The sequence below is a fragment of the Prionailurus bengalensis genome, chromosome B2 (genome assembly GCF_016509475.1).
Source record: "Prionailurus bengalensis isolate Pbe53 chromosome B2, Fcat_Pben_1.1_paternal_pri, whole genome shotgun sequence".
NCBI lineage: Eukaryota > Metazoa > Chordata > Mammalia > Carnivora > Felidae > Prionailurus > Prionailurus bengalensis.
Genome location: NC_057349.1, coordinates 2,837,136 through 2,962,392, shown reverse-complemented (window position 1 = coordinate 2,962,392; position 125,257 = coordinate 2,837,136). Strand labels below are relative to the sequence as shown.

The following is a 125,257-nucleotide window of genomic DNA, read 5'->3' as shown; positions in this document are numbered from 1 at the left end:
GCTGTTCGTCATGCCCAGCGGCTCCACGATGAAAAGCGATGCCGAAGTTAAGAAAGCAACGACTTTCAGGCAAGAATTAAATCCAGAGCACTGTCAGAAAATGTGGCCTCAAGATGAAGCCACAGGCGTGATTGTAAAATCTTTCGTCGGCACTCCAAAGGGAGTTAAGGCGGTATCTCAGCAGAAAAACCTCTGAGCCTCTTAAGGACTTGCCCCGCCCGTCCCATCCACAGAAGCACAACTCTTGCGGGCGTGATGCCACGGCAGCTCAGTTGGAAGCCAAGGCAAGCAAGGGCTTGTTTGCATGAGGTCTGCGAAGGTGGCTTTTTTTTAATACGGAGGTTGGCCAACTTTTTCTTCAACGGGCCAGTGGACCATACAGTCAGCGTCTGTCGAAGCTACTCAAATCTGCTGTTGTAAGCAGGAAAGTGGCCGCAGATGATGTGAAAAGAATACGTGTGGCCGTGTTCCAATAAAACTTGACAAGAACAGGTAGCTGGCCAGATTTGTCCTATGGGTCACCGTTTGCCAACTCCCACCATACAAGGATAAACTCCAACAACGTTCACGAGATCGCAGGTCTTTAAAGAGCAGGGTGGTTGAACGCAGCTTGAACTAACGGGACAGAGGGCCTGGAAACACGAAAAGAAAAAGAAAATGGACAGAGGGGCCGGAACCTCCCAGACTACAGGCAGGAGGTCGGCTAAGGCGACTCTTCAGCTGCAAGTAGGAGAAACTTCCCGCCAGTGGGATGGCTGATCCCGAGGGCGCAGCCAAGGGCCCGGGAGACCGGTTCCCAGACAGCAGCGCTGAGTCCTAATCAGGAAGCGTCACGTGCCCACCGGAGCCTAGGATCGCCGTGGACCCGTGTGCCTCCTGTTCTGTTCCTTTTGCACGCGAGTGTGCACACAGCGTGCCCCGTGCCTCCTGTGCCCGTCTGCTGGGAGGCAGGGAGCTCCCAAGGTGCATAGGTGTTCGAGTTAAGGACAATCCTACTCGAGGATTCCTCCCCGAGGGAGGAGCTTTCCCTGGTGTCGATGACCCCATCCTGGGCTCCACGTAGATCAAGGTGTGACATTTCATAAAACAATATGCGTCAGGGAGGGATGGGACATCAGGCTCCGTGGCTTAGTTGGTTAAAGCGCCTGTCTAGTAAACAGGAGATCCTGGGTTCGAATCCCAGCGGGGCCTTCCTCTTTGAGGTTTTACAAAGCGAAATTGTCCAAGGCAAATACAGGCAATGGATAAAAAATAAGCAAAACAAATCAGAACTTGGGTTTTATACCTGATGGAAGCCTCAGATGTCGAGTCTACCTGTCTGAGGCGTTTTGTAGAAGACTGAGAGGATCATTCACCATGAATTGGCAAAGCTATGCTGTGAACTAGACGCGAGCCGTTATTTTCTAATTTTAAACCTCTATAGCTACGCTCCACATTTCCCAAAGAAGCTCGCAGCCTCAGCGTTTTGCTTTTAAAGCAATCCACAAAGAAGGCAAGAAAAAGAGACACACCGTGCATGTTGCGCAAACCGAGTGCCGCGATAACCACCCCTCCTTCTCCCGTGATTGTGGATTCTAGGACGCCACAGAATATTTTGAAAAGTCCAGTGACGCGATGGAATCTTGGAAGAGTAAGAAGAATGGTGATGGAACCAACCGAAACACAAAACAAGAAGTCTACCAGGCGACTGGAGGCAGCTGGGACTGGAAGTACTTAGATCAAAATAAAACGCTGGGGAAAAAAAAATCAAATCCTAGAATAGAATTTTAATGTTTTAGGCCATCTTTTCCTTTTGATGTGCGAGGATGCCTCCTGAGGCGGTCCAGTCTGCAAAGGCACCCCCTCCTCCACACAACATTCCTCGTCAAGCAGGGGGTGGCGCTGTTCTCAGCTGCTTGCTCCTCCCCGGAAGGGCCAGAGAGGTGGCAGACCGCTCCTTTTGTGAGCTTTCGGGAGGACGCGTGCCAGGATTTGTGGGCCCAGCGTGAAATGAAAACGCAGGGCTTTCTGTTGAAAAGTTACTGAGAATTTCAGACCAGGAGTGGTAGGACATTAAGTCGGGCGTGTGGTTTGCCAGCCGTGACGCTGGCCCTCTTTGGGAGTCTGGTTTTTTTGCCCAAAGACTGGATTTTAAAGGACTCCTGAAAGTGGAATGCCGTCCAAGGTGACGGTCAATGAGACCCAGTGCTTTTAGAAGCCCCGGGAGCTGGAGGGTACTGACTGGAGAACGTGGCACTCGAGAAACCGTCGCGGTGTAACAACTGTGAAAACAAACTCGGTGAGAGGGCCTTCTCTCCACCTGAAGTATTTTTCTGGCTTGTGTTCTTTTCCCAAACAACTCCTCCTTCCAGGTCCCCGTCTGTCCCCTGGCCCGGTGACCGGGCGCACAAAACAGACACCCTGTCTCGGGGTGTCCCCATGACTCTCTAACTCGGGGGAGGAAGGGACGGAGCTGTGCACAGGAGACCATAGGTAAAGCGAATAGAAGGCTGGGTCAGAAGGGTGACAGGTGTCTATGTGACACACGGCATTGGCTTGTTGGAAGAGAAAAGGGTTTTCTCGGCCGTGCGTGTGTTTCTGCCTGGTTTCGAGCCGGGGACCTTTGGCGTGTGAGGCGAACGTGATAACCGCTACACCACAGAAACCGCTGCACGTGGGCCAGGCTGGTGGCGCTCACCTAGGTTTCCTGCGTTCATCAGCGTTGGTTCCTAAAAGTCCGGGGTCTTCTCTCTACTCACGTTTGCGTAGTCAGTGTCCACAACCGCATTTTAAACTTGATCCAAAACAAGCACCACACTGAGGTTAGGAGGTATCCCATTCCCAGACTTTTTTAAGTGTTTAAGTTCTATGAGCCTTATGCTAAAACCATGACCACGATCAGAATGATCTCGTTCTTCCCCACCCTCCACATGCTCCCGGGCGTGGCTCTCAATCTATTCCCTGCCCAGCCTGAAATTCAAAACTTCACTCCCTTTCACACAATTCCACACACATTAACCATTTTCTTTTCTACTATACGCATTTATTATTTTTCAATAGACTTGTTAAAGAGCAGTTTAGGGTTCACAGCAAAACTGAGTAGAAGGTAGAGACGTTGACCGAGCGTTCCTATCACGAAAGGGAGTTGGATTTTGTCAAAGGCTTTTTCTGCGGCTACCGATCTGATCATGCGCGTTTTCTCTCTTAGCCTGTTGGTGTGATGGATTACAGTAAGTGATTTTGGATCTTGAACCAGCCTTACACACCTGGCATAAATCCCACTGGGTCATGGTGTATAATTCTTTTGATACGTTGTTAGATTCAATTTGCTAGTATTTTGCTGAGGATTCTTGCATCTGTGTTCATAAAGATGACAGTCTGTGGTTTTCCTTTCCGGCCATGTCTTTGATCCTGATGTTAGGATGATGCTCGCCCCACTAAGTTTGGAAGCGTTTCCTCTGCTTCTGTCTTTTGAAAGAGGTTGTAGAGAATTGGTATTATTTCTTCCTTAGATCTTTGGCAGAATTCACTGTGAACTTCCCTGGGCCTGAAATTTCTGTTTTGGAATGGTATTACTTATTGATTCAATTTCTTTAACACGTGGAGGCCTATTGAGGGTCCTTGTTTCTTCTTGTGTGAATTTTGGCAAATTCTGTCTTCACAACTTCAATCGGTCCATTTCGTCTAGGTTATCTGAATTGTGGGTATAAAGCTTGTGCATAACATCCCTTTATTGTCCTTGGGATCTATCGTTTTGCCCTTTCTTTCATTTCTGCTATCACGAATCTGTGTCCCTTCCCTTGTTATCCTTAGTCTAGTGAGAGGCTGATCGATTTTTACTGATTTCATTGATCTTTTCAAAGCACCAGCTTTTAGTTTCATTGATTTCCTGTCTTTAATTTCTGTTTAGGGGCGCCTGGGTGGCGCAGTCAGTTGAGCGTCCGACTTCAGCCAGGTCACGATCTCGCGGTCCGTGAGTTCGAGCCCCACGTCAGGCTCTGGGCTGATGGCTCGGAGCCTGGAGCCTGTTTCCGATTCTGTGTCTCCCTCTCTCTCTGCCCCTCCCCCGTTCATGCTCTGTCTCTCTCTGTCCCAAAAATAAATAAACATTGAAAAAAAATTAAAAAAAAAATAATAATTTCTGTTTAATTTTTATTATTCTTTTCTGCTTGCTTTGGATAATTAGGTCTTCTTTTTCTACTCTCCTAGGAAGGAATCTTAGATGATTTACTTCCGATCTTTTTTTTTTGCAAATAATATGCGTCCGATGCTCTAAATTTCTCTAAGCACTTCTTTTACTGTATGAAACAGTGTGTTTTCGTGTCATTTAGTTCAAGATGTTTTTCACTTTTTCCCGAGACATTTTCTCTGCCCCATGTGTCATTGAGAAGTGTGTTGTTTAGTCTCCGGGTTTTCGGGGGATTTTCTAGCTCTCTTTCTGCTATCGATTGCTAGTTCAATTCTGTTGGCGCCCGAGAGCAGACGTTGTCTGACTTCAATGCTTTCAGATGTGGTAAGGTGTGTTGTATGGCCCAGAATGTGGTCCCGTGTGACCTTGAGAAGAGCGTGTGTTCTGCTGTTGTCGGGTAAGCTGTCTGTAGATGTAGATGATATCCATTTGCTTGATGGCGTTGTTCAGCTCGGCTGTGTCCTCACTGATCTCCTGCCTGCTGGACCATTTCCGACACGAAGTCTCCAAACATGATCATGGATTCACCTGTTCCTCTTTGCAATTCTCTTACATTCTGTCCCAGGTGGTTTGATGATCTGTGAGGCATGTTCACACTAAGCATTGACCCCTTTTGTCGAGGGAGAATCGAACCCCTTGTCATTCTATGAAGCTCCTTTCTATCTCTGGTGGTGGCCTTGCTCTGAAGTCGGCTCCGTCTGACTTTAACACGTTACTCCTGCTCCCTTTGTTCCAACGTTGGCTGGTGTGTCTGTGTCCGTTCACTTACCTTTAGTCGATATGTGTCTTTATGTTGAAAGTGGGTTTCTTGTAGACAACATATAGTTTAGTCTTGTCTCTTGGTCCACTCTGACAATCTCTGTCTTTTAATTGGTGCATTTAGACCATTGATATGTGGGCTGATTCCTGGTATAGTGGGATTAATATTTTGCACAGCTGTTACTACTTTCTGTTTGGTGCCTTTGTTTTTTGTTCCTGTGTTTGTCTTCCACTCTTTTTCTGTCTTTTGTGGCTTTAATTGAGCACTTCACATTATTATATTATATTATTTTATTTTCTCTCCTTTCTTAGCATATCAGTTATACTTCTTTTGTTACTTTTTTTTTACTGGTCACCCTAGAGTTTGCAATATATATTTGCAACTACCCCAAGCCCACTTTCAAATAACACTGTGTCAGGGGCGCCCGGCGGGCTCAGTCGGTTAAGCGTCCGACTTCGGCTCTGGTCGTGATCTCGTGGTTTGTGGGTTCGGGTCCCACGTCGGGCTCTGTGCTGACAGCTCAGAGCCTGGAGCCTGCTTGGGATTCTCTGTCTTCCTCCCTCTCTGCCCCTCCCACGTTCTGTCTCTTTCTCTCAAAACAAAGCAAAACAAAACACTGTGTCACTTTACAGGAAGTGTGAGTACCTTATAACAGCAAAATAATCCTAATTCTTCCCTCCTGTTCCTTGTATCCTTGTTGTCATTTGTTTCACACATACATAAGCAAATATATGTATATACACACATGGATAGACAACATACGTAATGTAGTATGTTGTGGGTATTTTTATGTTGAACACCCTGTTATCAGTCAGGTCAATTTAGAGTAAGAAATATGAAAGTTTTTATTTTACCTTCATGTATTTCTTCTCTGATGGTCTTTCTCACATAGATCCGAGTTTCTGATCTGTATCATTCCTTTCTTCTGAAGAATTTCTCTTAACGTTTCCTGCTAGATGGGTCGCTGCCACGAATGCTCTCAATGTTTTCCCCGGGGAAATCTTTAGATCTTCTCCACTCTTGAGGGATGACTTCCCAGGGTGCAGAATTCTAGATAAATGGGTTCATCTCTCGCACGAACTATTTCACTCTGCTCTTTTTGCTTGCACATTTCCTGAGGGGGAAGCGGCTGTAATCCTTACCTTTGCTCCTCTGTAGGTAATTTCTTCCCCCTGTAGCGGCTCTCGGGATTTTTTTTCTCTATCTCTGTGTTTCTGTAGTTTGAACACGTTGCCTCTGTATGTAGACTTGTTGGCATTTATCCCGGTCGGTGCTCCCCGACTATCGCGGGTGACGCTGCTGTGAACACCGACGCACAGAGAAGGCCTTCCTCTGCCCACCGAGATTTTCGTGAAGCCTGGCAGCACATTTGAAATCAGGACTGGACAACCCGCCGGTTCCTACTTCCCGAGGGCGGCTGCTGGGATTGCGAAGGGGGCCGGCAGACAGCCTCCGGTCAGAAGAGCGGACAGCTTTCCAGAAGGAGCGAACCTAGAAATGGGCAGGTGCCAGGAGGCGACCCCGGTCCTCACACTCCGGGGACTCGAGGGGACCCGCTGGAAGAGCCGTGCCAAAGGAGAGGGAGGAGGTGACGCCAATCTGATGACTATTTCCCCCACTTTAAAGGAAGTATTTTTCCATGTATGACAGTCTCAAGGGATCAAGTCTAAATCGACATCCTTTGTCATCCCCACAACCCCCCTCCGGCCGCCAAAAGTACGTTTCTAAACGTTTGGTGGCATTTCCCCTGAAACCATCTGGGGTGGCTTTTCTTTGTTGTGATCGTTTGGATTCCTGCTTCAGTATCTCAGCAGTTACGGGTCTGTTCACATGTTTGTTGCTTCATGTTTTCTATTTGGCCGATTGGATGTTTCTAGACATCCGTCCACTTAATCTAGCTTTACCCAGTATGCTTTTTCGGAGTACTTTTTCGGAGTACTCTCTTACAATTGCTTTTATTTCTATAAAATCTGTAATAACGTCCCCACTTTCACTTCTCATTTTCATCGTTTGCGTCTCCTCTCTTTGTTCTTCTTAGTCACTGTAGCTAAACACTGGTCCGTTTTGTTGAAACTTTCAAAGAACCGACTTTCTGTTTCATCTATACTTTTAATTCTGTTGCCAGCCTCTCCTCCTGCTGGCCCGCCTTATCTGAGTGCCTGCCGTCCGGATTTACAAATTGCTTAGCCAGTCCCCGTAATTGGCATAAGCCAAGTCCTTCCATAAACCTTCGCCCCCGCCCTGCCACCCCCCCCCCAAAACGAATCCTCTTTTCTGTCTTTTCTGTCTCTTTTCTTTTGGTCAACGGGGTCTGTGAAGTTCATTCATGGAAGTTGTAGACTATTCATTCTACGTTCTGCGTTATGTATTTTTTCATGTGAACATGTCCACGTGACTGCAGATGGGCACCTGGGAAGTTTCCAGTCTTGACTACCATGAACAGATGATTCTACCGGCTGGATTTACATCCCAGCATCCGCTAGGCAAGTATCGACCGTCAGGACATGGTATCGTTGATTACAAGGAATGAAAAGTCTGAGATCTAGGACAGGACACAATCAACGAAAGACCTCTTGAATTGAAAACGTTTCCAGGCCTGGATACCTTCTGCTAGTCTGACCACTTCACACACGTGGTGTTCTGGAATGTGGTGGTGAGCACCTTCCCTCGACACTTGAAAGGTTCCCTGGCTTGGAAAATAAGGTCTTCGTTCCTAATCCTAAATTTTGCTTCCTAGCATCTCCATTTGGCCAGATAGAATCACTGTTTATCTTCAAACAGAGGAAGCTTCTTGCTCCTCGCGGACTCCCTAAGCCACGTTGCTGGCACCCCGCGCCCCCATCCCAGCCACCTGCCCCAGTGGCTCTGAGTCTCCGGGTTGTTAGGGGGCCCCTGCGGTGCCAGCTCCCGGAAGCAGCCTCAGCAAAGGATGCCGCCTGCGACACCCTGATGAGGTGCTGGCCGGGACAGTCGTGTTCATCCTTTAACAGGTCTCCTTATTGGAAACAGTCTGAGCCCAACGAAAAGCGTCCACGTTTGGCTCTGACCACGGGTCTTACTCAGATGCTGAGTCCCCAGGGGCTGTCGCAGAGCCTCACAATGGGGCGGGGGGGGGGGCGCACCCAGTGAGCCTTCCGACTTCGGTCACTCAGGAGGCCATCCCCCTTCAGGGACAGCTCGTCCCCTCCTGCCGATCTGATGGTCTTAGCCTCACCTGAGCTGGGCGCTCCTTTGGAACAGGTGCCCCGTTCGTTTCCCTTAAGGGCCCCGGGGGGGACACCGCGTGTGACTGACGCACTCCCTTCCGGAGTTCCCTGTGTCTCAGCGGAATGGCGTGCTGCCTCTGCGGGATCGGAGCCGGGAGCAGCCAGGGGTGCAGAGAGCTGGGGCCGGGAGCCCAAGGCGCGCAGACCTGAGGGCTCAGTCGGGTGCCGGCTCCCCGCAGGGCTCCCGGCTTCCCACGAAGGCGAGGATGCGCGTTGGCCGTGTGGAAACATCTCGAGTGGAGGAGACGCAGGTACCCGGGGGTCTTCCTGGGGTTCCCGCCAGGACGCGGCTGAGGGACGGAGAGCCTCAGGGGCCGGGTCGGAGGCCTCTGCTGGACAAACCCTGCTGAGAACCGGAGCCTTCTTCCCCCCTTCCCCTCAACACGCCTGTGAAGGTTAATTGTTTGTGTCGGCGTGACTGGGCTCAGGGCTGCAGACAGGCCGCGAAACCATGATGGCCGGGTGTCCGGACTCCTCGGGAAGCCCCGTCACCCCAGACGGGCCCAAGGGGGTGGCGCCATGACAGGAGCCCCGGAGCAAACGAGGAAGGGAAGGCGCCAAACCTCCCGCCCCAGGTCACGAATACCCCGTCCTCTAGTGAACAGCTGCTCCCAAGACAGAAACCTGAGCGCCTGGGAGGAAGAGCTGGCCACACTCTGGCTCGCTCGGTGGGTGGGTGCGTGCGGCCTACGCCCTCTCTCTCCCTCCCCTGCGTCACCACCCGCCGTGCTGTGTGTGAATTGTGTGTCTGACCTTGAGTCCTTTCTCGTGATGAGGCCAAGAGCGTTCAGTGACACCTTTGGGACGGAAGGGGTCAGGGCCCCGGGCCCCGGGTCTCCCCAGTTCACCCGGCACCAAATGCACAAGGAGGGTCAGAACTGGATTGACCCTCGGGACACGTAGCGGGTTGGTGTCCGGAGAGCTGGGGAACCGGCGGGTGGTGGGGGGGGAGGTGCAGCACATTTGTTGTCAGAAGTAGACCACAATCGCGGGGAGAAACCACTCCGAGCTGCTGCGGAGCCCAGGGCCCAGCACCGGGAGAGGCCTGGCCGCGATGGGGGAGCCTTCATGTCCACAGTAGACAGCGTTTGCTGGGAGGTACGGAGCGGGGCTTCTCTAGCCGCTCGGGAGTAGGGACTTATTCAAGTCTCCACATTCCGAAAAGAGCCACCAAAAATGAGGCCATTGCCTCCCTCACTGGAGCAGGATGTTCCCGCAGAGAGTAGAGTCGTGACAGTGAGGCTTTTTTTTTTTTTTTTTTTTTTTTTTTCCCAGGAAGCAACTTAATTCCTTCTGACACCGCTCAGTTGGGTTCGCACTCGAGGAACTGTCCTGTAGGGGGAGGCCTTTACTCAATTAGTAAAAGTATCAATCCGCACCCACAGGCGTTGGAATTCCTTTGACCTTGGCAGATGAGGGAAACCTAATGGTTAGTCTTTCCTGGATAGTCTCTGGTTCCTTGATGGTCTGGGGGAGCAAGTCCGTGGAAGGATGGCTTCTAAGACACTTTACAGGCTGTTACTACTCGCAGAACTGTCCTTGACGCCTTTTTTTTTTAGTAAACATCCTTTGGGCCGTTTGATAAGTTTTGTCCCTCCCTAAATGAAAAGCTTGATGCTGTGTTTTAATGATCTTTTAGCTCTGTGAGCCCGGTAATAGTAAATGCCCTGCTCTGTTTGCAACCATTCCAAGGGCTGGAGTCAGACCCCAGTTTATTTTTTCGGGGTGGGGGGGAGAGTAGGTGGGATTGAGTCTCATTTAATCATTGATATAGCAGGCAAACTATTTTCCCGAACCCTGGTATCTACAGCCTACATTATCCAGTAATTTCCAAACGCGCACACAATTGTTCATTTGTTCTGGAGTCAGTAGTGTGTAGTCTCTAATTCAGTTACAATGTGCCTTCCTAGCAAGGGAGGAAGGCCGTCTGGTTTTACCAAGAAAGAAGGAGCAGAAATTAGTTTTCCCCATAGGTATCCCAGGGGCTGAGAGAAAACCTCAGGTGTAAGCTTTCCGGAGACGCCTCTAGCTGTTCTCCTGCGTGTGGACGGTTGGCCTGGAGCAGAAAGGAGGACGGAGAAGGTAGCTCCGGCGTCAAGAAGGACATCAACCAGTTTTCCTTCTGCGTTGAGAGTCACTCGAGGCTCTGGGTTTCTGATGGACAGTTGGTTTAGGGGAGCCACCGTGAAGAGCCCCAGGCCCCGGTCAGTCCCTCCCAGGGACACTGGTTTTCTGAGCCCTCATAGAGAGAGGCCCCGAGGGCCTTCAGACCTCCAGCGGCTGTCTCCGCGCAAAGGGCCTGGCTTATGGGGTTTTCGTTTTGGTTGTCCCCTCTGAGGACAGTCTCACTTCAGTGCTCTGAACGGCCGTATAAATGGCACTTGGTGCCAGGACCTCGGGAAGTCCGGTCTGACCTAGTACGTAAGGCCACCACTAAGGCCTCGGATTCTTTTTTTTTTTTCTTTAAGCCTCCTTTTCTGTTTTTTTTTTAAATTTATTTTTATTTTTTTATTCTTCTCTTGATCTTGGTTATAATATACCCAGTTGGCAGCTCATAAGAGTTTCTCCAGGCTCCCTTCCAGACCAACAGTCAGGTTTTACAGTTTTCTCTGAATATCTGGGGCCGATCGAGTGACAAATTTGTCTTTTAGGATTGTCTCAGCCTCAGGTGTCAGGGGAGATAGGTCAGTGCCATCAGCCTCACAGACCATAGATTTGGGGCGAGTGGTGGCTCAGAGGTGCACCTGCACGGAAGTTGTGCAAGCCAGTCCTTGTGAGCCCGAGAAGCAGCACCCACAACAGGCAGAGGCCTTGGGCAGCGGCCAGTCATGTGAGGAGACAAAGGTCTCTTTCCCTCCTTCGCTCCCCAGTCAATGGATGAGCCAGGCCTGGCAGTGGAGAGGGGACGTCTGACCCTGCGTCTGACCCTGCACCCTCCTGCGTCCTCGGAAGACAGAGCACCTGCCCCCTCTGTCTATCCGCCATCTTCCTTACTTCCCTTTCCTCTCCGCCCCCAGCCCTACAGGGGGGACATTGAAATAAATGTGTCCTCAAACTTATGGAATTGGCCCACAGGATGGAAAGAGAGGTTTAACAAGACCAGTCTGGAGGCAGCGGTTGGAGGAAAATTAAGTCGTCTCATGTTGCAATGTCATGGGGTTGAGACTCCTCGTGGCTTTGTGGGCCATCACCCTGCCGAGGACATGACCCCTGGGCACGGTCTGACTGAGACGCACGCCGTCTTCACGAGGAGAGGGACCTGGGCGTGGGGGACGCAGAGTTGGAACCCGCGTCCCCCCCTGGCTGCACCTGACCGTGGTCCTGGCCGTGCAGCGGGAGTAAAGTCCATGCCGTCTCTGGTCCTGCCCTGAAGAGGCGCTTCCTTCAGATCCTGATCACTGGGAAGAGTTTTCGAAGGAGGACAGAGCTTATTAACACAGCAGCGCACCCTCCTCCAAGCAAGGCATGAAAACAAGACCCGAGGCCCAGGAAGCGAAAAGCACAGGCAACTACAGTCATTTCTCAGGACCCGGTGTGGGCGCCTCGCCCCTGAGGACGCTACCCCTGATCGGTCCAGCCGGCAGAGGCCCGTGGCGCTGTGTCTGCCCTGCGGCTCAAGCTGTTGCTGGTGTTTGTGTCTCTCGCAGGGGTGGAGGCTCCTTGAGGACAGACCCGTGCTTCCTGCCACCCCGCTGCTTATGGAGGGCCAGCATATTGTGGGGCCCGCAAAGAATTAGGGATTGCAGGGGAGAGGCAACCTCTTACCCCCAGTGAAAGGACTGAGGGTCCCTGAATCCTCAGGTTCCACGGTGGTTCACACCCTCCCTGGAACTTAGCATAAGGCCTATCAGCAGTCAAGGACTCTCTCGGCTGGTCCTGTGGGGCCCCTCTGGGTCCTGGGGCCCACATCAGTTTCAGGAGGCCCAACGTCCACTTCCGGTGAAGGGGTCTTACACTGGGCTGCTCTCGTAGGCCTGGCCCATTTCCTTGACCAGTCTTGACCATCAACACCCTCCCTCCGTGCCCTTTGCCCTGGGAACCTACTGAATTCAGATGGAAATCATAAATTAAGTTATTCCTAAACAATGTAGATGGGCAGACACGTACTGCTCAGAAACCACTCAGGGCCTCATGACGATTCATTCACTGGGTTCATTAATTCCGTAGTGTTGCCAAAGGTCACTACCGTGGAGGCAGAAATGGCTGACGACCACCCATGCCAGGCACGTATCTGATCAAACAGAAGCATTTCAAAGCCAATTGGAGGACCTCCTGTTTCCCATCCAGCATATGAGGAATTTACAAGTTGCCAGTCTTATCCTCATAGCGAGAAAAACACGAAACAGACTGAAAATTTGCAAATCTTTTTCCAGCCTTCACAGAACCGAGCTCAGCAGGGCAAACCACCGCCTCCCAAACTGGAGCGACAGGCGGGCCGGAGGCTCGGAGCTCACGGTACCGGAGGCCGGGAGGAGAAACCGAGGCTGGAGCGCCACACAGGGGGAAGCTCGGCCGAGGAATGGAGCCTCCTGCAGACAAGCGTGAAGTTACAAACTCGAGGGGGTCCAGTCTCCGGGAAGGCCCCGCACTTTCGCGGAGTTCACCTCTGGGAGCCCTACCAGGTTCTGGAGGAAAATCCCCCCACGCCTCCTCAAGGGGAGGAGAACCGTAGCCATTCAAAAATACCCGCATTCTCTTGTCCCCAACAAGGACCGAGCACAGGGGACCGAGCCAGACAGACCTGGGGGGTGAGCGACACCCAGCTCCCAGCCCCCTCCGGCCTCTTCTGCTCACCTAAGGGGGGGAGGGGCTAACACGGAGGAAGGTCACAGCCCAAGGCCCAGGTTCACCGACAGACAGACGGGCCTAGGCACAGAATGCTTCCGCCCCCTCACACGGTGAATTACCAGGGAAAGAGCTGCACATCTCAGACCTTATGTAAGAAGTCTCTGAGGGAAGCCACGACGCGTCTGATTTTCTCCTTCTCATTCCCCCCTCTTGATTCTCAAGCTGCCCTTAGTGGACTTAGAGAACATCAAAGTTTTATATTAGCAGTGAAGGGAGTCCTGGCATTGTAACAGGAAGGCGGCGACCCCTCTGGTACTTCTGCTGAGTGGGGGCGCAGAGGTTGTGCAGTCAGGGGTTCCCTCCCCCCCCCCCCCCCCCCCCCCCCGTCGTCCGTCGTCCAAGGGGCTGTAATCGTAGTTAGGGCTTCTGGTTCCCATCACCGTCTGAAGCCTTACTGTCTCTACCCAAGAGGAAACAAAGTGGGTTATCACATTGAGAACACAGGGGCCAAACAGGAAGGCTATCAAAAGCGTTAGGAGGGGATCAACTAAGGGCAGAATCCAAGGGCCCCGTTTCCGTATGTCATTCCAGAACCCCCAGGATTCTGACAGCTCTCGCCTTCTGTCCGAGACCCCTTCCTTCAGCTGTTGGACCGTATTTCTGACTATTCCTCCTTGGTTTGCATAGAAGCAACCCTCCTCGTTTAGGAAGAGGTGTATTTCCCCCCTTCTCAGCCCTGGACAGGTCGAACCCTCTTCTATTTTGTCATACCCCTGCTGCTAAGGAGTCCACCAGGGACTTTGCAACCTGTTCTACGTCATCTGTCGGATCTTGGGATAGGTTTTGGTGAAAGGAAATCGATGAGGCTACTCCCCAACTCCAGTACTTACTCCGGCAGGGAGTCCCAACCCGATTAGTAGAGGCGTAGCTTGGATAGCTCGGTTGGACCGGGTATGTGCAGCCCAGGGAACGGTACGAGATTGGTTGTCGGGGAGAATACTCGCTTGGGGGGTTAGGGGTGCAAAGGCGCAAATTCCCATCCGGCCAGCAGGCAGGCACAAATCAGCATTAGTTCCGCAAACAAAGAATATTCCTGCGGGGGGAAGGCACCAAGGTGACTCTTGGTTTTTACCTGTTTGATTGTATATCTCAGTTTGGATGCATTGGTTGTTAGTGAAGTTACCTACGGGGGTTGTTCCCCGTGGGTCCTTAAGACATAAGGAGGTCTGCCCTATTAGTTTTATACCAGTAACCACGGGCCCTCTTGTGACGGTTATGTTATCTGTTGACATGTTGTGAGGGACAGCATATTGGCTACATCACCCGGGACTGGGGTGGCCTCATAACGTAAGGGGGTTAGAGAGAGGCAAAGCCAATGGTCCTTGGCTAACTTAGGGTTAGAGGAGTTGAGAAGGCGATGGGTTCAATTTAGAATCTGGGTGTAAGAGTTAGAGTCACAAGGCCCATTGCGTCTGATTTCTGGAAGTTTGGGTCTTCCTGGGTAGACTTCCAGAAATCTGCTTCATGAAATTTTGTACCGCCTGTCGGGTTGCCTTCGTAAGGGCCTGGTCTTAGACGCCCCCTCCGTCAGACAACCCAAAGTGGATTTGTTGTGTCCGGCGGACATATTCGTCTGGGAGTCCATGACATGATGCTCCCTGCCAAAGCCATCTTGCTTAGTTTTTCTTTCTCCTGGCCAGTAAGTTTTTCCCTGTTCGTGGGAACAGGGTGAGGCCGAGTGATAACTCTCCATGTTGATGTGTGTGCGTGATGAACGCCCTGTGTGTAGATCCCCGTCCCGTGACTTGTTTTAAAGGATTCAGGGCAGTGGACGTGGAGGGGGAGTTCCTGTAATGGGTCTTGAAACAGTCATCATTACGCTGCGGAGGGCCGTCGCTTCTGACGAGAGAACTCAGCATTAACGGTGGGAGAAATTTCCTTTTGGTAGGGCAGGTTCCTGACAGTTCCTTATTCCAGGTGGGGGACGGCGATAGGCGAGGAGTATAAGGAGGCAAGTGGCTAACAGGAGGGGAGGGTGTAAGGAGGCAAAGTTCGGTGCCAGGATTCCGTCTAACTGCTCACAGACCAAAGAGCTTCTGGCGTGACTGGAGCCGGGCGGTGCTGTCCTCCTAAGGGTGAGCCGCGAAGACTGTTCTGGTTGAGGGCTACCTTCCGGTGTGTCCGGTCCTCTCCTGGCAGGTGGACCAGCTTCACCCGGGAGGGGTGGATCCAGGTGGTTTGACCCGCTACCTCAAGTGCTGTGGGGGCGGTTAGCATGACTGAGTAGGGCCCTTTCCAGGTAGGCCTGAGGGGTTCCCTTTTCTGGTCCCTACTTGGTCCCCTGGTTTGTAAGGGTGAACAGTTATTCCCAGGGAAATGGGTATCCTATCCGTGACCCATCCGTGCATCCCAAGAACCATTTGTCCTAGCCCTTGCAATTGTTTGTGGACCTCTGAGTTTCCCCATTCCTTGATGTCCCCTTGGAGTTGAATCAAGGGGGGTGGTCTCCCGTACAGTATCCCGAAGGGGGAGAATCCTACTTTTGCTGAGGGGTGCAGCGTACTTGCGGCAGGCCCAGGGGCGGTATTTCAGCCCCGGGCAGACTAGTTTCTTGACCGAGTTCTGCCGGAGCTCATTGGAGGGCCCGGTTCACACGTTCCACTTTCCCTGAACTCTGGGGCCGGTAGGCCGCGTGCAAGTCCCACTGGATACCCGGCTCCTGGTTACTTGTTGCACTGCCTCGGCCAAGAAAGCCGGACGTCGTCTGAGCCTATGGTTAGGGGCGTTCCGTGTCTGGGAATGATATCCCTTACAGGGCCTTGGTTACCCCTCTTGCGTGTTCGGAGCGTGTGGGGGAGGCCTCCGCCCGGCCCGGGAACGTGGAGATGAATACGAGGAGGTATTTGTATCCTCCCCTGGGTCTACCTCCAAATCCTCGAAGGGTGCCTGACCACAGCGTTGGGTTCCCTTGGGCCCGGTGGGGCTTTGTTTGGCGCTATTTTGAGCACCGAGGAGGCAGTGTTGAGAGGCCGAGGCACGGGGGGACGGGAGCCGAGCGATTACATAGTGACGGCTCCGTAAGGCCTCAGGGGCAGGTTTTCCCAGGTGGGTGAGCTCAGGCTGTCGGAGAACCACCAGGCCGGCTAGCGGCTCCGGTACGGAGACTCTTCGGTCTGGAAGCACCCACCATCCTTCTGTCTGGCCTCCTGTTCCCTGCTGTGCCCGTTTTGTCTCTTGGACCGTGTACCTCGGGGCGGTGGGCAGTTCCAGGGCCAGCGTGACCTTTGGGGGCGTTGTTCGTTCTCCCGCTGCTTGTTGAGCTGCGGCGTGTGCCCGGCGGCTACCTTCTGACACTGAGTCAGTCCTTTCCTCTTTGGTGTCCCTTGCAGCGGGTGACTGCTGCCTCCCTGGGTTCTCAGACTGCCCTTAATAGTTGTGGGATTTCTTCCCGGGTTTTGATTTCGCTTCCTCCTGCCGCCGCAAGTCCTCTCTCCTCGTATAGGGCCCCGCGTGAGTGTGGAGTGGCGAAGGCGTGGCGCGAGTCAATGTCTGTGTCGGCCCTTTTGTCCTTCCCGAGTTCTCGTGCTCTGAGGAGGGCCCACAGCTCCGCTCTTTGGGCCGACCGTCCTTGCGGCAGGGCCTCTGTTTCTACGACCTCACAATCGGAGACTAGCGCGGAGACTAGCCAGACGGTGTGTCTGGCCTTCGTTCGTGAAGCTGCCGCCATCGGTGCGCAGGATGAGGTCAGGATTGTGTAAGGGCCTGTCTGATAGGTCGGCTCGGCCAGAACAGACTTCGTCCAGTGCCTCCAGACAATCATGCCCTGCGGGCAAGAAAGAGGCGGGGTTGAGGGTTTTTCCGGCTTCCGGTCTTACTCCTCGATTCTCACTTAGCCGTCCCTGGTACCGGGTCACCCGAGCGCACGGTGGCCAGTGTTGCCCGCCGGCAGCCATCAAGGAAATAACAGAATGGGAAACCTAACGTTTAGGTTTGGTCGCCACGGGCATTTGTCTGCATCCTTGATTAGAAGTGCGGTGGCTCCCAGTGCCCTCAGGGTGGCCGTCCTGCAGCAACTGAGTCAGTCTGCTTTGAAAGGTAAGCCACCGGTCTTCGCCAGGGCCTAAATCGCTGGGTGAGAACCCCCAGGGCAGCCCCATTCTTCTCATGTACGAACAGGTTGGAATCTCCCGATACATCTGGGAGCCCCAAGGCCGGCGCCTCTGTGCGTTTTGTTTGTACGGTGGCGAAGGCCTTTTCTTTTCCCTGTCGTGTCTCGTGTGGCGGCCTGGCTAACTCAGCACCCTGGCGTCCATATCCGACAGAATCCTGCCGCTCCCGGGAACTCTCGGACCTGCCGGCGGTTAGGGGGAGCCGGGGTGGCACAGGCTGCCTGTTTCCTTTCCGCTCCCGGCATCCGTTGGCCTTGGGTGATTTTGAAGTACAGATATTTAACTTTCCTGTCGGCAGGTCCGCGCCTTTCTCTTTGACACCCGGTATCCCGCCTCTGCCAGTAGCCTGGGTGGGGCCCTGGGTCCCTCCCAGCATGGGGTCCGCGTGGGACTGGCCGGCAGGAGATCGTCCACGTTGGAGGAGGACACGTCCTAGGTCCTAGGTCCTGTTCCGGAAACCTGGCTGAGTCAGATGCCAGCGCCCCACTGAATAAGATGGGTGGATTTTTGAAGGCTTGCAGCGGTCTAGTCCAAGTGAATTGCCCCTTTGGCCCCGTGGCAGGGTTTTCGCTCAAAGGCGAATAAGGGTTGACGATTAGGCGCCGACTGGAGACAGAAGGCATCTTTTAAACCGAGGCCTGTGAACCATCCTGCTCCCAAGGATGTGAGTCCTCGTAGAGCGTATGGGTTAGGCAACGCTGAATGAGGCATGATGACTGCTTCACTAATGGCTCTTGGGTCCTGTACAGGATGGTAATCATTTGTCCCAGGCTTTTCTATGGGCAGCAGAGGAGTACTCTACGGGGACTGGCATCGCTTCAGAAATCCCCATTTGAGTAGCCTGTCCAAGTGTGTCTGGATCCCCAGGCGTGCCTCCCGCGGGACCCCATCTTGGTGTATTTTGACAGGTCGGGCCCCAGGCTTTAGGTCAATTAGTATCAGGGGGTGGTTTTTGGCAGACCAGGGCGGTTCCTTCTGCCCAAACTGAAGGGAGTTCGGCTTCTAGCTCGGGGGCCGCTGTTGGCTCACCGGGAGGGCAAGCACATAATCTCTGTTCCTCTTCCCGTGGATTCATCAGGGACAAAACCATGGGTTGGGCCTCTTTGTTTAGGTGCCGTTGCATCTGTCCATCCGAGGTGAAGGCTATTTCTGCTCTCAACTTGGCCAGGAGGTCTCACCTAACAGTGACAGCGGGCAGTCGTGTAGCTACAGGAACTCATGAACCTCCTGGTGACCCCCAGCCGGCACTGTTGGGGACCGCGCAATGGCCTTCGGGTTTGCGGCCCAGTGGCTCCTACGTTGGTGACTTGTGACCCGACAGAGGTGCCACCTGTGTGTCACCAGAGTGTTCGGCTCCGGTGTCGACCATGAAGTCTATTGTCTGGCCCTCTACCTTCATTTTGACCATGGGCTCGTGGGGGCCCAGCTGGACAGAGCCTGGTCGTTCCTAATCAGGGTCCACTCGTGCCGGTCCGATCAGGTCGCCCTCGGGTGGTTCCGGCTGGTAGCTGGGTGGGGAAGTTTTCGTTTTTCCCTTTTGGCGGTTGGGACGTTCATTTTTCCAGGGTCCACGTTCCTTGCAGAAGGCACACTGATCCTGTGTCAGTGGCGCCCTTCTCTTTTGTTCTTGCATTCCTCAGGGTGTCCGTGGGGGCCCGTCTGGCGGGGGGGCGCCCCAAGGCCGCGGCCAGGAGAGCTGCCGGTTGTTCCATTCTTCGGTCCGTCTCCTTTCTGGCGGCTTGGACCCGATTTACAAAAACCCTGTTGGCGATTTCCAATAGTTTGGTGGCGTGAATCCTTCCCGGTTTTAGGGCTTCTGTCTAATGTCACACTGGGCCTGTCCCACGAAGGCAGCAATGACCACGCGCTGGTTTTGGGGGGCTTCTGGGCCGAATGGAGAGTAAACTCTGTAGGTCTCACATAATCTGTCATAGAAGTCAGCTGGGCTCTCTTCTGGCTTTTGTAGGACCTCGGATACTTTTGCCATGCGGGTGGGCTTTCTGGCCCCCGCTTTTACCCCTTGGAGGAAGGTGAGTTGGTGTCTCTGTAACCGGGCCCTTCCCTCCTCCGTGTCGGGGTCCCGGCGGGGCTCCTCTTCGGGCACAGCCTCCCGTGCCCAAGACTCAACATCTAGTTGTCCATCTGGTGCCTGGGTCTGGAGCCATTTTCTGGCTTCAATGACAATTCGTGGGCGCTCTTCCGTGTTGAAAAGGGTGAGCAGAGGCTGCTTACCGTCGACCCAGGCAGGACGGGGGGTCTGGACCAGGGACTCTAGGAGTTCTGTCGTCGCCTGCGGCCTCTCAGATCGGACGGGTGTGGTGTTTGCAGTTGATGAGGTCAGTAGTGGAGAACGGTCGGTAGCAGAAAACCGATCCTTTCCTCCCTCTTTTGGGGTCTTAACGGGACCTATATTCTCTGTGGACCCCTTGTTTCCTGTAACAGCAACTGCATTGCCGTTGGGGGTCCTGGACCTTGAGCCACAGACCCAAGCACCGGTTCGGGTGACCCTGGGAGGGGTGGGCTAGCTGCTGGTGGAGGCGAAACCGACGGAGGTGGACTGTCGGGCAGGGGAGGTTCCCCTCTCTTGAGCGGCGGGGCATAGAGGGCATATGGTGGTGGAAATGGAAGGGCTTCTGAATTTTCTGGGAGGATGGGGGGCGTTTTTTCCTGCTGTGAGGTCTTCTTCTCGGCCTGTGCCACCAAGACCCTACATTGTCCCTTACTATTAATGCAGAACCGGACCCAAGGAGGCTGGACTTGGGCTGTTTCCAGCCACTGATCAATGTACGGGAATTGATCCGAGGGGCCAGGGTCTCCAGCAACTACTTTATAAACAGCTCGGACCGTGGGGACATCTAGGGTGCCCTCAGAGGCCAGCCTGCACTGAACGTGGGCCATCCTAATTCACAGACCGTGCAGAATTTCCCAGGGATCAGTCTTATCCCATAGTCTCCCGAGAACGCCTTCTTGATCATGCAATCCAGTATAGTCGGCTTTGAGGAGCCCGCTCCCATGATGGTCTCCGGGGAGGCGATCTGGACCCTCCCAGGTACAGTGTCACAAGACAGGAGGATACTGTCCCTTCGTCCGCCTGGCTGCTCCCCTCGCTGGGATTTGGGCGCCTCTTAGCTTTGGCAGGTCAGTATCTTGGATCAGGTGTGTCGGGAGGGACAGCGTCCCCTGGGCCCTGATGCTGCCTTCAGCCGGAGGAAATGGAAAGAGGTCTCCAGGGAACCGCGGGTTAGGACTCATGCAATCAGCGCGGGGGAAATGTTTAAAGCGTTGAGAGAAAAAACTACCGGTGTGGGATTCCGTATGCAGTGAAACTATCCTCCGGAGTGAAGAAGGGATTTCTCCGGCAAGCAGAAGTAGAAGGAATCCCGTGTCACAGATGGGCCTTGCAAGAAATGTTAAAAAGAAGTAAGGCGGAGAGAAGGGGAACGTGTGGGCGAGGAAACTGAAATCAAGGGAGACTGAGGGAGGCTGTGTTCCGGTGCCCGGTGGGCACCCTCTGGGGCTCCGGAGGCTTGGGTGGGGTGGGGGCAGGGAGAGGTCCAGTGACCGCGTGGGCCTCAGGCAACGGGGCTGGGGACGAAGACCAGAGGCTTCCTCCCTAGGGGCTAAGGGCCCAGACTCCAAATCTTGTGGGCCCGGTCCTGTGCTGGGGGCACGGATCTGTTTTGCGGGGATCCACGTCGTGCACATCAATCGGTCACCTTCCTCCTCTGCAGCGTCTTCCTAACCTCGGTCTAGCTGCGCAGTGGCTCAGCCTGCCTCCGAGAGAAGGCAAGACTCCGATGCAGTGGCTGGAATGAAGGCTGGCGGAGCAGGCCACTGTGGCATAAGGATTGTTTTGAGCGGAAGGCAGTGGAGAAGCCGCAGATACAAGAGGCTCTCTGCCCCGCCCCCCCTTCTCCCCCTCCCCCACCCCCCATCCACCCCCATGTGCCTAAAAGCCGGGCAGAAGTTTACAAAGTTGTCCGTCTTCCCCTCCGTGCTGGGAAACACAAAAAGGTGTCGACCCTTGTCAGGGAGGAGGCACGGACAGAGCTGTGTCCCAAACGTCCGCTGGCTTACCGTGAGCGACCCGGTCACCTCCCCTGCCGCCCCCCCACCCCAACTCTTTTCTCTCGTCTTCAGCGGCGGGTGGGATTGGGATTTGGGCGGAGCTCCTCGCCCTGCGGGTGCACGTTAGTAAACGATTTCTTTTGCGCTGCTGTTGTCACTGAGTTACTGAGACCGGAGGGCTGGAGACAGAATTACTTCTCCTCCCCGGCAAGGGTGATGGCCCCCACGCCCTGCGCCTCCCCGAGCCGGGAAAGCAGTTTCCGAGAGGCGGGCGCGGGATCTGGTGCCACACGCCGCGCGAGGACAGCCGCGCAGGGGCCGCGGGAACCGGGCGCAGGGGACACCTGTTGCGGCCACCACCGCGCAAGCCAGCAGGAGCCGGGCGCAGGGGACAGCGGCCACCACCGCGCGGGCAGCGGGAGCGGGGCGCGGGGCGCAGGGGGGGTACCCGGCTCACCCCGGTTGCCGGGCGAAGGGGCGGCGCGCGGGCGGGGCGGTCAGCCCGGCGTCCGTGTGCCTTCCTCCCCCCGCCAGCGGGCGGCCGAGCCCAGAGCAGCTCCCGGGTGCAAGCCGCTCGGGCCGCCGCGCCACCTGCTTCCCGGAGAAGGCGGCCCGGCAGCGACCGAGGCGGGAGAGGGGGTGGGAGGTGGGGGGTGGGACAGGGGCGGGAGAGGCGAGGGGCAGCCCGGCGAAGGGGCTGCTCCTTCACGTGATAAAACATAAGAGCCGGGACGTCTTCCGCGGAGCAGAGTGGCGCAGCGGAAGCGTGCTGGGCCCATAACCCAGAGGTCGATGGATCGAAACCATCCTCTGCTAACTGGACCTTTTGGTGGAAAGTGTGCATTTGGGCTCACAGCAGTCACCTCCGACATAGTACCTGATTTCTAGAAACGTGCGGTATGTTCACCCTTTCTCCTTCAAATGATAGCGTGCCTCTCTCATGGCTCATTTCAGAGCAGAGGCAAATCTTCCTCGAGGAGGGAGAAGGGGAAGGTGACAGGTGCCGACTTCCTTCCGGCAGGCGGTCAGCGCACTTGAGGGGGCATGTGACCGTTGTCGTGCAGTTGTCCCACGCCTCAAGGAGGAGCATTACTTACTTTTGCCCAGGCCGCTGGTTACTGCAAACCTGCCTTTTTACTTGGGTGGGGTTTTCTGCTTCTTTCACTCGCGTGTCTATTCCTGCGCACGATTTTACGACACTCATTTCGAGTCCATCGCAATGGGCTGCAAATTCTTCTCTGAAGCAATGTTATGTGCCGGAACCGGGAAGGTGTCTTTTCTAGCCTCTCCTTGTCCATACGTGCGCAAACTAGATTCACGGGAACGTTAGGAGAAACACAAGAAGCAAAGAAGTTACATGTGAAACGGTAGAAAACACTGGAATCCACTAGAATAAAACATTCCAAATGGACACCAAATTCCATGGACAAACGAGGAAGCAAAACAGTCCTTCTGACACATTTGCAGAAGACAAATTTTACAAAGAAAATTACTAATCGAAAGACTTTTTAATGTGTGCCTGGGTTGTGACGAGGCGACAGAGACTCTTCTGAACAGCGGGACCCCCACAGGGCAAGACAGCCGAAGGGAAAGTTCGAGTAATCATGTTCATACAGGAGTTTAGTGGTGAAGACGTTCCTGTTGGGCAAGACCGGTCCTCTTCGACGTATTCTGCTTGTTTGCCCCCTAAAAGCATTTTCACCTTAAATGTCCAGCCAGAGTGAGGAACACGCACACACGCAGTATTAGTCACAGATGGCCAGGGAAGCTGGTGAGGTAAGAGGGTAGAACTGGGCATAAAGGAATATGGAAGAACGTTTCTCTGAGTGTACTTTCTGGTAAGCCTGTACCTTTCGAAAGCTACATTTGTGAAGGTTCTACAGTTTCAAAAATTAATATGAAATCAACAAGAATGGGAAGGGGAGGGGTGAAAACCCAAAACTGAAAGCCAATGAGCTGAATTCTTTTTTTTTTTTTTAATATTTTTCATGTTTACTTATTTTTGAAAGAGAGAGAGAGAGAGAGACAGACAGAGGGGCAAAGAGAGAGGGAGACACAGAATGTGAAGAGGCTCCAGGCTCTGAGCCGGCAGCACAGAGGCCCCCACGCGGGGCTCGCACCCACGAACCGGGAGATCGTGACCTGAGCTGCAGTCGATGCCTAACGACTGAGCCCCCTCCCCTCCCCCCCGGGCGACCCCGGAAGACTCTTGTTTAAAATAGAATATTTGACACTGTGATGCGGCCTCAAGCTGCTGCTGCTGCCTGGGCACCTCGTGCTGGTCTCCGGGCGCCAGCTGTGGAGAAATCCTTTCCTCCCCACGTTCCTCATTTTCCTTCCCCCCATCCCGCCCCGCCTCAGCTCTGCACCTGCCGCTCACACCTCTGCCCGCCGCTCACACCTGCGCCCCCCGCTCACACCTCCCCCCCCCCCCGCTCACACCTGTGCCCACCACTCGCACCTGCGCCCCCTCACACCTGTGCTCTCCACGCTCGTCTCCACCCACCGCTCACACCTGCGCCCCTCCCCCGCTCACACCTGTGCCCACCACTCGCACCTGCGCCCCCTCACACCTGTGCTCTCCACGCTCGTCTCCACCCACCGCTCACACCTGCGCCCCTCCCCCGCTCACACCTGTGCCCACCTCTCTCACCTGCGCCTGCTGCTCATCCCTCCGCCTGGGCGTCACGGTTCTTCCCGAGGCTTCTTCCCCTGCCTTGATCCGGGCTTCGGCTTCGCTGCTCCCAGTAGGTTTCCTCGGCACCCCAATTGCCCCCCTCGGACCCGCACATAGTTTGCTCCTTTAACAGCATCCTCCCTCCCGCCCGCCGGCAAGCTCCCAACGCGGGACCGTCCTGCCGCCTTGCGCTCCGTGGGGTCCCCGCCGCCGTCCAGCGCAGCGTCCAGGTCACCTGTGCCCGGAGCAGGAGCCGCAGCGCACTCTGTCCCCATCCTCACCGGAGCCGGGTGGCTCACCCCCGTTGTGTCCCAAATCTGCTGTGTGTCTTCCCGAATGTCTCCTTAATTCCCGCCCCCCCCCATCCCACCTGACCCCCAACGTCCTTGCTCCTGAGGGCTGGGCTGTGATTAAAGGCAGACGAGGTCCTGGTTTGCGTGGCCGCGACCGAGTTCACCTGCAGAAAAGGTCCAGCTCGCTGCACTCCCGGCGCTTGGCCTCATCCGCGCTCGTCTTCCCGGACTCAGTGATACACTTTCGGCGGACGCTGTGGGGCCCCCGCCCTCGGCTGCCGTGGCCGCACCTTGAACGAGTCCCCTGTCTGTGGAAACGGGCCGAGCGTTTTGGGAGCTCAGCCGCAGGAAGCAAGGCTGCGCGCTGAACTTGCTGGAGGTTCTCCGGCCCTTCCAGCCCCGGGCTCCGCTTCCGATGCCTCCAGCTCACAGTGAACCTTCCCGGATTCCCCACGTAAATCCTTTGATTCCCGCGAATTACACCCACCCTCGTGTGATGCCAGGATGGGGAGCTGCCACCCAGTTTGTAAGTCTCTTGCTGCCGGGCGAGGTAAGTGCGGTCCTGCTGAAGGACAGGGCGCTGTCAGACCGTCGATGCGGTTTTCCAGGCACCTCCGAAAGAGCGCAGACAACGCTCTGGTTTATTTTGCAAGCAGCCAGAGAAGAGTGGGGGGAATCAGAAGAAGGAACAGGGAATAGTGGAGCAGAGAAAAACAGGGTCAGACTGTCCTTGGGGTGCAGATCGTGTCCCCAGAGACGCAGCCCTGGGCCCGATTCGTGCAGACTGTGAGCTGTATCATTCCAGACGGCCTCAGACAGACGCTCCAGACTTTGACGACCGCCGGCGTTACTTTCTGCATCCCTTCAAAGCCTGCCAGGCTCGCCAAGGAGACCCTGTTGTGTTCAAGGGCACCGGTGTCTTTGCTCTGAGGTAGGTAATGAGGCAGAGACCCACAGGACTTGGGACCCAGCTCCCGAGGCCTCTCTCCAGGCTGATGAGCTCATGTCTATGTTCACCAGAAGCGACTTAGCCCTCAGCTCTTTACCAGAAGCTGGAAATTAAAAAGGAAACATTATTGGAATCTCCAGCCCTCCTCCCCCCCCCCCTTTATCTTCCTATTCCCCTGTACCTGGAAATTTCGATAACCTAAGGGAAGAATGCTCTAAGGGAATTAAAATGTATTAAAAGAAACTCTAAACAGAAAATTTTTAGCATTGTCAGAAGTATACAGAGAGGGAAATAGATACATTTAAAAATGGATACAAGGCAGTTAACATACAACAAAGCTAATATTTCCATCCAGCAAGTGAAGGCGATTTGAAAACAAATTGTGATGGTGTAACTAACTTGACCTATGGAAGAAAACAAAGATGGACATTTACTCTCAACCAGGTTAAAAATCAAGTTCCAGATAGACTCGGGACTTAGATACAAAATATAAATTAATAAAATACGTAGTTGCAATTAATAAGAGAACTCAGAAAAAAAATTTACTTGGAAACTATTGGATATTTAAGCGAGGAAGGTTTAAAACAATACTCTTCGATAAAAGTTTACAAAATCGTAATAAAACACCTTAACTCAAATGTACACAAACAGAAGGGGAAATCCACCTGAAAATTAGCAATGAACCAGTCAGAGATGATGTAAAAGGGCTGCTTTGGTCTATGACTTCATTGTTTGAACCAAGAACAGTTTCAAGCAATTTTAATTCTGTATTTTTGTGCTTTCACACGTTTTCCAGCGCTCTTCTAAAATATTTCCTCATAAATTTAAATCACTCCCAAGAATGTAACTTGTAGCATATGTAAACTTAGGAAAGAATCCAATCAATGATTGAATACTGTTCATTGGAAACTAAAAGCTTTAACGATCTACATGCACTAAAATTCTCTAAAAATATACTTGGTGAAAGAAATAAGACAGAGAAAGACAAATACCTTATGATCTCATTTATATGTGAGATCTAAAACAAACCTGAAACTAATATAATGTTATATATTATTTATACCTCAATTCAAAAAATATGGCATGCTTTTAAGAGTTGGAAGTGCTCATGAATTCTCTTTTAAAAATATTTCTGTTCTCTATCTGCCACAGAATTTTATCCCAATATATTGCATTTTTACGCTTAAAGGCTGTGATTAACGACCCAATTATCCTAGTCTAAAACAAAATCATATAAAAATTGAGGTATGATTTTTAGTTATTTCAGGTGTGTAAGTCTCTCTACTTTAAATGTTTTTCTTCTTGTTTGAGCAGCCATTAAACGTAATAGCGTGCAACCAAACATGAAACATACTTTTTCATAAGTACAGGATATGAAAAATAATATTATACTGGAACTTAATGAAAGTGATGGGACTTCCTTCCCTTCCCTCCCCCCCTTACAGTCACGTGTCTGCGGATGAAATGGAACGGAACGGGGCGGACTAGAAACGGTTTGGAAAAGAGAGTGAAACGACCAGTAGTTTATAGAAGGGTGGGGATCACGTTGAAAAAGGAAACCCTCAGGTCCCACCGAGATTTGAACTCGGATCGCTGGATTCAGAGTCCAGAGTGCTGACCATTACACCATGGGGCCCACCTCGCCACCTTGCCCCCTAATTTGGTGACATAGTTCTTCTTGCCCACGTCCCCTGATCTATAAGCACAGGTGGCTTTTCCTCCTCCGGGATGGAGTCGGGGACGGTCACCTGTCACACACCTCCTACCCCAGGGTCTTACTGGAAAACACCGGCTTCCAAACGTCAGGAACCCTCCCCCCCTTTAACCTGCCTGTTCCCCCCAAGCGGTTCCGGAACGGGGTGCTCCGGGCCCCTAAATAGGAGCACAGGTGAGGTCGTGACGCGGGCCGAGCCGTCACCGAGGTTCAGGTTTTGTGACAGGTGTTTGTATTGTTACCTCACGTGAGGCTCACACGCGCCCTGGGAGGTGGGGACACCTGAGGCCGAGGCCTGCGGTCCTTCACCCCGCTTGCTTATCAAGGCTGATTTCCTTCTGCGGGCCCTGCACCTGCGCAGGGCACCGGGGACGGGACGGGAGGAGGGTCCCTGCGACCCTGGGGCACCTGTGTGTGTGTGTGGGGGGGGGGGGAGGGACTGGGGACGGGGAGGGAGGAGGGTCCCTGCGACCCTGGAGCACTTGTGTGTGTGTGTGGGGTCCGGTGGCGGGAGGGAGGTCCCTGCGGCTCCGGCACCAGCCCCGCGACCTCCAGTCCTCTCCCCGACGGAAAGCGGGTGTGAGAGGGCACCGAACGCACGTGACTCGGGGAATGCGTGTCGTGGGGCGCGCCCTGGACATAGCGGAGTAGCGTACGGACCTGGCACCTGCTGGAGCGACACGGGGGCCTCCCGCCCGCCGCCGCCCTTTCGTCGGCTGCGTGCGCGCTCTGGGTGCTTTCCCAGGATCCGGAGCCTGTGGGCGCGGGACAGCCGGGCCGGGCTGCCCCCCGGGATTTCAGGATCCGGAGCCCGTGGGCGCAGGGCCTCCGGGCCGGGCCGCCTCCCCAGATTAAAGGCTTCTGCGGCGAAGCGCTGCGAGGACGGCGCGCCCCCTGGTGGACACAGACGGCAAAGCGCAACAAAGCGCCGCGAAACCAGGCCGCCCCCAACACCCCAACCCTGGAGGACCGAACCCCGCAACGCGCCGTTCTCCCTGTAAATACCGGGCTTCTTGCGGGGTCCCCTCGCAGAGCGAGTTTTGCAGGGTGGCTCTTTCTGGAAAGCGGGGCTGGGAATTTTCCAGAAGCCTAGAACAGGTGCAGGTCGTATTCGTGCAGAGTGGGTAGGAACTCCTCGGGACGGAGGGTGCAAATCCTCCTCGGGTCCTTCAATCCGCCAAGACCTGGCGCAGATGAGGAAGAGGTCCTCACAAAGAACACCTTTAACCCTGCGCCGGGAAAGCCCCGACATTTCTCATTCCTCCACGAAGGCAGCCAGAGGTGAACACACTAGTTCAATCACAGTTTCCGACGCCAAAGGAAAAAAAGAATCCCAACGACCTTGACCTTGGGAGGTTCAGGGAGGGCCCCTGACTTGAGCAGCAGCGGCTCCCGGTTTATCAGCACGTCTGTGCTCCTGCTGGGCGCCTCCTGGGGGTTTCCCTCCGCCCGCAGGTGAGCCGGCTGAGAGCCCGGGTGTGACCTGAGCGAGCGCCCAGCAAGGGCACCGTCCAGGAACCTATGTCTCCGTCCTGCGCCCTCGGAGACGAGATCGGAGCACCCTCAGCCCAAGTCCTCGCTTCCCGTGCCCACTCCGAAGTCTTCAGCGAATGCACGATTAGTGCGCTCCGGAGGCGGGCCTCGGGGGCTGGGCAGGAATGCAGGGAAAGGGGCCTTTCTTCCCTGAAGTGAGTTCTTGCCCCAAACAGGCGAAATACGGTGGGGTCTAACCCTTTAGCCACTGAGTGGCCTCATTAAGACCACTCGTTGTGGACATTCATCTCCAGGGAGGCTTCTGCTCCGGTCTGCGGGCAAATCTCGTTCTCAGCGGGTGTAGACTCGGGATCATGGAAGGAGAAGGAGTGAGAAGGCACCAGGTATGGGTTCTGGGTTCTGGGATGCGTGAGTCAGTCCGGGTGCACGGCCACGACCAGGGCCCGTGGGACCGAGACCTGAAAGGTCAGCGTCAGGGCTGACCCCTCCCCCTCGCGCAGGAGGGAGGGGTTCTTGCACGAGGCATTGAAACCCGAGGCGGGATGAGAAGGGGAACGCGGAGGAGGCACTGACGCCCGGGGCCAGGGAGCCAGCGGCGGCCCCAGGGAGAAGGGCTGCAGGGCGCAAGTTGGTTTTTGGAGAACACGAGGGCAGAGGGGGAGGGCGAAGACATTGAGTGGGTAGAAAACGAGAAGAGAGCGGGGAAGAACGGAAAGAACAGAAATACTTTTACCCCGGCTGGTGACTAGAAGCTGACGCGGGACCCTGCGAGGGGCAGGAACAGTGACAGGCGGACGAGGCAGGAGGTGCGGGCAGGTTAGGGCCGCGATCGTGCTGCGGCGAGAGTTCTGCAAGCGACCAGCACGGGCGTCCACGCAGCGCGACTCACGTGCAAGGAGGAATCTCGGAGGCGTGCAGCTCGCCGAGGGGAGAGGGTGGGGCGAGGGGGCCTGCACGGGCTGGGGGCCGCGGGCAGGGAGGGGACCGTTCGCTCTGCGGGCCTGGGCTTGGTGAGAGCGTCCGACGGAGGAGGCCAAGCGCGGGGAGGGCGGACCCGCTCAGACCGGGTATTGATCACTTCTCAGCTCAGATCCCTTTTCCAGCCTCACAGTAACCTGGCCATTCCTCGTAAAACGGAAGTCCTTCTGCGTGCACAACCTCCTCTGTAGGAATCCAGCCAAGGGCACACGTGGGAGACACGAGTCCCGCCCCCCCCCCCCGCCCCCCATCTGGATCTGGGAGCAGTTTACAGGATTGGAGACTGCTTCTTGTGCGCGTTCCTCCGCGGGGTCTCGCTGGCGCGGGCGGGCTCTGGCTTCCGGTAATATGATTGGTCGTTAGGGCTTCGTATGGGCTGCCTTACAGGGGGAGAGGGTCGTTTTAAGAGAGATCACGGGAAGAAAAAAAAAAAAAAAAAAAAAAATTGGCAAAGAGAAGCCCGGAAGGTCCCACCGAGATTTGAACTCGGATCGCTGGATTCAAAGTCCAGAGTGCTAACCATTACACCATGGGGCCGGCGGGTGCCGTTGCTTAGCAGGTATCCCTTGTGATAAATATTCATCACTGAGGCGCTGCATCCTAATCCCCAGATTTTCATTTTTTTCCTCCTCTTCCTTCCCCCGCCCAGTAAAGCTGTACCGCCCCCTACAGGCGCATTTTGGAAATGTGTGAGTGCTTTGGCTGTCTCCATGACTGGGGGCACGAATGGCTGTTACAGGTCCCGGAGAGGCCGAAGGCCTGACCTACTCAGTACAGTCTTCTACGAAGACTGGTCCTTAGGACTGCGCGGCTTTGGTGGCACCACCTTCTATGCCCTTCATCCGGTTGTCAGGCGCCTTTTCTAACTGAAATTCCTGCTCCCACCTTTGCACCCGTCTGTCCATAGTGAATCGTCTCGTGGACATCTGGCAGGACGCTGTCGGACTTCGTTAGCGTTTTGAGGTTAATTCTGACGTGGGAAGTCACAGTTTCTGGTCGGGGGTGTTGGGAGACTCACGGTTGGAATCCTAAGCCACCACAGGAGAAGTCTGACCGCTGTGAGGCCGCAGTACTGTTAAGTAGCCCGGACCCCGTGTCAGTGGTCTGGCCCACAGTGTCAACGCACAGGCGTGGGGATAAAGATGCCGTCAGGTGATTGTCGCCCTCCGCAGCTATGCCGAGAGTCACCCCAAGTCGGTGAACTCCCACCTGAGCTCCAGCCATCTTGGAGCACATCCTGACCACAGAATCCACGAATATAACGAAATGTTTCTTATGGTACCAGATTTTGGGCTGGCTTCCTATGCAGTAACGGTAACCAGAAAAACTTCTAGAAACAGGAATTTTCCCTGTCTACTCCCTCAGTATTGCCCGGTAGGACTGTCCTCAATTTGTTGTCACCATAAGTAATATGTTAATGAACATCAGTGTTCGTGTCTTCTTATGGGCCTATTTAAGAACTTGCGATAGGCCTCCCAACACGATGATTGTTTCCAAAATTGTTGGCCCTGGGGTCTGCAAGAGTGGGATGGAATTTGAAAAGTTAAAAATATGAAGTAGATGATTAAGGCTAAGAAGAACCCCCCCTCCCCCCTCCCCAAGCCGCCCTCTAAGGGCCATGTATTGTTAAATGAAGCGAAAAAAGACATTTGTGGGTCGTTCCAGAGTCTGGCTGGTGCTGGGGGTATGGCGGAGAACGGGATTCCTCTGTTAGAAGTCACCTCTTTAGGGAGAGTTTTACAAGAACACCCTTCGCTGCCCTGGATCCAGATCCTAGCGCACGTGAGGCCACCGGCTCTCATTTTGTGGCGCTAATTTTCAACAGCTGCCTAGAGAACCTTCGGGTTTGTGAGGTTCTGTGCAGGAAGTAAGTTGCACTACGAGGAAGAGGCAGACGTGGGAACCTCAAAACTTCTCCCCCCATGGCTCCCTTTGCTGTGCCCACACCAGCCTCTCTGGCTGTTCCAGAAGGTGCTTAGCAGGGAGCTGACTTGGGTACTTTGCACAGGTCCCTTCCACCTGGAGTAGCTTCCCCTAGATGGTGTTTCTCTCTCCACTTGATGTCAGTGATGTCCACCGTCCCTGTCCGCCTACCCTCCTTCACGTCGTGCGCCTGGGTGGCTCCGTCAGTGGAGCGTTTGACCTTGACTCAGGTCACGATCTCACGGTTTGTGGGGTCGGGCTCTCCGCTGTCAGCGCTGTTAGTGAGGAACCTGGCTCAGGTCCTCTGACTCTCTGCCCCCCCCCTTGCTCACTCTCGCTTTCTCTCTCAAAGAGAGACAAACATTGGAAAATTTTTGAAAAAAAAACTTGTGACTCCCAACTCCCTAGCCACTTCCTTGCTTTATTTTATGCAAACTACTCAGCCAGGAGCTGACGTAGAACAGATTTAATTAATTAGTTAATTTGTCTGGCTCGCTCCTCCCCTCCATGTGCCACTTACACGGTAACTTCTGCAGCCTTCTTTTCCCAGTGTTTCTCCAATGCCAGACTAGTGGCTTCCATACAAGAGAACGCTCTTATTTTAGGATTAATTTTCTTTACGCTGGCTGATTGGATCACACAGAGGTCAAATTACTGGCTCTCCAATGATTTGTCTGACTTATAATTGGGATTTGCAACAATGCGTATACTTTTCTTATTCCCCTAGTGCACGATGCTTAATGATTTTCCTGTTACACACGTGGCCTGAAGCTCCACGGACTGTTCGGACCTTTGTCACAGCTCCTGTTGTTATGCCCAGCATTCGTGATCCCCAAAGACCACCAGGGAGCCGAGTCCCATGCAAAAGCAAAGAGCCTTTATTCGAGCTAGCTCGAGCTCAATCCCCTACCTGCATGGACGCGGCGGTGAGATACCGGAGAGAGAGCGGGTTTCAAAAAGCACAAAGGTTTTATAGGGATCATGGCCTTCGCCGATTGGCTGGGGAAGGGTCATGGCCTCAGCCGATTGGCTGCCAAAGTCCCAGATCAGCAATTATCAGCATCACCTGGAACTTGTTAAAAATGCAAATGTTGGGCCTGGTGGTCACAGACCCACTGAATCAGAAACTCTGGGGGTGGGGCTCAGCAATCTGTGTTTGAACAAGTCTTCCAGGAGATTCTGATGCACCTGAAGTGTAAGAACCACTGTGTCTGAGGGTCTCTAACATGTTTGGCCTCAGTGTATACAGAACGTTTCTCACTGGTCACCTATGAACCATTGGCTGTGAGCCTTGCTGTGCTATATAAATACCTAGCACCAAACACCATCCCCAGAGACTGATTTAATTGGTTTGGGGAGGGGTAAAATGCTCCCAGGTCATTCTAAGCCTGGACAGGGTTGAGGGCTCCTGCTTCTGGCCCCCACCTCTTCTACTCACACTTTCCACGCCTCTCACACTCCCCTTCCTCCCACCTTAGACTTCAGAAGAATGCATCAATTGGTAGCCTGCTTTCTTAGAAAACATAAGTTACTCAAGGGGAGGAGGTGTGGTCTGAGGTTTGAGCGGGAACTTCTTTCTGCGGCCACGTCGGGGACACAGTCACTAGTCGGCCGGCCTAGGTCTGTTCTTTCACTGTCTTATCTCTTGTCAACGTGAGCTGCGACAGACTGAAGCGGAAGTTCTTGTAGGAAAATGTGAGGTTAAAGGAAACCGATTTGGAAAAAAACTTGCACGAAAGAAGATGGGGACCGTTTCTATACTAAACACCAAAAGATAAAAACCGAAGAATTCTCTTCCTCCTGGCAATGGCCAATTAGAAAGAAGGACCTCCTGGATGGTAGAAGATAAGGCCCACTTCTCTCGTATGAAATAAAACCCTCTTCAACTTCTTTTCTATTTCTTCACGTAGAATATAAAGTCAAGCCTGGCCAGTGAGGCCCTGTCTGCACACCGTACTGCGTCCCATATGGAGTTCTGTGCCAGTGTTCAAAGCTGCTACCCAGCAGTTTGTTTGCAGGTGATAAACACAGAGGAGTGTCATTAGATTTGTAAGGGGGTCTCCTAGGACCTCGGAACACGAGACATTGTTGCACAGCCTTCCGGCATTTATCTCCGAAGCGGGCACTTCTCATCCATTGGCTTCTTTGATCATAGGCTACAGAGGCCACAATGTTGTATATGAAATCTTTCCTTTAAGCCGGTCATAAATTCTTCTGAGCTTCTTCTACTAGTTCCAAAATAGTGATACTTTCTTTTTCTCCTTCATGCTCATGGAGCAACGAGATCCTATGAATGCTGGACTAATTTAATAAATAATTTGAGAGCCCGCTTCACTCAAATAGCCATCCAGTTATATTGGCGTGTAGAATTTTGCATATTTCAGAATCTTACATGATAAGCCCTTCACAATTCGTATTAGTTGCTTTATCCCGAAGGCCTGCCATTTTCAGAAGCCTGCGCAGAGTACAGAATGAAGCCTTTGGTATAACATTCCATCAGACTAATGGCTCGGGCCCATGGACTGCTCCCTTCTGCCTCCCCTCGTAGACTTTAGTCCCACCAACGATTACTGATTCCTTGAATGTGATACCCACTTTCCTACTTCTTCTGCCTAGAATGTTGTTTTGTATGATCCCCACCCCTACCGGTAATATCACCTGTCCTGTGCTCCTTGGGTTTTCCATACACATCTCTGCCAAGGCATTTATTATGTGTGTTTTATCTGTATTGGAGCAGGGGGATTCTTAGATTTATTTATTTGTTCGTTCATGCATTCATTTATGGGCAGTGCATGCCTGATTTAAAATTCGAAGAGCATAAAGGGTTACAGTTGAAAAGATCCTCCCTGAATCGTTGGCAGTTTATCTACTATCCTTCTAGAGGCATTTTACAATCATACAAACATACGTATACAAAATTCTCTGCACACTATCCCGTGCCTTACTTTTTGCACTAGCCAGTAATGGAGACCATCACATGTCGATACCTGGAGAAGCCTAATAGTACCCAGTGGTTACAAATGTGGATTCTGAAGCTAGATTCTTTAAAAAGTATGTTTGGATTACTTATTGGCTGTGCAACCTCAGGCCGTTTACTCAACCTCTCTGAATCCCCACTTTGTAATCTATAAAACAGGCATAGTAGTAATTTCACTCCTAAGGTTATTATAAAGATTAAAGGATGGAATTTATGTGAGGAATCTTTTAGGACCTCGCCTGGCACGTGGTAAGCAATACATATTAGCTACTGTTATTATGAAAAAGAGCATTTCTATTTGTTTTTACCATCAGAATAATGCACTGTAACTTATCGCTTTGTTTTTGATCACTCAGATTGCTTCTAGTCTCTTGTACTATAAACCGGGCTGCTGAAAAACTCTGTACATATATGTCATTTTGCACATTTTCACGAATAATACCATCCCAGAGGTGGTTTCTGGGTGTAAAAATAGATGCATTGTTTTGAAAGAGATTGTCAAATTTTCTTCCATGAAAGGATTACCAATTTTCAGGGCCCCCAGTGGTGACTGAGAATTAAGATCATGGAGTCTTACTCAGGAATTCCATTTCTAACCCAACATACAATGACTGGCTTGTAGTGAGTATTAAAGGCGAAATAAAATGTTAGTTTAACTGGTTGGAAGGATTGGGAAATACAGTGGGGTTTTGGTGGCGGCAGGAAAGCATTTTAAAATCTGCTTTGGCATCTTTTTATCCTAGCAAAGTCACAAGACTACTGGCAAGGAGGTGGACACAGAAGAACTTTTATTTGTCACTTTGCGTTGGCCTACTACTACAGAGATTTCTTTCAGAAACTCGAAAGAGGAATAGATAAAAATTCCTGAAGTTTCATTACTACCTTAATGCAACAGGGTGGCGGGGGACCATAAGTAGCAACTGGCCGGAGTGCAATTGATTTACTGGCTTTCCGGTAGCAAAATGCTTTACTACTGCCATAACGTGTTTTCACGTTGGTTATTCCACGTGACTCTAACACAGACAAAGATACCGGCAAGAAGACAAAGGAACATTGAGTGACTAAGAGCTGCAACCTTCCTTTAGACCTCTCATTGTCATCTCCGAGTTATTCCCATTTCACAGAGGGAAGACGTGGAGATCTGTACCTTATGCAATTTGCTGCAAGACACAGCAAGAACTGGCCCGATGGGGCCAAGAGCCCAGCATGGTGCTAGGAACATAGTTAATGCCCAATAAATCTGAAGAAATGAGGGGTTACTGCACAAGGATGATAAAAGCAAAGGCCTTCATTTACACTTTCCCTTCTCATCAGGGCAGGGATTATGCCCTAAAAGAGGCAGCCAATCCCTACCAAAAGCGAGGACTCAAATTTGGCAGCTTAAATTCCATTCGCGTTATTTTTATCATTATTATTTTTTTGACTGTGTGGCCTTGGGTAAGTGACTTGTTTTGCTTTACTTGAGAAAGGGAGGTGACCGTGCCCACTTCACAGAGCCGTTCTGAGGAGTTAACATGCACTGAGCACTGTACCTGCCATACGGGACGCCGGGCACCTGCTGGCGGTGTGTCCATCCTGCAGATCAGTACTCAGAGCCATGCAAGGGGTGGAGCTGGAGCGAGAGCCCGGAGTTTCCGCTCCTATCCAGGGAGCCCAGGAACTTCGCTGCACCTTGTGCCCACATGTGCAGAACGGCGAATAGCACGTGGAGGCCCACATTCACTGACTTACCTCCTTTTCTTGCTTTCAATATCTAAAGCTGAGCCCTTAGGGCTCTTTAGTCCCTGCGAGGGCACCACGAAGACTGCCTTACCTCCGCCCAAGACGACCTCGGAGACTCAACCTAAGCTTTAGCACCCACCTCCCCCCCCCCCCCCTTCACCTTTGGAACGAGGAAGTGGGATGAATTGTGAGGCTTTCCCGCCCGTGTTCCTCTAGTTTCCACTTGGTCCGCAGAGTTCAAGCAAAAGGCTGGCCTCACTCCACTCTCCTTTCCCTTCAGTGCTCCAGGTTGTGACTTTTGTCCTTGGGGTTTCCGCTTATACAGCCACTATCAGGTGTAGACATGGCAAGCGCGGGAACGCACGGGAAAGGGTGGTGCTAAGCGCCACCACAACGCTGCAGTCACGTCCAGGGCACCACCAAGCCCATTACCCAGTCAACATGGCAGCGTCAAACCCACCTCCAGCCTCCTGGACGAGAAGACCCGAAGGGTGCTTAAGGTGTGCCTGGAAAACGTGATCCGGGACGCTATCACCTACCTAGAACAACACCCGTCTCCCTAGTAATGACAGTGCACCAGCTCTTCCTTAGCAAGTTTAAGTGGCTCTGAAAAGAGCCTTTGGGATTGGCTAACAGAACGCTTACTTGGCAAGTCTACTTGGAGCTGGTGTACTTGGTGACGGCCTTGGTGCCCTCGGACACGGCGTGCTTGGCCAGCTCGCCGGGCAGCAGCAGGCGCACGGCCGTCTGGATCTCCCGGGACGTGATGGTCGAGCGCTTGTTGTAATGCGCCAGGCGCGACGCCTCGCCCGCGATGCGCTCGAAGATGTCGTTGACGAACGAGTTCATGATGCCCATGGCCTTGGACGAGATGCCGGTGTCGGGGTGCACCTGCTTCAGCACCTTGTACACGTACACCGAGTAGCTCTCCTTGCGGCTGCGCTTGCGCTTCTTGCCGTCCTTCTTCTGCGCCTTGGTCACCGCCTTCTTGGAGCCCTTCTTCGGGGCCGGGGCAGACTTGGCCGGCTCAGGCATGGCCCAGAGAAGACGTGACGCGCTGAGAAGAGAAATGAAAACTATACTGCGGGCAAAGCGCAACTTGTCCTTTTTATGTAGAATCCCTTATGCAAATAAGGTGCAAGTTACAGTCCTGGGTCTGATTGGTGACTGGTCAACTTGACGTCAGCAGTTAGTTCTGCCCAATCGCAACGCGAGACTCCCAAAGCTTCATTCTCATTGGATGAAATAAAGCCACCAGCTTAGCCAATGCAAAGTCTTCTTTTTCGCGCTCAATAGGGTTATAAAAAGTGGCGGCCTGGTGTTGGCTGTATCAGGTACCCTCTGTGCATCTGGGGCTGTCATGTCTGGACGCGGGAAGCAGGGCGGCAAGGCTCGCGCCAAGGCCAAGACGCGCTCGTCGCGGGCCGGGCTGCAGTTCCCGGTGGGCCGCGTGCACCGCCTGCTCCGCAAGGGCAACTACGCCGAGCGGGTGGGGGCCGGCGCGCCGGTGTACCTGGCGGCCGTGCTCGAGTACCTGACGGCCGAAATCCTGGAGCTGGCGGGCAACGCGGCCCGCGACAACAAGAAGACGCGCATCATCCCGCGCCACCTGCAGCTGGCCATCCGCAACGACGAGGAGCTCAACAAGCTGCTGGGCCGCGTCACCATCGCGCAGGGCGGCGTCCTGCCCAACATCCAGGCCGTGCTGTTGCCCAAGAAGACCGAGAGCCACCACAAAGCCAAGTGAGAAGGAAGCTTGGAAACCACTGAAAAACAAAGGCTCTTTTCAGAGCCACTTCTATAGTCCTAAAAAGGTGACACGACTTGTTTTCTTCTCACGTTATTCTTTCGTTCACGACGATTGAAGTTTTCTAGTTGGGCTTTAGCTTCATGTTCACACTTAAGAGTTGGTATTGTAGGGGCCAAGGGCAGGCTGCCCCCAGGTTACCACATTGGCATATTACTCTGAACTAAATACACTTGGGAAGCCTCTACTGTGTAAAGACACTGTCTCCTGCTGTTTCTCTGAAAGCTGGGTCACCAGAGATAGGAACTCTAAAGACCCGGGAGCTGCAGTTTTTACTAGTCTGCTTTGTTCAACTTGTTCAGTCCAGGATCTCAAACGTGTTTTCTGTATTTTGCCAAATCCTCAGGTTTTTGTCTAAAAAGTAAAAACTTCTGCCTTGGTCATTGATTTGGGGTTGGAAACTTCACTGGACCTCTGCATGTAATAAAACGCACTTTTTTGTTATTCTAGTTCTTAAGCCAGGTTAGGGGTGGGTACAATGAAGGGAGAATTTTTTCCCTTTCCTACAGTGTTTAGGGTACTTTGCTAGCAAGTTAACATTTGTGAACTAAATAGACTAATTTCAAAGTCATTTATTTGAATGTACAAGGACATTAAGTTGATTCAAGGTGACTACCTAGGTCAGTATCTGAAAGTTTGTTGTAGGTGACAATTTTACTATCAAGGTAACTTTGGGCAGGATGCAGGAGTGGTTTCCATATATGGTACACAAAACCACTAGGGTGTCAGGAAGATGGTAATTTTGAATTAAAAAATTGCCTTTAAAGAATAATTTGGTTTTCATGATCTGTTTACTAAAAGTATTCAAATACAGTTTATAGTATTATAATTATTCATGTGTATATTCATGTATATGAGTATATACATATATTACCACATGGCCAAACGTGTAGATGTCCAACATAGCAGTACAATCTTGGTCGTAACAAGGATGGCACTGAATGCTAAGAACTGGAGTCCAAGTTTTCATGATGGAGACCCAGTTTGAAAGAATAGAAACGCTTCTGAAAAGCCAAAGGCCCGTTTGAGAATAGTGAGAATCCTGGTCCGTTGTCCATATTTCTACACAGGCAAAGCAAGATCCTTGTATACTAGTCCTTGGAAAAGACTGGAATATTTATGCCACTTTTTTTTTTTTTTGCAATCTCAAGAAATGGATGCACAAAGACTATTTTTTCTGTGGCCTCATTTATTAAATTGTAATGTACTTATACTTTCCGTGAGTTTCCGTTTCATATTCAGGTACTATACATTAAGGACACAACAATAAGACCCTGCCTGTCCAAAAGAAACTCATTCTAATGGGATAAAACCCAAAAGTAAATAATCAAAACACAAGATAGCAAGAGAAATAAGCACAGGACTTTGGGAGGACTAAGACGGAAGGATAAAAAAGGAGAGGGAGCATCTCATCTGAAGGTTGGAGGAAACTGGGAATTAGAGGAAAGGGTGGGGATCTCAGCAGAGAATGAGCAGCACCAGAGTCATGGCTTGTGATATTTCAGGCAATGACACGAAGTTCGATACTGGCCACAGAGCAGATTGCAAGAGACAGGAAGAAGCCAGAAGGGATCTGTAGGCCACTTGCTTGGTGTTAAAGACTTTTATATACTGATGACTCCCAAACCTTACTTTTTATGTACTAATGACTCCCAAACCTTTATGTCCATGCCAGACTTACCTCCTGAGTTAAGACGTACATATTCACGTACATTCTGAAATTCTTGCAGATCTCTAGCAAAGTGAAAATGCATACCCCAGACTGATCAGACCGTCCCTCCTCCTTCAGTGAGCCTTAGAAGATGGCATCACATTCGACACGTTAGCATGAGCCAAAATGATCTGGGGTCACTGAGCATGCATTTTTGCGTGCCATTCCTATAGCAAAACTCAATTCCTCTTATGGGGTGATGAAAGCACACCTTGAAGGCCCAGCAAGAGCTGAGGTAGGTCATGAGATAATCAGTTTAGCACATGGAGTGGTTTCAGAGACTTGGAGTATCCATTTTAGACCCACAGATCTAAAAATGACCAGGTCCACACAACTAGAACTACTCACTGCCCCTGAATAAGTCTTCATATAATCAGAACGGAAAGACTAACTTGGAGAATTGTACTTTTTGCATACTCTGCCCAACCAGCAAGAGTATTGATCAGGGTGGACAGGGCCCTTCTTAATAGCTGTTTCCCAGCCCAGGGGTAAGGAAAGCTTCACTTACACTCAATACCAATCTGTTTTGGATCAGCACAGCCTCGTGTGTGTGTGTGTGTGTGTGTGTGTGCGCGCGTGCGCGTGTGTGTGGGAGGGTAAATTGGGAGGGTGGGAGGGCACTGCTTTCCTCCAAATATAGCTTCCCTTCCAGAGGAAGGCAGATTACGGAGAGGATGTTTATAATACATTGTTTTGCTGGTAGAGGCTAGTAGGGCATTTTTAATTGGTAAAATACTGGCATTATCTTAAAACTCTGGATGTGGAAATCACAGGCACTAGTTAACCATGAACCCACTCACCTGAAGGCAATTAACACAATCAAGATGGGTGATTTTAAGTTAGCAGTTGTGGCCTTGGAACCCAACTTCAGGAGTACAAAGTAACTTAGAAAATTTCTCCCACCTGCCTCAAAGTTGAGAAGGGACAGGGAGAACAAGAAAGGGAGAACCTGTGCGGGTAGCTTCCTTGTATTTACATCAAGTTGTCTACCGAGAAAAAGGGTTTAATGAACCCCAGACCAGTGTGGTTAAACAGGACTAAAAGTATGAATCGGAGCGCAAGCAGGCCAATAGCTAAGTGCACTTGTGAGGGTCTTTACTAACTTCCTAAAACACTGTAAAGCGCCCGTAAATGGTCGTTATCCCACCGGTGAAACCAACCCATCAGTAACCGTTACAGGGAAACAGTCCTTTTCAGCGTACATGTGGTGGCTCTGAAAAGAGCCTTTGGGAAGGAGTGACAGACCTTGTGGCTCAGGCCCGCTCCCCGCGGATGCGGCGCGCCAGCTGGATGTCCTTGGGCATGATGGTGACGCGCTTGGCGTGGATGGCGCACAGGTTGGTGTCCTCGAAGAGCCCCACCAAGTAGGCCTCGCACGCCTCCTGCAGCGCCATCACGGCCGAACTCTGGAAGCGCAGGTCGGTCTTGAAGTCCTGCGCGATCTCGCGCACCAGCCGCTGGAACGGCAGCTTGCGGATCAGCAGCTCGGTGGACTTCTGGTAGCGGCGGATCTCGCGCAGGGCCACTGTGCCGGGCCGGTAGCGGTGCGGCTTCTTGACGCCGCCGGTGGCCGGCGCGCTCTTGCGGGCCGCCTTGGTGGCCAGCTGCTTGCGCGGGGCCTTGCCGCCCGTCGACTTGCGCGCCGTCTGCTTCGTGCGAGCCATTGCTTGGACGTTGGATGCCAATAAGAAAAGAAAGCCGGTTCCGTTTTATTTATAGTGAGAGTCAGAAGCTGATTGGACAAAAGGGGACCAGCCTACACAACCGGTAACCGGATTGGTTAAAGACTCGAAACTTTTATGGAGCGCCGAGTGTGCTGATGGTCTTGTCCACGACCTCAATATGTATTTTTTGGTCCGCTTTATATTAGCGATTTCCCGTAGAAATAAATGCAAGCTACATAAGAAACATATTTTCACATTATATCCACATTAGAACAAAATAAAAAAACAAATTATTTTAACTATTTTGTTTAATCTAGTATTTCCAAAATCATTTCAACATGTAATCGGCAACTGTTAGATATTTTACATTCCTTTCTCCAAACTCTGCGGAATCCAGTGTGCATTTTACACGTACAGCACTTCTTAATTCAGACTAGCCACACGTCCCGTGATCACGAGACACAACTGGCTACCATTCTGGACAGCTCAATTCTATACCATCTCCCCTCAATTTTTTAAACTTTTTACATTTTGGGATTTGTTATTTTTCAAGGAAATTCTAACTTGCATGCAAACAATCCACAGACTAGAAACTTCATAGGGAAACATTGTTCCACGAACTTCTCATTTTCAGAGAATACAAACCAATTCCATTGCAGCATACTTTATTTCTGCTAACTTGGAAACTCAAAATTACGATACCTGCCTTGTTTTACTAACGGGGGAGGAGACTGGCTTTGCAAAGGACATGAAACATGGTGTGTAATTTAGCAGAATTACTCTTATTCCTCTTAAGGATTATCTACTTCCCCACCACGAGTAACCTATGGTGGGTCTACCCATCTGAATGTACATCCAGAAATCTGGATTCGAAAGTGGCAAGTCCATACGATAGGTTCTTTGCATAACATGAAAAGTTAGAGGACAGATTTGACAATGTTAGGGCTAGGAAGGCGAACTTTTTACTCAACTGCTTTTACTTAACGCACTAAGTTGCGAGATAGATGACGTCTCAGAATTGTTATCAGGAACAAAAGATACTTCGTGTACAGTCCTTCACAGGAAATTGTAGGTGGCTCTTAAAAGAGCCTTTGGTTTATGCGGGAGAAAGGCGTTGTGACAAATTAACCCAGAATTCTATTTCCCCTTGGCCTTGTGGTGGCTTTCGGTCTTCTTGGGCAGCAGCACGGCCTGGATGTTGGGCAGGACGCCGCCCTGCGCGATGGTGACGCGGCCCAGCAGCTTGTTGAGCTCCTCGTCGTTGCGGATGGCCAGCTGCAGGTGGCGCGGGATGATGCGCGTCTTCTTGTTGTCGCGGGCCGCGTTGCCCGCCAGCTCCAGGATCTCGGCCGTCAGGTACTCGAGCACGGCCGCCAGGTACACCGGCGCGCCGGCCCCCACCCGCTCGGCGTAGTTGCCCTTGCGGAGCAGGCGGTGCACGCGGCCCACCGGGAACTGCAGCCCGGCCCGCGACGAGCGCGTCTTGGCCTTGGCGCGAGCCTTGCCGCCCTGCTTCCCGCGTCCAGACATGACCACCTCAACACTCTAGAGGCACTTGGTAAGACGAGCACACAACCAGCAGTTTTTATAGCCCTGATTGGGCGCGAAAAAGAAGGCTTTGCATTGGCTAAACTTGTGGCTTTATTTTCTCCAACGAGAATGCAGTTTTGGGAGTGTCGTGTTGTGATTGGGCAGAGCTAACTAGTGACGTCATGTTGACTAGCCACCAATCAGACCCAGGACTGTAACTTACACCTTATTTGCATAAGGGTTTCTATATAAACCGGACAAGTTGCGTCTTACTCGCTTTACAGTTTCGTTTTTTCTGAGCCTGTGCGGTGTCGTTCCGGCCATGCCTGAGCCAGCCAAATCCGCTCCCGCCCCGAAAAAGGGCTCGAAGAAGGCGGTGACCAAGGCGCAGAAGAAGGACGGCAAGAAGCGCAAGCGTAGCCGCAAAGAGAGCTACTCGGTGTACGTGTACAAGGTGCTGAAGCAGGTGCACCCCGACACCGGCATCTCGTCCAAGGCCATGGGCATCATGAACTCGTTCGTCAACGACATCTTCGAGCGCATCGCGGGCGAGGCGTCGCGCCTGGCGCATTACAACAAGCGCTCGACCATCACGTCCCGGGAGATCCAGACGGCCGTGCGCCTGCTGCTGCCCGGCGAGCTGGCCAAGCACGCCGTGTCCGAGGGCACCAAGGCCGTCACCAAGTACACCAGCTCCAAGTAAACTCGCCTTTCCCAGGAAGATCGGATTCTCCAGACCCATACCCCAAAGGCTCTTTTTAGAGCCATCCACGCTTTCTAAAAAAGAGCTTGTTCGCTGTTAGCCTTGCTTAATATAGAATTGGGTGTTGCATTTTCTCTTAGAAGTAAATAATTTATGAGAAACTGACATTCTTGTTGGCAGGATTTGCCTCGAGCATTTTTGCATCAAATTTGAAGTTGCTTTTTAGTATGAAATCTTGTGTACTAAGAAAAAGCCAAAGAATATACCACCTCGGCTTTCTAAATTGGGCTGCAATACTATTCAGAGGTTCCTGTGGTGAGCTACGTAGAACGTAGTGATTTCTGGCTTCTTCGACTTAATCTGTGCGTAGACCTAGGCTAGTTTTCTCCGGGGTAAGAGGGGTAAGACGGGATCGTGGGGTGTGGGTCTTCGTTGATACGGCTGGTGCCATCTACGTGCCCCCAGCCTCCCGTGATTCTACCTCCTACTCCATCTTTTACTGCTTTATAGTTGGAAGGTAATGTTAATGTCAGGACAGCAGCGCTGATTAAAAACTTGGTGACTTAACGTCACCAGACAGCGTAGTTCAGACTATTCTATTCTCTAGTTCCTCACCTGGTCACCTCTGTCAGTTTACCCCACGAAGGCGTCCATACCGTGCCTCCCCCCGCCCCCTCGTAAAAGTATAAGCATTATTAAAGGGCTTTCAGTAAAGGTGTAACAAATACAGTTTGAAAAATAAAGCTGAGCCCTTTCCCATCAGGCTAAATGAAGACTTGGAGAAGTTTCTTTCTTTTCCTTCTCCGCCTCTTCAATTCTCTTTAATATTCCCAGTAACTAACTCAGTCTTTTTATTTGTATCAAGTCCACAGTTCTTCACTCCTCCATGTATGCAGCAAATTGGTCTCCAGTGCCTAGTAGGTGCTAAGACACTTTCCTGCAATGAGAAAGTCCCAGCATCTCCAGAGGAAACAGAAGAAAATGCGGACTGTGCAAATAAGCTGGGAAGTGAGCTAAGTGGAGCCTGCTGGGTGGGTAAGACCCTGTATCGGGGAGGGAAGCCTGCTCCAGGCAGGTTGGTCTGAGCACCTAGCACACCCTTAGAGACTTTGGAGGCTACTTTAGAGTGGCTGGAGGCTGGGATGCCTGGAGATGAAGGTGGAAAGGCCAGCCGAAGGTGGGGCAGAAAACCTTAGATACTGTGAAGCCCTGCACACCTTGTCAAGAAATATAATGTTTATCTACTGGGAGAATCCAGACTGCAGAAATTGAAAATGTTGCAAGATGTAGGATTCTGAATCATTTTCCCGGTGGCCTAGGTGAGAACAGATTGAAAGGGAGTGAGATCCGGGTCAAAACGTTGGAAATACCAGCCAGGGGTGAGGTCGGGACTAAAGAGGCAGCAGTCAGAAGAGGAGGGCGGACGGGGAAAAGGAGGCAGAAAGGTCAGGCCTTGCTGCACACGGACGGACTGACAGAAGGTGGCGGAGCACAGGCTGACGTCCAGCTTTCAGCTGGAGCAACGTCAGTGCTCAAGAAAGGGGGCTCAGAAAGGGGACTTGGGGGGAGGGGAGGCTCGCCACACTCATTCCGATCGGGTTCCAGACTCGCTGCCCCCAAATACGGCACCTTGGCCCTTGGCATATATTAATATCTTGAGCTTGAAAGAGTTTGAGAAACTAAAAAGCTGGAAGGTCGCTCGGACCCCCCTCCCCCCACCCCGCTCCGCCCTTTGACCCTGAGGCGGGAGAAGAGCCTCCCCAGGGAAAGGTGCCCTCCCTGCACCCAGGGGAAGGGAGGCCTTCTTGTCACCGGAGACAGGGGAATTGGGGGCCAAAAGGCCATTTGAAAAAACCTTATTATTTCTTCAATTGACTACCCCAAGCCCAAAGCCCTGTGTCTTGTCAATTCCTCACAAATTCATCTTTTTTCTAAAAGGTATGGAGGTTCCCCTGCGAGAGTCACTTTGAGACGTCCTGCTCTCGTGAAGGCTCTCATGTAGAATGGAAAAATTCAGTAAGATTTGGACCCTTTTTTTCCCCGTTGGTCTGTCTCATGTTGGTTTAATTCTTACCCAGAGATCCGAAGAGGGTTGAGAATTCTCTATTTCCCTACATTTCACTCAGCAAATATTTATTGCCCCGATACTAGGAGCCAGGCCCCGTTCTAAGCCCAGCAATGTGACAGTGACCTGGTTCAGAACAAGTCTCAAAATACCCCTTTGACAAGTGGACTATTTGGCACAAGAACTAAAGCCAATCAACAACCTCACAGGCCAAGAAAAACTTTTGCCCCTCCCTTAACTGCCTTAAAGGATTTCGATAAGGGGTTGATAACAGAGGGAGAGCTATGACCAGACAGAACGTTTAATGTGGAAAGATGTTTTGAGGCCGGGCAAACATCTGATTAACCAAACAGCGGCTCTTATCTTCCTGTGATTGGCCCTCCTCCCCTTTGCAGCCCCAGGTCCCCATCCCACCCCTCAGCCAGGGAGGGGGACTCAGCCTCGACTGCCTGACTGCCTTGGAGTCTCTTATTTTTTACAGGGCTTCTGTACTTATGAAATCAAATTTGGTTTTCCCCCCCGTTAATCTGTTTTATGTCATTTCAATTAGTGGACCAGCCAATGAGCCATGAAAAGAATAAAGGGAAAATTTCCAGTTCCTACAATGTACAAAATGACGCGATCTTTCTTTTAAAGATGTCAGTTTTTCTGCCCCAGTTAATAAGTGCAATGCAGTGATGTGAAAACTTCCAAAAGGGGTTCATTTTTCCTTTAAACCTGAAACAAGATCCACTATTTTGCAGGGGAGCAGAATATACCACCTCAAACTATGTCGCTTTAGTATTTTATCAGTGATGGTAAACTCACATGCACAACAGTTATCGCTGGCACAGGTGAATGTGATAAGAATTTTGTGGAAAGTGTAGTAATATTAATCAAATACCACAAAATCTACATCCTTTCTGACAAAGCATTTCAACTCTAGGTTATCCTCAGATTTATGTATAAATCTCCTTTAAAATTGAAAAAAAAAAGCACATTATGTTAAGTACTAGAACATTTGTTTAAAATGTATCATAGAAACTGCTTATGATGGAATATTACACAGATATAAAAATAATCACTTTTTTCACCTTCAGTCATGTAACTTTTCCAAAGTTCCAAGTGAAAATAGATTTCCTTTGGCAAAGGAAACTGATTAAAATATAGAACAGAATAGACTTTTTGGTAATAGTTTTGTCAGGGAGGGGGAATATCCTGTCCGTTTCTAGGTCCTTCTAGCTAGGCTAAGAATCAAACAGAAACAGATTAACAGGAGAAAATCAAATATAATAGTGTATGTACAGGGAATCCACACAGACATGACATTTCAAAGACAGTCCAGCAAAATGAGGCATATGTCAGGCTGAACTAAGGAGGGGGCAGGGGTCTGGGACTTCAAAGGGAAGGAATGCACTTCTGAAGAGTTTGGTTAACCAATGTCTGCCGGGCCACTGAGGGGGCATAGAGAGGACTCTGATCAAACAGGCCTTGCCGGGTCCCTGCCCATCATCTATACGTAGTTCATAATATAGTTACCAACTGTGAAAGCTCCCTTCCTGGAGCAGGTCCTCTATGCAATTTCTTTTTATTTAGTAAATAAAATTTACTAAAAATTTACTAAAAATTTATTTTTATTTAGGTAAAAAGCTTTCCTGAATTTGCTGGATTTTAATAACCTTCACGCCAAACTGGCCCATCTTAGTGGCCTGCCCTTGCCCCCACAGTTCCAAGTATGAGTCACTGTTAAAAGTGACACATCGATCAGTGGGGAAAAGAATTCTTTTAAACATCTGGTTTATTAAGGATTTACTAGAGAATTGGTTAAAGTGTACTATAGAGAATTCTTAAGGAAGAATACCACGTGGATATTAAAAACGTCTTTTTCTCTTTAGAGAGAGGAAATTGACTAAAAATATAATCAGCATAAAGAAGTTCCACAATCCCTATGCACGGCACTCTGTAAATTTTCTTTGAAAAAAATACGTGCATATGTCTGTTCACCAAAATATCAAAGTAGCTAGTAGTTGTAAGTGCTCTCTGTATCCTGGGGTAAGAGCTTGCTAATCTATTGCTTGCCCCCCCCCCCCCATTTTTTTTTTTTTTGTATTTTTCATAACATTCAAAAGCAATTTTTAAAGTTTTAACACGTTGTCACAAAAGGTACTAGGTATAGAACAAAACAGCACAAGGAAACCGAAGGCTTTTTTTTTTTTTTTGGTCAGACTTCCCTCCCCCACTGGGTGGCACTTCGCGGCTTCCTTAGGTTCTCAGTTCGGTCCGCCAGAGGATATATAAAAGCCCGCAGCTCTGGCGACGTGACAGGGCTTTGTGGAGTCTTTCGTGTCAGTATGTCCGGTCGCGGCAAAGGCGGGAAGGGCCTGGGCAAGGGGGGCGCCAAGCGCCACCGCAAGGTGCTGCGCGACAACATCCAGGGCATCACCAAGCCCGCCATCCGGCGGCTGGCCCGGCGCGGCGGCGTCAAGCGCATCTCCGGCCTCATCTACGAGGAGACCCGCGGGGTGCTCAAGGTGTTCCTGGAGAACGTGATCCGGGACGCCGTCACCTACACGGAGCACGCCAAGCGCAAGACGGTCACGGCCATGGACGTGGTGTACGCGCTCAAGCGCCAGGGCCGCACCCTCTACGGCTTCGGGGGCTGAACTCCAGGTTCCCGGCTTCCGGGGCTCTGCGCACCCCCGTCCTGTCCTGTCTACAAACAAAAGGCCCTTTTCAGGGCTCCCCCCACTCTCACAGAGGAGCCGTGACGCTAGTTTGACGCTCGCCGGTCCGCGTCCCGCACGGGTCGCTCCCTCTCCTGTGGCAAACCTACAACAGCGAACCTTTCCGCCTGGCTTGGGGTCTTGTTAGCTGCGAATTCGCTCGAGGAAGCAGGTCGTGTGAAGAGGCTTCTGAGGCCTGCGGTGGACACAACTTCCTTTTTGAGGCTTAACTGTGGGCCTGCTGGGGAGACCCCCCTCCTGTGATCGGCCCCTTGCCAGAAGTCCTGCAGAGTCTGCTTGGCAGAGTTGAAAGAAAGTTTTCAGACTTAAAGTTAGGGAAGTTTTTATTCTAAGAAAGGTGGCAATCTATTTTTAAGTTTGTAATTGAGGGCTCCGCCCCCTCTAAATGTCACCTGTCAATCAGGTCAGTGGTGTCTAAGTCTGGAGGGGCCACTAATGTCCTATTGTTCGCCATCACTTCCCACGAAGAGTAGACAGCTTTTAAAGGTTAACGCTAATTGTGTTTGTATGTTTTAAGGGCAAGGATCCTAATCGGCGCTCGTTCAGCGTTAATTTATGACGTACAAATGGATGTAACACATGGAAAATGTACTTTTAACTCGTGGGAAAATGTCAGCTTTGGCACCAGCGAGTGGACCCACGTGAACTTTGGACATAAAGACGAATCTCTTAAGCATGTAAAGCAAACAATATTGTGAAAGTTAAGACGTAAATGTCCTGTTGTATAACTTTGCTTACTGAAGTGATGCGAGGTGGTGAAACGTCTAAACAGAGTCGTTATAGAAGCGTCACTTGGTTGTGAGAGCAGGTTCAGTTCTAACTCTTTCCTGGGCCTCAGTTTTTTCACCTACACGGTTAGGAGGAGGAAGCGGAGGAGGAGGAGGAGACCTCACTCAAAGGATTATTTTGAGGATTGAGTTGCTAATGACAAGTGCTTGAATCCTGCCTGCCACACAGAGCTGTGTGAAGCACTTACATTTACGTTCCGCCACTAATTGTATCTCATTTTGTGACCTCCGGGTGTGAGCAACTTTTCTTGAACAACCACATTCCAGTAGAGATCCAGCCACATTAACAGGAGATACTATAGTCTCTTAGGGAGCCGTGCATAATACTCCGGTGTATGTTTTTTCCAAACAACTTTGCAAATGTCGGAGATATTCTACTTATTTATTTATTTATTTACGGAGTAGAATTTCGTGTTTCATTACTTACATGTAACACCCAGTGCTCATCCCAACAAGTGTCCTCCTTAATGCCCATCACCCATCTCACCCATCCCCCACCCAATGGAGGTATTCTCTTGATTATTCTTACAATGTATACTTGTTCATTTGTACTCATTCTGGGTTTATGCCTTGCTGGCCTCAAAATGCACCACCAGACAAGCTGTCCTGTGGCCCAGAAAGACTCAGACCAAATTTAAATGCTGGGGATGCTTGTGTGTGTGTGTGTGTGTGTGTGTGTGTGTGTGTGTTTTGTTTGTTTTTAATACATTTGAGTACATAGCCTGAGACAGGGGGAAAGACGTGTGGTAAGTTAAGGCTTGGGTAAAGGCGTGAGGAGATAGATGGACCACAGCAGCTGAATCATTGGTCATGCATTTAGTTACCTTTCTCTCTGCCACATGCAGCCTTTCTTCTTGAAGACTACAGCCCAAGTTGGGACAAGTAGTTCCTCAAATGGAAGGCGCCCGGGGCCAATGACAGGGAGCTAGTCTATGGAAGACAGACGGTTATTCCTGGTCACAGTTGATGCTTACTAGTTCACCTGCCTAATGGGCATGTGCTTTATTTGCGTATCTTAGGCAAAGGACGTGTGGGGCCAGGATGGACATCACCAGAGGGTGACTGAATCAAGGTACTACGTGTTCCAAGTATATTTAGTGTATCACGAATATTTAGTGCCTCACGTATCTCATGCATATTTAGTGTCTGGTGTTTCAAGTATAAAAGTGCCTCATGAATATTACATGTCTCTTGGTCCTTTACCCCTTCTTTATATCCTTAATACATACACACTCCACTTTCTAGGTATTTACCTATACTTAAGACAGAAGTTTCATCCATCACATTTGTTTCTCTAGCAGTATTGAATATCTGCAAATAGTAGAGAAATATACACTTTGAAATGTTTAGGGAACCAACATCAAGGCTTTTTATCAACTGTGATACTTCATCTTTTGATGAAGTATTTTAAATTTTATCTTTTGTCTTACTTGGTCTGTTTTAATGATGGTTTGAAAAGGGGATAAAGGAAAGGCCTACTTGTTTTAAGAAGGATCAATTACTTCTAAGCCTATACCAACCACATTATAATAACCGCATTCCTTGGATTCCTTGGATTCCTAGCATTTTGCATAAAATCCAACCATTATTCTGTGAAGTTTTGTAGATACAGCCAATCAATATATAACCTGTTTTCAACAGAGTCGATAGTTTTAAGATTCCTGACAATTTACCAGGAGTTCTTTTAATAGAATATTTTTTTAAAATTTGAGGAATCCATTTGAAAAAGACAACAATTACAAGTATAAGAGGACTTTAGTAAGGGAATTTTAGCCACAACCAAATCAGTTCATTCAGTCCTAACTAATTAACTCTTGCTTTGCTGGTCTTGGGTTAAGTACCCTGCTTCTAATACAGCTTGGAAAATTTTAAATCAGTCCCAAGGTAGAGTCTGACAGGTATCTGGTACAATTATTTATTAAAGTTCTTTTGATGCTTCTTCTGTAAAACTCAATTTCAGATCTGTATCTTGTAGCATGGGCCTATAGAGAACAGCATAAGGAAAAATAGTAACCATCCATTGATGACTAGAGAACGTCTGGTTAATTTATTATATTAATCAGTGTTATCATTATGGAATAGGATAGAATCCTCTATTTAGGTATGATACTGTGAATACGGAGATTGATAAACCTCCAGGAACCTTCTGATATTTCCCGGAAAGTATTTGTTATTTTTTTCGCCGTGGCGTTGATATCTAGGAACAAAGTCTGTTGGTAGTTTTGTGTGGTTATTGTATATAAATATAAATATGTTCTATCCAACTTAAGTAAAATTGTTAAACATTTATATTAAAAATATTTCATCTGGTTAACTTAGGAATGTATAGTTTATTTTTGCTTTGCCTTCCTTTTTCCTATTACACGATATATAAGAAAAGAGTTCTCACAATTGTATAATTGTATATTGCTAATTACAAAGTACATCTTTTCTCATAAAATGAGAAAATATGTGTGGCCTCCTGGCCACGTGGGAAACTACAAGAGGAGTTTAGATACAAGTAATACCTTCAGGGTTTCATTATTCAAAATTTGGGGCCAGGATTTATGAAAGGTAATATCAAGAAATTTTGAATGTTTCTTTAAATCAGGCTATGAACATAAGCCATGGGTTTCTGAAGACAAGGACTAGAATATTAACTATAAAAATAACAAATAATGTACAGAATACTTCAGGATTTTTTTTTAGTTGTTTTTTTTTTAAAAAAAATTTTTTTTCAACGTTTTTATTTATTTTTGGGACAGAGAGAGACAGAGCATGAATGGGCGAGGGGCAGAGAGAGAGGGAGACACAGAATCAGAAGCAGGCTCCAGGCTCTGAGCCATCAGCCCAGAGCCTGATGCGGGGCTCAAACTCACGGACCGCGAGATCGTGACCTGGCTGAAGTCGGACGCTTAACCGACTGCGCCACCCAGGCGCCCCTAGTTGTTTATTTTTAAGAACTGAGAGACTGTTACCAGAATTATTCAAGAAATCAGTGGAAAGCCGCAAACAGATAATAGACCTTCAGAAGGTGTTGGGGAAATATAATCAAAACCAAATTCTCCCGACAGACAATCTCCTACAGGAATAGCAAAGACAAAAGGAAATCCCATTCAAAACACTGTGGGTTTTGCAATTTAGAGTCATATGTTAGCTGAAGTTAGCGCAAGTATTCCCAGGAAAATGAGAGATCACAATCATTAAGAAAGACTGCACTGTATTTCCGAGATGCATCCAGGGTCCTGAGTTGGGAGAAGGCCAGGTGCATATTTAGTATTTGACCTCACAAAGGTTAACTCTTGGTGAAGTATGGGCAAATGATTAAAGTTTTTAATTTCAGCTTTAGGGGGAAAAATATCTATCTATCTATCTATCTATCTATCATTTATCTACATCTATATCTAATATCTCGATCACTGTTTACTTTTTTTTACATACCTGTGGGAATTACTACTTCGGCCTGCGTATATGCACTGGCCAAGCTTTCTACCAACATCCAGATTTTCACCTTTGACTTTGGGTTTCTTTCTCTACTTGCTAAGATCTGGTCTGGAGGAATATTAAGACCTACTTTGAATTTAGGTCTGGGTTCATGTCCTAACCCCTTGTTTGATTCCTTTTCCACTCTTCCGCTCCCAAGATCCCTGCAGTAGCTCCTCTGGGTTTAGGGTCTGCTTTGTTTTGTCACCCTAACATTTCTGTAATGCAACCTTGTTTTCCTTGTGACTTAGTTGGGATCCCTTCCAATTGCGTCCCACCCTCAGCACCCCTCTGTGGGGGATTAGCCTGCAAGTCTTCTACCACCTACCGGTGTCCACACTGGGTGGAAACCAGGATCCGAGCCAGGGGGCCAACCACGTGCTGCATGCATCAATCAGAAAGGGGGCAAGGAAGGACGGCTCGTCACTACTACTGCTCTCCAGTCCCCTTAGCACGCACTGGTTTCTTGAGCAGAGGACATAGATCAGCAGAATAAAGGCCACTAAACAGGAACTAAACTTGAAAGCGTCGAGAATACTAAACGCACCAAGTCACAAATTCAGCGCGGAGACGCGGAGTCCGTCTCGTCTGTCTCAACCCTGACACATGTACACCTTCTGAACAGAAAAAACCGTCCCATTTCTTCAACTGCGGCCATACTGAAGCTCCTAGTGCAGCATTAAAACCCCAAACGCCAGACTTTTAAGTTAAACAGAGAACACCAAGCATGTTTGCTAAATACACTGATGCCCAAGGAAAATGCACGGAAATGTGGGCAGTTGGCAGTAAGACTTTCCTAGTCTGGACACGTAAGGAATAAGACCAAGGCCAGGAGTTAACACAACAAAGTCAGAGAACACAAAGCGAAACCGGCGTCACGGCTCCTTCGCTGAGAGGATGGGGGCCCTGAAAAGGGCCTTTTCTGTGCTTGGGGAGATCGTAGTGGGTCCCGGGCGCTCAGCCCCCGAAGCCGTAGAGGGTGCGGCCCTGGCGCTTGAGCGCGTACACCACGTCCATAGCCGTGACCGTCTTGCGCTTGGCGTGCTCCGTGTAGGTGACGGCGTCCCGGATCACGTTCTCCAGGAACACCTTGAGCACCCCGCGGGTCTCCTCGTAGATGAGGCCGGAGATGCGCTTGACGCCGCCGCGCCGGGCCAGCCGCCGGATGGCGGGCTTGGTGATGCCCTGGATGTTGTCGCGCAGCACCTTGCGGTGGCGCTTGGCGCCCCCCTTGCCCAGGCCCTTCCCGCCTTTGCCGCGACCAGACATAGCTGTCTAAACACGCTGCGTAAGTCCCAGCGATGGCTCCACTGGCCCGACCGGCGTTATTATAAGCAGTCGTCGGACCTGATTGAGAACTGAACGCGCGGGCGGGAACCGAGGCGCCGCGACCGCACGCCGGGCTCCGCCCCTCTCTGGGCTGAGAGCCAATGGCGGTGTGGGGGAGGGAACGGAGTGAGGAGTCTCAGTTTTAAGCTCTAGATTTTTCTGAAACCGTTGATATTTGTATCTGAAATTATATCTTCCCGTGAGAATGTTCACAGGGGCTCATTTTTTTTTTTTATAAGCAAGTGCTGTCCTTTCTCCTTCAGAAGGGGATGATTGGGAAGGGTACCCTAGGACGCCACCCCAAAATAGGAGTGGGGAGCTCAGACACACCTTCCCCAAACATGCCCCGTGCGTGTGAACGGGACGGTATACGCCGCCCGCACAGAGGCCTGTCTGACATAAGGGCTATTTCTGAGCAGTTTAGAGAAATAGCAGACGCAGGAGAATCTGTAAGACCAGAGGAGAACTCACACTTTCTTAAGGGGAATTTCACATTTGTGAAGGAGATCTCAGTCGGGGTCTCCCTCTCTGGGCCAGAAAGAGAAGGACGACTAGATCAGCACGGAAACTTGTCCCTGGAGAAAGCCCGGCCTTGACTCTGCAGAACCACCCTGCGTTGTTTGCCATCCTTCCCCTGGGAGCCCATAACCGGCGCCCTGTGCACGCCCCTCCCGCATGACATCTTTTGTCTTTAGTGGAAGATAGTACGTAAAGGGGGCGGCTTGGGCCTTTTCAGGTGTTCTTCTCAGTTTTTCAGACTATCTCCCAGGAATACATGACGTGCATGTCATTACACTTCTGCTTGTTTTCTCTGGTTACTCTGCCTTTGCTATGGCAGGGGGCTTGGGGGTGGGGGTGGGGGTGGGGACGTACAGAACCTAGCAGGGTAGAGGGTTATTTTTCCTCCCCTACAGTGTTCTTTTGTATTACATCAACGTTTTACACTGCAGTTGCATTAGAGGGCCTAATTTGCCATGACAGGTCTCATGGTTTCTTTTCAAAAATTTCTGATCTAGTCTCACAAGGTTCCTTTCATGGGCAACTTTAGAATCATTGTAGCAGTTTCGGGGGGAAAAAATCCCTTTAAGATTTTGATCACAATTGCATTAACTGTAAATTCACTGGAGTACAATTAAAGCCCTACAAAAATGACGTACTTATATCCATAAACTTACCGATGGCAGTTTCTTTTAAGCCTTTTAATTTTCAACGACTAAAATGAAAATTTGGTTTTCATATAAGACTTAAAATAGAATATTCTTCGCGTACGTTGGATTTTATTTCTTAAAAACAAATACAAGATCATACTCTGAAATTTTGACACCAATATAATTTTGTAAACTACTGTAACTAACGTCACCCATTGTTCAAGTGTGTGTTTTAGGGACCGGTTAATAGCTGAAAAAAAAAAAACAAAAACAACTGCGGTTTGAAATTGTATCTTCTCTACTGATTGGGTTTTGGTCACTTCCTTATGCTTTCTAAATCTTTGTTCATGTACAGAATGGGATTGGGATAGTAACAGTAATCACCTCATAAACAGTGTAAGAATTAATGAAGATAATTTATGTAAAATACTGCATATACATGGCATGCTTCTATTTAATATAACAAATAATTTTTATTTTTAGTACTAAATTTAAAATATTTTATATTTACTATATACTTTAAAAGTTTTACCTTAATACACATGAATTTAAAACATTGTACATGATATACACAATGTTAAATAACTAACATTTATTTTTACTACATATTATGTTATTAACAGAGCCTGTGTTTATTTTAATATGTATTATATTATGTGGGGGAAGGGCGAAATATTTCCTTTCTTCCCTTGCTAATCTAATGATTAAATTGATATGAGACAGATTAACAGGAATGAAACAAACCATATGTATGGGAGTCTCATAAAAATACAGCCCCCACAGGTGCCTGGGTAGCTCAGTCTGTTAAGTGTCCGACTTCGGCTCTGGTCGTGATCTCACAGTTTGTGGGTTCGAGCCCCGAGTGGGGCTCTGTGCTGACAGCTCAGAGCATGGATCCTGCTTCCATTCTGTGTCTCCCTCTCTCTCTGCCCCTCTACTGCTCACACACTCTCTCTCTCAAAAATAAATAAACACACACACACACACACACACACAAATAGAGCACCCAGGTAATGAGGCTTATATAACATATTGAACTAAGGAAAAGGTAAAGGGTCTGTCTGGAGGTTTAAAAGGAGGGAAGACCATTCACAGGAAGGAGAGAGAAGGTGTTTGGAAAATAAAGGTTGCCCTGTCATGCAGGTACATTTCCCAGGATAAAAATATCTCTCAAAAAATAAAATAAAATAATAAAAGGTATCTCTGGTAGTACCTTTTCCTGGTACAGGCCCCCTTTCCAATGTAAATTTAAGCAGGTAAGGGGGAACATAAGAGGTTTTCCTGAATCTGCTAGGTTTTGATTGCTGTTAGCTCAAAATAATCCTTAGGCCAAAGAGATATTTTTTGGGCTGGAGAAATCTGCTGTCCCTCAATAGATTTTTTTATGGACATTTATTTTGGTCAAAATATATTTTTAATAGTTATTACCCTAAACAAAATGAACATGTTACTTTTTTCCTCTGTTTTCATTTCTATATATGTATGTACATCTTCATCAAGTATTCTGTTTTGAAATAACTTCTTTTATAAAAATTTTTTAATGTTTATTTTTAAGAGAGAGAGAGACAGAGAGACAGAGAGAGCATGAGTGGGGGAGGGGCAGAGAGAGAGGGAGACACAGAATCTGAAGCAGGCTCCAGGCTCTGAGCCGTCAGCCCAGAGCCCGACGCGGGGCTCAAACTCACGAGCTGTGAGCTCATGACCTGAGCTGAAGTCGGATCCTTAACCGAGTCACCCAGGCACCCTTGTTTTGAACTAACTTCTAAATTTTTTTTTTAAGTTATATTTATTTTTTTTGAGACAGAGAGAGACAGAGCATGGACAGGGGAGGGGCAGAGAGAGAGGGAGACACAGAATCAGAAGCAAGCTCCAGGCTCTGAGCCATCAGCCCAGAGCCGGACGCGGGGCTCGAACTGACGGACCGCGAGATCATGACCTGAGCCGAAGTCGGACGCTCAACCGACTGAGCCGCCCAGGCGCCCCATGTTTTGAACTAACTTCTAATCAGTGTTTTAACAGCTAAAAATGTAAGTGAAGGATGATCACAGCAGAGGGTCCATTGCTACTCCCTCTTCACCAAAGCCCTGTCTCTTGAGATACTACCACTGCACCAGGAAAAACCAGTATTTTCAATAGTAAGCATATTCAATAGTAAGCACATAGAAACTTCAATAGTAAGCATATAGAAAAATCTGGAAGCTGAGAGATTTATAAAAACCACACAAAAGCAACCCTAGGGGAAAGTCACTGAAGCTTCAGAAGTTTGTACTGGTTGGGGGATCCCTAATTCTCTGCCCTTGGTGTTCGTGCCCCGAGGTCATCAAGCACAGCCTCTTTCCAGATAAATACCATGAACTGAAAAAGGCAATTTACGTCTTTCCGACTGGTCTTTGCTCCTTGGACCCATCTCATCTTTACGCTGCCTCCACTTAGATTGACTCCAGTTCCTCCATGGGATCTGTTTTTTATTTACCTTTCCATCTCTCTCTCTCTCTCTTTTTTTTTTTTTTGCTTTTATTTTATACCACGTACCTATGTTATAAGGATTTTTATTATTATAAAATTGACACAATTTACTGACTATATTTTGTGGTGTTGTCATTGTGTCATTTGTGTTTAGGAAGACACAAATATGAATAAAACCCAGTCTCCACTCTAAGGGACTTTGTAAACTGATGGGTGAGATACACGGGAAATCTAACGTAGGAAGAGGTGCTTTCAGAATCTGCAGAGATGGAAATTAATGGAGAGACCAACGCCAGAAAGAAAGCTTAAACACTGCTTTCCTCTGTGTCAATTATACTTCAGTTGTTTAATAAAAGGTTCCGTAAATGTTCTGCCACTAAAATTGAACTTTACCTCCTATGAAAATGATTTTACAGTATCAACTATGAAGTTTTCATCAGTCCTCCTGGATCTGATTGCAATTACAAATATCTGAATTATTTCATCAAAAGATTTTGAAGGTTTGGTTCTATTTTTTTAAAAAGAAGTTTTTATTTATTTTTTTGATTATATAAATAATAATAGTGATGAAGTTTTGGGGTGGGGAGGGTAGTGACATCCAGAGACGATGGCCAAGAAAGAATGTTGAAGATGTCTTGGGTGCAAAAAGGTGATTTTCTTAAAGCACAGGGACAGGACCCTGTCCTGACAGGTAGAGTAAGTCTCTAAGGTATTTTGGAAGCCAAGTTTCCAGGACCTTGAGGGGGTAGCTGTTGCTAAGGGAACAGCATTTATTATCATTTAGTAAAACCTCAGTCATGAGACCCTTTAGATGTATGGGGGTCTCTCATGGGGGGCCATAAGCTTGGAGTAGGATTACCAGCATATATCTTGGGGCAGTTGAGATAAAGGAAGTAGACTGACAAGATCCTTAAAGTTGGGATAATGTAAAGCCAAGGTTCCCTTTTGCCCCCAGCAAAGTGCCATCATGGAGGCGGCTGAACTCCTAGAGGGAGGTCACTCTGCCGGTTTCGAGGACTTGCCCATGGCTGTAGGCAGTAAGGGAATTTAATTTTCCATTTGCCTTAGTTTCCCACAGCACCATGGCCAGCACTGACACCCCTTTCCTTCGTTCTTGGGCGGTCAGGGGTGTCTGAGGAATATCACACATGGCCCACCTGGGGCGGGGGTGTGTGCCAGCTTGTGCTTTGCCCCTCAGTCGGCCTCATGCTCCCTCATCAATAGTACGCACTTTATCCAATGACCTTGGAGCTATAGGCAACTAACAAAAAACTCAGTTAACATGGAATTATAAGCGATAGTGTATCACGCTTGAATATATTTTACTTAAAACAAAAATGTGTATTTATTTGCCAATTATTTGATTATGGGTTCATTGGTTTGATAAATCAAAACCATGCGAATAACATAATTTTAATAACAATTTAACAATGTAGTCGTTCTTGTGAGACATACAAACAATGCAAGAAAGCAATTACTAGCGATTTGATCTGTTAAGGGCGGACAAAACTTGTCCCTTCTTTCCTTCTAGGTGCTCTGGCTGGTCTAACAATGAAGTTGACAGAGGACGGATGAACAAGAGGAAAACATTTAATTTTGTACATGCAGGAGTCCCACCAAGACTGGTGAGGCTCTCCCACAGTCGGGCAGTTGAGGCTTGAACGCTACTGAGCTAAGAAGGGGGCAGAGGTCTGGGCTTCAAAGGGAAGACTGTTCACAGGAACATGCGGAGAGGATGTTCAGTAAACAAAAGTTTGCCGGGCCTTGTGGAGACAAGGAGACAGGGAGAAATTTGATCAGGTCCTGTGAGCTCCCCACGGCTCACTGCACCTAGCTCACACTTCGGACTTACCTCTGGTGATAGCTCTCTTCCTGGCCCAGGCCCAGTCACATCCTTGTAGGCAGTAGAGGGGGTGGTAAAAAGTCTACCTGAGTATTTTGGGCCTAATTGTCTTCAGCTCATTAAAACTCCACTCGTCAAAGTGTCTCATGCTGGGAGATTTGTTCTGAACCTTGTCACAAAAGCCACATCAATCATCAAAACAGCGTATTTTATGATTAAACATGGAAAGAACTCCTAGGCCTTCCTTGGAGCTGTGTTAACTTATTCTATTTGACGTTTCCAATGCTAAGAGAAATAGCTGTTCGAAATTTACAAATTTGATTAATGCAGGTGACTTTTTAAGAGGAAACAACTGAATAATCAGATTCACTGAAATCAGGATGTGGGTCCTTTGACATCGAATAACCGTAACTTTGAAAGAAACGTTTTTAAAGGTGACATTTCCCTCCTGTCTGGGATTGCTGTGTTCACGGATTCTAGGGGGTTTTTGCCTGTGACTGCAGTTCAGATTTCACGATAGGACGTACAAACCTTTCAAGAGACCCAGGAAATAAACTAATTCACATAGACTAGAAGCGGCATAGAAACTTAATTTTATTAGAAGATCTTCGTGAGGAAAAACTAAACATTGGCGGAGGTGTACTTCCGTGGAGAGGAATGGAAGACGCCCTCCAGCTTGACTTTGGTGATAAGGGTGTGCTGGTGGCCGAGAACAGCCAGAATAGGCACTGGGACTCATTGGGTGCCAGTATAGTTAAGGTGAAAATCTGACTTACAACGTCCACCTCTCACGTCTGTTGCAAAGGCACATGGTCTCCCCAATGTTTCCTTGCTGTCTTTACTTCACCTGTGTACAATTATGAAACGCATTGTCTGCCTGAACTTATTTCAAACAAGGAGTCCACCGGCCTGCAGGACTAATGCAGGACATATAGGAAGGGGGAGTCTTATTCAGGAGGATTCCATTGAATTAGAAGAGGGAAGGCTAGGCCAAAGTCACAGGCTGCCAAGTTTGGGTTCCACATGGACGTTTGATCCTGCGGGAAGAATCAAGGACACCCAGGTTTTCCTCTTATGGGTTCCTTAGGGCAAAGGTTTGTCTTTTTTGGCAAGGTGACTTCTTTTAATTCAAGGACTCTTGGGTCGATTGACAGGCCTATAAATTCTTTTTAACAGGATTTGCCACTATTCAACACCTGCTATCCCAATGACAGAACGTGAGGCACAGCTCTTTTCCTTGATTAAGTGGATGGCTCTAAAAAGAGCCTTTTGGTTTGGACAGGAGACTTGAGCTCCAGACTAGGCCATATTTCTACTTGCCCTTGGCCTTGTGGTGGCTCTCGGTCTTCTTGGGCAGCAGCACGGCCTGGATGTTGGGCAGGACGCCGCCCTGCGCGATGGTGACGCGGCCCAGCAGCTTGTTGAGCTCCTCGTCGTTGCGGATGGCCAGCTGCAGGTGGCGCGGGATGATGCGCGTCTTCTTGTTGTCGCGGGCCGCGTTGCCCGCCAGCTCCAGGATCTCGGCCGTCAGGTACTCGAGCACGGCCGCCAGGTACACCGGCGCGCCGGCCCCCACCCGCTCGGCGTAGTTGCCCTTGCGGAGCAGGCGGTGCACGCGGCCCACCGGGAACTGCAGCCCGGCCCGCGACGAGCGCGTCTTGGCCTTGGCGCGAGCCTTGCCGCCCTGCTTTCCGCGACCGGACATGACGGAGAAAATATCACAAACCTGGGTATGCTCAGTATGGGCTGAGCCAGAGCTACCCTATTTATAGTCTCTAATGGGCGCAAAAAGAAAACTATTCCATTGGCTAAAATTACAGTTTCGCTGCAACCAATGGGATGCTGGTTTTCAAATACACTTACTTTGATTGAACGAAATTAATACGTGACGTTTGCAGAACTCGCCAATTAGCTACAGGATTTCGTCCAGTGCCTCCTTTGTTTAAGAAGCTGTGGATAAAAAGGACACTTAGAGCCTCATACTCATTCTTTCTGTTTTCAAGTCCGTTAACAGTGGTTCCCGACCATGCCTGAGCCAGCCAAGTCCGCCCCGGCCCCGAAGAAGGGCTCCAAGAAGGCGGTGACCAAGGCGCAGAAGAAGGACGGTAAGAAGCGCAAGCGCAGCCGCAAGGAGAGCTACTCGGTGTACGTGTACAAGGTGCTGAAGCAGGTGCACCCCGACACCGGCATCTCGTCCAAGGCCATGGGCATCATGAACTCGTTCGTCAACGACATCTTCGAGCGCATCGCGGGCGAGGCGTCGCGCCTGGCGCATTACAACAAGCGCTCGACCATCACGTCCCGGGAGATCCAGACGGCCGTGCGCCTGCTGCTGCCCGGGGAGCTGGCCAAGCACGCCGTGTCCGAGGGCACCAAGGCCGTCACCAAGTACACCAGCGCAAAGTGAGCCCGCCGGCTGCAGAGCAATCGGTAAGGCTCGGTCCACCCCCCAAAGGCTCTTTTCAGAGCCACTCAGTCTTCTAAAGGGAACTGGCACTTATTTACACTGGGTCTTTGTTTTCTGTAAAGAAACCGTATCTGAGTCCCGTGTTTTCGTCTCGCTAGAAATTACAGTGTACAGCAAGTTGAAATAACTCCAGAGACGTATTTCTATGGGTTTCGGTCAGGAAGGATCACATTCGTGATCAGACAAGCCTACTGAAAGAAAGCACCCTTTGTCTCAAACAAAACCTGGTCAGCTTTGAACACGTCAGCCTGGCAGGAGGTTCCATGACCACAAAGCTCTGTCCTTAGCTCCCAGGCGCACCTTACAGCGAAGCCCTGGGCACGCGCTGAGAAGCGCACACATCCTTTTATTCGCTACTGTTTCTTTTGGGGATGGTGCCAGCTCTGCTCCCCCAGGTTTGGATTCGCCACTCGCCAGTTAGAAAGGCAGCAGAAGGAAACGGAAGATCCGCGTTCATCGGTGGCCACGTTGGTCTGGGCAGCCAACCAGGGCGCAGCGCGCGGAGTTTAAACTTTACCGCCGGCCGCCCGGTGGTAGTCTGTCCTCACTGGGGTGATTCTGGGCCGTGTGGCTTGGCGTGAGGAGCCGCTGCTGGACTCACTCCCTCGTTTCTCTGGGTGAAATTCCTCTTTAGGGGAGGGATTGGGTTCTGTCCCCTGCCTTTCCTGTCGGAGAATCCATCCCATGGTTTCTTTCTCTCTGTGCGCCTTGCATTTCCTGTTTCTATGGGAAGACGTTTGGAAAGAAAATGAGAAAAGTCAGAGAAGGCTGTTCCTTCATCCCGATTCAGGGAGTACAAATCCTTCTCTCCGCTTTAAGCCTTAGGAATGGCATATTTGAAAATATTTTGGTCTTGGCGGGTGTGTGTGTGTGTGTGTGTGTGTGGAAACACTTCTACATTTGAGTTGGGTTTGCTGAACTTTTTGATAATGCCCTTTGTCCAATGTCAGTACTCCAGTGACTCAGTTCCACCCACAGGTGGCTGGGTGAGAATATTCTCCATTCTTAGTGGCAAAGTAGTAGATGCAGCCACATACTCATGGCCAAAAAGACTAAACAGATATATTGCGGTACATTCACTCGCTAGGAGTCCACATAGCAGGAAAAAGATTAAGATACACAGCAGTGCTTGGTGAAATTTCAGAAACCTAAACCTCAGGAGGTTCATAGATGATAGCCCTCTCTAGGACTCGTAAATACATTACTATTTAAGCTTCTATAGAAGCACGTGTAAGTGTAGGATTCAAAAAACTTTAAGAGCTCCATGTGCGAGTTTTTAAAAATCAGGAAGAGCACACCTCAGTGACTGAGGTAAATAACTTGTTACCAACATTCCAGATTTAGTGCTAGAAGTTCATCATGGGTGTTTGATACAACTTGTTTTACACTTAAGATGTATGTTACACATACTCCCTTTATGTAGCAAATGCTATACTGAAAAATATAATAGGGAAAGAATCTTGCACAAAAATCAATGTCCCATCATCTCGTGTGTCCTAGAGGAAACCTTATAAATGAGAATTAAATACAGTACAGGGTTTCTGTAGATAGAATTAGTTTCTTTGAGGGTGTAGGAGAAAAACACTGACAGGCTATTAAAAAGGCCCATGGGGCGCCTGGGTGGCGCAGTCGGTTAAGTGTCCGATTTCAGCCAGGTCACGATCTCGCGGTCCGTGAGTTCGAGCCCCGCGTCAGGCTCTGGGCTGATGGCTCAGAGCCTGGAGCCTGTTTCCAATTCTGTGTCTCCCTCTCTGTCTGCCCCTCCCCCGTTCATGCTCTGTCTCTCTCGGTCCCAAAAATAAATAAAACGTTGAAAAAAAAAAAATTAAAAAAAAAAAAAAAAAAAAGGCCCATGAATTCAGAAAACTCAAGATGTGGGCTACAATTCAGCCAGAACCCACCTCCAGCGCCTGTAAACTTTTCTGTCTACTCAGCTTCTCAAAATCTTTGGGACAGGTCTCTGGCCTATACATGTGTGTGTGTGTGCATGTGTGTGTGTGTGTTCTGTATATGTTTTATGTATTCATGTGTATGTATGTGTGTATATCCCGTCCTCAATTCTGTTAGAAAAGAAATATTTTAAGTCTATGTATCATTTCTCCTTCCATCGCCCTTCGAGACGGTTGATGACAGGGGCGCCTGGGTGGCTCGGTTGGTTAAGCGTCCGACTTTGGCTCAGGTCATGATCTTGTGGTTCATGGGTGTGAGCCCTAACGTTGGGCTTCAGATTCTGTGTCACCCTCTCTGGGCCTCCCCCACTCACGCTCTCTCTCTCTCAAAAATAAGTAAACATGAAAAAAAATGAAAAAAAGGTAGTTGATGACAGTAAATTTGCCATATATTTGGTTATTTTCATCACTACTTTCAGACCACATATGCCTTTGGTCCTGTCCATTAATCCATTAGTGCAGATAATTGGCGGTAAACTCTGGTCTTTCTGTTTTACAGCATGAGGGACTCGGCAGATAAAATCCAGGGGAGGAAATGAGAGGATTTAGAGGGATTGAGTTATCTACCACATAGATCCTCGGCCTGGGGAACGTGTGTGTGCAGAGATGGGTGCGGATGGCATAGGTACGGGTACAGGTAGGGGTATAGGAATAGGTAGATATGACTTGCACCTGTCAGCAGGAAAGATGTTTTGAAGAACCCGGGAAGGAGGATTCTGAAATCTGTGCAGAATGGACAGGAGCACGCAGAAGGCATTTGTGGTCCCTCTGTACAGGGTTCACACATCGGGTCCATTGCCCTTCAGCATTTAGAAACTTGAAATTCCTGAAAGGAGAGAAAAATAACCCAGTGCTAGATTTTGTGGGTTATTTGCACTTTGGCGATCCAGGCATCTAACCCTTCGTTGTTCAAAGTATCTTGATTAATTTACGGCACTGCTGATCAGTCTTGGGGAAATTGACTTGAGCTCATCCCAATCTGAATGTCACTTCACTGTCTTACACCAGACTGGCTGGTGTCTTCCGTGATCCACATGATGTGCCCCAAGTAATACTTTTTGTCATCTTGTCTCTAAAGAACAACTTTTAGGGCACAAAGGGACAGATTGGAACATAAAAAACAGATGAGAGAATCTTATCCTAAAGGAGAGGCTTTTCCCCAAGTTACATTACCTGAAAATGGCCTTTGTCCAGCCTAGAGAAATTCATGTTTTCTTCATTGAAAACTTCCTTCCAGGTTGAACAAAATGTACTGACAAAAGCTTAACCCTTTTTTTTTTTTTCCTCACTCCTTCCTAGATTTCATGCAGTTTACCAGCCCTCAGGACATTGTATCGGGCACATGACATTAATTTGACCACAACTTCCCTTAGGCACCTGTTAGGTTCCTGGATATGGAAGCATCTCCTCACCCACAACTGTCCAAACCCCTTTAAATGTGTATTGTTTCTGCAGATGGCCCGTTTATCTGCTTCCTAATACCTTTTCTTTTAAGGCTTATTTTTTTTTTTTTTAATTTTTTTTTCAACGTTTATCTATCTTTGGGACAGAGAGAGACAGAGCATGAACGGGGGAGGGGCAGAGAGAGAGGGAGACACAGAATCAGAAACAGGCTCCAGGCTCTGAGCCATCAGCCCAGAGCCCGACGCGGGGCTCGAACTCACGGACCGCGAGATCGTGACCTGGCTGAAGTCGGACGCTTAACCGACTGCGCCACCCAGGCGCCCCAGGCTTATTTATTTTTTTACATTTATTTATTTATTTAGAGAGAGAAAGAAAGAGTGTGCAAGCGGAGAAAGGGCAGAGAGAGAGAGAGAGAGAGAGAGAGAGAGAGAATCCCAAGCAGGCTCCGCACTGTCATCTCAGAGCCCAACTCGAGGCTGGATCCCACGAACAGCGAGATCATGACCTGAGCGGAAACCAAGTCAGACGTTCAACCGACTGAGCCATCCAGGTGCCCTGGCTGCTTCCTAATTGCTTTCAACTTCTATTGAGCTTCTTTTTGAGAAGCTCGCCTTTTCTGATGTTGTCACCTATTCGGCCTCTTGGGAGGTTTCCCGAGAAAAGCAGACATGCGGTATTAAAACACAAAACAAGTTAACAAAGCGCACAAGGAAATTATTTTCCAGACTTGAATAGGGTTAAGAACTTTCTCTCAACTCCTACGGCGTTGAACATACGTGTAAGTATTCCTGGCATCACGACCGACTAGGACTGCTTCAGCTTAAATGAGTTGACTGAGGGCCTGACCAGTACTAGGACGGGGGTCGGGTAGACTACGGGACGAGGACCCCACCCCTGCAGGTGTGCAAGAATCCCAGTGACAGAAAGAAGAACCAAATAAGTGCCTCAGCCAAAGGGCTGGGCTTACATCATTTTGAGGGAGAAATTATGAAAAGCTGTAAGGGAACACTGGAATCCCAAGGATATTAATTTGGGGGGAACCTCATATGTATAGATATTTATTTGTTTTTGAGGAAGAGAATGTGAGCAGGGGAGGGGCAGAAAGAGGGGACAGAAGCAGGCTATGTGCTGAGAGCAGAGAGCCCCAAACATACGGGGCTTGAACTCACGAACCATGAGATCACGACGTGAGCCAAAGTCGGACACTTAACGGACTGAGCCACCCCTGGGGAGAACCTTTAAATTTCAAGGCACCAGGGCAGAGGCTCCAGGCCAGGGCTGCTGAGGCCAGGGGAGGAGAGGAAGGAGCCGTGACCCGCGCTTATCCACACGCCGTGAGGTCTGGTCTCGTGTAGCTTAATAAACAGGTTTCATTTCCCTGACTGCATTTATGAAAGGCAGTGGTTCTCATGTGTGTCATTCCCTGGGCTCCCCTTTTATATCTATTTTTAGTGGCCCCTTTTTCCAGCCTAGAGTTAAATTCTTAGGTAATAACACTTAAACGCATGCATAATTTCTAAAGGTCATGAAACAGTGTAACTATTATATAAAAATGAAATAAGAGACAGTTATTTTAACAATAAAGGAGATGACTTCAACATGAATGCTTGCGTCCTACACAAAAACACATAGAGAAGTAGTTGAGTATTTGCACCTGTACTGGTGAGCAGTGAAACCAGTAGGATGGATGTGTATATATATTAAGACGTTTCTTACAAGGACCCGGCTCCTGTGCCTGGGGAGGCTGACAAGGCCCGAGAGCTGCCGGGTGAGTCAGGAACTGGGAGACCCAGGGAGGCCATGCTGTTCCAGCCTGAAGACCCGCAGGTTTGACACCCAGGCAGAGCCCATGTTTCAGTCTGAGTCCAAAGGCAGGAAGAAGCCAATATCCCAGCTCAAAAGCAGCCAGACATGAATAACTCTCAGTCAAGGGAGGGACAGCCTTTTTGTTCCTTTTCCTGATTTCAACTGATTGAATGTGGCCCACCCACATCAGGGAGAACAATCTGTTTACAAATTAAGTCTACCAATTTATTTTTAATTTTTCTAATGGTTTATTATTCATTTTTGAGAGACAGAGTGCTAGCAGGGGAGGGGCAGAGAGAGAGAGAGAGACACACACACAATCTGAAGGAGGCTCCGGGCTCGGAGCTGTCAGCACAGAGCTGGACGCTGAGCTCAAACGCATGAACCACGAGATCATGACCTGAGCCGAAGTCGGATGCTTAACCGACTGAGTCACCCAGGAGCCCCTTAAGTCTACCAATTTAAATGTCCTTGTCATCCAAAACCCCCTTGACAGAAATACCCAGAATAATGTCTGACCCAGTATCTGGGTAGTGCACGGCACTGTCAGGTTGACACAACAGTCCTCACAGAACCTGTGTGTAGAGTCATCCTGGAGCCACAAAGACCTTGTAGGGTTGACTCGGGTGTTCAAACACTGAAAAGAGACTTAACTCTCAGTGAGGCGACTTTTTTTTTTTCTTTTTGTAAACACCAATGATTCTTGGGGGACATGAGCATGTGAAAGGAACAAAAAGGAAAAAAATCCGGATTTGTCGGAAACTTCAGTGTCCCCTAAACTACACACAAACACGTGGGCAAAGACCTCGTGCTTCTGGGTTCTGGACTTTATCCACAACAGGTCCCGCACCTTCAGATTTACCCGGAGACACTTGGAAGTCGCGTGTCCCCTGACTCCATTCTTCATAGGACACCCAGCAGCCCGTCCGCTCCTGTTAGGGGTGCACCTCCCCCCAGTCACTGGGACAGCCTAAATCCAGTCTGCCTCGTTCCTAGCATGCTCCCGAAGGGCCACTACTGCTCTGCGGGAATGCAGACTCTGGTGACTTTGATCGCACAGGCTCCAGCATGGCAATGTTAAAGGAGAGAGCTGCTGGGAGGCTTCCGAGATGCTGGGGTACCCCCAGAAACAGTCGGCAGTGCTGATAGATCCGTTCGCAGAAGACCTGGAGAGGCGTCAGGCCTGGGTAAGCCAGAAGGTCCACGTGTCTAGCTGAATGGTTCCCAGAAGCTGACCCTGGACATGGGAGTAAGCACAGGCGTGAGACGAGGTGGACAGCTTTGTCTATGTGTGTGCCAGCCCGCCGGCTTTGAACGAAGGCAGCAGCACTGACACTGACATTCAGCTTCAGCCGGAAGAGAATAAACAAGCCGGACACTGAAACACAGGTGGGGGGCCACCTGTGCGGGGCCCACTGTGATACTGGAGCTCCTGTATGTACCCTCGACCCTAAGAACATAGGGGAACTCAGCTCTCCTTGAAATGTGGCGCAGAGGCATGGTGACCCCGGAGGGAATGGACTCCCCACAGCCGCCTCCTGGGTTGGCCTTTACAGCAGTCACCTCCTTGTAGATGCCTCAGAAGCCTCCCTCCCCTGGCCACCTGATACGTATGCACCCGATAGGTCAGCAAGTCGTCTCTCTGTAAAATCTGTCAGAGACGCTGAGGGACACCCCCCCCCCCCCCCCCTTGCTGGAAACTTAATAGACATGGAGTGAGAACACGCTCTGGGAAAGACGAGGCACGTGGGAGCTGCTGGTGCTGGGACAGCGATCCCCAAACCTCAGACTTGACTTTGTTTTCTTGTCCTTCTCACAGACGTGTTGTACAAGCCTAGAAGGAAAGAAATGAAAATAAACGTGTGTGTCTTTGGGGGGCAAAGAGAACTGAAGAGAGAAAGGGGTCCCCCTTTGGAGAAAGGGGATCAATTATTATTGTGTCCGGAGAAGCAGGTGATAAAAAAACAAAACAAAACAAAAACACCATCAGAGGCGTCTGGGTGGCTCAGTCGGTTAAGCGTCTGACTCTTGACCTCAGCTCAGGGCATGGTCTCTCAGTGAGTGAGTTTGAGCCCCGTGTCAGTCTCTGCGCTGACAGTGTGGACCCTGCTTGGGATTCGCTCCCTCTCTGCCTCTCCCCTGCTTGCATGCTCTCTCTCAAAATAAATAAACTTAAAAAAAAAACAAAAGCAAAAACACGGTCACTGTCCTAAAGGACATAGATCATGATGTACAACAACAGAAGGAGCTTTATACGTGATTTATCTGATTCCCGAATCATGATCTGGTATGGTGTGTTCTAAGGGAGGTGGAACAGAATGGGCAAATTCTTCAAAGCAAACCCCAGCATTCAGGGCTCAAGCCACACGGTCCCAAGGATAACTAGTCTGGATTCATTTGTGTAGAAAGAAGCATTATTGTGAAAAGTGTTATTAACGAGGCAAGTGACATTTTAGAGAGGTTTACTCCGGCGGAAGCGTGCAGAGGGAGAAGACTGGGGAGGAAGGCCCCCTCCGCCGTGACTGAGGGATGAAGGGAAGCAGACCCCGAGTCCCTCACTCTGCCCCCTCCACCATCCTATTCCACGCCCCACCTCCTCTGTCCTGGCCACTGAACAGCTTCCACCTGCTGAATGTTCCCAGCCCCTCGCCCCTGCATCCCCCCAGCAGCCCAGAGATCCCTGGGACTTCGTCAGATCAGCTTCAACACTTCCGAGCCCTTACCCTGGTCTCTGAGGGGTCAGGTGCTCCGGCCCAGGGCTGCCTCGGGCCTCCGATCCCCAGGGTCCAGCTGGCCTCCTCTACCCCAGCCTCCCTGACCCCTCCGGCCTTCGCACTACCTCTCCCTCTGCCCGGAATGCTCCCGCACGTTCCTTCTCGCCGCCTCCCTCCCAATGACCCCCCTCCGTGGCTAGGACCGGGCAGCCTCACTGGTATCAGGCAAGAAATTACCTCGAGGTCCCGGCGATCTCCCGCGGAGGGCACGGCACAGAAAGACTCAGACTGCGTCTCAGCGCTCTCACCACAGTGCCTTACTTAAATCAGTTAGAAACCCAGCAAGCAGCAGAGGGGAAGAGAGAGGTTCGGTGCAGGAGGGGGCCGAGCCAGCTACCTGATTCAAGTGTGTGTGACTCTCGTCTATCTGTTCTCTCCGAGCATCAGCCCGCGGGGCAGATGCAGGGCCGGCGGCTGGCCCCACGGAAGCTCGCCCAGGAGTCTGCTCGACAGCCACAGGCATTATTTTTGTTCCCAGACTCCTGGTGTCCCCAGAGTGGGGCTGACTTCAGGCCTCATGATTACCGACTGACGCGAGTCTGGTGAGCGTGAGTTCCAAACATCTAGCATCTCGTATATTTAGTGCAAGAATAGCTCTGGACCCTTTCGCCCCTACGATCTCTACTGAACAACGTATACCCTGTTTCCTATTTACCTCTTCTTATGACATCTTAAAGGTTTTTGCCTCTATGTTACTAATTAAAAGCATACTTGTCTTTTATAATAAAATTACTAATTTTTAAAAGTAAATGTGTGTTACAATCCATGTCATTTGTGGGCGTAATCCCTGGCATATAACGGTAAATATATGCCGGATGGATGAGTCATGCTTTCTTTCCTCTCCAGCTCGTGCTTTTCCTGAATCGTCTGTGCACACATGCCCGCACACACGCACACACGCACAGGCACTGGGAAGGAATCCCACAGACCTGAGTTCTGGTGTGCTAGAGGGCTTGCCATCTGACCTGTCTCGTTTCCAATTGCTCGACTGTAAATTAGAGGAGGGTTTAACAAGACGATCTTTAAGTTACCCTCCGGCATGTAGGGCGTCATCAATAATGTGTGTCTCTGCTCCAGGTTTCCTTGTGCTGTGGCTTCACCTTAGTCCATCAAACACATTTCAACACAATCAAAAGCCTTCTGTCTTTTGATAAGATTGTTAGGAACATTACCGCTAAGATCCAGAAGCAGAGGAAAATTTTCCTATATAACATCAGTGAATTTTGCATAAAGGAATCCGTAAGAGGAGAAATTAAATTTGAGAGCCTTTTCAAGCGGTATAAAGTCAGTAGAGTAACAGATTTACAGACAAGCCCGGGAAATTTTGCAGAACTTAAAAAAAAAAAAAAAGTCTGAGGGGCACCTGGGTGGCTCAGTTGGTCGAGCGTCCAACTCTTAGTTTAGGTTCAGGTCGTGATTTCGTGGTTGGGAGATCGAGCCCCGTATCAGGCTCTGTGCTCCCTCTCTCTCTGCCCCTCCCTTGCTTGCACTCTCTCAAAAAAGAAATTACTTTTGATTATTTGAAAACTAGAGTAAACTTCTCATGAAAGGAGTAACAATGAAGTAACGTTATAGATTGCCATCACTATAAAAAAATTAGGGGCACCCGGGGGGTACAGTTGCTTAAATGTCTGACTCTTGATTTCAGCTCATGATCTCATGGTTTGTTAGTTTGAGCCCCGAGCTGGACTCTGTGCTGATTGATAGCACAGAGCTTGCTTGGGACTCTCTCTCTCCCTCTCTCTCTGCCCCTCCCCCATTCGTGCTCTCTTTCTCTCTCAAAATAAATTGCTGGAAGCCAAGCTAACCCGGCCTGAGTGGCAGGGCCGGGGCTGTGGACGGATTGGTGACTGCAGGGCGGCCCACGACAGTGAAGCTTCTTCTACTCCTGCTTTTAGGTAATTTGGCCTTCAAACTACCTGGGGTATTGTCTGTCGGGGAATTGCCCTCGGCAGGCCCCCTGGGAGAAGAACCATTAGGGAAGAAAATAAGGTTCCGCAAGAAATTGCGGGGCCTTACGTTTAGCCCTCGCCATTCCCTATGGAGACTCCTCTTCGTACAGGAAGGACAGCCTCATACGTTTGCCGGCAAAGAGGGCCTGTAAAGGAGAGACCTATGGATTTGAAAGCCCCACTCCGGCAACTAAGGAGTGTATCTCTGGGCACAGGTGACTTCAACCCCTAGGCCCACCTGGCCCCCCGGAGGCATTCCAGATGATGACTGAACCTAGTCGGTTCATTGGCTCCTAGGTGCATTGTCTCTCTGAGAATGTATGAGGCATGGGTTTCTAAGGCTTTTTCGGCCCCTTTCTGGCACCTCGGACCGAGGCAGACACATTGTTCTTCTGGCCTCATGTGGTTAGGAGGTCATGTCCCTGTCACTGTTCCACTTGAGGTGTTGAGAAATGGAGGGCCTCCCACGAGAACAGCAAAGCAAATGCTTTGTAGATTATAGATAAACGCAGATGCACAACGGAATAATGTAAGAAATTAATCTATACTCAAAGGGTATGCGGGAAAGTTAGGGGAAAATCACCATGTTATTTCTTAAAGGCCCTTTATACATAGGAACATTTTGAAAATTAGGTAATGTTAGATAGATGACGTATGCTACAAGGAAATCACTAGCAAACATAATGCCACGCTTGCTACAATAAATCGGCCAGTTCAACACACTGCTATTTTCTGTGTCCATTTTTATTTTAGTTTTTTATTTTTATTTCTATCTTAGTTTTATTTTCACTTTTTCGCCGACGCCGTTCATCTTTCGGGAACCCCTGGACCTGCCGGAGCTGGACTCCGGCAAAAAAAGAAATAAAAACTTAGAAAAATAAAAGGCAAAGATAACACCACCACACAGCAATTAGAAAGGTCAAAATCTGGAACGCTGAGAACACCAAATGCTGACAAGGACGTGGAGCAAGGTGAACCGTCGGTCGCTGCTGGCGGGAGTGCAAAATGGAAAAGGGTCTTCCATCCTGGAAGAGAGTTTGGTCAATTCTTACGAAACCATACATACGCTTTCCCCATAATCCTGCAATCGCCTTCTTTGGTATTTACCCAAAGGAGTTGAAAACATGTCACACAAAACCTGCACTCAGGCGCATGTAGCAGCTTTGTTCAGAACTGGCAAAACTTGGAAGCAACCGAGACGTCCTTTGGTAAGTGACTGGATGCGCAAACTGGTGCAGCCAGACAACGCTATCACTCAGCGCTAAAAGGAAATGAGCTGACGAGCCGGGAAAAGACGTGCAGGGACCTAAAATGCATATTACGGAGTGAAAGAAGCCAATACAGCGTTACGGAAAAGGTAAAATTATAAAGATAGTAAAACGATCACTGGTTTCCAGGGGCTGAGGGGAGGGAAGGGATGAGTATGTGGAGGGAGCACAGAGGATTTTGAGGGCAGTGAAAACACTGTGTGATGCCATAATGATGGATACATACCATTATCCACTGAGAGTGAACCTGATGTAAACTGTGGACTTTGAGGGGTGCCTGGCTGACTCAGTCGGTTGAGTGTCCGACTTCGGCTCAGGTCACGATCTTGGGATTCGTGGGTTGCAGCCCCGCGTCGGGCTCTGTGCCGACAGCTCAGAGCCTGGAGCCCGCTTCGGATTCTGTGTCGCCCTCTCTCTCTGCCCCTCCCCCGCTCATGCTGTCTCTCTTTGTCTCTCAAACATAAATGTGAAAAGAAAAACCTTTTTTTTAAATAATAAAAAAATAAAAACAAAAAGTCAAAGATAAAGTAACATAGAAGTTGTGGACGTACTTCTTGTATATTTATAAGCTTGTCACTCAAGGGCAGACAAAAAAAAATACTATTCTGCCGATTGATCACTTGAGGCAAAACTTCCCATCTGTTCAAATTGCCTATGAAAATATAGAGACAATTTGGGGCGCCTGGGTGGCGCAGTCGGTTAAGTGTCCGACTTCAGCCAGGTCACGATCTCGCGGTCCGTGAGTTCGAGCCCCGCGTCGGGCTCTGGGCTGCTGGCTCAGAGCCTGGAGCCTGTTTCCGATTCTGTGTCTCCCTCTCTCTCTGCCCCTCCCCCGTTCATGCTCTGTCTCTCTCTGTCCCAAAAAAAATAAATAAACGTTGAAAAAAAAAATTAAAAAAAAAAATAAAGAAAATATAGAGACAACTTAATATGATTAATTTGGAATATGCCAAGAAATAAATAACTGACCAGCCATGAGAAGTCTCTCAAAGGGATGGCCTTGAGACGGGTGAAAAGAGAAGCTAGTCTGAATCTTTGCCTGAGACCTCACATTCAAAGTTGAATAGCTTCAGACATCTTTTTGGAAACCATATTATAATACCTTTGCTAGATGACTTACAATTTCAGATTTCTGAATTTTTATACTAGTGGTGACTTTAAAAGAAAAATTTTAATGCACTGGAACAAAACATAAGAGACAAAATAATTCCCAGAGATTTCCTGAGATGCTTAGAATGAAGAAAAATATCCACCAGTAAGTGTTTTTTGAGTGTGTTTTAACTTTTTAAAATGATTTTTGGGGTGCCTGCGTGGCTCAGTTGGTTAAGTATCTGACTCTTGATTTGGGCTCAGATCATGATCTCACAGTTTGTGAGATGGGGCCCTGCGTAGGGCTCTGTGCTCAGCGTGGAACCTGCTTGAGATTCTCTTTCTCTCTCTGCCCCTCCCCCACTCATGCGTGCACGCTCTCTCAGAATAAACATTAAGAGAAAATAAAACGACTTTATATCACATCTGCTTTAATTGTGAAAATACAGAACAAAGAATTGAGAATATAGGCATGGACTTTTCATGCAAATATTCGGGTGTTGCACAAAAATGTTCAATAATGGTAACTTTTGAAAGTTCCTGCACTTGTGTATGAAAAAAACTAGTATGAAGTACACCCCAATTAATATTAGAAATATGTGCATATGATGTGAATATGGAGTTGTACCTAAAACATGTTCTAATCCAAACGTACTAGCGTTTTTTACTAGTTGGTTCTTGTGAACGTATTTTGAGAACATGGAACTATAAAAAATTCTTGCACTCAAATTTGAGGGGTAGCATTGTATAAATGTAACACTGGATTTTTAAAATTAATTCTTGGGGCACCTGGGTGGCTCAGTTGGTTAAGAGTCCGACTTGGCTCAGGTCACCATCTCATTGTTCCTGAGTTCAAGACCCGCGTGGGGCTCTGTGCTGACAGCTCAGAGCCTGGAGCCTGCTTTGGATTCTGAGTCTCCCTCTCTCTCTGCCCCTCCCCTGCTCACACTCTGTCTCTCTCTTCATCTCAAAAATAAGTAAACATTAAACAAAATTAAAAAATAATTCTTGATAGTAACGTGATTGTTCTGTAGCTTTTTAATTTAATTCCACCACCAACATTTTAAACTCACATCTTGAAATAAAGTAATAGAACGTTAAGGTATCCTGCAAGTGTTAATACATTTGTATTTGGCCAAATACAATTATTTATATTTGTCTCCAAGCAACTGAAACTTAATACTGCGTGCAACTAAAATAACTATACCATGAGTGTGTGTACATGTATATGTATATATGTATTTGTGCATGTATGTCACATACATAAATGTATTATTTATACACACGCTAGAATAAATTCTATTTTAATTTCTCCAATGCTTTTACTCCAAGGGGATTCCAAAAAATTCAAAAGCATTGGCTATCTGGTTTTTGATTATTTCATGCTCCCAGCACGGAACAGCAGTGAGATGGAAAATACAGATAGATGCAATCCTGACATCTTAGCTATATATTCTGTAAGCCCAAATACACTACACACATACATATATACGTACACACCCTAAAACAAAATTATACATAACACATTTTTATATTTTTTCATTTATATTGTATCTAATGGAATTAATGGAATAATCAGAAACTGGACAATTGCTGACCCCTTATTTTTTTAGTACTCTCTTGGGGTAAGAATGTTAGAAAAATTAAAACTTCGTATTCCTTTCAAAGAAGAGGCATGCAGCCGATAATGACCGGGAGAACCATTTGGGGCTACATGTGCAAAGAGAGCACACGGACAGCATCCTCATATTTATTCCGTGGACTATATTAATTCTTTCAGAAGTTCAAGGTGGAATATTAAAATTACTAATTTATTATGAGTATTCTTTACAAAACTTTGTCTATGTTTATTTATTTTTGAGAGCCAGAGAGACAGAGCACGGGCAGGGGAGGGGCAGAGAGAGAGGGAGACACGGAATCTGAAGCAGGCTCCAGGTTCTGAGCTGTCAGCACGGTGCTCGAACTCAGACCGTGAGATCATGACCTGAGTGAAAGTCCGATGCTCAACCATCTGAGCACCCAGGCGCCCCATGAGTATTTTAACACATACCTGGATAGGAGTCCATTGTGCCTTTTCTAAAATTTGTAATTATATTGTTTTTTGAAACTCTTTATTTAGATTGAGCCCCCAAATCTGGTAAATTAACCTTGATAAGGTGATGTCTTATATTGGCAGAGAAGAATGAAGCAATTAGCTCAGGAAGAAAAGTGAGTTAGAGTTAAAAAGAAAAAAATTATTCTGGACCGAGATAAAGGACTGTCAGAGAAGAGTGTAAGATGCACTTGGCCTCTGAAAACAGCATCTGCCACTGAAGTGTTCTTGAGCCTCTGGAGTCAGGCAGGCGCACCAGTGGTCACAGAGAACTAACTACCCAACGTAAGCCCTAGAGTGGAGATTTTGGTCTCTCTTTATTCCCCAGAAGCCCTGGAAGAGGTAGTGATTACAAGTTTTGAGTTAATGCGTCCAAGACATTACTGACTGAAAGTAAGGCCGATCTTAGATGTCCGGACTAACAGTAACAGTAAAAAGAGAGGGGAGGCAAGAAAGTATGCAAGAATCATGTTTAAACCGTGCAAATTGGAGAATTAAAATTAAACAAACTGGCACCTGGCTCACTCAGTTGGTACAGCATGTGACTCAATCTCAGGGTCAGGAGTTCAAGCCCCGCATTGGGCGTGGAGCCTAGTTAAGAAAAAAATGAAAACGCTGTAGATCAAGGCTCAAAAAAGAGCTCCCTGCCTTTTTATTCACTGAAATTTCATTTCAGGAGAGCGGATTTCATTTTAATGACAGCCATCATTGGGCATGCAGACCGATTCGCAAGGCCTTCTCAAATTATTCTGTGTCTCAGCTCCTGCCAAGGGTATCCCCAATGCTACCTACCACCAGACAACAAAATATGATTCTCAAAATATGATCTGGGGACACATGGGGGTCTCTGAGACCCTTCTGGTGGGTGTGTGAGACTAAATTTATTTGTGTAATACTGAAACTTACTTAACTTTTCCACTCTCATTTTCATTTGACAATCATATTGCAATAGATTGACCGCAGAAACAAATACTGTACATGAATCTAGCTGTCTTCTATTAAGCCAGAAATTAAAGATATTTCCAAAATGTAAACACAATTCCACTCTTCTTCCTGAATTTTGTTATTCTGGAAAACTGTAAGTATTTCTCATAAAATATGTATGTTGCCGTAAAATGGGAGTTGCCTACGTGAAACTCACAACGAACAGACACGGGTTCCAGAAAAGAGGGCATTACAATGTGAGATAGAGGAGGCAGGCTCAGGATGCACCTTTCTGGAACTTCACTAGGAAAAATGGGGTGGAGTGAGGTGTGCCTTGGAAGGCATACCCAGGAAAACATGCAAAAAGTGACCCCTAGAAAAATTCAAGTCTGAAAGTAGTGCCTGGATTAGCAATCCTCATCCTCAAGGGGTGAACGGAGGTGATTAATTTAGGTTCTCATTTTCCTCTCTGTCCCCATCTTTATCCCAACACCATTTTGGTTACTTGGTGGAAACGTAGGCCTACAATGAGAGGTAGCAGAAAGGTCCGTACTCAGCATTGACCGTAAAGAATGTTAAAGGGACTGTGACTTGGTAAGTTTCCTTTAAACCAATTTATGTGATTCAGAGCCTTCCAATGGGAAGGGGGAGGGAGGACAGGGGAGATACTGATAAACGGTGGTATTCCGTAAGGGGAGAGAAACAGATGTTCAGCCAGTTAAGATTTTCACTAGAAGCTGAAAGATATTTTCTTCTCGTCGTACTTTAAAATTTTCTCACTAATTAACCGAACGAGTGATTCTTGGTGTGAGAATTTAGATATTAAGTGAAATACAATAAAATTATTTTGGGGTGTCTGATGTTTGTGAGACTAAAAAAACGACAATAACACCTTCAGATCTTATTGGAAACACAAGGCTAAAATGTAGCTTTTGCACAAATTAAGAAGCACGGACCAAAGCCTTCAGATTAAAAATTGCATTTACCTACCTCTAAATCGGGATAAAATGGGCACTGGTGGTTTTGGAAAGCGTAGATGGCTGTGAAAGAAAGCCCGTGGGGGCGTCTGACCCCTACCTTGGAGGCACCTTGTACACGTACACGGGGCGGGGGCGGGGGGCGCGATCTCCCGGCGGCTGCGCTCGCGCCTCTTGCCGTCCTTCGGCGCCTCGGTCACCGCCTCCTTGGAGCCCTCCTTCGGGGCGGGAGCGGACTTGGCTGGCTCAGGCAGGGCCGGGAGCAGTTGCTGAAGGGCTTGAGAATAAGAGGGAAAATGAGAAGGGGGCTCTACGTGCCTCTGTTCACAGCTTGTTAGCCTTGACTGGTCTTGTCACGGAGCACAGGAACCACCCCCGCCCCCCAAGCCGAAAGACTGGAGAAAAACTGGGGGTCTCTAGGTTCTCTTTATGCACAGCTTCTCACGCGAAGAAAATTAAACAAACCGGGTGTCTAATTGGTGGTAAATTCTACAGGGCATCATGTGGTTGTATCCAATCAAAATAAGTGTATTTGAAAAGCCAGGATTCCATTGGCTTAAATAAGACTGGAATTTTAGCCAATGGGACAGCTTTATTTTGGCGCCGCGTGAGGACTATAAGTAGTGAAGCTGTGTCTCATCCTACCCACCCACATTCTAGTCCTTGGTGAATTGCTTCCTGTCGTTATGTCTGGGCGCGGGAAGCAGGGCGGCAAGGCTCGCGCCAAGGCCAAGACGCGCTCGTCGCGGGCCGGGCTGCAGTTCCCGGTGGGCCGCGTGCACCGCCTGCTCCGCAAGGGCAACTACGCCGAGCGGGTGGGGGCCGGCGCGCCGGTGTACCTGGCGGCCGTGCTGGAGTACCTGACGGCCGAGATCCTGGAGCTGGCGGGCAACGCGGCCCGCGACAACAAGAAGACGCGCATCATCCCGCGCCACCTGCAGCTGGCCATCCGCAACGACGAGGAGCTCAACAAGCTGCTGGGCCGCGTGACCATCGCGCAGGGCGGCGTCCTGCCCAACATCCAGGCCGTGCTGCTGCCCAAGAAGACCGAGAGCCACCACAAGGCCAAGGGCAAATAAGGTCTCCCTAGCAACTTGCGAACCAAAGGCTCTTTTCAGAGCCACTCACTATTTCTGGGAAAGAGCTGGGACAGTAGTTAAGGGTCTACCTAATGTGCCACGGAACTTTAAAGCCCAGCCCATCTGCGCTCAATACGTGTACCAATCAAGATCCTCCTGCCTGCAAGGATACCCAGGAAAAGAACCAATTAGGGAGGTTGCGCGGGCTTTTTAAAAAGGCAAAAACTACTTTTCCCTTTTGTAACCCACATTTTTAAGACGCTGCAGTACAGCCCCCTACGGGCGACCCATTAAGTCGTAAGTAATCCACACACACAAGGGCTGAATGAAATTCAGTCCCCAACTCGTTCTTTGCAAGTGAAATCAAGAGAAAAACTGAAAAGGGGAGCAGAAGCAGGGTTTAACTTAACGGGTTCAACCTGAGCGTACAGCTGTTTTTCAGAAATCTCTGGGTGGCTCTGAAAAGAGCCTTTGGGGTTTTGCTGCCTTCTCAAAGGCCAACTTCCTACTTCTTTTTCGGGGCCGCTTTCTTCGCCTTGGCAGCCTTGGGCTTCGCTGCTTTGGGCTTGGCGGCTTTGGGCTTGGCCGCCTTCGGCTTCACAGCCTTGGGCTTGGCTGGGCTCTTCGCCGCCTTCTTGGGCTTGGCGGCGGCCTTGGCCTTCTTGGGGCTCTTGGCCACCTTCTTGACCCCGGCAGCCGCGGGCTTCTTCGCCTTCTTCGGCGTTTTCTTCACCGCCTTCTTGGCTCCCGCAGCCTTCTTTGGCTTCTTGGGGGTGGCCCCGGAGGGCTTCTTGGCCTTCGCCGCGCCCGCCTTCTTGGTTTTAGGCTTGGCCTCCCCGGAGGCCGCCTTCTTGTTGAGCTTGAACGAGCCCGAGGCGCCGGTGCCCTTGGTCTGCACCAGGGTGCCCTTGCTCACCAGGCTCTTGAGGCCCAGCTTGATGCGGCTGTTGTTCTTCTCCACGTCGTAGCCGGCGGCCGCCAGCGCCTTCTTGAGCGCGGCCAGGGAGAGGCCGTTGCGCTCCTTGGAGGCGGCGACCGCCTTGGTGATCAGCTCTGACACCGGGGGGCCGGTGGCCTTGCGTTTCGCCGCGCCACCGCCCGCAGCTTTCTTGGTCGCCTTCTTCTTGGCAGGTGACTTCTCCACCGGCGCCGGGGCAGCCGTCTCGGCAGGCGCGGTTTCCGACATGGCCAGAGGCAGGAACTGCGAGAGTGAGAGAGACTCAAAATCCAAAGGGCAAGTCGTGCAATGCCGCCCGACTCCGGCCAGGCGCTTATATAAGCCGGTGGCGCTCTGTGATTGGTGGAGCGTCCAATCCACTGCCCTCAGGCAGCCGCCCTTCGCGGTTGGACTCCAGAACTGTGTTTGTTAGCCCCCCAAATTTGATTAAATGCTGAAAATAATTGTACAGAATTTGACGCTTTGAAGCTGTAAAGGAGGAAAGCAGCCTCCAGGTTCACATGCTGGCTTGTGTTTTCATGAGTCGTGCGCAACAGATGAAAGATATTTTTAAAAATCTTTTCAGCTTTTCACGTATATCCACTGGGTTTAAGGCATTGTGCTAGTTTGTTGCAAGTTGCAATAAGTTTCTACGAACTATCAAGTGGAGATTTTTTCAAAAGCTTTGTCCCTAGGTTCGGCCTTTGATTTTTTGCTAGAGGAAGACCCAGGTTTCCTTGGTTTGGACATAAACTTTGTTTCCAACTGTAGCAAGTAACACAGGGGCAGCGCAGACAGTTGCCTGCAGCCCCAAATTCACCACATACACCCCACACATCCCACTTTCAAAACCAGTTCTGCTTCCTAGGATTTTGCAGGTGACAATATCTCTAGAGAATGCCTTTTGCAGCTTGGAGATGTTCAGTAGCCAGAATGACGTCTACCTTGCAGCGGGAGGAAGAGGAATGACTTTGGCTTCAGGATCCAATGACCTGGATTCAAATTCAAACTTAAATTGAGTGTGTTTTTTTAAATCGAGATACTTTCTCTCTTTAGTATTAGGCAAATCCATGATAATAAGTACAAAAATTGCCTTGCCCGGATAATGTGCTTTAGGAAAAACTCAAACCTGCTGAAAATATTCAAGGGGTTCCAGTAGTCCTCAAAAGTACAGACTGTGTAGATGACATGGGACTTTGTCCGGTTTCCTAGGTGCTCTTCTCAGTGCTCTCATTCAAACCCCATATCTCCATCAACATTTAATAAAGTACACTGTCAGGAATACCCTCTTCTGTAAGCAGCCAGGAGACATCAATGTGGGCATTTTTGTGTGTTTGAGCAAAGGCAGACCTGTATTTCAGAGAAATTGTTGACTATCAACCATGAGAAGGGTGGGAATTGAGGGACTGCAAGTTATAGAGGTTCAGAAGAATTCAGGAATACATTAGCATCCAAGAGAACTGAGGCAGTAACCTTGAGGTTGGAACGGAGGGAGGATATGTTTGCTTATTTGGGAGGAGGGTGAGGTGGGGAATGGATAGGATTTTGTGACTGGCCTGGATGAGAAGGGAGGTCTAATGATTAGAATCTCTACTGCGATCAACACTCACCTAGTTCTTCCCTGTGACAAACTTTAGGGAAGTTTAAAGTTGCCAACGTATTTCTCCCCAAAGAGCTCCTGGAGTTGAACCTGTAGCCAACTTAAGGCCAAATCGGGACAGTGTCGTTTTCTGTTGCTCTCAAGTTAAGAGTGCTTTTTAGATTTTTTAATCGTGTTAAGAAAAAAAAAAAAAAAAAAAAGCCGGAGACAATATTTGGCCTGAAAAGGCCAGAATATTTGCTATCCGGCCATTTTGCTATGTTTTGGACTCATCCACACAGACACAGATTATGGGATATTGCTACAAGACTGCCTTTTTTCAGAACCATGCACGTCAAGAACTAAAGAAGGGATATTAACAAAAATGTTTTAAGCAAGCATTTTCCACCACTTCAACCACAAAACTTTCAGAAGATCTAGGGTAGGGGAAACCCAAACCTCTATGCTTAAGAAAGGCATAATTAACAAGGGCTAACATTCACTGAGCATTCACTAAGTGCCAGGAAGTAATCTAAGATTGCTCTACAGTCTTATTTGCCACAGTTTACAGCTATACAGAGACCCAGGGCAAGGAGGAGTAACCTGCCAGAAGTTATATGGCTAGTCATTGGCAGTTTTAAGGTTTGAACCTGGACCACAAGCTCTGTAAGCAGTATATGTCCTCAGCTCTATTATGATGGGAAAAATCCTAGAAAGGGTGAGGAGAAATCAATCTTTGAAGCTTGTAAGAGATAACATCAAGTAGTCTCTAAAACTAAGAGCCACTAAAGAATTGCTAAACTCCTCTATAAGAGGACTCTGGCCCGCAGGTCAGAATGGCCTTTTTTCTTTTCTTTTCTTTTCTTTTTTTTCAGAACGGTCTTTCTTGTCAATTCCCTGACATTCCAAAAAGTTTTAGGAGCCTGTAGCTGGGATGTCAGCCTCTCTGGAAGGGCAAACCCCAAATATGGGAAAGAATATAAGGCCCAAATGGCTGACCAGTCTGAGAACACTCGAGAAAAACTTGCAACATCATGGGAATTAGGATTTGTAATCAAAACAAGCAAATAAACAATTATAGTCCTATGTGAAAAGCACAAGATTTTTCAAAAAAAAAAAAAAAAGTAATTGGACAAATTTAATAGACACAACAAATTTATTAGGAAACCCATTATTTTTGTGGAAACTAGTAACAGCTTTAAAATCTTAGTTCCTTTGATTCCTTTTGAAAAAAAAAACCCAAAAATCCTCACAACCCAACTTCACACTGAGAAGCACAATTTTAAAACAAGGAAATACCTTATGCTTTTTAGAGCTCCTGAGAACTCAGAGGACAGCCTGCAGGTCAGAATATGTAGGTCATTGTCGGCCCATTTTCCACAATCACATACATGGATAAAACCGAAAAGACTATTCTTGTCAAACATCACGTTGAAGCCTTTTTAAGCACGGAGGGTACATGTTCTGTGCCTCCGAGTAAGAGAAGCAAATTGAGGCCCATTCCTTGATGTAAAAGCACTGGGGATACTTGACAAAAGTAAAGCGGTTCTTGCCAACTGCACGATGCACAGAAACCTGGACCCAAATTTCTTTCCTTCAATCACTTCACGTGGCCCAGAACAGCTCATTTCTAGCATGGCTGGTTCGTTTCAATATATTCAAACAGCTCCTTTGTGCTAAGTCCCAGGAGGGGGTCAGCGAGTGCGAAACCTCCCGATTCACAGCACAGCCACCTCCTGCAGTCTTCGGGTGCACACGCCTGGTGTGGCACAGGAGCTATTGGAAACCGCCCCGTGTTGTTCCCGAGCCTACCGTATATTCCCTACAAGTTTAACAGCTCTTTTCTGGTGACAATGGAGGGGCTCTGAAAAGAGCCTTTGGGGTAGGGTGTACGGAGAACGCTACAAAGCTTTATGCCCGCTCCCCACGGATGCGGCGCGCCAGCTGGATGTCCTTGGGCATGATGGTGACGCGCTTGGCGTGGATGGCGCACAGGTTGGTGTCCTCGAAGAGCCCCACCAGGTAGGCCTCGCACGCCTCCTGCAGCGCCATCACGGCCGAGCTCTGGAAGCGCAGGTCGGTCTTGAAGTCCTGCGCGATCTCGCGCACCAGCCGCTGGAACGGCAGCTTGCGGATCAGCAGCTCGGTGGACTTTTGGTAGCGGCGGATCTCGCGCAGGGCCACCGTGCCGGGCCGGTAGCGGTGCGGCTTCTTGACGCCGCCGGTGGCCGGCGCGCTCTTGCGGGCCGCCTTGGTGGCCAGCTGCTTGCGCGGGGCCTTGCCGCCCGTCGACTTGCGCGCCGTCTGCTTCGTGCGAGCCATGACAACTAGGGCTAGCTACTCAGCACTGCGGGATCAAGAACACGGGTCCCAGTACTTATAGGGACCCTCGAATCCTGATTGGACAGTAGGCGCCCGCCCCGCCCAGCCTCGCCCCGCCTCCAGAATTCACTTGGTTCAATCCATTGAGGACCGGAAGCGTCTTCCCGCCTCGCCCGCTGATCTCTGTGATGCACAAAGAAAATGTCGGACTTTTCAAAAAACTTCTAGGTTGCATGAGCATCCCTTACCATGTTGTATTAAGAATCCCAAAGTGCATTTCACTAATTTAAAAAGCGTCATGATTGCATTCCTGGTAAAAATGCATCTACTTTAAATAGTCAATTGGCGGGACTGACGTGGTTTGCACGTCCTGCTACTGCGTTCTAAGCCAGAACTCCCAGACGAAGAGAATCGCTGTTTACCACGATCGTCCTGTTGCCCCTCGGACGATGTATGGTAAGTTCGGCTTTCAGTACAAACCTGCTCTTGACAGTAAAGACTCGGCATGACCGGACGTTTAGCCACTTTGTGATAGACACACCGGGGGCCGAGTGCAGAGACGCGCGGGTATTTTAGGCACACGTTAGTTTCAGGTCTGATCGGCCCTAACCCATGCTAAGGGCACTCATGGTACGGCGCTCAGCTAAATCAATAAAGGGGTCCACAGCTCCTTAACAGATTTCGTGGGTGGCCCTTAGAAGGGCCTTTTGGGCAATAGGTGCGACGATTTAAGATCATCTTAGCCCCCGAAGCCGTAGAGGGTGCGGCCCTGGCGCTTGAGCGCGTACACCACGTCCATGGCCGTGACCGTCTTGCGCTTGGCGTGCTCCGTGTAGGTGACGGCGTCCCGGATCACGTTCTCCAGGAACACCTTGAGCACGCCGCGGGTCTCCTCGTAGATGAGGCCGGAGATGCGCTTGACGCCGCCGCGCCGGGCCAGCCGCCGGATGGCGGGCTTGGTGATGCCCTGGATGTTGTCGCGCAGCACCTTGCGGTGGCGCTTGGCGCCCCCCTTGCCTAGGCCCTTCCCACCCTTACCGCGTCCAGACATGTTTCCGGAACAGACAAACACTATTACTCGCCGAGGTAGGAGTTTATATACTCCTCTGTCGGACCTGTTTGGGAACACCGCCGACCCACAGTATCCGCCCTGTGAGGTCTCCGACAGAGCCCAGCGCGAGTTTTCAGCATCAATGCGAGGGGCGGTGCTTACAGTCCTTGGTTAAAAAAAGGCGCCTGCGGTTGTCTGCGCTTGCCCGGGCCTCGGTGGCCGGGTGAAGTCTTGCTGTTGTTTCTGTCGCTCAGCACTGGTCGAGGTGGCGACTCGTGGCGGGGCAGCTGAGCTCGCCTGGAACTCTCCTGAGCTGCGATTGCAGCCATTTGGGGGCGTTTGTGAAACCGCGTCGGGCGCCGGGTCCTCTCTCCGTGACCCGTCGGGCGGCGCGCGTCAGCGCCTCCTGGCTACAGGTCAAGGTGCGGTTTTTACCTCCCCATTTCCTTTCTTTACGTATTACTTATCGTCTTCTTTCCCTTCCCCTTCGCTGCCACATATTTTGGGGGTAGTGACTTATTCTCTTCATCTGGGTTGGAAACACTAGGTTTCTTAAGTTGTTGAGGAAGGTGACCTTTTACTCCTGCCTTGCAGAGCGCAGGAGCAGGCGGCAAAGCTTTTCCAAGCTCCCCCTCCCCCACCAAGTCCTTTGATGAACTGGGAAACCGACTGCGCCCAGAAACCGTCTGCCTTTCATTTACAAACAAAAGGCAGAAGGAAGAGACTAGGGAAGACTTTATTCCAGGGAAAAAAACCTTGGAAAGGCGGCGCTGTGGTGGTTTCCCTGATCGGGCCGTTTGGAACGGCTTCTCTCGGGCGCTGGCTTGTCTCCCAGATAATGAATCGTTTCTCCCTGGAAACCTGCTCGTCCACACGCACGCTTCTCTTTCCCCCAGCCTCTGTTAGGTTTACACTTCCTATTTCAAAAGTGTGTGATTATTTACAACTTGAACAAATACCTAATTTTATTCCAGGAATCAGCCACTGGGTGTATCCTAAACTGTACTCCCCGTAAGTTAAAAACACTACTTGCCTGTGTTGTATTCGTGAACATTTCTTACTGAGCGGCGAGTCCCGCCTCTTTCTCCATCCCTGTTTAAAAATGGAATCTGCGTGCTTAACCTTGAGGAAGTAAAAGGTGTATCTGCTGATGAATAAGGGCACTCTTTCCCCTGCACCTATAGAGAAACGGGCAGCATTCTGCTTCAATATATACCAGCTGTTCTTGGAAATATTATTTGGAGACCAGTCTTTTCAAGACAAGTCTTGCAGCACAGAAAAGTTATGAGTGTTCCTTTGGTGAAGGTAACATACCTTGAAAGGCGTGTAATTTGATTTGATTGCATTGCCAGTGCTCTGTCCTGAAACATTCACGGTCTCTGTTTCCTGAAGGTGTAATTCCCTGTTAAACGCGAGACTCTTCATTCTCTTTTCCCCCTTGCATGGAGGGAGCAAACAGACGGGCCTGCAGATTTTTTAGCTCCATCTGCTGGCAGTCTGTTCCCTGCATGCAAGGGGGAGAAGAGAATTAAAAAAGTCCCCAATATTTTAAGAGCTTAAGGTTCTCATTTCATTTCAATTAAATACTATTAAAATTCTATTTTGTGTCTCGGCATGTAATTATGCTAATTGACATGAGCTGTCCAATAATTTCTTGGTGAATAATTGGGATACATGCAGGGATTCCCCCCCCCCCCCCCCGCACACACACACACACATTAGGAGAGATAGTATTTTCCAAGAGAAATATTGACAATGTTTTAAGCTCTGTGAAACTTAATTAGGCGAAATTAAGGCCCTTAAAAGGCCTAATTAAGGCCCTTGCCCCTTAATGAGGCGAAAGTTGTTTGCTGATCCACACCTCCTTGGTTGACAATTTTTTAATATTATTAGTTCCAAGTGTTTGGCTCAATCCTTTTCAGTATTGTCGTGTTTTCAATTTAATTTGCACATCCTTATTTCCTTGTCACCTGAATTTGTTTTGTTTGTTCTGGTTAAGGCTTTGGAAGTGGCTGGGAGATTGTTTTCCTTATCTTTGACTTTTTTGTTGCTGTTTTCCACTCAAAGTTAGCTTCCCTACTAGTCATTACTCCCTCTCCCAAATGTCATTTCTCCTGTCCCCCACATGCTTGCACACTCATTTATACATGCACACAGACATACCGGTCCAAAACGCCACTAACTTTTTGGAGTCTTTTCCACTCCATGAACTTAGGCCCTCAAGTCCTTTCTCCCACTTTGGTAGTATCTTATTTCCACACAGAGCAGCCTTTCACCAGCTCAGAATCTTAACTGTGAGACCCGGAAGCAGGGAGTTTCCTTTTCTTGCCCTCGCCTCAGAGCAGTCACCACCGCTGCTGGCATCTGTAAAGCTTCCTTCAGCTTCTGACTCCTTCCATGTGCTGTTAAGACCAATGGAAGGGGGCGCCTAGTCTAGGTGGCTCAGTTGGTTAAACGCCAGACTTTGGTTCAGGTCATGATCTAACAGTTCGTGGGTTCCAGCCCCAAGTCGGGCTCTGCTGACCCTGTGGAGCCTGCTTGGGATTCTCTCTCCCTCTCTCTCTGTCCCCCCACCCCCATCAGTAAATAAACCTAAAAAAAGGGGGGGGGGTAATTGAAGCGGGATGCACTGCTCCCTACTTCGGCCTCTTCCTCTCTTCTCTTACCCGTCCTCTTTCCTAGGGTCATTGTGTCATTTTCTTGTCCGTTAATGGCTAGAAAAGTGATTTTCAAAACTCACTAATCAGTGGCAACTCTTGCTTTGTTCTGAAACTCTAAAGACTCAAGTGTATTCTCCAACATAGGAGGCATTTCATGCCTGACATTGCCTCATTTTATCGAATGTCCTACCTTGTTTCTGCAATTTCTTACTATCACGTGATCCGTGATGGTCTTAATATTGTTTTCTAAGCTTCTCTTAATTTAGCTAATTTTCATGCCTGAAATCTATCCGACAACGTTGCCGGGAAATGCTGTTCATCTTACCTTACTAATATCTCCAGGGTTGGCTACTGAGAACATAAAAACCACAGTGAAGCTGAGGGCCCTGGTGTAGAGGCCCCCTTAGCCATCCTGGCTTCCAAAGAAGGGGGAGAGGCCAAGAACGCAGTTCCTAAGCTTCTACTCTTCGAAAATGAACTGGTTGCTGTAGACTGAATGTGTGTGTCCATTCAGAATTCATAACGTTGAAACCTGAACCCTAATGTGATGGGCCTTGGAAGTGGGGATACTGACAGGCGCTGAAGTCCTAAGTGCAGAGGCCTCCCGGATGCTGTTAGTGCCTCTGTAAGAGAGACCCCAGTGATCCACTGTTGTCTCCCATGGTGTGAGGACCTAGTGACATGACCGTCTGTGAACCAGGAAGTAACTTCTCAGTACACACTGAATTTGACCAAAGCCTTTGTCTTTGACTTCCCAGCCTCCAGAACTCTGGGAAATAAATTTCTGTTGTTTGTAAGCCACGCAGCATATGGTGTCCTGTCCTGGCAGCCGGAACAGACCAAAACACTGGTGTCCTGTAAATCAGGTTTGAAACGTCCTCAAGATTCAGTAGGGGAAGGGAAGATTCAGTAGGGGAAGGGAAGGAAACGTGAGATAAAAATAGAAGGAGGCAAACTGTGAGAGACTCTTAAATACCAAGAACAAGCTGGAGGGGAGGGGAGGGGAGGGGGTAGCTAGGGGATGGGCGTTGAGGAGGGCACTTGTGATGAGCCCTGGGTGTCATTGTAAGAGATGAATCACTGGGTTCTACTCCTGAAGCCGAGACTACACTGTATGTTAACTAACTAGAATTTAAATAAAGAAGAAAGGGAAAAAAAAAAAAAGACTCCGAATTGGTGCCTTTGGTTTTGGTGGTTATTCCAGGTCATTTGTGAGTAAACCCAGAAAATTCTGTTGGAGATCATGGCCCAAGAGTCCAGGTAGGAACTGAAGAGGATGAGCAGGGATGAGCGTTTGGTTCAGCTTTTTGATATGCCCAAATTCGGGTGCCCCCCGAGAACAAACCACCAGAGTCCAGAGTCAAAGCCAAGCGGCAAGGGTTTATTGCAGGTTCGAACCCGGACCTCCGCGCACTGGTTGCCGGGGACGCTAAGAGGCCCGAGAGAGCTTTTTACAGCATTTTTATAGACAGGCCCAAACAAGTTAAGGGGAAGTTAGAGGCTTTCCATGGTTACAGAGCTGTTATTGGTTGACATTTAAATTTGAACACAGAACTTGATTGGATCCCACCTTTAGGTCAGACCACAGCTGGGCATGCCTTGGCTAGTTCCAGGAACGGCGGGGGGGGGGGTTCTTTTGTTTTGTGGTTATGGGTACACCTGGTATTTTTCTTTAGTCTCTCATTCCCCCCTTTCTTTGGTGCCTCAAGAGCCAATCTTGGGTTTATGTGTCTGATTCAAATGTTTCGGTAACGATAGGTTGGTATTGGGTCCTAAGGACCATCAGTTGGATCGTGTTAACTCGGTCTTTGATAAAGGCAACTAGTTTATTAATAATATAAGGCCCGAGGGTGAGGAGGAGTATAAGGGGTCCAGCTAGAGCAGAAAGCAGGGTGGCTAGCCATGGGGACTGATTGAACCAAGACTCAAACCAGCCTTGTTCTCGCCCACGCCTCCGTTTGGCCAGCCCTTCTCTAACTTTAGCCATGGACTCTCGGACTACTCCGGTGTGGTCAGCATAAAAACAACATTCTTCTCTTAAGGCTGCACATAAACCTCCTTGTTGGAGGAAGACTAGATCTAGCCCCCTTCGGTTCTGTAGGACTACTTCAGAAAGGGAGGTCAGAGATTTCTCGAGGTGCGAGATGGAGTCCTCAACTCTGGCTGTATCTTCATCAATGGCTGCCCTTAGGCTGCTGAACCCCCGGTGCTGGATGGCTAGTGATGAGATCCCTGTTCCTGCCCCTATGGTACCGAGGCCAAATAAGGTGGACAAAGTTATGGCCGTAAAGGGTTCCCGTTTTATTCTTATTGACTCTCTTGCTTCCGTCCCTTCTGTCCACAGGTCATATACGACATTTTCTTGGTGGTAAATAACCTTTGGAAACACTAATACCATGACACAATATTCTGTTGACGAATTAAAGACATTCCTGCTAACACATGGGGTGAGCCCTGTCTTAGAACAAACCCACCAACCGTCAGGAGCTGGAATTATTCATTTAGATTCATTTATAGAGTAATTAGTCGGGGCAGAGCTGGATATGGCTAGAGGGGACCTTTCCTATACAAGTCCCATTGCCAGTGACCGCTTGCAGTGTGAGGCCGGGGCTCTTTCGATTCCACTTGCAAGCTGCTGGTGACTCTTCTCCTGATTGTGAAAAAGGGGCAGCTGGACCCACGGCTTCGTAGAAGGGGGGTTTTATATCATAACATAACCAGCAGGCCCTTGTCGCCTCAGGGTCCGACCGGTTTAAGGCCTCATATGCTGCTGTTAGCAATTTCCATAGGGAGTCTATGCCTTCTGGGTTCTGATTTTCTTGGACAGCTTGTGCTTTTACTCCTGGGGTAAGGATGGGGGTCCTGCTGGAGAGAGTAGTGGAGATCTGCCCGGGGATAGGCTTATCTCTTTTTTCCCCTAATACCTGATTTGGCCCCACTGGTTGTACAAGAGGGGAGACTTTTAATTTTATTTGAATGGCAGTCCCAAAGAGGGGATATTGATATAAGTAGAGTCCCCAAGTGAGTCCCGAGACCCACCGCCTGTCCTTTTTCCCCTCCTCTGTAAATCTTACACGAATAAGGTTACAGTTCTCATCATACCTGGTGTGGGTACATGGTTGGACATAGGCCATTTCAATAAATTGGGGTTTTACTTCCCACTTCCATTCCCCATCATTGGAGGTGACGCAACTCCAGGCTGCGCAGTAGAGGGTTTCGATCCCTCCACATGTCTGCTTCATTGCCCCCGTCCTAAATCCCGGACATGCATAAAATCCATTTCTACTGATTGACACCCTCCTTTGCAGCTGCCTCCATTTACCTCCTTCCATTTCTTCTATTGGACTAACTTTTTCTAAATTGAAATATAAATCTGGCCACCAGGTATTTAATGGGGCAGTTCCTAGGGTTTTGTTGTAGATTTCATGAGTCTCCAAGTTAGTAATTTCCCAGGTCAAATTATAGGGGTTGCGGGGATTTGGATCTACAGACAATTTGCAGAACAATCAAGAGGAGGGCAAGTACCATAGTTACGGCTCAGTCCGTTGGCGGCGTAGGGTCAATTTTAAAGGATTGTCCTTAGTCCGGTCAACAGTCCAGGTTGTCTTTGAGGGTCCGATGAGGTCTGAGAACGGGTCCACCGGTTTGGCGTGGGTGCAATGGATCCAGGTGGCGATTCCGTCTACTTTGATGGCAGTCGGCGTTGTCAGGATGACCTGGAAGGGTCCTTTCCACCTGGGTTCCAGAGTCCCCTGCCGATGACGTTTGACGAGCACCCAATCCCCGGGGCGGAACTGATGAAGAATAGGCGGGGGTCCAGTCTCATAAAGTTCTTTTAATTTGGGCCATACATCTTCATGGACCCTCTGCAAGGCTTGTAGGGAGAACAAGAGTTCAAGACCATTATCGTTCTCAGTTTTGACAAGGTTATCTTTTAGGTTAGGGATGATGGGGGGTGGTCTACCATGTATTATTTCATAGGGTGTGAGTCCCAGTTTGTATGGGGAATTACGCACCCTGAACAGAGCGTAGGGGAGAAGGACCACCCAATTAGCGCCAGTCTCCATGGTTAATTTGGTTTGGGTCTCTTTTAATGTTCTGTTCATTCTTTCTGTCCTGAGTTTTGGGGTCGGTCTCTCTTCTGGGGCGTCCCTGTTGTTGTAGACCCGTTGTGCTATACGGAGCAGATCCTGGATCTGTTTGCCTTCTAAATCCTCTAGCCTTTGGAGTTTTTTCTTAATGTCAGGAGCTGCTTGATTTACAAAGGACATAATGACAGCAGCCTGGTTCTCAGGGACTTCTGGAGTTACCCCATGGGGGTAAACTGTCTAAAGGCTTCCATTAGTCTAAGTAAGCAGCTGGACTCTGTCTTTCCCTGTACGACCGAATATACCTTAGCCAAATTGGTGGGCTTGCGAGCTGCAGCCCGGAGACCCGCCATCAGAGTCTGGCGATAAATGAGTAGCCTTCCCCTACCTTCTGCCGTGTTGTAGTCCCATTCGTCCTGTGGAGGTCTGGTTAGGGGGAGAGCCACATTAATGAGGTTAGGGTTAGATGTCGGCTGACCGACGTCTCCGGGAACCAGCTTTCTTGCTTCTAATTGGATCCTCTCTCGCTCCTCCGTGGTGAACAGGATGCGGAGGAGCTGCTGACAGTCGTCCCAGGTGGGCTGGTGGGTGAACATGACACTGTCTAAAAGAGCTGTTAGGTCTTTAGGGTTATCAGAGAATCGAGCGTTCTGTGTTTTCCAGTTGTAAAGGTCACTGGTGGAAAAGGGCCACTACTGGAGTCGGGGGTTGCCTGTTTCATCTGGGGATCCTATTTCCCGCAAGGGTAGGGCCACAGTGGAGTCGGGGAGGCGAGGGTTTGGCTCACGATGGTGTGCCCGCGGGTTCGGCCGGCTGGCCCCTCGCGGTCGGTTTCGTTTTCAATGGGGCCTGGCGCGGCTGCTGCCTCCCGTCCTCCTGGTTCCAGCGCAGCTGCTGCTTCCCGTCCTCCTGGTTCCCCTAGGGGGGCAACTAGAAGGGCGGCTGGTGGGGCGGCTGCTGCGGGCAGGGCCTGGGGTACGAGGGGAGGGGGATGATAGGGTGGAGGGTCTAGGGATAGTAGGTCCTGACCAACGGGCAATACGGGATACTAGGGCGCGGATGGCGTCTTTGGTTTTGGGGGATCTGCAGTCCGCATGGCAAGGACCTTACACGTTCCTGAGGACAGGAAGGGGGCCAACCAAGGGGGTGGATTTTCCACCCAATTTTGCCATACTAGAATGTAGGGAATCTGATCCGGTGTCCCTCACGACCCGGTAGAAAAATCTTTGACTTCACCTTAGCAATTATAGGGAGGCAGAAAGTTCCTTCGGTTGGTCATCCAACGCCGAAGGTTGGCCATTCGGAGCGGCAGAGGGTTAATTTTCCCCTCCGGATATCTAGACTCAAATTCTGCCCTCTGGTTCTAACATCCCTGAAGTTAGCAACAAGGAGAGAAAGAGGAGTGCTTTGAGATTGGCCCATCTGTATCCTGGAGGTGGAGAAAAGGATTAAAAGGAGAAACAGTAAAGTTATGAGGATTTCTGGTTGCGCCAGACCAGGTCACCTGTGAAAGAGAAGGGGTTCAACACTTAAAGGTTATAGAATAAAGAACACAACACTTAGATCGCTAGTGCGTTTCGGGTGTTCGTAACCCGGACAGAAGAATTCCGATGGGCCCAAAAAGGTGCTCCAGACGGGTGCCAGTGGACGTCTCCTACTGGACCCGACTGACTGCCCTATAGCGCGTCCGCCAGGGCTGTGTCAGTCACCGATACAGATCCCGCGCGGGAGGCTCACTTACCGATTGGTCTCAGGGACGACCCGTTGACTTGGGGTCTGGTGGGCTTGGGGGTATCCCGGAGGAGCCCCCAAATGATATGCCCAAATTCGGGTGACCCCCGAGAACAAACCACCAGAGTCCAGAGTCAAAGCCAAGCGGCAAGGGTTTATTGCCGGTTCGAACCCGGACCTCCGCGCACTGGTTGCCGGGGACGCTAAGAGGCCCGAACGAGCTTTTTACAGCATTTTTATAGACAGGCCCAAACAAGTTAAGGGGAAGTTAGAGGCTTTCCATGGTTACAGAGCTGTTATTGGTTGACATTTAAATTTGAACACTCAGCCGAACTTGATTGGTTCCCGCCTTTAGGTCGGACCAATGCGGGGGGGGGGGGGGGGGGGAGTCTTTTGTTTTGTGGTTATGGGTACACCTGGTATTTTTCTTTAGTCTCTCACTTTTGTTTTTGCCATTTACTTGTTTCTTGATCTTAGAAGAAAGAGCACTTCTTGGAATGCAGCCACTATATTTTCCTTCTTCATGCCCTTAATTTATCTCCACCCTTTTGCTTTCACAAATAGCAGTTTGATGAATATTCGCGATATGTCCTTTTATGGGTCTGTAGGAGAATTTCCTTTGGGCATAGACCTGGGCATACCCAGTTCTACGAAGTAAATTAGATAATTGTTCAAAATGTATTGCGTAAAACCACCATCAGCAAAACCACCACAGGAAAGTAAGTTTCTCCACCTCGCATGCCACGTGTGATTTTTACCCAGTATTTCATTATTTTAACTTGCATTTATCTGATTACCTAGTGAAGTACAAAAATTCTTCATATAATTGTTAGCTATTCAACTGTCTCCATTTAAAGTCAGATTTTTTTTTCGTTAAGATAGGCAATAAACTAATATACTCAAGGCGTATTTTCTTCCACAGAACTATCATTCCTCTAAACCCTGTTTCAGGCCATTTATGTAGGTGAAAACTTTTTTTTTTTTTTAATTTTTTTTTTCAACGTTTATTTATTTTTGGGACAGAGAGAGACAGAGCATCAACGGGGGAGGGGCAGAGAGAGAGGGAGACAAGAATCGGAAGCAGGCTCCAGGCTCTGAGCCATCAGCCCAGAGCCCGACGCGGGGCTCGAACTCACGGACTGCAAGATCGTGACCTGGCTGAAGTCGGACGCTTAACCGACTGCGCCACCGTAGGTGAAAATTTTTAAGTGCACTTGGTACCAGTTTCCATCTCAAAAATACATTATTTCTAATCTTATCCAGATAAGAAACCTTATTACTGGTAGAGATATATTTAGAAATGCATTTTTTACACTTAAGAATCTCTTTCATAATGAGAACCGTGTCAGTGGGGGACACTTCCGGCAGCATAGCCCGCTGCAGAGTGAGCACCCCCCATGATTCCTTCGTAAAGAATCTTTGGCCGGGTGCCTGGGTGGCTCAGTCAGTTGAGCATCGGACTCTTGGTTTCAGTTCAGGTCATGATCACACGTTTTGTGACTTCAAGGCCCTGCATCAGGCTCTGCGCTGACAGTGGGGTTACTGCTTGGGATTCTCTCCCCCAATCTGTTCCTCCCCTGCTTGTGCTGTCTCTCAAAATAAACTTTAAAAAAATATGCATAATGAATTCTTGGTGACTTTGCTTGCTTCCCTGCTTGATGGCCTCTCAGGGCTTCTCCCCTCTGGAGAGCCTGTGGGCAGTTCTAAAACCGTCTGTTCTCATCTAATTATCTCAGCATCTCCCCTGCCTCCTAAACACTGGTGTTCCCAGGGAACAAGTACTACCGGAATTGGAAGACAAGTTTGGAGAATCCCACCTTGTGAGACAGAAACTTCAAAGAAATAAGAATCTTCAAAGAAATAAGATTGGCCACTAGCAGAAGTGAAATCTTTTTTACGAGTTGCTGAGTATTACTGATCAAATTAGATTGTTTTCCAAATATCAACCAATGACAATAGTGACCAACTCCTGCATGTGATCTTATAAGAGGATTTGGGTTTATTTCCTCAATGTTACAAGAGACACACCACACTAGGAATTCTAGATGAAATTAGGTTTACTGGGTCTTACTGTGTACTTAACATCTCCTCTGGGGGCGGGGGGGGGGGTACTCTCCTACAGTCTCATATATTACCACATTTATCTTTAAAGCAATCTCTTGAAAGCAAGGATCCATTTCATCATTAAGGAAAACGCCATCTAAAATAACTTCTAATCTGGGCATCTGGGTGGCTCAGTTAAGTGTTCGACTTTGGCGCAGGTCATGATCTCCCAGTTCGTGGGTTCGAGCCCAGCATCCGGCTCTTTGCTGACAGCTCACAGCCCGGAGCCTGCTTCGGATTCTGTGTCTCCCTCTCTCTCTGCCCCTCCCCCACTCATGCTCTGTCTCTCTATGTCTCTCTCGAAAATAAATAAAACATTAACAAAAAAATTGAAAATAACTTATAATCTACATGTTTGCTAGTCTATACTGGTGTGGGATCTGGGAAAAGGAGAGTCACAGAATAATGATTTGTAATGGTTTATTTAACAAGTATGTATATCTGACCATTAGAAATGGTACTTCTGGGGGCGCCTGGCTGGCTGAGTCTGTGGAGCGTGCCACTTCTGATCTCCGGGTCATGAGTTCAAGCTCCACGTTGGGTGTAGAGATCACTTAAGTAAATAAGTAAATTTAAAAGAGAGAGAGTACCTTCAACAGGTAAATTTCCAAAAGAGAGAAAGCAGTGCTGAGAACAAGAAAGGACTCAGCTGTACTCTCCAGCCCAGCCTGCATGAACACCACACTTCCCATGCCCTCTAAAGTCTGCAGCTGGAGGTGACCATACCAGGTACATACCTTCAAAGCAGCCCTACCTGAGGAACCAAAGACTTCATCTTCCTTCTGAATCTTTTGGGGCACAAAGCTGGTCTCCAGCCTCTCTGGACAACAGCAAAAGAAAATACTGCTGCCAACGGGGCAGTGGCTATGGCGCAGAGCCGTGGGGTGTGGTCATCTCGTCTAGACTGATGGAGTCCATTGGGTGACCACTAACTCTTCTGGTTTTTGTTTTTTTTTTTTCCCCATTGCATTGGTTATTCACTGTTGTGTAATGAATTACCCCCAAAACTTAACAAAAAATGTATTATTTCACACAGTTTCTGGAGGTCAGAAAACAGTGGTTTAGCTGGGTGGTCTGGTTCAGGGTCTCTCAAGAAGAGTCAAGCTGTCCACAGGGGCCATGGTCACTTGAGGCTTCACTGGGGCCGGAGATGGCTGGGGCTCCCGTGGCTGTTGGGAGTTGTTCATGGAATGTCGGGGAAAGCGTCAGTTTCGTGGGCTGCCTGCATGTCCTCCCAACACGGCAGCCAGGGCAAGTGACGGGAGAGAGAGCAAGGACAGGACCTTCTGTGACCTCGTCTCCAAATAGCTCCCCATTACTTTGGCTTCATGCCTTTGCTTTATCCCATTCACTAGAAGCCAGTCCCTAACCAAATCCAGTCCAAACTCAAGGGGAGAGGAATTAGGCCCCATTTTTTGAAGGTAAGAGTATCAAAGAATTTTTGAACGTGTCCTAAAACCACCTTTTCTATGCCCAAACTTAGCCTTCCAACAGAATATTCCTCACTGTTCCATAGACACTCTTCCATAGACACCCCCACCCCACCCTCCGATCCCAGCAGGTGTCCTGTCGGAGGACCTGGAAGATATCAAAACAACCTGACTTCTGCCCTGAGCCTTTTTGCCTAAAGGAAAATAGGCTTTCCTGCCCCTAGCTTTGCTTTTCTTTTTAAAAAATTAATTCTTTATTTTCCTATAGCCATTGGAGGCTTATCCAGATCTTCCATCCTAGGGTTTATTGAACGACTCTTCAACAGATCTACCAGCTTTGCGCCCTAATACTTGGGTACTTATGGAAAAGATAAACGTTTCTAGAGCTAGTGAAGCAGTAGTTAGTGATAGGCCCTGTCCACACCCCAGCTACAGTCAGGTTCACATCCAAAAAGATATGCAAAGATACTTTGGACACTGTCAAGCTTTCTATAGTTGTCAGTATTTTCTCTACGCACCGTGGGAATCACAGTAGTGGTGATTACACGCAGCATGACAGGTGCAATGCTGGTGGCGGTGAGCACGGTAACCGCCTAGGGCTGAATGGAGCTATCTTGGGTGGAAAAGACAGCAAAATCAGCAATACATTCGTTCAACGAGGATTTAATTAGCACCTGCCGTGTATCAGGCTTTTACTATTCCAGGGATAGGACAGTAAACAGAAAAGACTCTGGCCTCATGACATGTATGTTTTATGGGGAGAGAAGAGTGGGGTGGTTGGCCTCCTGGCCTCCGGTGCCAGGCCCCCAGAAGCTGGCAGAGGAGGACCAGAGGGCCAACGCGCTGAACTTAGAATATCTTTTCTTAGCATGTGTGTGGAGGACAGTAAACATTCCTGAGCTTTATCCTATACAGTTACCAGATGTTAGTGCTAAGCAATGAGAAATGTCATGAGAATGGTCTGAACACGAAGCTCATTTGTTTGGCAAACAGAGCTACGGCCTCAGCCAAATTCTGGCTTTTTGCTTTTTTGGAGTTGTATAAAGGGAATGGAATATCGGTAAGAAAACGTGAGGCCTGCACGCCTGCTAGGTTCTAGGCAAAACACTAGCAGTGCCCGATTTTAACCTGGCGGCACCCGCCACGTCCTGGGAACCTGGACAACTCAAATCTTTCAACTCCATGGAAGAACTTCAACGTGCAAGTAAGTTGTCCTCCTGCGTGCAGTGGATACACCGAAGTTGCACCGAACTCCACTCCCGGATTGTAGGAGATGGGGCGGGAGGTACCGTATCTATGTTGAATCTTGCTTTAACTGGTGGCAAAGTTCCTTTCCTGAAGGTCTTCTATTTTTACATCTGGAGTACTTAAAGGATCAAACGGTAACTTGGTCTCTGCAGTCTTTTTAGATAAACCGTCTATTAAGGAGCAGCTTTCTAAAGTATTTAGTAGAAGACGAACCCAGTACGCAAAGGCCTCCACCACTAAACGTATTTAGCATAAGGCGAAGCGACACTAGCTGCTGGAGAAAAACTGCGGTACGCCGACCCCACTTCCCTGCTCTCTTCCACGAGGTCTGTACTTTTAAGTCAGCAGGCCGGAGTACACAGCTTCTCTCCGTGAAAACAGAAGTGGCTCTGAAAAGAGCCTTTGGGGGAGGGGGGAGGAGGCGAGGGCGGCCGGACCAGCTTCGGGAGAAGTTTACGCCCGCTCCCCACGGATGCGGCGCGCCAGCTGGATGTCCTTAGGCATGATGGTGACGCGCTTGGCGTGGATGGCGCACAGGTTGGTGTCCTCGAAGAGCCCCACCAGGTAGGCCTCGCACGCCTCCTGCAGCGCCATCACGGCCGAGCTCTGGAAGCGCAGGTCGGTCTTGAAGTCCTGCGCGATCTCGCGCACCAGCCGCTGGAACGGCAGCTTGCGGATCAGCAGCTCGGTGGACTTCTGGTAGCGGCGGATCTCGCGCAGGGCCACCGTGCCGGGCCGGTAGCGGTGCGGCTTCTTGACGCCGCCGGTGGCCGGCGCGCTCTTGCGGGCCGCCTTGGTGGCCAGCTGCTTGCGCGGGGCCTTGCCGCCCGTCGACTTGCGCGCCGTCTGCTTCGTGCGAGCCATAACGGTGAAGCTCGCGCTGCGAAAACCAGCGACTGAAGTCCGCGCCGGGACCAGACTTTATACTGATGACACGATCCTGATTGGCCAGGACTGTCGCGGGAGTAACCTGATTGGTTTTTCCTTCAATCCTCATCTGAGTCCTAAAATCTCTGAAACCGTTTTGTTTTCCATGCTACTGATTTTATTTCCTATTACAGGAACAAAATCATTGCCGTACTCCATCCTAAGTTTACTGTTTTCAACCAAAACGTTAAGATTCCACCAGTGAAACAGAATCGGACCTGGAATTTGTGGAAGTCAGCGCCTAAATTATCTCTTTAAAAATGCATTTTTATTTCAGCTTCTTCCCCTTTTCAAATATGGCGGGGGGTGGGGGAGCGGGAATTACACCAGAATAATGTATTCGTTAGTCTCATTTTAAGTAAGTTCCGCTTCGTGACTGCATCATTTATATCTGCTTTTAATGACAGTACCAAGACCTGGAATAAAGGTTTTACACTAAGACAGTGGCTCTTTGGAACAACCAAACTGCCCTATGTGGTGTGGGGAGGAGCTGGCTGTCAGTCCAAGTTACCAGTGAGTGTTATCTGACACCTTCACTAACCGATTTTGATGAAATCAAGTGCCTTTTTGGATTAACTCCTAATTGTATGCTAAGTTTAACCAGGGTGTGGAGTGGTGAGATTCAGCGGTCAACACTTAAGAGCTTTTTCAAATAGTTCTGAAAGTGTTAGGACGCTTTAATTGACCAGTGGACCATGAGGTTCTGCTAGTTAAGACTCGGGGTGGGGGCTGGAGGACAAAATAGGCTTAGTATTTAGAGTAGTCGCTGGAAGAGAAACTTGTTTTTAATTACCCAGAACACTGTGCTCGTGGGGAGGTGACCAAAAGGTATTTTAATGGCTTTATTGAGCAAACCAGAGTCAAAAGGAACTTGGGCAAACCAAAGGAGACTTTTCACTTTGGGTCCCTCGAACTTAAAGGGTTCAGAAAAACGCGTGTTCAGTTCCTCCACAGAAATGGTGGGTGGCTCTGAAAAGAGCCTTTGATCTCAATCTGAAACGTGGGAACTCAAACTTTATTTGCCCTTGGCCTTGTGGTGGCTCTCGGTCTTCTTGGGCAGCAGCACGGCCTGGATGTTGGGCAGGACGCCGCCCTGCGCGATGGTGACGCGGCCCAGCAGCTTGTTGAGCTCCTCGTCGTTGCGGATGGCCAGCTGCAGGTGGCGCGGGATGATGCGCGTCTTCTTGTTGTCGCGGGCCGCGTTGCCCGCCAGCTCCAGGATCTCGGCCGTCAGGTACTCCAGCACGGCCGCCAGGTACACCGGCGCGCCGGCCCCCACCCGCTCGGCGTAGTTGCCCTTGCGGAGCAGGCGGTGCACGCGGCCCACCGGGAACTGCAGCCCGGCCCGCGACGAGCGCGTCTTGGCCTTGGCGCGAGCCTTGCCGCCCTGCTTCCCGCGCCCAGACATGACCACCTCAACACTCTAGAGGCACTTAGCAAGACGAGCACCCAACCAGCACTTTTTATAGCCCTGATTGGGCGCGAAAAAGAAGGCTTTGCATTGGCTAAACTTGTGGCTTTATTTTCTCCAACGAGAATGCAGCTTTGGGAGTCTTGCGTTGTGATTGGACAGAACTAACAACTGCCGTCACGTTGACTAGTCACCAATCAGGCCCAGGACTGTAACTTACACCTTATTTGCATAAAGGCTTCTATATAAAAAGGACAAGGAGGGGTTACAGCCTACAGTGCGTTTTTCTCCTTTTCTCCCGATTGCCTTGCGCGTCCTTCCCGCCATGCCTGAGCCAGCCAAGTCGGCCCCGGCCCCGAAGAAGGGCTCCAAGAAGGCGGTGACCAAGGCGCAGAAGAAGGACGGCAAGAAGCGCAAGCGCAGCCGCAAGGAGAGCTACTCGGTGTACGTGTACAAGGTGCTGAAGCAGGTGCACCCCGACACCGGCATCTCGTCCAAGGCCATGGGCATCATGAACTCGTTCGTCAACGACATCTTCGAGCGCATCGCGGGCGAGGCGTCGCGCCTGGCGCATTACAACAAGCGCTCGACCATCACGTCCCGGGAGATCCAGACGGCCGTGCGCCTGCTGCTGCCCGGCGAGCTGGCCAAGCACGCCGTGTCCGAGGGCACCAAGGCCGTCACCAAGTACACCAGCTCCAAGTGAGTGCTGGGAGGCACGATCCAACCCAAAGGCTCTTTTCAGAGCCACCTACGTTTTCCGAGAAAGCAGCTGGCTTATTTTGTCTCGTTTCCTTTAGAAGTGTTTGGGGCTGGGTTCGGACTGGGAAAGAGCGGGAAGAGCGGTAGGAGGCTAAGCCCCCCGCAAGAGCGGTTGGGTAAGCATTTAAGCTCATTGTCCTTCAACTTTAGTGTGGCTTCTTAGGCGCCTTTTGGAAGGTGGCCTTGTCCTCTGCTGCGGCAGCCGAAATTGAGCCTTTAGTTATTTTATCCGTGGAGCCCCCGGCATTAATCCTTGGTTGCCTGCAGAGCCCGCCGATAAGCTACGCTACTTCCTGGGGAGGAGCTCCCTAATTTTACCACGTTCCTGAACTCGTGGGCATCATTTTCATCTCCTTTTTTTCTTTGCTCTCTCCGAGACTGGTTTTTTGTCTCCATCGTTGGAGGCCTTAGGGTGGCGCGTTAGGCTTCCTTGTCCTCTTCTGCCATCTTGTGGCAAAAAAGCGGAGGCACGGATCTAAGGCTTCCCGAGGACAACCAATTTGGAGGGTAGGCAGAGTGACTGTTTGTCTCTTTACCCGCTGGATTTGAGGAGTTTCCTTGACAGTCACTCGTGCGCATGATAGAAAGTCGTGGAGAGTATTGCCGTCTGGTTAAAGCTGTCAAAAGAAAAAAACAACAACAAAAAGCAAAATACTCTGCACCCTAAAATAAGTTTTAAAGAAATAAGAGTTGTAGGGTCCTGCGCTCTCTATTTCTGGTCCTCAAAGTAACAAGCGCTTTGTTCCCTGTGAACCTAAACACCGGACAGAACCCTCAAACCCCTGGTTTTGCCGGCTGCTCTTTGAAGGCATGTCAGGATTTAGGAATATGATTACATGTAAGTTGCACTTTTTCCACCATGAAGGGGCCAGTATAGACTTGGTAACCCCAATTTTGCAGGTCCCTCCGCGCTTTTAAGTATGTGTTTCCCCCAAAGTCTGACTCTTCCCCTCTTTGCAGGTAGACGTTTTCTTTCTAGATATTTCTGTCTCGTGCTCCTCCATCGATACTTCTACTGCCTAATTAAGTCCCAACATTCTACTAAAATGCTTGCAATAGTCTTCTGGTGTTGCCACAACAAAATACCATTTACTGTGTGGTTTAAGCAACATATATTTATTTTCTCACGGTTCTGGAGGCTATGAGTCCAAGATCAAGGTGTGCGCAGGGTTAGCTTTCCTCTGCTTACACCTGTGTCCTCGTGTGGGCTTTTTTCTGTGTTTGCACACCTCTGGTGTCTCTCCTTCTTCCTGTAAGAACCTCAGTCCTATTGGATCAGGACCTTCCTTATGACTTCATCTAACCTTAATTACCTCTTAAAGGCTGTGTGTCCAAATACAGTCACACTGGGGTTTGAGAGAACGCAATTTAATCCATAACAGCACATAAAGCCATTTTCCATGCTTTGCTGTCAACCTTCCAGTCCAAATTGTCTTTCATAAAACATCTACACTTAGCTTACAGTGCCGCTAACAAGACAGCCTACGCCGGGGTTTCAAATTAGATGCTCACAAAGGCCCAGCCCATAAGAGCCAAACTGGCTGGATATTAGAAACCACGCCTCATCTGCACAAAAAAACAGTCTTCGCTCTTTTTCTTCTTTTTTAAATGTTTATTTATTTTTGAGACAGAGAGAGACAGAGCATGAACAGGGGAGGAGCAGAGAGAGAGGGGGAGACACAGAATCCAAAGCAGGCTCCAGGCTCTGAGCTGTCGGCACAGAGCCCGACGCAGGGCTCGAACTCACGGACCATGAGATGGTGACCTGAACCGAAGTTGGACGCTTAACCGACTGAGCCGCCCAGGGGCCCCTCTTTGCTCTTTTTCTTGAAGCACATGGACTTTCCATACCAAATGTCATTTTCCCGGTTTTAAAGGCACATTTTGCTGTTCTCTTGTGGATGCTATAATGCCAGCTAGCATCTGCCCATGAAGGGGACCAGCGGGAACTTCAGAGACCTGAAGAACGTGAGGCCTATGTGGTAGATTTCAACTACTTGTTGCCCTGCAGGGGCTGCGAGCCCTGGACAGCGAGTCTCTCCAAATTTCAAGAGGATATGAGATGCATTTGAATCTGGAATATTCTAAAATTTCAATACGGGCAACTAATAAAAAATGCATAACATGGTGTGCGTGAAACAAAAAAAACGTCTTAAAGCTCACAACCCTTAAGCTCACAGTTGGAGATCTCTGGGCATTAGCAGAGATTCCTGTGCCCATGACAAGCTGTCCCTTATACATCCCCTGCTACCAAAGCCCAGATCCAGTTCCCAGATCTCCCCAGCTTCCTACATCCTTCACAGAAAAGAATCCATTCCTCACCTGGAAGGTGTGGGCAGAGCACAGGGTCTTGCACACTGCAGGCTTTCAACAGCTGCTCTCTGCCGATTAAATAAATGGATAAAAAGCTAACAGATTTTTTAATTCTTTAAGCTTGCAATGAAATAAAATGAAATAAAAGCGGTGAAAGGTGGAGTTATTTATTGTGGATTTGATAGTTACCTGGTTAAATAAGCCCATTCCTATCGGATTATGTTATGTTTGTCTTATCGTGATATATTCTCCTGTATCTACTTTTCTTTGGTCGAGTCTTTTCTTTAGTGACTGTCCCCGCCTCTCCTGCCTGATGAGGAATGAAAGCGAAGGACTGAAGGCGCCACCGGGAATCCGAACCGGAGCTCCACCTCTCCCCTTCCTAGTGTGAATCCCTTCCATAAAGGGCCCACCCTTGTTCCCCTGAACCGAGCTCGTCTTTCTCGTTTAGTCCCTTACTTCCTGCTGTCCACTGAAGTGAGACACAGACTCTCACATTCCGTTTAATTCAACTATCTAGTGAGTCACTGCTTTTACTTTATGTTTTTATTTTACTTTACCTTCATGCCTATGGGAGAAATAAGAACCAAACTGTCTTCTGATCAAAGAAATATCACAAAGGGGAAAGGTCTTGGGGCGACAAGGAGATTCGATCTAGCATCTTATTACCGGGGCAGCACATTGTTAAAAAGACAATCATTGGCAGACTTAGAATTTAAATGTTACTTTCACAGGTCATAGGAACGATCTGAAGTCCACGTCTTTGAAAAGCTTTCATCAGAAACGTTGGTGGCCAGGTCCCTTGATGAAGCCTTACAGGATCCATCCCTCTCTGTAGCAAAGAAGGGGCTTTGTCTCTCCCGCGCCAAAAAGGGTATGTTTCTTAAAGTCTAGGTGCTGCTATTCCACTAATTGGTACCTCCTGATAAAAGCAGGCCTGCGAATGAAATGCTGACGTGGAGAAGTAAAAAGAGAAAGGGGAATATTAATAAAATTATTATGAGCTGTCAGGATAAATTACCAGCTACCTGGAAGTGGATGAAGGGGACACCAGGGTGGCCTTTCAGTGGCGCACTGTGGCAGCCTCCAGGTCATGTGGCCGCTGGAGGGTGCATCTTCGATTGCCTTTGAATGATTAGGCTATTTAACGACTTGATAGAGACAGACTGTCAGTTGCAGACATTAATAAAATGCACATGATTCCGGGTGATGAACGTGGAAAGGAAGGTGGGAAAAAGTGAGCTGGTCCCAGTCTCTTGTCTTCCCCCAAAGCTCATCAAATGGACACTCAGGTCCACAAGAAGAATCTGGCTCCACACAAGGAAATTCCGCAGTTTGGAAATCTCTGTAATCTGCCTTAAAAGCCATCCAGTGAAGACGACGATTGAAGACCAGCACTTTGAGGAATCAGAAGGCTTGAGTCCCATCCACCATTCATCCCAGCAGCAACAGCCACACCTTTCTGGGTGTTTTACCAGATTGATCTTTTTTTTTTTTTTTTTTTTTTTTTTTTTTTTTTTTTTTTTTCAGATTGATCTTTTAAAATAAGCATTGTGCTATTTAAATAAAAGCCTTCATATGAGTCGTCCCCAGACTCTTTGCAAATAAAGATTATTTATTTTAAAAAAAATGGGAGAGATGCACATCAAATTCATGTAGCCTTGCCCAGAGCAAGAGGATGGTAGGATTGAGGTGAAGTTAGAGTGCTTCAGTTTTGTGTGGGCTTCCCCCCCCCCCCCTTTAAATATAAAAGAGATTTCTAGTGAACATACCACAATGTTAAATAATAGATCGATTTTGTGTGGTCATTTTCGTATCCCATAATTTTTTAAAAAGTAAGAGAAGGTGAAGAAAAACGTCACATATTGGTTGGTGTTTGGTGTATTAGAAATTGTAGCTTTTCACATATTCACCAAATCACCAAAACAGACAAAAATCTCCATTCTTGTGCACTTAGATCCCAGGAGGGAGAAAACATATACTATAAAATACACGGCATGCCACGTGCTAAGGAGGAAAACAGTGGGGGAGAGATTGTTGGGACAGTTGCCATTTTAAATACCCCAAACTGTCCTTAACTAAATCTCCAAAACTGAAAATAGCTCTGTACGGTTCTTTTGAAATCGGAACCTAAAGTCTTGTGGTCTTCCCACATGGTAGTCAGTAGATATGCGACCTTACAGATGATGGTTAAAATGAATTCTCTCCTCTCTGACCTGGGGCACCTGACATTGCTTAATTAGAAACTTTTCGATTTGTAGATTATTTTCGTCTCCAAAATTATTCCCCTGCCAAAACCTGCCAAAGCGTTCATTAGAGATGGTGGGGAATTATGTTCTCTGCTTTTTGTGGGGTGTTTTTTTTTTTTTTTTTGAATAAAAAGATCCAGCTAGCAGAGGATGGTTTCGATCCATCGACCTCTGGGTTATGGGCCCAGCACGCTTCCGCTGCGCCACTCTGCTCGGCACGACGCAAAAAGCTTTAGGAAGGTCTTTTGTTATATTTTCCTCCAAAGGCTGCCACCAGCTTTTGTATTTTGTTTTTGAGATAATTGTGTTTTTTCCTTTAAAGTTCGCTCGTTATTCATGCTTCCGAAAGGACAATGAGCCCAGGGTGCACTGACCCCAAATATTCCGAATGCAAAACATTTCATGATTCCGCCGGGAAAACAGTCGCGCCCCGCCTGCCCCGCTGGTCTGAGCGGGAGCGAGTCTGCACCTCACAGTCCCACCCTGTACGAGTAGCCCCCCAAAATCCAGCGTGGGAGGCATCCTACGTTTGCACGCACGGGAGCGATTTAAAAATAATTAGAAAGGATCCAAGAGGTAAAAACAGCCCCATGGGCCCCTTGCATTGGCCGGGAATCGAACCCGGGCCTCCCGCGTGGCAGGCGAGAATTCTACCACTGAACCACCAATGCCCGGTAAGCGAGAGTGAACGCCAGCGCTAGAAATGGCCGCGGCGCCGCAACACCGACAACCGTGTATTTCTTTCCCTTAGCTCGTGTTCTGTTCTTATTGACTAGAACCCGGTGATGCCCCTTCTTCCCCTCTTTTCAGGAAAACCTCACTTTCGTTGCGAGTTCCGCGACCGGGAGGCCGGCCGGGCGGGGGCGGAGCGGTGGGACCTCCGGCCACTGGGTGGGACCCTCGGGACGCGGTGGGGGCAGCGAGGTCGCGCCCCCGGCCGGCGGTGCGGGCAGCGCGGTGGGCCTCCCGGAAGGCGGTGGGGATGGCCCGGTGGCGCCCTCTGCTGGCCGCCACGGAGAAAAGCAACGCGGGGCTTAGGCGTCCTTCGGTGGCCATAGAAACCCCTTCAGAGTCTAGGGCACAGAGGTGTCAATGAAACGTAATTTCCAAAAACCAAAAAACAAACAAAAAGACCAGGTGAAATCATAACTGTCATACGAATATAAAATTTTTGAAAGTTTTTTTTTTTTTTTTAAGATTTCATTTAGCTCCTTCCTGAGATAACTGATGAGGGGTTACTACCCGTTGAGAGAAGTCAAAGAAGGGATGCCATTTACAGGGGAGGAACAGTGACCCGAATGTGACCCGAATGTGTCGGCGGGGTCAAAACCGGCTTTTCGGCGGTGGGAGTGGGCAGGGGGAGCGGACTGGGGAGAAGGAAAATGTCCCGTCACCAGACAGAATCCATCCCGTGTCCACAGACGCGACTTGTGTTCTACTGCTACCAGTCACCGTCAGTTACAGAGTTGTCAAATAGGATCAGAATCACGTGACACAGACGGGTGTGCCGAAGTTCTCCTCTGAAGCAGATTTTCCTGCAGCTTTTTTCTTTTTCTGGGAGATTCGGCCAACTCCGAGTACGAACTTAAGGGCCCAACTCGCAAGGTAAACACACCTTTGTGTTAAGAGCCCTGGGTTACTGTTCCTGACCATCTTTCCTTACAGTCTAGGGTGGGGGGTCCTTAACCTGTGGGTTCACAGACCCCTGTAGGAACGCCGTGAAACATGTGAACATTCTCCCTGGAGGCCTGTGCACACGCACATGCACTTGCGATTGAGTTCAGGTATTGGGCCTAGGATGAGCTCTCTTTTACCTGGAAGGGGGTCCTTCTTTGGGAACATACTGCTCAGACATTCATTTCCACCCCTACCCTCTCCAGGTTTCTGCTCAGGGCCTCAGCTTGGACTGGGGGCAGGGGGCAAAGAGATATTTGTAACCGGGTATAGATAAACCTGAATTCCTTAAAATCAAGCAAGAGACCCACGGGGGCAGGAAGAGCGGCCCTGGGATTTTGCCCTTGATGAGGGAGCGCGGGGCCACCTGAGGGCACAGTGCAGCCTCCGGGCACCCCCACCCTCAAGGTGGGATCTGTGTGATAGTCCCTGGACACTCCAGGCTACCCCAAAACAGGAAAGGATAAAAAACCAAACGGTTGAACTGATAAGAGTCTCCACCAGTTTACGAGAAAAAGGCAACCCCATCAATAGCCTGAAGTCCGGGAAGTCCCTACTGTCTTACGTTAATGCTTTGCCAGAGGGAGAAACAACCTTAGCTTGACCATAGCTGGGCCTCCAGTAAGTCTTGAGCTTGTGAAAGTCTCTTTGGGAACTCCCTCTGGACTCTTCCCCTGGCTCCATAAAGGGGTCACCCCCCTACCACTCCAGTGCAGCCCTCCCTGCCTGCAGGTCCTGTCCCCGCGCTGTAATCAAATCACCTCTTTGCACCAAAGAGGTCTTCAAGAATTCTTTCTCGGTCATCGGCTCTGGACGCCATGAACCCCCCCATCACCCCAAAACTTCATCACCCTCAGCTTGCCTCGTGCTCCCTCATCACCCCTGGCTATACTGTCTTTGGTCCAAATGGGCACATATTCATGTTGACCTGGTCACCTCGAAAGCAAGAACTTCCGCTGAAGTGAAAGAGCACTCCTGTGTCTCCTACCCGCACGAGCCAGGATGCAGGTGTAGGTGGGGGTACGTTTCCCTCCTTACCTCACCGGCTCTTTAGCTGCCCTCATAATTAGATTGACATGAGACAGATGCACCGAAGGCAAAAAAGTTAATTTTATACATAAAATTGTAAGATAAATTAAATCTATAAAATATAAGACCATAAAGATATAAGACTCAAATAAGTGACCAAAGCAGGCAGCTTTTATGCCTTTCAGGCAACGAAACAATAAATTTGTGAATCACTGACAAGACAAAGTTAGCAAGCATGTCACATTATTAATTATTGTATTAATTATATTATATTTCAGCATATAATATTTATTAATAATAATTGTAGTAATTACTAATTATTACGTATTCCTCTTCCCTATTGATGAAGACTGTGTAGGGGTCTTTCCTCTGTAGGGAAAAATAACCTTCCCTCTACCCTTCATTGCTCGTGGCTGAGGACCAGCCCCCACATAAAAGAGATGAACAAGAGAAGAACAAACACGTTTCGCAACAGGTGTACCTTATGCATACGTGGGAAAACTCCCCGGAATGGCCCCGGGGCCACCCCCTTAAACACCATCTTCCGCTAAAAACAAAGATGTGGGCGTGAGGGTGGGAGAGGGGCAGTTACGGGAGGGGACTAGGCAACCCACAGGAAGGTGGTTGTCCAGATTTAATCTGGTGCCTTCCCCACCGAGCTTCCGGTGGTTTAGAGTCACCTTTCTCTTCCAGGTGCAGACAGGGAGTCGCCCTTACGAGGACTCGAGGACTCTTATCGACGACGAGTCCCCCTTACGACGAATCTCCAAATGGAGATTTCTGTTATAAATGTAAACTGCCTCGACCAAAGGATATCTTCTCTGCTTTTATTTTTTTTTATTTTTTTATTTTTTAATTTTTTTTTCAACGTTTATTTATTTTGGGGACAGAGAGAGACAGAGCATGAACGGGGGAGGGGCAGAGAGAGAGGGAGACACAGAATCCGAAACAGGCTCCAGGCTCTGAGCCATCAGCCCAGAGCCCGACGTGGGGCTCGAACTCACAGACCGCGAGATCGTGACCTGGCTGAAGTCGGACGCTTAACCGACTGCGCCACCCAGGCGCCCCTCTTCTCTGCTTTTAGAGCTTCTGGGTCTGCTTTTTCTCAAAACAAAACAAAAAAAAATCATTTTATTTGGGGATGGATTATTCTGCTATCCTTCAACCGTGGTTTTCTTAAAGCCCTAAATTCCGTTTCTGGTGATAAGGATGCCTTCCGCTCTTCTGGTACAGGGATGGCACCTGTCACATGGGGGACTTGTCTCCTGTTTCCGGGGAGAGAGGCAGATCCAGAGAGACCTTTTTGTACTACCTGGTCCTCAGGTACCTTTAATTTAAAAATATCAGTGTGTCAAAGTGGCATATTTTGACGTGGCCCATTCTGCTCCCCCTCCCCGCGACTCCCACAGACGTGAGAAAAGGGTATCTGGAAACGAATGATGTGTCACTCCTCTCTCTTACAGGCCGTGTCGAAGCTGTCAGTAAACAGTATCAGCTCTCTTCAAAGTATCCTGTTAAAATGGCAAAACAATCTTACCCAGTCAGTCAGGAATTTTCTGGAGAGCACCGGTGAGGTCATCTCCATCACCAGCCTGCAAAGCAAAAGGAGGAAATTTGTAAAGGACAAAGTAACAGGACAGGACCCTCTGCCTTGCCCCCTAAGGGAAAGTGACCTTGCCAGAAACAATCTTTTCTTTTGTCAATAACTTACTTGCCCCACCCCCTCCTTCCTGTAAAAGCCTCCCATTTTGCCCACCTCCTCAGAGCCCCCTCTACTTGCTGGGTAACATGCTGTCCAATTTATGAATCACTTAATATAAGAGCCAATTACATTGTTTGAAAAACCACCACCACCACGAGGCCCCAAATGGCATCACTTAGTTTTTTGGGGTTTTTGGGTTTTTTTGGCATCACTTAGTTTAAAGCCCCGAGTCAGGAGACCAAGACTTAATAATCCCTAACCTAAGCGCAAGTTTCACTCCCCAAGAATATAATCTTTGACAGACCACTCCCCCTTAGGAGGGCAACCTTGCCTAAACAACGCATTCTTTGCTAATCAATATCTTTCTTTCTTTCTTTCTTTCTTTCTTTCTTTCTTTCTTTCTTTCTTTCTTTCGTTTTATGCCCTCTCTCTGCCTTTAAAAACTTGTATTGGGCACTTGGGTGGCTCTGTCGGTTGAGCCTCCGATTTCAAGTCATGAGCTCCCAGTTGGTGAGTTCGAGCCCCGCGTCGGGTCACTGCTGTCAGCCCGTCGGTGCAGAGCCCGTTATGGTTCCTTTGCCCCTCCCCTGCTTGCTCTCTCCCCAGAATAAATAAATATTGAAAAAACAAACAAAAAAACTTTCATTTACCTCAGTGGAGCTCCCTTGTACCTGCTAGCTGGGATGCTACCCAATTCATGAATCATTTAATAAAACTAATTAGATCTTTTAATTTATTCAGCTGAAATTTGATCGCTGAACACCCAGAATCTCACCACTGCTCACCACCTCTGTCCTTATACTCTGGTCCCTGCTACCAACATCTCTTCCCTAAGTCATTGCCAACGCTACTAACTGCTCTCCCTGCTTCTGTCTTGTTTGTATTATAGTCGATTTTGTCCCTCCTCCATTCAAACCCTCTCACCCACCATAAAAGACAAACCCTACAGTGACCCATCCTTCCTTAGGGGAGGACAAAACTTTTCCTCTACCCTTTTAGGTTCAGTAGCTGGGATGTGCCAATTAAGCTGACAAAAGACATTAGCAGGTGAAAAGTCATACAGGTTTTACTTTCAACTTTATGTGCGTGGGGGTTCCACAGAAAAAAAACGAAAATGCCAAGGAAGCAGTTCGGCTTGGCAGCTGATATTCCGTTGTAACAAAGGGTGAAAAATTGTAGAGAAATGACCTGACCGAGGGAAGAGGGGTGTGGCCTCTAGGAGAGGTAAATTGCAGGAAGGAAATATATGGGGAAATTGATATTAGATAAGGGTTATTTTAGTAAAGTTCGTTTTATGCGCACTCATCTGGGTGCTGACCTTCCTTCTTCCTCATGGCTGCCAAATTCCCCCGGAGAAGGGATTTCCGATAGTCCTCATTTCTCAGAATTTTCTGTGTTTAGTCAGAGCAGGGAGCTCCACGAAGGTTTCTTTCTGCCTCTGTCAAGTCTCAATTGCCTTCAGCTCAAAATAATCCATATGCTAATCTGGCAAACTTTGGGGTGACATGCACTGATCCCCCCCCACACCTCTACTTGCAATCTGTCTCCCACCCCTCTCTCCCTCACCCACTTCACCTCACCCCTTTCGGTCACAGGTGTAGCAGAGGAAAAATACGTTTTCCCCCCTTAACCTTAAAAATAAAATTGCAGGGGCGCCTGGGTGGCGCAGTCGGTTAAGCGTCCGACTTCAGCCAGGTCACGATCTCGCGGTCCGTGAGTTCGAGCCCCGCGTCAGGCTCTGGGCTGATGGCTCAGAGCCTGGAGCCTGTTTCCCATTCTGTGTCTCCCTCTCTCTCTGCCCCTCCCCCGTTCATGCTCTGTCTCTCTCTGTCCCAAAAATAAATAAAAACGTTGAAAAAAAAATAAATAAAACTGCCAGTTGTTTTGCCGGCAAAAATGGGTTCACGTGGCAATAGCCAGAGACTTGCAATCTGGGACAATCAAGGCCATGAGCAAGTCTAGAGAGCAAAGGAGAACACAGTTTTCTAGAAGACGGGGGGACTTGGGAAGGTTGTTATAAACGAAACGTCCATTGGAGCAAAGTGAGGTTCGAAAGCGTACAGGCTCTTCATTGGCTCGGTTGTGACGGTCCCCTCGGCCGGGCTGCTGGGGGTGGGGGGTGGGGAAGGGTTTTTTCCTCTTGCTGGGGTCCCAAAGCAGGATCCAGCCTCTAGGTCGGTCTCTTCCCGTTTTGGCTGCAGTTGGCCGCGGGCTGGGCGCGCTCCCTCTGCCGGCCTCTGTCTCCATTCAAAACAGATCTTTCATTAATTTTCACAGCCTCTGTCTTCCTAGGCTCTTGGTGGAGACGTCCGCATAATAAAAAGATTAGCCGGAGAAAAACGAACAATAATGTGTGTACCGCCTGTATCTTGGGAGACACCCAGGAAAACGGACTAACTCCCCAAATGGCTCAAGCCACCACCTTAAATACCTGTCCACCTGGGGCCCTAAGCCATGTTGGGGATGCGGAGGGAGGCCAGTGAGGGCAGATTTTTCAGGCCAAGTACAGTAAGCAAGGGCACGGTTATGGGGCAGACTGCAGTCGGTACCCTCCCCACTGATGTTTCTAGAGATTTAGGCATCCGGCTCTTCAAGGTACGAGAGGGAGACGTACTTAACAAAATGCAGGTTTCCCTTCTGAATGTGAACGTCTCTTACAAAAGGGTAACTTTTACTCAGTTTTCAGAGCTTCTCCTGTGGCTGCACTTTCTTAAAAATCACTAACTCGCGGGCCGCCTGGATGGCTCAGTTGGTTAAGCTTCTGACTCTTGATCTCAGCTCAGGTCATGATCTCACGGTTTCATGGGATCAAGCCTGGCAGCACTGGGCTCTGCGCAGACGCCCAGGAACCTGCTTGGGATCCTCTCTCTCTCTGACCCCCTCTCCCCCACTTGTGCTGTCTCTCTCAAAATAGATACACTTCAAAGAGAAAAAAATTGTTTTCTTCAAAAACCCAGCTCAGTATAATCCTTACGCCTGAGAGGCATGTTTTGGGGCGGCAAATACCGCTCCCCTCTGACACCAAACACACCCTAGCTTCTGGCATCCACAGTCCAGACCAACCCCCTCCTTCCCCCACCCCACACCCACCATCCACCCCGGGGCCTCATGGCCCCAGGTCACGGCTGAAATGTCCCATTCTCAGGAATGCCTGAAAAGTGTGCCTCCTCCCTATGCTTTTTCCTATTGTTGTTTTTTTTCTTTAGCCTGTCACACACTTATCTTGTTTATTTTTCTCTCTCCCCTTTCCAAATTACACACACAAATCTTACCTCTCCGAGGTTTTTGGTTTCTCTTGGCTGTGTGAGGGAGCAAAATTTGCCACCCTCAAAAGTGTCTCTTTGGCATGTGGATTATTTTAGACTGGTTATTTTTAAATTTTTAAAAAATTTTTGTTAATGTTTTTATTTATTTTTGAGACAGAGAGAGACAGAGCATGAGCAGGGGTAGGGGCAGAGAGGGAGGGAGACACAGAATCCGAAGCAGGTTCCAAGCTCGGAGCTGGCAGCACAGAGCCCCACGCGGGGCTCGAACTCACAGACTGTGAGATCATGACCTGAGCTGAAGTTGGAAGCTTAACCGACTGAGCCACCCAGGTGCCCCATAGACTGATTATTTTTGAGAAACAGAAGGTTCAGGAAGAATCTTTCACCTTCCTTTCGTTGCCTAAAACGATTGAGATAGAGCAACTGTGGCAGGAAGGAGCTCTCACCTCCCCCCCACCCCAAGCTGACCGAGCTGAAGGCAAACAGGCTGGTGACACGACCCACCCGGAAAGGGCCACAGGCCCCAGCTAACCAATGGGCTGGTTAGACCAGGCAGTTACCAAAAAAGGGAAAAGCCCCACATCCCCCAAGCTCCCTGACTGTGGCCCCTCACCAACGCCTCGGGGCACACAGCCTCTGCTCTGCTGTCCTGCCCACCGCTCCCCTGCAGGGTACTCAGTAAGCTTCTGTGTCTTTTCTTCTGCCTCAGGCGCATCCTTTCACTGCCTCGGCCACGCCCCCATCCATCCGTCACCCCACGGACAATCCCGTCTCCCCACGGGCAATCTCGTCACCCCACGGACAACCCGGTCACTCCATGGACAATCCCGTCACCCCAAGGACAATCCCATCACCCCACGGGCAATCCCGTCACCCCACGGACAACCCGGTCACCCCACGGACGATCCCGTCACCCCAAGGACGATCCCGTCACCTCACGGACAACCCGGTCACCCCACGGACAATCCCGTCACCCCAAGGACAATCCCGTCACCCCACGGACAACCTGGTCACCCCACGACAATCCCATCACCCCACGGACAGTCCCGTCACCCCACGGACAACCCGGTCATCCCACAGACAACCCGGTCACCCCACGGACGATCCTGTCACCCCACGGACAATCCAGTCACTCCAAGGACAATCCCGTCACCCCACGGACAGTCCCGTCACACCACGGACAATCCGGTCACCCCACGGACAACCCGGTCATCCCACAGACAAGAGCAGATAGAATTGCTTTACCACCTTGGTCATCACTGCTCCATATTATGCAATACTATGGGAAGTGTGCACATTCTACTCAGAAATCGAGATCGGTGGCACACATCTAACATTCCCTAACAATAGATACAGGTAGTGTAGTATTTGCTATGCTAAATAAATCCAGAATGGATTCTACTTATTTATAATACATATTTTAAGTCATACACTAAATACATTAAAAAATATACCAAATACATTGAACAGTATATTACATTAAAAATAATATACTACATAAGATAATATATTAAATAATCAAAATAAGTATACCATACATTAACAAGTAATAATATTAATAATATTTATATAGTATATACTTTTATTAACATGTCATATATTTATCATATATTTATATTAATATGTATTTAATATATAATATATACTTTTTAAATAATCACAAAAACGATAGTGAAATATTTGTAGAATTTTGTTATAAATCACTTTAAAACCATTATATCACGTATTGAATCAATCACTGGCTCAGTTTTAAAAATGTGAAATACCTCAATTTCCATCCCTGGTTTCACTGCTATTTCCTGATCATTCTTAAAGGTTACTCACCCTGACTTTGGGATCATATCAAAATTCATCTCTGGTAGTCCAGTATATTATTTATTTGGACTTCAAAATATGAACGCGTTTCACTGGGGAATGTCTTCTCACACTTCAATCTATTCTCTTAGTGTTTTGCTTCCATTTGCCCTATTAATTATAGTTCTCACTGATGGAGATAAAAGATAGGAACTCAGGAAAACATCTTCACTTTAGATATTAGCCCAGCAGTCTCTAAAGTGTGGTCCCCTGGTAGTCCTTACCTAGGCAATCATTAGACATGCAAATTTCCAGGCCCCGCTCTCCCCCAGACCTTAGAAAATCTGGCAGCTGGGTGTGTCCCCCCACCAGGGGGATTTTAAAGCCCTCCAGGCGGTGCTGATACTTGTGGACGCTTTAAGAACCATTGTGTTGTGTTGGAATGACACCGAGACAGAAATGGATGCTGTTATTGGGAGCTCTTAAGAAATGTGCTAATTGTGTTTCTTGGTTGTCTTTTCTCTTTGTATGGTATACCTAGTGGAAGAAAAAAATTGGAAAAGAAGGATAGTGAAGACGCAGTTCAAATGACGACAGTATGACAATCATGAGATTGTCACGCTGTATTATAACCAAATAACCACCTCACAGGGTCTAAGTATTTTCCTCAGCACTATGGTGATCTCTGAGGGCCATACGGAATTAGCACAGATCACAGCCACCTCACGGGAACTAACGTGGAATTCGTAAGCTTTGCTTCTTGCTTGAGGAAAAGTGCATCAAATAAGTCATGAATGTTATTACATGCTGTGCCGTTTTTATTTTCATGATTTAGATTAAGTGCCTCAGGGTTTAAAAAGAGAAAGATCGTACAGATAGCAGGATGATCATGAAAAAACTTTTCATCAAAAGACATTTGCTTCAGGTGTAAAATGTAGCTACAGTTGACAGAATAGAGTAGGACACTTCAGAAGGGGTGAGTGTAGAAGCGGGGGAATGGAAGGTGCAGGAAAACTGGAAGGAATACCAGCGGGCATTTTAGGATTATGTTGATGTGGGAAGAGTGTTAATAATTTAAGCCAGGGCTACGAACCTTATATCTACAGTCAAGAGGAGGGGGCTTTGAATGGTTTTATGGACTTCTGTTAAATTTCCTGTGAAGCATGGGTTGGGTGTGGGTGGGTGTATTCGGGCTGAGTGGGGGTTGAGTGTGGGAGCTGAGTGTGTATGAAGGTGTTTGCATGTGTATAAAAATGTTTTGTTTACTAAGCTTTTATTCTAGTCTCACAGAGGTCTAATTCTTCCCCAAGCATACAAACCAGGGGTATCAAGCTTAGGGTGTTAAATATTTTAAGGTTATGCTATTTTAGGGGATCATAACAGACCAGTTGGTGGCACTCGTACAGTGAATATATATATAGAAAGTACAACATAAATGCAATTTTCTATCTATGGCATTGTATTTGAGGGAGAGCACCATAATAGTTCTAAGAGTAGTGAGAATAAAGCAATTTAGAGACAATTAAATTATTAAAACACATAAACCTCAAGTCTTTAAGAAGGCCTACCATTTGAGGGGCACCCGGGTGGCTCAGTTGGTTAAGCATCTGACTCTTGATCTCAGCGCGGGTCATGATCTTGGCGTCATGAGTTCAAGCCCCGCATTGAGAACAATCCAGGAAGGCTTATCATTCGGGCATTCCTATTTCTTGATTAAGAAGACCCACACAATCACCCTCTTAAATGCTCCCTTTACATCTTTATTCCTAAGTGTGTATATAAGGGGGTTCAGCATGGGTGCGATGATCCCATAGAAGAGGGACACCATCTTGCCCCGGTCCTTGGAGTTGGGGGATGGTGGTTGCAGGTACATGGAGATAGCAGTGCCATAGAAGAGTGACACCACAATTAGATGGGAGCCACATGTCCCAAATGCCTTTCGTCTACCTTCCGCAGACTGGATTCTCAACACTGCTCGGGCAATAAAAGCATACGATACAAGGATGAGGGTCAGGGGTAGTAAAAGAAATAGCACACTGATAAAGAATAGTTCAGCCTCGTTTGCTGTTGTGTCCACACAGGACAACTTGAGCAGAGCAGGGACTTCACAGAAGAAGTGATCCACTTCTTTACGGCCACAGAGCGGCAGCTGAAGGGTCAAGGTGGACTGCAACACCGAGTTGCCAAAGCCGCTAATCCAGGACGCGGCCGCCAGCTGGAGGCACAGCCTCTGGTGCATGATGACTGAGTAATGGAGAGGCCGACAAATAGCGACAAACCTATCCAAGGACATGACGGCCAGGAGAAGGCATTCAGTGGAACCCAAGGCCAGGAAAATGAAAAGCTGGGCCACACAGCCGCCGTAACTAATTACTTTCCTGGTGCTGCATATGTTGACCAGCATTTGTGGAACTGTACTTGTGGTGTAGCAAAGGTCCAGGAGTGACAGATTGGTAAGGAAAAAGTACATGGGGGTGTGGAGTTTGGGGTCCAGATGAGACACGGCAATTATCGCCAGATTGCCAAAGATAGTCAAGACATAGGAAACCAGGAACACCACAAAGAGTGGGAGCTCCAGCCATGGTCGGTCTGAGAAACCCAAGAGGATGAACTCCCGGGGGGCACTCACATTTACCCCCTTCATGATCGGTGGCTCAGCTCTTGGTTCCCTGCAATAGAAACAGTCATGAAGGTAATAATTACACACTTATTTGCTGTCGATTGGTCATAATTACTTTGCTAATAATCTGCCTACGTTACAGACTGATAGCATCCATAATGTGAAAAAGTACTGATAAAAATACAAATATCTTCCCAAGTATTTCAAAAGTGTTTCTATATTTGTAACAGCCTATTAGCAGAATGAATTTCAAGACTTTTTATAGCATATCATCAGTTTCCACGTTTGCAGAGTTTATCCTTTGACCTTTTATCAGTTTGCAAGTTCATTATTCTCAGTTCTTTCTGCCTAGGTACCTACTATTAGGTAGAACTTGGCATAGTTTCTGCCACTGGAATGTATTCTAATTTCTCCTTAATGCCACAACATTCCCTGTTAGTACGAAGTAGTCAAAATTGTTTAAATCTCACCCCTCCTACCCTAAAAAAAAAAAAAAAAAAATAGACCGTACCTAGCAAACTTATCAGACTAAATTTAAAGAATTATATCATTTTACTGTTAGAAGGTCAGAATTGGTATAGGAGTTTTTAATAATGAGGAACTTGAAGTCCAATAGGTGTGGTGGGATCATACCTTGTCCAGTCACATTACCCTGGGAATGCTTCTCATCCTCTGATCTTCAGTCTCTTCGTGTCTGCAGTGAAAATAAGAATGCTTGTCTAGGTTGTCTCGATGTGAGACATAGCTGCACACGACTGTCTCAACACCGGCCCCAGAAACAGAGCAGTGCGGATGAAGGGAGCTTTCGCGACTCAAGGTCTCCGAGGTGCTCAGAGAGGAATTCCGTATGATTTGCCCAAACTTCCTTGGGTTGCCAATGAGAAATGGCTCTGTCCATTGAAAAGTCACCTTCCCATTTCCTCCTTAACTCCCAAAACATCAGCCTGAGACACAGGGGTCATTGTAACCATCGGCTACGAAGTAACGTGTCACTTTTAGTGTCAGCTGCCTGGCGCATGTCTGGTCCACCCAAACACAGCCACCACGTTCAGGAGAGGGTGACGGTGACACAGGAAGCCCGAGGTGCTCTGGGCAGAAGCTCCATAGAGCCCTGCGTGACCTATAGGTGTGACCAAGCCCATTCTACTCGCCAAAAATCTCAACAGAACACGCGAAATTATTTCGCTACTTTAGCAATACCAGAATGTAAACTTTTCATTGTTATTCTTGTTCATCCAAATGTTAGCAATGTGTATTTTAACTTTGCTTTATGTATTTTATAGACCATTAACCCGCCCCAAAATATCCCCTCTCTTGCTCTCATCTGCTAAATCGAGATGCATTGGCACAGATATAGATGTGAAATGATGTTCAGATGTATCTTTAAGTGACAAAAAGTTGATTATTGAACATTTGTGGAGCAGGATCCCATCGATTTAAAAAAGAAATAGTAGATAGACATAGGGACACCTGGGTGGTTCAGTTGGTTGAATGCCTGGCTCTCGATTTCGGCTCAGGTCATGATCCCAGGGTTGTGGAATCAGGCCCCACATCAGGTTCTGTGATGAGCATGAATCCTGCTTAAGTTTCTCTCTCTCTCTCCCTTGGCCCCTTTCCCCCAACTCACGCTTTCTCTCTCTCTAAAAAATAAATGAATGAATGAATGAATGAATGAATAAAACAAATAAATAAATCAGTCAATAAATAAAATTTACTCTTTTACTCTCAGATTGACCTTCCTTTTGTTGAAGACTTTGATCCCCCTGAGGGCACAGCTGGTTCCTCCTCAAAAAAGACAGGTGTATCATGTCGCGGCAACCAGATGCGGCCAACGGCGGGTGTCAGGATAAATTACATGTCAGTTGTTATTATTGCTTTGGATTTTCAGATTTCTATTTCTATTCTATTATTTCATGTTTGCTTTTAGTAGCCCTTTCGGATTTCATCCACGTGAGACTCTGAGAAGCACAGTGAATCAGTGGACTTTCTTCCAGGCCGGCTCTGTTCAACCCCAACCCAAGCTGTGGAAGTTCCATCAGTATGTCTGGGGAAGGAAAATGTATGCAGTTGTTTGCCTCATGTGAAACAGCTTCAGTAGCCAATGTGATTTTCCTTTTAAGTCTTACCATCCTTCTTCCCTGTATGGGCTCTAGATAAATAGTTTTAAAGGGTACTAAAGCATCAAGAACACAAAACAGACATGAGCTGAGTGACTAGTGTGGAAAGTTTAGAAAGCAGCACGGGGGAGGGGGAGCTCCTAAGAGCTTGCTCCCCACCCCCCCCCCAGCTGCCCAGAGCACAGATCTATTCCCTCACCAAGTGCTGCAGCTGGTGCCTCCTTCTTCCTCTTCTTCAATGTGGAACACACTTTCAGATGTATTTAGAATTTTCAAAAAACTATGTGTTTGTTTCTTTGTTTTTTTCTGTAAGCACACCCAGTGAAGGGGCCCAAGGTGGGGAGGGAGGGAGGGGTGCTTGAACTTCAGACCGTGAAATCAAGACCTGGGCTGAGATCAAGAGTTAGATGCTTCACCCACTGAGCGCCCCAGGAACCCTCCAAGGACTGTTTTGGATGGAGGTGCTGCATCTTTTGTTTTCGGCTGTCATAATCAAAGCCCATTATCTTGCAATTAATGGTATTTTAGAATTAGGAAAAGACGATAAATATGCATGTGATTTTCAGGTTTCTTGCCTGAAACCTTTTGACTCCCAGGCATCAACTTTGCCCGTGGAAACATTCTACTTTGTTTCTAAAGGTATGGGAAACAATGGTGAACTCCAGTTTAACTAAAAGATTCTTCTTTAGGGGCGCCTGGGTGTCTCCGTGGGATAAGCCTCAGGGCTTCGGTTCAGGTCGTGGTTTCACATTTTGTGAGTTTCCAGCCAAGTCAGACTCTGTGCTGACAGCTCAGAGCCTGGAGGCTGAAAGGGATTCTGTGTCTCCCTGTCTCTGCCGCTCTTCCACCCCCTCTCACTCTCTCTTAAAAAAAAAAAAAGTTTAAAAATGTTTAAAAGATTTTTCTTGAAAAACATTTGTGAATGACGTTGTAAAGAGACAAAGAAGAATGTTATTTCCGGGATTATTCTCTTGGGTTATTTCGTAAAGTGAGGGCCTTTTGAGTAAAATAAAAGAACTTCAGTTTACCTTTGCTTTTTACATATTTCCAACTACATAGAATCGAATTGTATAAAAGTTCACTGCACGGTCTCAGGAGTGCTTCTGATGAAATTAGCTGATACAGGCACAAGGTGAAAGCTGAGAGCTGGACACAGAGTTGGCTGGCTAGTTATCCTTCAACTGCAATGTCTTTAAAGACGCGAGTCATTTGTAAATGCCCAGTGTTTTCTTTGCTACAGTCCCATGTCAACATTCCATTAACGAGGCTTATTACCTTGGTTTAGATATTTAGTGAGAAAGACTCAAGTCAATCCTTACGGTAGCAAAAGGTGGATTCCTTTAGGGAGGAATTACTTAAAAATATATAACTATAATATATTTCATGTTGGATCAGCAAATTTATTTTTGGACACTTGGACTGTGATGTGAGGGGCCGGTGTGTGTGTATGCATGTGTGTGACAGGAGAGAGCCGGTGAGCGAGCTCTGGGGTATTAGCGTTTTCCCCATCAATAGAAGCCGTAAAGAGCAAACATACAATTCCAAGCTGAACCTCATGAACTGAATCAAACTTTTGCAGTAGGGGACGTTCAGCCACAGGAAATCAGTGCGGGGAGTGTGTCAACAACAAACAAGAAAACTGGCTCGAAATAGCACAACTTGTAGCAAGTATATACTTTCTGAAGTGCTTGGGTAATTAAATGAAAACAAAAGTCGCGCTGTGCATGAAGCTTGTCCAGCTTTCAAAAAATGGAAGGATGCAGAACAAAAGTACAATTCTGCCCGTGGCTTTGAGCGTGCATGTTATAAGCTGTTCTAGCCCATCCACGTCGTAAAGCTGAACGTAAATTTTAACTCACAGGATTTTCACTTAATGCCGTGTTTTTATTGCTTGTTTTTTTTTAAGTTAATATGAAGTCTTATGGCATACCCGCTAAAATTTTAGAATGTCTTCATTCTTAAAAAATGTCTTTTGCCCTCCTTTGCTCTAATGTAGATCACACCTTAGGAAACCTGGTAGCTATGTGTCAAGGCTACTGTGTATTTGACTTGTAATATACTTTTATCGTCTCAAAATCCATCCATTAGTTTTCTGCCCACACATCCCCAACCTCAATCTCACAGACTTTCCCCCCACATGCAGCAATCTCCTTGGTGCTGCTCTACACAAATTTCCCCCAGAAACACCCCCTTCTCTCAAATGTCACCTCCATCTGACCTCAGCTGACTATTCCTCCCAGAGGCTTTCCGTGATTCCAATTCCGCTTCATGTTCTCAGTGTTAGGATCGCACTATTTGCCAACAAGTAGAACAGACAGACAAAAACCTAGGAAGTTCTTATCTGCGTCTCTGCAATCGTATCAGATTTGCTCCCGATTGTTGACACCCAGGCCAGGAGCTTGTGGTTGTGGCTGGTACCTTAAAGGCCACTGGGCAGATTCCCCTAGTCTGGAGTGAAGTTGCATGGACAGCATCTCAAGCTAATGCTATTCTCCCTGTGAGTAACAAGCATTCAACAGGGCAGCAAAGTAAAGTATTTTGATTATGCGAGCTCCCAAGGGGATCAGAAAAGAGCACATCTGGGTTGAAGCAGAAGTTAATGGAAGGAGAATTTTAGAAGCTGCTGAGGGGATGTTGGCAAACTTTATCTGTGATCCTCTTAGAATGCCTGAACCCGGAGTCCGGAACACTTGCCCAGATGATTACGCATGATCATCTCTTTGTAAACCTGTACATTGGTTGACCTCATATTGGTCATCTCACTGTGGAATTCTCTCCTCCCGTATCTGAGCTCAAACATTCAAAAAGATAAGGTTTGACAGAGTCTTGGAAGCATCTCTACGAGCTACAGAATGGGCAGAGGATCAAGACAAGAGAGGTAACAAGAGTTTTCCTCCCCAGTCTGCCAGTAAGTCGTCCTACAGTTGGGGAAGTGAGTTAATTGCTTCAGATGTTAGTTTTATCCTTTGTAACATTGTGGGGTCGGTATTTCCTTCGGGCATAAAAGCTGTTTACTTTTAAGGTTTCTCAAATCATCTCGTATGCCTAAGAGATAGGCTTCCAAATATCACACAGATTCCATCTTCTTGCTGGAGTGTAAGGATGAACACCGGGATTAATTTTCACACAGCTAATGCATTATAGTTCGGCTTAGCATAATTGACAAAGAAGTTTGCTAAATTTTTCTCCTGTTTAGGAAAGATTACTTTTGCAGGCAGAAAATGAACTTAGATGCTCAGAGATGTTCCTTGCCCAAGGTCTTAGAGCTAGCAAGCAGCAAACTGAAGATTAGAGCCAGGATTGACGTGCTCTCAAGTTCTTATTTCCCATAGAGATTACAAATGTATTCAAAATAACATCCTATATAAACGTTCATAGAAGCTGAAGCAGAATGAATTCTATTCTTCCTAGCACATCGTTTGGTCTCAGCTGAGATGTGAAATGTAAACAGTCCATGAAATGGGTGCTTAGAACACTCACATTTTGCCAAGTATAAGTAATATGATTCTCAGTGTATAAGGATATGATAGTATTACAACATAGTAAGCGTGTGTATATTACGAAGTAATACTCCGTGAGCTTAGGAATTTTTTGATCTGTATTCTACTTACCTCCATTTTAAGCATTGGAGACAGAGCAATCTATTTTTGTGACCAAGGCGGCTTGAATCCAAGTAGAATTCAAGTTCACAGGTGTGTTACTGAGCTGTGTAGCCGATTCGATGAAATTCATTCAACTTCTTTTAGTTACGCTCCATGTAGGTCATGAGGTTTCCATTCAGAATGAGCTGGAAGATGAGGACTCACAATCACAGATGACCAGAATGTGGTGTTCTGGCATCACACCGTTTGGAATTAGGCCATCAACTGGTATTTTCAGAGCGTTTTTTTCTAACCGGTTTTGCAAGAAACAGAAGTATGGCCGTACTTCCTCTCTCAATATTGGTGCTTGTTTTGGTCTCTGGTAGAAATCTCAAACACTGAATTGCAAACTCTTCCCCCACAGTTGATAGTATTTAACCGCATACCCAATGGGAAGAGAGAGAGAGGAGATCTCTGTGCTCTTGATTTGCTCAGCAAACTTCCTCTAGGGACAAAATCCTCAACTTTTTCTAAGACAGAAGTAATGACAATGGGGACTAAAGTTTGTTATCAAAGTTTGATGTTGTGCTGTGGAACTAAGATTTCTTTTCTTTTGTTAACTCTTCACGAGTTCTCTAAAGGCATGCAGAAAGGAATTCTTTATTCCACATGTAAATTCTCTAAATGGACCTCTATTTGTCTTAAGAACACTGCTTTATTAACTTCTTTTGTAATACATTTTACATAAAGTAGTTTTAAAAATTAACACAGAGTCAATGAACACAGAGTCAATATATCCCTTATCTTTCATGGATTTGAAATTTTCTAGGCTTAATTACTAAGCTCTTCTTTGACTCAAGATTGCATAGATGTTCTTGTAAGATTTAATTTTTTTAAATTGCAGTATTTAATCTAGCCAGAATATATATTTACAGAATATATATTTTACTTTTGAGAAGAGCTGGAAGATAATATGTAGGCTCATGTCAATTTCCTTTCCAGATGAATAGATTTGACAAACATATATTTATAATTCTGAAAAAAATATTCGGATCTATTAAGTAGAAAAAAACCACAAGCTTTTAACAAATTTGAGGACCCACCCCATAGCTCAATAGGAAAAGGACAAATTATAGGAATTAACAATATAGAGACTAAGCAAATCCAAATGACCAATATAAGAAAATATGACCAAATTCTCAAATAGAGAAGTATAGATTAAAACAGCGATGATAAAACTCTTCATACTCATCAGACTGCAAGCAAACGGAGAATTGAAGGCTACTGCTGATGGGAAAGAAGGAAAAAGGTTACTCACAGATTACTGGAGGAAATGCAAAGTGTTACAGTCTTTCTGGGGGAAAATATGGCAATGACCTCTAAATACTACAAATTCTCAACCTTGCACTGCCCGTCCTTGGAATCTCTCTCTTAGAAATCTAACGGGGCACCTGGGTGGCTCAGTCAGTTAAGTGTCTGCCTCTTGATTTGGGCTCAGGTCATGATCTCACGGTTTGTGAGTTTAAGTGCTGCATCGGGGCTCCTCGCTGACAGCATGGAGCCTTCTTGGGATTCTCTCTCCCTCTCTCCCTGCCCCTCCCTTGTGTTCTCTCTCTCTCTTTCAAAATAAATAAATAAACTTCTAAAAAAAAAAAAGGAGAGAAATCTAATTGTATATAAGGACAAATGGAAAATAA

General features: G+C 48.5%; 15 protein-coding genes and 6 non-coding genes across 22 annotated transcripts; 8 read left to right on the top strand and 13 right to left on the bottom strand.

Moving 5' to 3' along the window:
* The first annotated feature begins 1,117 nt into the window (after positions 1–1,117).
* On the top strand, positions 1,118–1,191 carry TRNAT-AGU. The gene has a single exon. It is a non-coding gene; the product is annotated as a tRNA-Thr (tRNA).
* Positions 1,192–21,963: 20,772 nt separating this feature from the next.
* TRNAM-CAU lies at positions 21,964–22,035 on the top strand. Its single transcript has one exon. It is a non-coding gene; the product is annotated as a tRNA-Met (tRNA).
* Positions 22,036–26,702: 4,667 nt separating this feature from the next.
* TRNAQ-CUG lies at positions 26,703–26,774 on the bottom strand. The gene has a single exon. It is a non-coding gene; the product is annotated as a tRNA-Gln (tRNA).
* Positions 26,775–29,789: 3,015 nt separating this feature from the next.
* Positions 29,790–29,861, bottom strand: TRNAQ-UUG. The gene has a single exon. It is a non-coding gene; the product is annotated as a tRNA-Gln (tRNA).
* A 5,786-nt stretch (positions 29,862–35,647) lies between these two features.
* Positions 35,648–36,996, bottom strand: LOC122489130 (histone H2B type 1-C/E/F/G/I). Its single transcript, XM_043590649.1, has one exon. The coding sequence runs from the start codon at positions 36,979–36,981 to the stop codon at positions 36,601–36,603; it is 381 nt and encodes a 126-aa protein (XP_043446584.1). The 5' UTR covers positions 36,982–36,996; the 3' UTR covers positions 35,648–36,600.
* Positions 36,997–37,306: 310 nt separating this feature from the next.
* Positions 37,307–38,198, top strand: LOC122489128 (histone H2A type 1-E-like). The gene has a single exon (XM_043590647.1). The coding sequence runs from the start codon at positions 37,307–37,309 to the stop codon at positions 37,691–37,693; it is 387 nt and encodes a 128-aa protein (XP_043446582.1). The 3' UTR covers positions 37,694–38,198.
* A 2,258-nt stretch (positions 38,199–40,456) lies between these two features.
* On the bottom strand, positions 40,457–41,430 carry LOC122489123 (histone H3.1). The gene has a single exon (XM_043590640.1). The coding sequence runs from the start codon at positions 41,126–41,128 to the stop codon at positions 40,718–40,720; it is 411 nt and encodes a 136-aa protein (XP_043446575.1). The 5' UTR covers positions 41,129–41,430; the 3' UTR covers positions 40,457–40,717.
* Positions 41,431–41,781: 351 nt separating this feature from the next.
* On the bottom strand, positions 41,782–42,690 carry LOC122489125 (histone H2A type 1-E). Its single transcript, XM_043590643.1, has one exon. It carries the CDS (start codon positions 42,656–42,658, stop codon positions 42,266–42,268), a length of 393 nt encoding a protein of 130 aa, XP_043446578.1. The 5' UTR covers positions 42,659–42,690; the 3' UTR covers positions 41,782–42,265.
* A 275-nt stretch (positions 42,691–42,965) lies between these two features.
* Positions 42,966–43,526, top strand: LOC122489132 (histone H2B type 1-C/E/F/G/I). The gene has a single exon (XM_043590651.1). It carries the CDS (start codon positions 42,981–42,983, stop codon positions 43,359–43,361), a length of 381 nt encoding a protein of 126 aa, XP_043446586.1. The 5' UTR covers positions 42,966–42,980; the 3' UTR covers positions 43,362–43,526.
* A 4,171-nt stretch (positions 43,527–47,697) lies between these two features.
* Positions 47,698–51,251, top strand: LOC122489137 (histone H4). Its single transcript, XM_043590656.1, has one exon. It carries the CDS (start codon positions 47,757–47,759, stop codon positions 48,066–48,068), a length of 312 nt encoding a protein of 103 aa, XP_043446591.1. The 5' UTR covers positions 47,698–47,756; the 3' UTR covers positions 48,069–51,251.
* A 611-nt stretch (positions 51,252–51,862) lies between these two features.
* Positions 51,863–84,958, bottom strand: LOC122490252. Its single transcript, XM_043592849.1, has 5 exons — positions 84,549–84,958; positions 83,935–83,987; positions 83,476–83,819; positions 54,859–54,868; positions 51,863–53,674 (listed from the first exon to the last, which is right to left on the bottom strand). Exons 1-5 carry the CDS (start codon positions 84,853–84,855, stop codon positions 53,357–53,359), a joined length of 1,032 nt encoding a protein of 343 aa, XP_043448784.1. The 5' UTR covers positions 84,856–84,958; the 3' UTR covers positions 51,863–53,356.
* LOC122489124 (histone H2A type 1-E) lies at positions 59,763–60,905 on the bottom strand. The gene has a single exon (XM_043590642.1). The coding sequence runs from the start codon at positions 60,888–60,890 to the stop codon at positions 60,498–60,500; it is 393 nt and encodes a 130-aa protein (XP_043446577.1). The 5' UTR covers positions 60,891–60,905; the 3' UTR covers positions 59,763–60,497.
* LOC122489129 (histone H2B type 1-K) lies at positions 61,151–72,338 on the top strand. The gene is made up of 2 exons (XM_043590648.1): positions 61,151–61,615; positions 72,316–72,338. Exon 1 carries the CDS (start codon positions 61,212–61,214, stop codon positions 61,590–61,592), a length of 381 nt encoding a protein of 126 aa, XP_043446583.1. The 5' UTR covers positions 61,151–61,211; the 3' UTR covers positions 61,593–61,615; positions 72,316–72,338.
* Positions 78,574–79,014, top strand: LOC122489127 (histone H2A type 1-E). The gene has a single exon (XM_043590646.1). The coding sequence runs from the start codon at positions 78,574–78,576 to the stop codon at positions 78,964–78,966; it is 393 nt and encodes a 130-aa protein (XP_043446581.1). The 3' UTR covers positions 78,967–79,014.
* Positions 79,223–82,332, bottom strand: H1-5 (H1.5 linker histone, cluster member). Its single transcript, XM_043590637.1, has one exon. The coding sequence runs from the start codon at positions 80,150–80,152 to the stop codon at positions 79,472–79,474; it is 681 nt and encodes a 226-aa protein (XP_043446572.1). The 5' UTR covers positions 80,153–82,332; the 3' UTR covers positions 79,223–79,471.
* An 11,632-nt stretch (positions 84,959–96,590) lies between the features above and the next one.
* Positions 96,591–99,009, bottom strand: LOC122489122 (histone H3.1). The gene has a single exon (XM_043590639.1). The coding sequence runs from the start codon at positions 98,977–98,979 to the stop codon at positions 98,569–98,571; it is 411 nt and encodes a 136-aa protein (XP_043446574.1). The 5' UTR covers positions 98,980–99,009; the 3' UTR covers positions 96,591–98,568.
* An 847-nt stretch (positions 99,010–99,856) lies between these two features.
* LOC122489126 (histone H2A type 1-E) lies at positions 99,857–100,450 on the bottom strand. The gene has a single exon (XM_043590644.1). It carries the CDS (start codon positions 100,448–100,450, stop codon positions 100,058–100,060), a length of 393 nt encoding a protein of 130 aa, XP_043446579.1. The 3' UTR covers positions 99,857–100,057.
* A 313-nt stretch (positions 100,451–100,763) lies between these two features.
* Positions 100,764–101,201, top strand: LOC122489131 (histone H2B type 1-C/E/F/G/I). Its single transcript, XM_043590650.1, has one exon. The coding sequence runs from the start codon at positions 100,779–100,781 to the stop codon at positions 101,157–101,159; it is 381 nt and encodes a 126-aa protein (XP_043446585.1). The 5' UTR covers positions 100,764–100,778; the 3' UTR covers positions 101,160–101,201.
* A 4,717-nt stretch (positions 101,202–105,918) lies between these two features.
* On the bottom strand, positions 105,919–105,990 carry TRNAM-CAU. The gene has a single exon. It is a non-coding gene; the product is annotated as a tRNA-Met (tRNA).
* A 387-nt stretch (positions 105,991–106,377) lies between these two features.
* Positions 106,378–106,448, bottom strand: TRNAG-GCC. Its single transcript has one exon. It is a non-coding gene; the product is annotated as a tRNA-Gly (tRNA).
* Positions 106,449–109,971: 3,523 nt separating this feature from the next.
* Positions 109,972–117,886, bottom strand: LOC122489107 (olfactory receptor 2B2). Of its 2 annotated transcripts, XM_043590623.1 has the most exons (2): positions 116,978–117,886; positions 109,972–110,168 (listed from the first exon to the last, which is right to left on the bottom strand). In XM_043590623.1, the coding sequence occupies exons 1-2, from the start codon at positions 117,884–117,886 to the stop codon at positions 110,139–110,141; spliced, it is 939 nt and encodes a 312-aa protein (XP_043446558.1). In that variant the 3' UTR covers positions 109,972–110,138. The 2 variants fall into 2 exon arrangements, with proteins under 2 accessions (XP_043446558.1, XP_043446557.1); XM_043590622.1 differs by lacking the exon at positions 109,972–110,168 and having other exon boundaries at positions 116,945–117,886.
* Between the last annotated feature and the right edge of the window lie 7,371 nt (positions 117,887–125,257).

Bases quoted from the DNA above. Each gene is read 5' to 3' on its own strand.
- LOC122489130 (XM_043590649.1), bottom strand. From the start codon at position 36,981: ATGCCTGAGCCGGCCAAGTCTGCCCCGGCCCCGAAGAAGGGCTCCAAG.
- LOC122489128 (XM_043590647.1), top strand. From the start codon at position 37,307: ATGTCTGGACGCGGGAAGCAGGGCGGCAAGGCTCGCGCCAAGGCCAAG.
- LOC122489123 (XM_043590640.1), bottom strand. From the start codon at position 41,128: ATGGCTCGCACGAAGCAGACGGCGCGCAAGTCGACGGGCGGCAAGGCC.
- LOC122489125 (XM_043590643.1), bottom strand. From the start codon at position 42,658: ATGTCTGGACGCGGGAAGCAGGGCGGCAAGGCTCGCGCCAAGGCCAAG.
- LOC122489132 (XM_043590651.1), top strand. From the start codon at position 42,981: ATGCCTGAGCCAGCCAAATCCGCTCCCGCCCCGAAAAAGGGCTCGAAG.
- LOC122489137 (XM_043590656.1), top strand. From the start codon at position 47,757: ATGTCCGGTCGCGGCAAAGGCGGGAAGGGCCTGGGCAAGGGGGGCGCC.
- LOC122489124 (XM_043590642.1), bottom strand. From the start codon at position 60,890: ATGTCCGGTCGCGGAAAGCAGGGCGGCAAGGCTCGCGCCAAGGCCAAG.
- LOC122489129 (XM_043590648.1), top strand. From the start codon at position 61,212: ATGCCTGAGCCAGCCAAGTCCGCCCCGGCCCCGAAGAAGGGCTCCAAG.
- LOC122489127 (XM_043590646.1), top strand. From the start codon at position 78,574: ATGTCTGGGCGCGGGAAGCAGGGCGGCAAGGCTCGCGCCAAGGCCAAG.
- H1-5 (XM_043590637.1), bottom strand. From the start codon at position 80,152: ATGTCGGAAACCGCGCCTGCCGAGACGGCTGCCCCGGCGCCGGTGGAG.
- LOC122490252 (XM_043592849.1), bottom strand. From the start codon at position 84,855: ATGTCTGGACGCGGTAAGGGTGGGAAGGGCCTAGGCAAGGGGGGCGCC. The intron at 83,988-84,548 runs GCTAAGATGATC...TGTGCATCACAG, and splicing joins CACCCTCTACGGCTTCGGGG to AGATCAGCGGGCGAGGCGGG. The intron at 83,820-83,934 runs GTGAATTCTGGA...AGTGCTGAGTAG, and splicing joins TCCTCAATGGATTGAACCAA to CTAGCCCTAGTTGTCATGGC.
- LOC122489122 (XM_043590639.1), bottom strand. From the start codon at position 98,979: ATGGCTCGCACGAAGCAGACGGCGCGCAAGTCGACGGGCGGCAAGGCC.
- LOC122489126 (XM_043590644.1), bottom strand. From the start codon at position 100,450: ATGTCTGGGCGCGGGAAGCAGGGCGGCAAGGCTCGCGCCAAGGCCAAG.
- LOC122489131 (XM_043590650.1), top strand. From the start codon at position 100,779: ATGCCTGAGCCAGCCAAGTCGGCCCCGGCCCCGAAGAAGGGCTCCAAG.
- LOC122489107 (XM_043590622.1), bottom strand. From the start codon at position 117,886: ATGAAGGGGGTAAATGTGAGTGCCCCCCGGGAGTTCATCCTCTTGGGT.